The sequence below is a fragment of the Capricornis sumatraensis genome, chromosome 7, assembly GCF_032405125.1.
Source record: "Capricornis sumatraensis isolate serow.1 chromosome 7, serow.2, whole genome shotgun sequence".
NCBI lineage: Eukaryota > Metazoa > Chordata > Mammalia > Artiodactyla > Bovidae > Capricornis > Capricornis sumatraensis.
Genome location: NC_091075.1, coordinates 72,424,437 through 72,568,615, shown reverse-complemented (window position 1 = coordinate 72,568,615; position 144,179 = coordinate 72,424,437). Strand labels below are relative to the sequence as shown.

General features: G+C 39.9%; 2 protein-coding genes across 2 annotated transcripts; one reads left to right on the top strand and one right to left on the bottom strand.

The window, feature by feature from the left end:
* Positions 1 to 45,748: 45,748 nt before the first annotated feature.
* On the bottom strand, positions 45,749 to 47,350 carry GSX2 (GS homeobox 2). The gene is made up of 2 exons (XM_068975760.1): positions 46,774 to 47,350; positions 45,749 to 46,089 (listed from the first exon to the last, which is right to left on the bottom strand). Exons 1-2 carry the CDS (start codon positions 47,348 to 47,350, stop codon positions 45,749 to 45,751), a joined length of 918 nt encoding a protein of 305 aa, XP_068831861.1.
* A 32,043-nt stretch (positions 47,351 to 79,393) lies between these two features.
* On the top strand, positions 79,394 to 137,007 carry CHIC2 (cysteine rich hydrophobic domain 2). The gene is made up of 6 exons (XM_068975147.1): positions 79,394 to 79,780; positions 108,771 to 108,825; positions 108,971 to 109,126; positions 131,966 to 132,022; positions 132,189 to 132,248; positions 135,615 to 137,007. Exons 1-6 carry the CDS (start codon positions 79,662 to 79,664, stop codon positions 135,663 to 135,665), a joined length of 498 nt encoding a protein of 165 aa, XP_068831248.1. The 5' UTR covers positions 79,394 to 79,661; the 3' UTR covers positions 135,666 to 137,007.
* The last annotated feature ends 7,172 nt before the right edge of the window (positions 137,008 to 144,179 follow it).

Here is a 144,179-nt window from a genome sequence, read left to right as displayed (position 1 = left end):
GGCCCAGCAGTGCTGCTTAGGCACCAGACTGCTGTGTGGGTTCAGCATTCCTGCACAGGGCCCCCAGTCACCATCCTGAACTGAGATGTCCGGCAGCGCTTCTGTATTTGGACCCCAAGCTAAGTATCTGGCCCAGCTGTTTCACACTAAGAACTCTGGTCTGAAGTGCAGAGTTCAAGGCCTCTGCATGCAGCCCTTTATCACCAAGTGAAACTAGAAGAAGTTCAAAGGGGAAAAAAGGCTAGATTTTATTACCTAGATTCTATTTTCATTTCATTTTTATTCCCTGGAAATTATTAATGGGCTTTGCCAAGGATAAAAGTCCAGAGACAACATTAACTTCAGACTAAAGCTGTATCTTCATGACCCAGATAATCACTATGGTGTGATCACTCACCTAGAGCCAGACATCCTGGAATGTGAAGTCAAGTGGGCCTTAGGAAGTATCACTACGAACAAAGCTAGTGGAGGTGATGGAATTCCAGTTGAGCTATTTCAAATCCCAAAAGATTATGCTATGAAAGTGCTGCACTCAATATGACAGCAAATTTGGGAAACTCAGCAGTGGCTACAGGACTGGAAAAGGTCAGTTTTCATTCCAGTCCCAAAGAAAGGCAATGCCAAAGAATGTTCAAACTACTGCACAATTGCACTCATCTCACACGCTAGTAAAGTAATGCTCAAAATTCTCCAAGCCAGGCTTCAGCAATACGTGAGCCGTGAACTTCCAGATGTTCAAGCTGGTTTTAGAAAAGGCAGAGGAACCAGAGATCAAATTGCCAACATCCTCTGGATCATGGAAAAAGCAAGAAAGTTCCAGGAAAACATCTATTTCTGCTTTCTTGACTATGCCAAAGCCTTTGAATGTGTGGATCACAATCAACTGTGGAAGATTCTGAGAGAGATGGGAATACCACACCACCTGACCTGCCTCTTGAGAAATCTGTATGCAGGTCAGGAAAAAACAGTTAGAACTGGACATGGAACAACAAACTGGTTCCAAATAGGGAAAGGAGTATGTCAGGGCTATATATTGTCACCCTGCTTATTTAACTTATATGTAGAGTACATCAGGAGAAACACTGGGCTGGAAGAATCACAAGCTGGAATCAAGATTGATGGGAGAAATATCAATAACTTCAGATATGCAGATGATATCACCCTTATGGCAGAAAGTGAAGCGGAACTAAAAAGCCTCTTGTTGAAAGTGAAAGAGGAGAGTGAAAAAGTTGGCTTAAATCTCAACATTCAGAAAACCAAGATCATGGCATCTGGTCCCATCAGTTACTCAGTCATGTCCTACTCTTTGTGACCCCATGAATCACAGCACGCCAGGCCTCCCTGCCCATCACCAACTCCCAGAGTTCACTCAAACTCATGTCCATCGAGTTGGCGGAAATAGATGGGGAAACAGTGGAAACAGTGGCTGACTTTATTTTTGGGGCTCCAAAATCACTGCAGATGGTGATTGCAGCCATGAAATTAAAAGACCCTACTCCTTGGAAGGAAAGTTATGACCAACCTAGTTAGTAATTAAAAAGCAGAGACATTACTTTGCCAACAAAGGTCCGTCTAGTCAAGGCTATGGTTTTTTCAATGGTCATGTATGAATGTGAGAGTAGGACTGTGAAGAAAGCGGGGCGCCAAAGAATTGATGCTTTTGAACTGTGATGTTGGAGACGACTCTTGAGAGTCCCTTGCACTGCAAGGAGATCCAACCAGTCCGTTCTAAAGGAGATTAGTCCTGGGTGTTCATTGGAAGGACTGATGCTGAAGCTGAAACTCCAATACTTTGGCCACCTCATGTGAAGAGTTGACTCATTGGAAAAGACCCTGATGCTGGGAGGGATTGGGGGCAAGAGGAGAAGTGGACGACAGAGGATGAGATAGTTGGATGGCAACGCCGACTCGATGCACATGAGTTTGAGTAAACTCTGGGAGTTGGTGATGGACAGGGAGGCCTGGCATGCTGCGATTCATGGGGTCACAAAGAGTCGGACATGACTGAGTGACTGAAATGAACTGAACTGAACTGACTGAGACTCTCAGTGTTTCTAAATACCTTTTTTTTTTCCCTTCTGTGGTGTCACTTCATCCTTAAGCTCCATTTTGTGGCCCTCTGCATCTCTAAAATTCTTCTCCCTACAGAAAAATAACTTCCATAATTCCAGGTCACATACCAAGCAGGGAGCCAGGCAAGCTTCTCCACATCAGAAATCCAACAAGCATCTCCTTGCCTCTTATTGGCTTAGACTGTGTTCTACATTCTAGAACCAACACAAGTAGCCATGGGACATAGGCCTGTCTCTGGAATTTGTAGTAAGATTATTCCCACCGAAATCACATGACTAGGGGAAAGAAATTTTGGAGTAAGGATAGAGGGAAAGTGGAAGATGAATACCAGGGAAGTAACCAATAAATGATCATCACAAATACAAAAAGTATTGCTTTATTCTTTGAAAGTCATCTTCAATAGCTATCGGGTCAGTCCAATAATGGGGCTTGTTGTTATTCAGTTTATAAGTCTTGTCCAACTCTTTTCAACCCCATGGACTGCAGCACGCCAGACTCCTCTGTCCTCCACTCTCTCCCTGAGTTTGCGCAAACTCACATTCTTTGAGTCAGTTATGCTGTCTAACCATCTCATCCTCTGCTGCTCCCTTCTCCTTTTGCCTTCAAGCCTTCATGCATCAGTTAATTAATTACAGTAAAACTACTCTAATTAAGATTAATTAGCTAGGAAATCAGTAGAGTTAATTTATAAGAGAATTAACTAAATATTTTAAAAGAATCTATAGCGTGTAGAACCATCTGCTGAAACAAGAATTCACTTGTAGGAAGAATGCATTTCAACAGAGATTAGACTCATTTATAATTATATTTTAAAATATGCTAAAATTATTAAGTAGATTATTCTCTGCAGTAAGCTAACCATATTCCAAGATTCACTCTATTTCCTATTTCATTTGTTTACAGCCGTCAACCTGCATATCAAGATCTGCCTGTACGTTTTAGCATCTTCTCTTTTGAACTAGATCCCTGCAACTGTACCTACCTCTCTGTAGTTCAAGGAGATAAAAGAACAGCAGCCAGAAGCTTTCAACATCCTTTAGCAACTTGCATCACCCCCAGGTCATTCTTTAGTCATGGAAAAATCAAAACCCTGGTGTCAACAAAAGGGTAGGGACCTTGACATAGGCAATTTGCTGACCTTGGCTGGCTTTCTCACATGTTGGTTGGCTAAAAGCTGTTCTAAGATGGCCTTCACAGGTTTAACTGGTCTCTCCTCCATGTGGTCTCTCGTCCTGCAGCAGGCTAGCTCAGGCTTATTCACAGGCTATGGTAGGGCACTGAGGAAGATCAAAGTATACAAAGGCTCGAGAAGTCTATGCTAGGAACTAGTATGCTGTCACTTCTCCCTTTTGTTGGCCAAAGCAAGTCACAAGTTCAGCCCTACTTCAAAGGATATGGAAAAAGACTCCACCTCTTGGTGCAAGTTGCAAAGGATGTGTATACCAGAAACCATTAAGGAAACCACTTAGGCAATCAATCCCTCAAGGCCGCAAGAATCATAGGTTCAATTCATACTGTGGAGTATCTAGACTGTTGTCTGGGGCAAATGGATATCTTGAGTGATGGTGGGGGTGGCAAGCAGTAGTGGTGTCCATTCCGGTTTTTGGTATGTCTTTAAAAATGTGGAGCATGCATCTACTTTGAAGAGTTTTATCTTTCAAGAGTTACAAGTGAGCAAAGAAATCTGAAAACAGACTAAGCTTTTTAGATGCAAACTTTTCTAAACCATCTACATTCTTATCAATATTTTTCTAAACAGTTTGGCAAATTGAGTATTGCATTTTTATGGAAACTGCCATACTTGTTTATAATTTGGGATAGAGATTATATCTTTTTAAAGAAAGGAACAGGTGCATGCTCACCTTCTTGTCATTGTAAATGATTCCAGATGGTGACTATTCATTTCAGAAGCTTCTTAAGAAACATCTGTTCACAATATTTATATTTGACTTTATTATATTTCCCCAAAATTGCATTTTAAATACAGTTTGCTTTAAATTAAAAAAAAAACATTCATTTTTTCCTATTCATAAGAGAAGCCTTTGCGTTAGTTTAGTCTCACTTTGTGCAGAAGCTCTACATTATTATATCACAAACAAAGCTAGATTTAAATGATAACTTTGTGAAAGAAAAAGGGAGAGGAATCCATGGAGTCTTTTTTATAGTATCTAATATTGTCATGCACAAATTAATTATTTCTCAATTAAGAGAATCAAATTGGTTTTAGTTTTCTTTTTCAGTTGCTATACATATGAGTTTTTCAACTTATTTTAAATATTCTCAGGAAAGGAAAAAAAAAACAGGTTGTGCTGGAATACTGATAGTGAAGCTGATCATTCCTCTAGTTGTATGAAAAGCTTTTATGACAAAATGCATTCTCCCAAAACAAAGTACATAATGATTATAAATGCAGCAAAATTGCACATTATGAAAAGCCAAAATGCAATGAAAGAAGAAAACGAGAATCCCTTTTCAACATTTAAACAATAATGTATTAAAACTCTGTATACTCATTGTAAGGAGCAGCTTTCCAGAGGATTTGTAAGAATTCTAGCTTGTGGTATGACGACAATAATGAGAGACATAGACTTAGGAGATGTAGTACTTTGTCCAGTCAATCCTTAGAACAGGACAATCCTATGTTAGTCAGGTATCCAACCCGTATCCCACTGCTCTCCTGGTCTTCTCTGTTTGCATAGTTCTCCTTCACTATTATTCTGAATGAGGAGGCTTATATCATGGGATAATGTGACTATTGGTTCTCTTAACCTGTCCAGCATTAACTCCTTCTTGGGGTAACAGTGTGCCTGCTTTCTCTCTGGACATACTACCATCCCCTCCACCCGCCCCCCACCCCCGACTCTCAGTCCCTGCAACTGAGATGGGTGGAGTTAACCTTTAACCAAGACCTGGCCACCTTGGAACCTTGCTCCCCAGCCACTGTGACTGCTTCAGGAATCAGCCTGACTCTGAGCCAATCCCACAACTTTTGCTGAAGGGATCGGGCCACGGGTACTCTGTGCTGCTAAATGCAAGCTGTGAAGAATAGGCTGGCCCCTCTGCTGACCTACACCTTTCCAACAAGAGCCTGTTTGACAGCAAGGTCAATGTAGGGAAAAGTCTAGCCAAGGGATGGACTGGCTCTGGTGATAGCATTTGGGAGCTGAAATCCAGCTACGCCTGAAAACTTCATTGTTAAAAACCAATGGAGTTCCTCGTTTTGCTAAGGGCAATTTTAGTTAGAGTTTTCTGGGAGTCCAAACAAACAAACCAAAAAAAAAAGCGGGAGAGAGGAAGACAAGCTGCACACCCCAAAGAGAAAGAGCACATTTCTCTATGCTATCCAAATCTCATTAGGGTAGGGGCAGTGCCTTTGATGTCACTACGTTCCCCATACAGTACAAATTTTTATCTACAGGTTTGGTATACATACACATACATATGTTGCTGTTGTTTTTCAGTCGCTAAGCTGTGTCTCACTCTTTGCAACCCCATGGACTGCAGCACGCCAGGCTCCCCTGTACTGTCCCTCAATATCTCCCAGAATTTGCTCAAATTCATGTTCTTTGAGTAGATGATGCCATCCCACCATCTTATCCTCTGCCACCCTCTTCTCCTTTTGCCCTCAATCTTGCTCAGCATCAGGGTCTTTTCCAATGAGTCAGTTCTTCACATCAGGTGGCCAAAGTGTTGGAGCTTCAGCTTCAGCATCAGTCCTCCCAATGAATAGTCAGGGTTGATTTCCTTTAGGATTGACTGGCTTGATCTTGCAGTCTAAGGGACTATCAGGGATCTTCTCCAATACTACAATTTGAAATCATCAATTTTTGGGTGCTCAGCTTTCTTTATGATCCAACTCTCATACCTGTAAATGACTACTGGAAAAACCATAGCTTTGACTATATGGACCTTTGTCAGCAAAGTGATGTCTCTGCTTTTTAATATGTAGTCTAGGTTTGTCATAGCTTTCCCGCCAATGAGCCAGAGTGTTTTAATTTCATGGCTGTAGTCACTGTCCACGGTGATTTTGGAGCCCCAAATCTGTCACCACTTCTACTTTTTCCTCTTCCATTTGCCGTGAAGTGACTGGACTGGATGCCATGATCTTAGCTTTTTAAGTGTGGAGTTTTAAGCCAGCTTTTTCACTCTCCTGTTTCACCTTCATCAAGAGGCTCTTTAGTTCCTCTTCAATTTCTGCCATTAGAATGGTATTATCTGCCTATCTGAGGTTGTTATTTCTCCCAGCAATCTTGATTCCAGCATGGGATTCATCCAGCCAGGCATTTCACATGATGTGCTCTGCATAGAAATTAAATAAACAGGGTGACAATATACAGCCTTGTCATACTCCTTTCCCAATTTTGAACCAGTCTGTTGTTCCACGTCCTGTTCTAATTATTGTTTCTTGACTCGCATACCGCTTTCTCAGGAGGCAGGTAATATGGTCTGGTATTCCCATCTCTAAGAATTTTCCGTAGTTTGTTGTGATCCACACAATCAAAGGCATTACTGCAGTCAATGAGGCAGAAGTATATGTTTTTCTGGAATTTCCTTTGAAATTTCTCTATGATACAGCAAATGTTGGCAATTTGATTTCTGGTTCCTCTGCCTTTTCTAAACCCAGCTTGTATATCTGGAAGTTCTTGGTTCAAAGACTGCTGAAGACTAGCTTGAAGGATTTTGAGCATAATCTCATTAGCATGGGTTTCCCTGGTGGCTCAGTGGTAAAGAATCTGCCTGCAATGTAAGAGACACAGGCTCAGTCCCTGGGTCAGGAAGATTCCCTGGAGAAGGAAATGGCAACCCATCCCAGTATTCTTGCCTGAAAAATTCTATGAACAGTGTAGCCTGGTGGGCTACAGTCCATAGTGTTGCAAAGAATCAGACATGAGTGAGCACACAGGTAAAAATTACTAGCATGCAAAATAAGCGCAATTGTGCAGTAGTTTGAAGATTCTTTAACATTGCCTTTCTTTTAGATGGGAAAGAAAATCGACCTTTTCCAGTCTTGAGGCCACTGCTGAGTTTTCCAAATTTGCTGACATACTGAGTGTAGCACTTTCACAGCATCATCTTTTAGGATTTAAAATAACTCAGCTGAAATTTCATCACTTCCATTAGCTTCGTTCATAGTGATGCTTCCTATGGCCCACGTGACTTCACACTCCAGGATGTCTGACTCTAGGTGAAGGACCACACCATCGTGATTATTGTGGTCATTAAGACATTTTTGTATAGTTCTTCTATATATTCTTGCCACCTCTTCTTAATTTCTTCCGTTTCTGTCCTTTATTGTGCCCATCCTTGGATGAAATCTTCCTTTGATACCTTGAATTTTCTTGAAGAGATTTCTAGTCTTCCCCATTCTATTGTTTTCTTCTACTTCTTTGCATTATTCATTCAAAAGGCCTCCTTATCTCTCCTTGTTATTCTCTGGAATTCTGCATTCAGTTGGGTATATCTTTCCCTTTTCCCCTTGCTTTTCACTTCTTTCCTCAGCTATTTGTAATGCCTCCTCAGACAAGCACTTTGCCTTCTTGCATTTCCTTTTCTTGGGATGGTTTTGATCATTGCCTCCTGTATAATGTCATGAACCTCTGTCCATAGTTCTTCAGGCACTCTGTCTACCAGATCTAATCCCTTGAATCTATTCATCACCTTCACTGTATAAGCATAAGGTATTAGATTTAGGTCATACCTGAATGACCTGATGGTTTTCCCCATTTCCTTAAATTTAAGCCTAAAGTTTCCAGTAAGGAGCTGATGATCTAAGCAACAGTCAGCTCCAGGTCTTGTGTTTGCTGATTGTATAGAGCTTCTCCATCTTCGGTTACAAAGAATATAATCAATCTGATTTCTTTGTTGACCATTTGGTGACGTCCATGTGTAGAGTCTCTTGTGTTGTTGGGAAAGGGTATTTGCTATGACCAGAGTGTTCTGTTGACAAAAACTCTGCTAACCTTTGCCCTGCTTCATTTTGTACTCCAAGGTCAAACTTGCTTGTTACATGTACATATAACTTAACAGCAAAGCAGAGCGAAATGACTATTTGCTACCCACTGCCCACAGTCATCTGGGCAGTTGGTCCCATGGGCAGCGAAGTCCAGGCACCCCTGCAGTGCCTTTACCTGTCAGCCAGCAATGTTGTCCCTGCTGCACAAAAGGATTTCCTCTGCTGAGGAAGGTGGACACTTTTGAGACCCAGCCTGCTTGTGAACTGCTCTTTAAAAAATTTATTTATTTTTGTGAGAAAACATAAAAAGCAGAGAAATTTTTTTTAGAACTAAAGAATCATTAGATGCCCAGCAAAACCAGAAAGGAGGAAGCCATGTGTATCAACTGTGAGTTCACATCTTCTCTTTTGAGGTTTCTCTTGTAAACCCATCATTAAGGAAATAAAGGAGAAGAATCATGATGTTGACCATTACAACTAAACAATGGCTTCATGACCATTTGTTCTACCTCTTCTCACTGCTTAGGAGCTGAGGCTGGAGCAGCGAATATCACGCCCAAGGGCACACAGCTAGTTGTTCGCAGAGCCAGACTCAAGCGAACTCAGCTGACTACTGCTTCTGCTGTGCTCTGATTTCTCCATATTTTGACAGAAAATGCCAGGAAAGCTGCTCTAAACGTTTGCCCTAGTAGTATAAAACAGTGAGAGTAGTCAGTATTATTATTTTTTTTTTTGAGAGTAGTCAGTATTCTAAGTAAGGAAAAGGGTTAAAAAACTTGGCAGTGTGGGACAAACCAAGCTTTGACTTTCATTAATTCCACAGAGTTAATGATCCCCAGAAGGGACATCTGGGCTTTTCCAGAGTTCTCTGTAGCTTCATTTGTTCCTCTAAAAAATGTTGTCAGATCACCTTACTTCTTGGTGTTCTTTTTTTTTTTTTTTGACCATACCCTGCGGCTTGTAGGGTGTTAGTTCCCAGACCAGCAATCAAATCTGGGCCCTTGGCAGTGAAAGTGCAAAGTCCTACCCACTGAACCACCAGGGAATTTCCTCTTGGTGTTTATTTCTTCCCTAGCAAAATAGAAAGTCTCTGGGTCTATGTGTGTACTTCCCTCCCTGCCTTACATAGTGCTGACATTGAATTTGACTGGATTTTCCAGAAGAAGCTCTGCCTACAGAAAATATTATTATTGCATTTGTCCACGGAAGAGTAAAACCATTCGTATTTGCTGGTAACTAAAGGGCCTCAGATGACAAGCATTACAGGAATTCCAAACATTTATTGCAAGAAATAGTTTCATCTTAAAGAGGCTAAATTAATGGGTTAGTGACAGATCTAACCATAACAAGAATTTTCTAAGTTAATTTCTGTTTCAGTAGATTGCATAAAGGGATTCCCTCATAGTTCAGTTGGTAAACACTCTGCCTGCAATGCAGGAGACCTGGGTTCAATCCCTGGGTCAGGAAGATCCTCTGGAGAAGGAAATGACAACGCACTCCAGTATTCTTGCCCGGAAAACACCATGGACAGAGGAGCCTGGCGGGCTACAGTGAGCTAGTAGTAGTGATCCTATTCTGGGATCACAAAGAGTCGGACATGACTTAGTGACTAAACTAACCAGATTGCATAAGCTGAACAACCCAAGTAAATTTGAAACATGAAAATACTTCACAGGCAAACAATTGTCAAAGGAAAATATATTTATCAACTATTGAGGGATTTAGGGTATTGAGACATTTGAAAAATATTTCCCACCAACTTTTTTTTTTTCCAGATGAAAGTAGATTTCTCTTTCTTCTGTGATGACCCTCACATACACTGCTCTGTCTTCCCTGGGACAGTCTTCCCTCTACTTGAAGGAAGATTCCCATCTTCTATCAACTTCAATCTCTCCATCAACTTAAATGTTTGTCTTTCTAGCAACTTAAATGTCACCTCCTTGGAAGGCCCTTCTTTGAACAAACTCAGAGGTCCTTTTTAAAAAAATTTTCTTTATCACTGACATCTGTGCTTTTTTTGTGGGACTTAATCACAGTTTCTAATTTCTTTTTGCTTGTGATTTCCTTTTGTCTGTGTCCTCCACTGGACTGTTTGCACCATAAAGGTAAACACTTTTGTGTGATTTATCCAGAGCCCCTCGCATAGGCTTCCAACAGTGATTGCTGGATGGATGGAGAAATGAACAGACTCATATTTAATTGAACTTATAGGTGAGGACTTTCAGGAGGCACAGCATTAATGCACCGGGATGGTGTCCCAGTAGGGGCCAATTTTCAAGCTTACTATTTTCCTTAGAGGCAGGGATAGGATTTTCCTTCTTTAACCAGCTATATTGAGCGGGTTTGGGGATAAGAGCCGCATGAGAAGAGAAGTGAGGTGAAGATAGCTCTTTATCAGTTTTCTACCCCCATAAGCAATGACATAATCCATCATAGCTAAAGAATGCCCTGGAATCAGGACAAAGTTAGACCAGTACTTTATAATTTTACACAGAGTATGTTACAATTGAGAATTTGAACTCAACAGCACTTAATTAGATAACTTAGGACAATGGAAAAAAGTAATAAGCAGTAGGCTAAAAAGAGTGGGTTAGATTTTCCTGAATTTGTAGTGAACAGAAACAGTATGATTTTTGGAATTTCTTCAGCAGCATTTGAGGGTCTATTCTGTGTCAGATACCTGATAGGCACTGAGGAAAAAATGAAAGAAAAAAAAGCAGCAGGTGTATAAGGTTATCTGCTATTATTACATCTTTCTTTCCAGAAAATATACTTGGAGTTCCAGAAGGAAAAAAAAAGACCATCTCAAATTTTTACCCTGCCTTCTCTTGAGAACTGAATGCCATCAACTGTGTTACTCTCCAAGTGGCCCTCTGCCATCAACCAACCAGGCTACTAAGATATAGCCCCCGTATTCTGACACTTTCCTGCCTCCTGGAGCACTGTCTTTGATGGAGGGGTGGTTATCTGTAACCGCCCATCTGTACTTCCACTATCATAAAGTGGAACTGTGAGTGAGAGTTAGCAATCCAGTTCCTTAGGCCCATTTTGCCTAACAGTTAGTAGTTTTAAACAGACATCTAGATCCTGCAGACAAATGTATGAAAAGGTTAATGGATTTCAGAGGGACAGAAAAATCATTTGTGAAAATCATGAATTATCTGTCACTTACAAGGAACTTCTGTGATTTTCAGTGGGCCATTTGTTATTGTGGAGATGTCAAGATATAATAAGTTCCTTTAGTTTCTCTAGGTAAAGTTAGTCATTTGTTTTCAGGCCATGGCTTTGCTAAAGCCATTTTCATGTTGAATTGTAATGATTTGCTTTTATGTTACATATTCACTAAAATGTGAGCATCTTCAAAGCAGGGGTCATGCTGATGCCAGTTTGTAACCCTTGCGCAGAGCCAAAAATATAAATCTTGGTTACTATAGAAGAGATAAGTTATAATGGAGTCCTTGTCCTCTAAGTTGTACAATTTCTAAGATGGACAAATAATTCAAGACAGTTATTTGCTAAGGACTAAAAGAGAACTTTGTAATAATTGCTAAAGAGATCCAGAAAAGAAAGAAGTTGGTGTGTGCTGAAGCACACAGAAGGTTTCTAAAGCACATGGTAACAGATAGAGGGAAAGAATAGATCTCCAAGCATACACAATGGCATAGCTAATATGTTGGGGCAGGAAAACACAATAGCATATTTAATTGATTTTGCTAATTAATTAATGATACTATTATATAATTAGAAATATTAAGGGCCTAAGTTTAGGTAATAACACTAAAAATGGATGAAAAGTAAAAGATATTTTGTATATCTTAAGCCCAAGTTGCTGGAAGAATAGGCTTTCATTCAGAAGGCATGATCAGTACATGCCAAGTACAAGGGTCTGGCAACACTTGGAAATGTGGAGAAGGCACTCAGGGTAAAAGTTTCTAGAAGAGATGTTAGAATAGATATTTGTACATCCATCATAGCAGCATTATTTACAATAGCCAAAATTTGGAAACAACCCAAATGTCCATCAACAGATGACTCGGTAAACAAACGGTAGTATATTCATACAATGAAATATTATTCAGCTTTGGGAATTCCCTGACAGTCCAGTGGTTAGGACCCCATGTTTCCACTGCAACAGGCATGGGTTCAGTCCCCAATGGGGAACTAAGATCCTGCATGCCACATAATATGGTCTCTCTCTCTATATATATATGTATATAATTCAACATGAAAATGGCTTTAGCAAAGTCATGGGCAGAAAAGGAATGACTAACTTTACTTAGAAAAGCTAAAGAAGGCTTATATTTCCTGCCATTTCCACAATGGCAAATGGCCCACTGAAAAATCACAGAAGTTCCTCATAGGTAATAGAATGAAAATATTTAATAGAATTATATATATATATATATATATATATATATATATATAATTCAACCTTAAAAAGGAATAAATTTCTAATATGTTACAACATGAATGAATCTTGAAGACATGCTGAGTGAAATAAACCAGTCACAAAAAGACAAATACTGTATGATTCCACTTACATGAAGTTCCTAGTCAAATTCGTAGAGACAGAAAGTAGAATGGTGGTTGCCAGGGGCTGGGGGGAGGGGAGAACAAAGAATGATTATTTAATGGATAAAGAGTTTCAATTTGGGATGACAAAAAATTTCTGGAGATGGATCGTGGTGATGGTTGCACAACAATTTGGATGCATATAACACCATGGAACAAGACCCTGAAAAATGGTTATCATGGTAAATTTTATGTTGTGCATATCTTACCACACGAAAAAAGAGACATTAGATCTGCATATTGTCCTCATAAAAGGGATCACTGATCCCATGGGAGAAGTGAGAGCTCTGAGGAAGAGTGAAAAACAAGAAAAGAACAGAATCCTAGGGAATGCCTAAAGGAAAAGAAATTTAGATAAATCTTCCAAGGGTTTGGCATCCCTAACATTCAAACTTCTGCCCTACAAGTTAAATTTGAAAAATCTTAGTCTCATGGATTATTCCTGAAATGTTCAGTGGAGGCATTGAAATGTAAAATTGCTGGGGGATAGAAAAGATGGCAGTGATTTTAATCTACTTTCCAAGTTGTTACAGTGACAACTCTATGAATATATTTTCAACAAATATCAGTAGCTGAAATGAGTTCTTGGCAAGAAATGAGTTCTTGATAGTCATTGGCTTCCAGCCAGTTTTTCTCTCAGAGCTTGAAAAGAGAAATGAATGCATCACAAAATATTTTCATTTCACTCAGTAGCAGAATTGTGGTTCTGTGCATGTGGAATGCAAGGAAAGGATGAGTGTATACACGTATGTGTATGTGTAGAGAAATATATGGAATATATGTAAAGAATATAAGACTTACAAAATACAGCACCCCAGCACCTGTAATTGTGTTTCCTTAGAGAAACTTTGTTTTAAAAAAACAGGAATATTAAAATGGTTTTCAAGGAGAAGTACTGATTGTCTTTTCTTTGCCATCCCATCCAGGTAGGCAGCTGAAACAAATAGGTCTCTATATGGCAAATAAGACTTTGGTATGAAGAGATTTTTTTTCTTTTAAATTTCATTTGAAATACACAAGATTTCTCTAGGAATATATACTAATAATCTTATTCTACCCCATGCCCAAGGTCGGGGGCAGCGGCCGAGAGGAGCTACCCCACGTCCGAGGTAAGGAGTGGCGGCTGCGCTTTGCTGGAGCAGCCGTGAAGAGATACGCCACATCCAAGGTAAGAGAAACCCAAGCAAGATGGTAGGCACTGAGAGAGAGCCTCAGAGGGCAGAGAGACTGAAACCACAATCACAGACAGCAGGCAAATCTGATCACACGGACCACAGCCTTCTCTAACTCAATGAAACCAAGCCATGCCATGTGGGGCCACCAAGATGGATGGATCATGGTGGAGAGCTCTGACAGAATGTGGTCCACTGGAGAAAGGAATGGCAAACCACTTCAGTGTTCTTGCCTTGAGAACCCCATGAACAGTATGAAAAGGCAAAAAGATAGGACACTGAAAGATGAACTCCCCAGGTTGGTAGGTGCCCAATATGCTTTTCAAGATCAGTGGAGAAATAACTCCAGAAAGAATGAAGGGATGGAGCCAAAGCAAAAACAATACCCAGTTGTGGATGGGACTGGTGATAGAAGCAAGATCCGATGCTGTAAAGAGCAATATTGCATAGGAACCTGGAATGTCAGGTCCATGAATCAAGGCAAGTTGGAAGTGGTCAAACAGGAGATGGCAAGAGTGAACATTGACATTCCAGGAATAAGCGAACTAAGATGGACTGGAATGGATGAATTTAACTCAGATGACCATTATATACCTTGGAAGAAAAGTTATGACCAACCTAGAAAGCATATTCCAAAGCAGAGACATTACTTTGCCGACTAAGGTCCGTCTAGTCAAGGCTATGGTTTTTCCTGTGGTCATGTATGAATGTGAGAGTTGGACTGTTAAAAAGGCTGAGCGCCGAAGAATTTATGCTTTTGAACGGTGGTGTTGGAAAAGACTCTTGAGAGTCCCTTGCACTGCAAGGAGATCCAACCAGTCCATTCTGAAGGAGATCAGCCCTGGGATTTCTTTGGAAGGAATGATGCTAAAGCTGAAACTCCAGTACTTTGGCCACCTCATGTGAAGAGTTGACACATTGGAAAAGACTTTGATGCTGGGAGGGATTGGGGGCAGGGGGAGAAGGGGACGACCAAGGTTGAGATGGCTGGATGGCATCACAGACTCAATGGATGTGAGTCTGAGTGAACTCTGGGAGATGGTGATGGAGAGGGAGGCCTGGCGTGCTGCGATTCATGGGGTCACAAAGAGTCGGACATGACTGAGCGACTGAACTGAACTGAACTGAACTGAGCTGTTGGCAGGAATCCCTTAGAAGAAATAGAGTAGCCATTATAGTCAACAAAAGAGTTTGAAATGCAGTACTTGGATGCAATCTCAAAAACGACAGAATGATCTCTGTTCATCTCCAAGGCAAACCATTCAATATCACGGTAATCCAAGTCTATGCCCTGACCAGTAATGCTGAAGAAGCTGAAGTTTGACAGTTCTATGAAAACCTACAAGATCTTCTAAAGCTAACCCCCAAAAGAGATGTCCTATTCATTACAGGGGACTGGAATGCAAAAGTAGGAAGTCAAGAAACATCTGGAGTAACAGGCAAATTTGGCCTTGGAGTACAGAATGAAGCAGGGCAAAGACTAATAGAGTTTTGCCAAGAGAACGCACAGGTCATAGCACATACCCTCTTCCAACAACACAGGAGAAGACTCTACACATGGACATCACCAGATGGTCAACACCGAAATCAGATTGATTATATTCTTTGCAGCCAAAGATGGAGAAGCTCTATACAGTCAACAGAAACAAGACTGGGAGCTGACTGTGCCTCAGATCATGAACTTATTGCCAAATTCAGATGAAGCTGAAGAAAGTGGAGAAAACCACTAGATCATTCAGGTATGACCTAAACCAAATCCCTTATGATTATACAGTGGAAGTGAGAAATAGATTTAAGGGACTAGATCTGATAGAGTGTCTGATGAACTATGGGTGGAGGTTTGACAGTGTACAGGAGACAGGAATCAAACCATCCCCAAGAAAAAGAAATGCGAAAAAGCAAAATGGCTGTCTGAGGAGGCCTTACAAATAGCTGTGAAAAGAAGGGAAGCGAAAAGCAAAGGAGTAAAGGAAAGATATAAGCATCTGAATGCAGAGTTCCAAAGAATAGCAAGGAGAGATAAGAAAGCCTTCCTCAGCGATCAATGCAAAGAAATAGAGGAAAACAACAGAATAGGAAAGACTAGAGATCTCTTCAAGAAAATTAGAGATACCAAGGGAACATTTCATGCAAAGATGGGCTTGATAAAGGACAGAAATGGTATAGACTTAACAGAAGCAGAAGATATTAAGAAGAGGTGGCAAGAATACACAGAAGAACTGTACAAAAAAGATCTTCATGACCCAGATAATCACGAAGGTGTGATCACTCACTTAGAGCCAGACATCCTGGAATGTGAAGTCAAGTGGGCCTTAGGAAGCATCACTATGAGCAAAGCTAGTGGAGGTGATGGAATTCCAGTTGAGCTGTTTCAAATCCTGAAAGATGATGCTGTGAAAGTGCTGCACTCAATATGCCAGCAAATTTGGAAAACTCAGCAGTGGCCACAGGACTGGAAAAGGTGTTTTCATTCCAATTCCAAAGAAAGGCAATGTCAAAGAATGCTCAAACTGCCACACAATTGCACTCATCTCACACGCTAGTAAAGTGATGCTTAAAATTCTCCAAGCCAGGCTTCAGCAATATGTGAACCGTGAACTTCCAGATGTTTAAGCTGGTTTCAGAAAAGGCAGAGGAACCAGAGATCAAATTGCCAACATCCACTGGATCATCAAAAAAGGAAGAGAATTCCAGAAAAACATCTCTTTCTGCTTTCTTGACTGCGCCAAAGCCTTTGACTGTGTAGACTACAATAAACTGTGGAACATTCTGAAAGAAATGGGAATACCACACCACCCAACCTGCCTCTTGAGAAACTTGTATGCAGGTTAGGTAGCAGCAGAAAGAACTGGACATGGAACAACAACAGACGGCTTCCAAATAGGAAAAGGAGTACGCCTATGCTATGTATTCTCATCCTGCTTATTTAACTTCTATGCAGAGTACATCATGAGAAATGCTGGGCTGGAGGAAGCATAAGCTGGAATCAAGATTGCCAGGAGAAATATCAATAACCTCAGTTATGCAGATGACACCACCCTTATGGCAGAAACTGAAGAAGAACTAAAGAGCCTCTTGATGAAAATAAAAGAGGAGAGTGAAAAAGTTGGCTTAAAGCTCAACATTCAGAAAATGAAGATCATAGCATCCAGTCCCATCACTTCATGGGAAATAGATGGGGAAACAGTGGAAACAGTGGCTGACTTTATTTTTGTGGCTCCAAAATCACTGTAGATGGTGACTGCAGCCATGAAATTAAAAGACGCTTACTCCTTGGAAGAAAAGTTATGACCAACCTAGATAGTATTAAAAAGCAGAGACATTACTTTGCCAACAAAGGTCTGTCTAGTCAAGGCTATGGTTTTTCCTGTGGTCGTGTATGGATGTGAGAGTTGGACTATAAAGAAGGCTGAGTGCCAAAGAATTGATGCTTTGGAACTGTGTTGTTGGAGCAGACTCTTGAGAGTCCCCTGGACTGCAAGGAGATCCAACCAGTTCATCCTAAAGGAGATCAGTCCTGAGTGTTCATTGGAAGGACTGATGTTGAAGCTGAAACTCCAATACTTTGGTCACCTGATGCAAAGAGCTGACTCACTGGAAAAGACCCTGATGCTGCGAAAGATTTAGGGCAGGAGGAGAAGGAGACGACAGAGGATGAGATGATTGGATGGCATCATTGACTCGATGGACATGGGTTTGGGTGGACTCCTAGAGTTGGTGATGGACAGGGAGGCCTGGTGTGCTGCAATTCATGGGGTCGCAAAGAGTCAGACACGACTGAGTGATTGAACTGAATCTTATTCTCTGGCAGATTCCATGCCCACAAAAGTCAGTTGTAAGGGCAAAAGAGGAATATAAGGAATACAGGAAATACAAGACAAAAGTGTTATATGGCTGCTGTATAAAAACTGACATGTTTCAGAGTTTTTTGATCTGTTTCCTGAATATCTGGAACTACTATTAATATATTGCCTTCACAGTGGAAAATCTTCACATAAAATAACTCTCCTAAAAAGCTAATCCACTGCCACATGTGATTGGATGAACAGTTTTTATATTATATATCTGCAAAATCTCTGCTGAAAAAGTCTCATACAAACCTGCAACCAAATTTTTAAAAATTTTAACTTTTAAGAATTAAAAAAAATTTTTTTTTTTTTACTTCAGAAAGTCCTCCTTGATGATCTAAGTTTAAGTCCTTTGGACTTTAGTTTTTATCCAATATGATAAATTTGTACCACATTGATGACTGAAAACTGGTGGTCAGATGGGCTGAATTAACCTAACAGATATTTTTTTTAGGGCTGTGAAAAGAAAATGAAACTGATAGTCATTTAGTCATGTCCCACTTTTTGTGACCTAATGGAGCCTACCAGGCTCGCCTGTCCATGGGATTACCCATGCAAGAATACTACAGTTGGTTGCCGTTTCCTTCTCCAGGGGATCTTCCTGACCCAGGGATCGAACTTGCATCTCCAGAGGATTCTTTACCACTGAGCCACCTGGGAAGTCCTAATTAACCATATATATGTGAGTTGATTTCTAGGCTCATTGTTCCATTGTTCCATCAATGGAATTCCATTGATCTCTGCACCTGTTTTAAATGCCAATATCATGCTGTTTTGATTGCTATAGTTTTGTAATATAGCTTGAAATCAGTGGCACTTCCAGCTTTGTTCTTTCTCAATAATGCTTCGGCTATTCAAGGTCTTTTGTAGTTCTATACAAATTTTAACATTGTCTGATTTCTACAAAAACTGTCATTGGAAGATATGGAACTTCTTTGGGCTAATTGGCTTAGGCCTGGGTGGCTGTTCTTCCCTAAAATAGTCACAGTGGCAAGAGGGGTGAGATGGTGTTTATTATGAAGAATCCTTCTTCCTACTCCTGATATTGCTTCTATTAATATAATTTTAGCCTCTCTGTGCTCCTAGGAAGATGGATATACTCATCGGATATAGCAATTTTGTAAAGACAGAGCATTCTACTTAGCTCTGTCCTTCCTTTTGGAATAGGTTTCCTTTCAAAAATCAGAAGTTCTTTTTTGTTATTCTGTGTTGCTGGACCCCTCACAGTCCATCATGCCCTGAGTCGCATAATTTGGGGTTGAGTATTAGTAAGTCCACTTGGTGAGCAGACATGAACCGTATGCCTCTAAGACAATAAAAGTGCAATTTGGAATCTTCATATTTACTCTTTGCTTTTTTCCCAAGTTGTTCAAATTGATGGCAGAGAAGAGATGACACTTACCAGGAACCTTCTTGAAATCTCTAAGGAAACCACTGATTAACTTAGGACAAAAGAAGCCTAGCCTTAGCGCTAGAAGTACTACCCTAGTACTACCCATACTACCCAAGCAGTGGCTACCCCAATGAGGAAGAGTGTGTTCCTCAAAGGAAAGTCTAGGTGCTGTCAAGATAAGAAAAAACCCAAAATCGATTGGCTGAGAATCCAACCGTTGGGTTATCCCCTAATGTTGTTTGATTGATAGTCTCTTTGCTTGTTTATGACAGTTAAACAGAAAACATGCTCACAGATTTAGTGACTGTTATTGCCTGAATGTTTGTGCCCCCCAACTCCAAAATCCATATGTTTGTATCCTAACTGCCAAGGTGATAGTAGCAGGAGGTAGGGCCTTTGGGAAGTGATTAGGTCATGACAGCAAAGCTCTCATAAATGGAATTAATGCTCTTATAAAAGAGGCCCCAGAGAGCTCCCTGGCTACTTCCACACTGTGAGGATACAAGAAGTCTGCAGCCCAGGAGAGGACCCTCACATGACCATACCGGTACCCTGATCTCAGACTTCCAGCTTCCAGAACTGTGAGGAATAAATTTCTGTTGTTCATAAGCTAGTCTGTGATATTTTGTTATAGAAGCCTGAACGGACCAAGATAGTGCTGAAAGCGTTAAGGCCAAATCTTAAAACCAAAATTGTTTAGCTGGTGTAGGTTTTCATATTCAATCTGTTACCCCCCATCCTGTCCTTCCTTCATTTGATGGAATACACCTTGCTTCCCTTTTCTAGAGCCTTTGTATACACTGTTCTATCTGCAAAATCTACTCTCCTGCACCCATTCATTCTATTTAACTCCTTCCACCCTTCAGATCTTATTCAAAGATACCTCCTCACAGTATTAGCCCAAGGACTCTTTCCCATCATATACTGTCAAGCATGACATACTTTGTGTGAGAGAGAGAGACAGAGGAGAGACAGAAAGAATCACACTTCTGGAGCCCAGAAGCCCAAAAGTAGGATGTTGGTAGATACTCTCTCCCTCCGAAGTCTTGAGAGAAGAATACTTTGTTGCCCCTCTCAGCTCCTGGTAACCTGGTAGCTTGATGGTTGCTGGTAATTCTAGGTTCTCAGTCATGTACTTTTTATTGATAGCACTTCAAAGTTTGTAACTATATGTTTACTTGACTGATCAATAGGTGAATAAATAGTGTCATCTCCATTCACTTTCCAAGTGGTGATTCATTTAAGGCATGCTATTATTGTTGTTTAATCACAAAGTCATGTCTGACTCTTTGCGACTCCATGGACTATAGCACACCAAGGTCCTCTGTCCATGGAATTTTCTAGACAAGAATACTGGAGTGGGTTGCCATGCTCTCCTCCAGGGGATCTTCCCAACCCAGGGATTGAAACAACACCTCTTGCATCTCCTGCATTGGCAGGCAGATTCTTTATCCACTGAGCCATCAGTTCAGTTCAGTCACTCAGTTGTGTCCGACTCTGCGACCCCATGAATCGCAGCACACCAGGCCTCCCTGTCCATCACCAACTCCTGGAGTTTACCCAAACTCATGTCCATCAAGTCCGTAATGCCATCCATCCATCTCATCCTCTGTTGTCCCCTTCTCCTCCTGCCCACAATCCCTCCTAGCATCAGGGTCTTTTCCAGTGAGTCAACTCTTCGCATGAGGTGGCCAAAGTATTGGAGTTTCAGCTTCAACATCAGTCCTTCCAATGAACACCCAGGACTGATCTCCTTTAGGATTGATTGGTTGGATCTCCTTGCAGTCCAAGGGACTCTCAAGAGTCTTCTTCAACACCACAGTTCAAAAACATCAATTCTTCGGCACTCAGCTTTCTTCACAGTCCAACTCTCACATCCATACATGACCACTGGAAAAACCATAGCCTTGACTAGACAGACCTTTGTTGGCAAAGTAATATCTCTGCTTTTTAATATGCTGTCTAGGTTGGTCGTAACTTTCCTTCCAAGGAGCAAGCGTCTTTTAATTTCATGGCTTCAGTCACCATCTGCAGTAATTTTGGAGCCCCACAAAATAAAGTCTGACACTGTTTCCCCATCTATTTGCCATGAAGTGATGGGACCAGATGCCATGATCTTCTTTTTCTGAGTGTTGAGCTTTAAGCCAACTTTTTCACTCTCCTCTTTCACTTTCATCAAGAGGCTTTTTAGTTCCTCTTCACTTTCTGCCATAAGGGTGGTGTCATCTCCATATCTGAGGTTATTGATATTTCTCCTGGCAATCTTGATTTCACCTTGTGCTTCTTCCAGTCCAGCGTTTTTCATGATGTATTCTGCATATAAGTTAAATAAGCAGGGTGACAATCCATAGCCTTGACGTACTGCTTTTCCTATTTGGAAGCCGTCTGTTGTTCCATGTCCAGTTCTAATTGTTGCTTCTTGATTTGCATACAGGTTTCTCAAGATGTGGGTCAGGTGGTCTGGTTTCTCTTTCAGAATTTTCCACTGAGCCATCAGGGAAGCCCAATTTGAGGCATTGTTAGAAGGAATATAACTGAAGCAAAATCCAACTGAAACAGTCCTCTGTGCACAATGCAAATGGCTCAATCCCCAAACAGGAGTGTGGAGGCAAGATTGGAAGTGGACTTTAGGAAGTTGGACAAGCTGTCCTCCATACAGCTGGTTGTTTTTCAGTCACTGAGTCGTATTTGACTCTTTGTGACCTCATGGACTGCAGCACACCAGGCTTCTCTGTCCTTCACTATCTCCTGGAGCTTGCTCAAACTTGTGTCCACTGAGTTGGTGATCCCATCCAACCATCTCATCCTCTGTCATCCCCTTCTCTTGCCTTCAGTCTTTTCCAGCATCAGGGTCTTTTTCAATGAGGTGGCTCCTCACATCAAGTGGCCAAAGTATTGGAGCCTCAGCTTCAGCATCAGTCCTTCCAATGAATATTCAGGGTTGATTTCCCTTAGGATTGACTAACGGTTTGCTGGATTAATCCTCAGAACACTTCAGTGGTTCCCCGTCTTACTCCGACTAGACACTGAAGTCCTCACTGGGGCCTCCAGAGCCCTCCACTGCTCTGACCTCATCTTTACTACTCTCTGTACCCCAGCACTTCTCTGCTGTGTGCACCTGGCCTCCTTGCTGCTCCTCAAACCCTCCAGGCAAATTCCTGCCTCATGGCCTTATACTGGCTTTATCCCCTGCCTGCCTGGAATGCTTTTCCATCAGACCTCCTTTAGGCCATATGCCAGTGACAGCTTAGTAAGGTGTTCCCTGACCACCCCAGCCTTGGGGACAGCAGTGGGGGTCACTGCGGCTGAGGCAGCGGTTAGTGGAGAGACCCACAAGAACAATGCCTCTGAGCCTGCCCAAAGCACTGGTGTCCAATAGATAGGAAGAACTGGTCTGGGGAGCAGAGTCATGGAGCAGAAACAGCTGTAGCCACGAAGCCCAATGTGTGTGTGGGCATGCTAAGTCGCTTCAATGATGTTTGACTCTTTGTGACGCTAAGGACTGTAGCCCGCCAGGCTTCTCTGTCCATGGGATTCTCTAGGCAAGAATACTGAAGTGGGTTGCCATGCCTTCCTTCAGGGATGAAGCCCAACACTTCCAACTAAAGGCTTGGTCTCTCCCCATTGCTAGACAGGAAAACAACTACCACTCCAACTTGGATTTTTCAAGATCCAAACAAGAGAGAGAAATTCCCCAGCACAGCAGAGAGTGACTTTCTGAACACTTGCCTGTGAGGACTAGGAACTATAGTTGTTGGATTTAGAATATGTAGATAAGGTAACAATTCATACACCCAGTTGTTCACATGTATACCACTGCATTCAGAGCAAAAAGATGAGTATAAAAAGATGAAAGAGGGAAAAACCATCAGGTTGTAGACTTTAAATACACAAATTCTGTCAATTATACTTTAGTAAAGCTGAAAAATATAATTTCTTTTAAAAAAGCACGCAGAACAACAAACTCCTAATTATATGAAGTAAATATAGTATTTCCTATTTCATGTAAGTCACATCCATGGACACATATCTGTTGATTAACACAATGAAATACCTCAAATCTCTCAAAAACTTTGCGCCACTCTTTTATTATGCCAAAAAAATCACTGCTGCTGCTGGTGATAAGTCACTTCAGTCATGTCCGACTCTGTGCGACCCCATAGATGGCAGCCCACCAGGCTCCCCCATCCCTGGGATTCTCCAGGCAAGAACACTGGAGTGGGTTGCCATTTCCTTCTCCAATGCATGAAAGTGAAAAGTGAAAGTGAAGTCGCTCAGTCATGTCCAACTCTTAGTGACCCCATGGACTGCAGCCTACCAGACTCCTCCGTCCATGGGATTTTCCAGGCAAGAGTACCAGAGTGGGTTGCCAATTAAGTCTTCACCTCTCTGATAAAGCCTCAACTATTTTGTAGGTTTCCCTTTTTAGTGATGCTGTGTTAGCCAAAGAAATGTGCAAAAATCCTTTATTCATAAATCGTCTGATCCCAGCAACCACTTGTTTATATTGTAAATAGGTAGCCAGCTGAAAAATTTTGACAGTTTAATTGCAGCTTGCCAGCTATGAAGACAAGCCAACGGGCTACCCTGCTGGCTCCATAAATCTGACTCACACACATTGAACGAGCTGCTTGATCTTTGATTGTTCACAAAAGACAAATCAGTAGAGACAGGAATTCATAAAAAGAGAATAAAGCTTTGCAAAATAGAAACTGTCTTTGGATTTTCAGAAGTGACTAAAATATTTTAATAGGGTTCTTTTACTGTCTTTGCTTACCTATGAAATATTGACAGGTCTTCCTGACTGGAAAAAATAAAAACTCATTAAACTCTCTATGTCTTACTTGATTGACTAAAAGGTAGAAAGATAGACTGGTTATTATGAGAAAAGAGAAACAATAGAAAGTATGGAAATTGGGGCTGCAAACATCAATCTTAATTTGTGCATTCCTGAGCAATTTTCTCACTAGCCATCAACTTCCCTTACCTCTGTGGTGAGCCATTGTCTTCTGGGCATGCAGACCTGCCAACCAGTGCCTTCTAGTCCTTGTGTGCCTCACAAGTTCGTTCCATTTCCAGTTTCTTCAGATATTCCCCTCCATGATATGTGTGTTAACTTCTGTTTTGAGACCAGGTCCAAATGACATCTACCCCGCTTCTGGATTGAAAGGATACTATAATCATAGGAACGTCAGCTAAGAGCTCACCTGAAGACACAAGCCTTTGCTGTTTCTGAGTTTTAGATTAATGGAATGTTATGATGAGAGAGCATAGAGGGCAGACACACTGAAACCATACTCACAGAACACTAGTCAATCTAATCACACTAGGACCACAGCCTTGTCTAACTCAATGCAACTAAGCCATGCCCACGGGGCGACCCAAGATGGGCAGGTCATGGTGGAGAGGTCTGACAGAAGGTGGTCCACTGGAGAAGGGAATGGCAAACCATATCAGTATTCTTGCCTTGAGAACTCCATGAACAGTATGAAAAGGCAAAATGATAGGATACTGAAGGAGGAACTCCCCAGGTCAGTAGGTGCCCAACATGTTACTGGAGATCATTGGAGAAATAACTCCAGAAAGAATGAAGGGATGGAGCCAAAGCAAAAATAATACCCAGCTGTGGATGTGACTGGTGATAGAAGCAAGGTCCGATGCTGTAAGAGCAATATTGCATAGGAACCTGGAACGTCAGGTCCATGAATCAAGGCAAATTGGAAGTGATCAAACAGGAGATGGCAAGAGTGAACATCGACATTCTAGCAATCAGCGAACTAAAATGGACTGGAATGGGTGAATTTAATGCAGATGACCATTATATCTACCACTGCAGGCAGGAATCCCTCAGAAGAAATGGAGTAGCCATCACAGTCAAGAAAAGAGTCTGAAATGCAGTACTTGGATGCAATCTCAAAAGCAACAGAATGATCTCTGTTTGTCTCCAAGGCAAACCATCCAATATCACAGTAATCCAAGTCTATGCCCCAACCAGTAATGCTGAAGAAGCTGAAGTTGAACGGTTTATTGAAGACCTACAAGACCTTTTAGAACTAACACCCAAAAAAGATGTCCTTTTCATTATAGGGGACTGGAATGCGAAAGTAGGAAGTCAAGAAACACCTGGAGTAACAGGCAAATTTGGCCTTGGAATATGGAATGAAGCAGGGCAAAGACTAATAGAGTTTTGCCAAGAAAATGCACTGGTCATAGCAAACACCCTCTTCCAACAACACAAGAGAAGACTCTACACATGGACATCACCAGATGGTCAACACCGAAATCAAATTGATTATATTCTTTGCAGCCAAAGATGGAGAAGCTCTATACAGTCAACAGAAACAAGACTGGGAACTGACTGTGGCTCAGATCTTGAACTCCTTATTGCCAAATTCAGACTTAAATTGAAGAAAGTAGGGAAAACCACTAGACCACTCAGGTATGACCTAAATCAAATCCCTTATGATTATACAGTGGAAGTGAGAAATAGATTTAAGGGTTTAGATCTGATAGATAGAGTGTCTGATGAACTATGGAATGAGGTTTGTGACATTGTACAGGAGACAGGGATCAAGACCAACCACATGGAAAAGAAATGCAAAAAAGCAAAATGGCTGTCTGAGGAGGCCTTACAAATAGCTGTGAAAAGAAGAGAAGCGAAAAGCAAAGGAGAACAGGAAAGATATAAGCATCTGAATGCAGAGTTCCAAAGAATAGCAAGAAGAGATAAGAAAGACTTCTTCAGCAGTCAATGCAAAGAAAGAGGAAAACAACAGAATGGGAAAGACTAGAGATCTCTTCAAGAAAATTAGAGATACCAAGGGAACATTTCATGCAAAGATGGGCTCGATAAAGGACAGAAATGGTACGGACCTAACAGAAGCAGAAGATATTAAGAAGAGGTGGCAAGAAGACAAGAAGAACTGTACAAAAAAGATCTTCATGACCCAGATAATCACGATGATGTGATCACTCACTTAGAGCCAGACGTCCTGGAATGTGAAGTCAAGTGGGCCTTAGAAAGCATCACTACGAACAAAGCTAGTGGAGGTGATGGAATTCCAGTGGAGCTATTTCAAATCCTGAAAGATGATGCTGTGAAAGTGCTGCACTCAATATGCCAGCAAATTTGGAAAACTCAGCAGTGGCCACAGGACTGGAAAAGGTCAGTTTTCATTCCAATCCCAAAGAAAGGCAATGTCAAAGAATGCTCAAACTACCACACAATTACACTCATCTCACATGCTAGTAAAGTAATGCTCAAAATTCTCCAAGTCAGGCTTCAGCAATATGTGAACTGTGAACTTCCTGATGTTCAAGCTGGTTTTAGAAAAGGCAGAGGAACCAGAGATGAAATTGCCAATATCCGTTGGATCACCAGAAAAGCAATAGAGTTCCAGAAAAACATCTGTTTCTGCTTTATTGACTATGCCAAAGCCTTTGACTGTGTGGATCACAACAAACTGTGGAAAATTTGAAAGAGATGGGAATACCAGACCACCTAACCTGCCTCTTGAGAAATCTGTATGCAGATCAGGAAGCAACAGTTAGAACTGGACATGGAACAACAGACTGGTTCCAGATAGGAAAAGGAGTACATCAAGGCTGTGTATTGTCACCCTGCTTATTTAACTTATATGCAGAGTACATCATGAGAAACTCTGGCCTGGAAGAAACACAAACTAGAATCAAGATTGCCAGAAGAAATATCAATCACCCCAGATATGCAGATGACACCACCCTTATGGCAGAAAGTGAAGAGGAACTAAAAAGCCTCTTGATGAAAGTGAAAGAGGAGAGTGAAAAAGTTGGCTTAAAGCTCAACATTCAGAAGATGAAGATCATGGCATCCGGTCCCATCACTTCATGGGAAATAGATGGGGAAACAGTGTCAGACTTTATTTTGTGGGGCTCCAAAATCACTGCAGATGGTGACTGCAGCCATGAAATTGAAAGACACTTACTCCTTGGAAGAAAAGTTATGACCAACCTAGATAGCATATTCAAAAGCAGAGACATTACTTTGCCGACTAAGGTCCATCTAGTCAAGGCTATGGTTTTTCCAGTGGTCATGTATGGATGTGAGAGCTGGACTGTGAAGAAGGCTGAGCTCCGAAGAATTGATGCTTTTGAACGGTGGTGTTGGAGAAGACTCTTGAGAGTCCCTTGCGCTGCAAGGAGATCCTACCAATCTGTTTTGAAGGAGATCAACCCTGGGATTTCTTTGGAAGGAATGGTGCTAAAGCTGAAACTCCAGTACTTTGGCCACCTCATGCGAAGAGTTGACTCATTGGAAAAGACTCTGATGCTGGGAGGGATTGGGGACAGGAGGAGAAGGGGACGACAGAGGATGAGATGGCTGGATGGCATCACTGACTCGATGGAGGTGAGTTTGAGTGAACTCCAGGAGTTGGTGATGGACAGGGAGGCCTGGCGTGCTGCGATTCATGGGGTCGCCAAGAATCACACACGCCTGAGCGACTGCACTGAACTGAACTGATGATGAGAGGGAAATGGGTGTGGGAGGTGATAACCCATGTCAGGATGAAGCAAATATTTTAAAAATCTGTTGCTGTTATTGAAAGGCAAATACTACCGTAAGGCTCCCATGAGGCAAGCTGTAAATACTAATGCTTTCTCCCCCCGACTCTGAGTGTTTGGCTCTTCAGATTAACAGCCTTGTTGTTAAGTTGTTCAGTTGCTAAATTGTGTCCGATTCTGCAAGCCCATGGACTGTAGCACATCAGGCTTTGCATCCTTCAGTCATACTTCTGATGGCTAAAGCCTCGACATTTTCCTCCGTCCTGGCCATCTTGTTCATAAACAGATAATGTAAAATAAAACAGATTAAAAAAACCAGATAATGTAAAAATTTTGTCTTCTAGTTTCATTCTTCTCATAGCTGTTGCAGTGTTTTATAGCTTGCATTAATTGTTATCTATATATATAAATTTATATATAATTATTTTATAGCTTCCCAGGTAGCTCAGCTGGTAAAGAATCTGCCGGCAATGCAGGAGATCGGTTCAATTCATGGGCTGGGAAATTCCCCCGGAGAAGGGATAGGCTACCAGGATTCTTGCCTGGAGAATCCCCGTGGGCAGAGGATCCTGGTGGGGTACAATCCACGGGGTCGCAAAGAGTCAGACAGGACTAAGTGACTAAGCGCAGCATAGCTTGAAAAGCAATGTACATATGTTATCTCATTTAATCCCCACCACTCTCAACTTTACAGATAAAGAAAACTGCAGATCAGAGAGGTTAAATTGCTCAAGGACACACAGCTCATAGAAGAAAGAGCTAAAACCCACGTAGGCCCTTATCTTCTAGTTCAGTGCTCTCTTCATGCACCAAATTCACCTCAAAGAAGAAGAGTTTTGAAGTTCTGGATAAAATTGAAAGGGAGGCTTATTTTTCAATATTGCTTATAAAATGTCTAGCTTTATGAGGAGTCTGAGAAAGATACAATTTCAGCTGATTGATACAAAAGCTATAAAGAGAAAAAAGATATTATCCCTTTTCTTCATTTTAAATTCAAGGTCTATTGGAGAACAAGATAGCCTATAAACTCAAAATCCACTTACAGCCACATAAATCACTTTTTTCTTTTTAATACGATATTCTGAATTTCATTTCTATAAAAATGTTCTGTTTTCAAATCCTCTGATCAAAGTGTTCTAGGGATTAGAAAATACACTTTAAAAATAATATCTTCTTACGTTTCCTTCCTCAGAAGTTGACAGATTAAAACGAAAATTCATATATTACTGAGAGTGAACTTTTTCCAACAAACAATCAAAATAAAACGTATAACCTCTTAACACATTATTCATTGTGACTATGTATTATACTTCCTGTGATTTCTGTTTCATTTCCACAGTTTCTTGCAGGTTTGTGAATTTCTCAATAGACTGAATGGAAATACTCTGTGCACTGAATAGGTGTTTTGAGAAATGTTATTGGGCTGCTGGACTCCATAAGTTCAGAAGTTTGGAAACTTCCCCTATGTTTCCGAGTAACAGATCTTTGTGTGTTATGTGTGTGTGTGTATACATACATACATTTTTATAATAAATATAACACCATTATTATAATAATATCATATATTAATAGAATATAAATCAATAATATAATCATACTGTATTGTGCTATGTTTTATATTCTAATATAAATTATAATATACAGTTTAATCTCTTCCCTTTTAATATTGATAGCTGTTGATTCACTTTCTTTCCTTACGGCTTGCTAGAACACATCAAAAAAAAAAAAATCAAGCATAATGATTAGAATGGGCAGCTCTTCTTGTTCCCTACTTTAATGAGGATAGTATGACTGTTTCACAAATTAGTAAGATTTTTGCCATTAGTTTCTAACAAACATCCTTTATTAATTGAAAACAATTTCTTTCTGTTTCTAGCATATAAAATTTTTTTTATTAGGAATAGAAGTTGAGAATGGAGTTTTGCCTAAGACATGGTTACCTCTAAGACCAGACCTGATCTACTGTGTTTTGGGCTATTGAGAAAGAGATTTAGCAACTTCAGCATCATAAGGAAAGTCTAAATCAAAACAGTTAAAAAGAAATTGTTTAGTGCTATAAAGCTCTCAACCTAGAGGAAAGTGTTTTTTAAAACAACAAACATTTTGTATGTATCCATGTCTTGAAGTGAGTGAAGGGAAAGTCATTCAGGTGTGTCCAACTCTGTGACCCCATGGACTATACAGTCCATGGAATTCTCCAGGCCAGAATACTGGAAAGGGTAGTCTTTCCCTTTTCCAGGGGGTCTTCCCAACCCAGGGATCAAACCCAGGTCTCCCACATTGCAGGCAGATTCTTTACAGGCTGAGCCACAAGGGAAGCTCATCCATGTCTTGAATGTCTCTATATGCACTGAAGAAGGAAGCTTAAATTCAATATAATTATAAAAATAATCCTGACACATTCTGAATGTGAACTTGAAACATAATTAAAGAACAACTTTTCTTAACGCATATATATGGAATTTAGAAAGATGGTAAAGACGACCCTATATGCAAGACAGCAAAAGAGATACAGATAGAACAGACTTTTGGACTCTGTGGGAGAAGGCGAGGGTGGGATGATTTGAGAGAAAAGCATTGAAACATTTACATTACCATATGTGAAATAGATGGCCAGTCCAAGTTCAGTGCATGAAACAGGGCACTCAAAGCCAGTGAACTGGGACAACCCAGACGGATGGAACGGGGAGGGAGGTGAGAAGGGGGGTTTGGAATAGGGGGACACATGTACACCCATGACTGATTCATGTCAATGTATGGCAAAAACCACCAAAATATTGTAAAGTAATTAGCCTCCAATTAAACAAATTGATTTAAAAAAAAAAAAAAAGAATAATTTTCCTGTTTGCAAATGATACAACTGACTAGGGCTCAGTTTCCAAAATATACAAACAGCCCATACAACTCAACAATTTAAAAAAGCCCAAGTGAAAAGTGGGCAGAAGACCTAGATAGCTATTTCTCCAAAGAAGACATATGGATGGCCAACAGGCACACGACAAGGTGCTCAACATCACTAAGTATTAGAGAAATGAAAGTTAAAACTATAATGAGGTACCACCTCACACTGGTCATAATGGCCATCATTAAAAAGTGATTAGCAAATGCTGGCGAGGGTGTGGAGAAAAGGAACCTTCCTATGTTATTTGTGGGAGTGTAAGTTGGTGCAGCCACAGTGTGAAACAATATTGAGGTTCTACAAAAAACTTAAAATATAGTTGCCATATGATCCAGCAGTCCCATTCCTGGGCATATATCTGGACAAAACTATAATTCAAAAAGAGACAGGCACCCCTATGTTCATAGCAGCGCTATTCACAATAGCCAAGACATGAAAACAATCTTGATGTCCACAGAGAGAGGAATGGATAAAGCAAATGTGTTACATATAGACAATGGAACACTACTCAGCCATAAAAAGAACAAAATAGAAACAGACTCATAGACATAGAGAACAGACTTGTGGTTGTCAAGGGAGTGGGGAGGGAGAGGGATGAACCGGGATTAGCAGATGAAAACCATTGCATTTGGAATGGATGAACAAGGTCTTACAGCACAGGGAACTATATTCAGTATTCTGTGATAAACCATAATGGAAAAGAGTACAAATAATAATGCATATGTATGTGTAACTGAATCAGTTTGCTGTACAGCAGAATTAACACAACATTGTAAATCAACAATATTTCAGTTTAAAAAAAGAACAATTTTTATTCTGATGTCTTCTAGACTAATTAATCGGAGAAGGCAATGGCACCTTACTCCAGTACTCTTGCCTGGAAAATCCTGTGGACAGAGGAGCCTGGTAGGCTGCAGTCTATGGGGTCGCTAAGAGTCAGATACGACTGAGCGACTTCACTTTCACTTTTCCCTTTCATGCATTGGAGAAGGAAATGGCAACCCACTCCATGTTCTTGCCTGGAGAATCCCAGGGACAGGGGACCCTGGTGGGCTGCCATCTATGGGGTTGCACAGAGTCGGACATGACTGAAGTGACTTAGCAGCAGCAGACTAATTAATCCAAACAGGTCATAAGAGCCAAAATTATTTTGTGATTATTCTTATTCTTTGTGATTGTTTTTAAAGTTCTTCACTGTTACAGAAAGCAATTTTACACATAATAGTTCACATTTCTGAAACTCCATCTCAGTAAACATTATCTCAGTATTTCCAGGCATTTAAAAAATATGATTTATTTAAAGATATGTTTTTGAACTCTTCTATCTGCATTTCACATTTACTAATATAATCTTCATCTATTTAGAAAAACTGTACACATTGTCTCTGGGCATAAATCCAGGAGCAGTTTTTTGAAGTTTGCTTTCTGTTTACTCTGTAGAAATATGTTGGTATTACTAAGTAGCCCTGCATAGTTTATTTAAAATAGCGAAAGTCATTCCAGCATGATAACACCAGCTTTTGGGGGGTGGGCAGGGGGCATATGTGACTTTCGGGGTCTTATCTCCCTGACCAGGGATTGAACCTGGAGCCCTCGGCAATGAAAGTGCAGAATCCTAACCACTGAACTCCCAGGGAATTCTCAACACCAGCTAATTATTACCAACTAATCATGTGTTCAAGATTAACTCTAAATGGATTAAAGACCAAAATGTAAGATCTAAAAATATAAAATTCCTGGACTAGAAACTAACGTATCCCAGGGCAACATCCCTCAACAATATAAGCTCTTGGTCATTAAGATTACGGAAGGAGAGGACAGACTCACTGCCATCCTTGGGAGGAGGAAATCAAGCAGGAAGACTGCAAGTCCTGGCTGTCCTTCTCAGATGAAATTCCAGTTTGCCCTTCTCATATCATGCTCAGAATATAAACCAGCACTTCAAATCTGCTCTATTTCTTTCCTCAATCATTATGCTTTCACTAATGAGCTTTCTTATTTTTATTTCTTGGTGTCACACTAACATTACTTTTTATTATTTCATTTTATAGTCCTCCATAGCTTATTAATTATATCTTTTTGGTTTGTTTTGGTTTTGTTGTTGTTTTGATGTATACAGTATGCAGCCTTAATATCATAGTTTCCAAGTAATATTATACTGCATACGGTATAAGAACTTGGCTTATTGCATGAGATCCATACGACAGCATTCTTCCATTTTTCCCTCTCAGCTTCTATGCTATTGCTGCATACACTTTCTTTCTAAATATAGTCGATCCTCATTATTTGCAGATTCCGTATCTGTGAATTCATCCACTTAGTAAAATTTATTTGTAACCCAAATCAATATTGATCGCACATTTATCACACTTTCTCAGTCATTTGTGGACATATGCAGAGGAGGAAAATCTTTGAGTCACTTGAGGCACAGGGTCCCATCTGAGGCAAAACAAGGCAATGCTCTGCCTTGTTTGTTTCACCTCTTACAAACAGGACCTCTCAAATAGTCCTATTTGTGGTCTATTAGTGCCACCATTCAAATTTTGTACTTGTTGGCTATTTAGTTGTTTAACATGGCCAAAAGCCTGTATACTGAAAACTACAAAATTCTGCTGAAAGAAATAAGCAATACAGATAAATGGAGCAACATCCCATGTTCCTGAATTGGAAGACTTTGTATTGTTAAGGTGTCTCAGTTCAGTTCAGTTCAGTTGCACAGTCATGTCTGACTCTGCAGTCCCATGGACTGCAGCACGTCAGACTTCCCTGTCCATCACCAACTCCCAGAGCTTGCTCAAACTCATGTCCATTGAGTCAGTGACACCATCTAGCCATCTCATCCTCTGTTGTCCCCTTCTCCTCCTGCCTTCAATCTTTCCCAGCATCAGGGTCTTTCCCAACAACTCAGTTCTTCGAATCAGGTGGCCAAAGTATTGGAGTTTCAGCTTCAGAATCAGTTCTTCCAATGAATATTCAGGACTGATTTCCTTTAGGATGGACTGGCTTGATCTCTTTGTAGTCCAAGGGACTTTTAAGAATCTTCTCCAACACCACAGTTCAAAAAAACCAATCCTTTGGCCTTCACCTAAATAATCTAGATTCAATGTGACCCCTATCAAAACCCCAATGACATTTTTTTTTTGCAGAAATAGAAAATTTATCTCAAAATTCATTTAAAATCTCAAAAGACCCCAAATAGTCAAAGCAATTTTGAAAAAGAAAAATAAAGTTGGAAGTCTCACACTTCCTGATCACAAAGCTTAACTGTGAAGCTATGGTAATCAAAAGAGTAGTAGTGTCGTCCAGACAGACATGTAGACCGATTGATGGAAAAGAATAGATGACCCAGAAACAAATTTCAAATGATTTTCAACAAAGGTGCCAAGATTATTCAATGAAGGAAAGGATAGTCTCTTCAACTGCTTTCCAAAATGGATAAAAGAACAAAGTTGGACTCTTACCTTAAACAAAGATTAACTCTTTATGGATTAAAGACCAAAACGTAATACCTAAATATGTAAAAGTCCTAGAGGAAACCATAGGGGGAAATCTTCATGACATTGAATTTGGCAATGATTCCTTGGATATGATACCAAAAGAACAAGCAATGAAAGAAAAAAAAATAGATAGGACAAATAAAACTTTAAAGCTTTTGTGCATCAAAGGACAGAATCAACAGAGTGAAAGGTAACCTACAGAAAGAGATAAAATATTTACAAATCATATACCTAATATATAAAGAACTCCTACAACTAAACAAATGAACAAAAAAATCAAATAACCCAATTAGAAAATGGGCAAAGGGACTGCCCTTGTGGCGCAGTGGATAAGAATCTGCCTGCCAATGCAAGGGACAAGGGCTTGATACCTGGATTGGGAAGATCCCCTGCCAGTATTCTTGCCTGGAGAATGCTATGGAGAGAGGAGCCTGGCAGGCTACAGTCCATGGGGTCACAAAGAGTTGACACAACTGAGCAACTAACACTTTCTTTTCATTTAGAGCTTATCACTCCCCTGTTCAAAATCCTCCAAAACCTTCCCAGCGAACTAAAAATAAAATCCCAAGCCCTTATTCTGATCTACAAGTCCTGCTTCATCATCATTTCACTCCTACACACACACACACACACACACACACGCTCACTCACTCACAAACTCTAGTCATTCTGCCTCTTTATTGTTTCCCAGTGATTTCAGGTGTCTCCCCACCTAGATATTTGTTTGGGATTCTTTATCTATGTTTGGAATTATCTTGTCCCCACAAGCCACATGGTCAGTTCCTCACATTCCCTTCAGGTCTTTTTTTACAAGTTAGCTTTTCAGTTCAGTTCAGTTAGTCATGTCTGACTCTTTGCAGCCCCATGGATTACAGCATCCCAGGCTTCTCTGTCCATTACTCACTTCTGGAGCTTACTCAAACTCATGTCCATTAAGTCAGTGATACCATCCAACCATCTCATCCTCTGTCAGCCCCTTCTCCTCCTGCCTTCAATCTTTCCCAGCATCAGGATCTTTTCCAACGAGTCAGTTCTTTGAATCAGGTGGCCAAAGAATTGGAGTTTCAGCTTCAGAATCAGTCCTTCCAATGACTATTCAGGACTGATTTCCTTTAGGATGGACTGATTAGATCTCCTTGCTATCCTAGGGACTCTCAAGAGTCTTTTCCAACACCACAGTTCAAAAGCATCAATTTCTTAGCGCTCAGCTTTCTTTATAGTCCAACTCTCACATCCATACATGACTACTGGAAAAACCATAGCTTTGACTAGATGGACCTTTTCTGGCAAAGTAATGTCTCTGCTTTTTAATATGCTGTCTAGGTTGGTCATAGCTTTTCTTTCAAAGAGCAAGCATCTTTTAATTTCATGGCTGCAGTCACCATCTGCAGTGATTTTGGAGTCCCCCAAAATAAAGCCTGCCACTCTTTCCATTATTCCCCATCTATTTGCCATGAAGTGATGAGACCAGATGCCATGAACTTAGTTTTCTGAATGTTGAGTTTTAAGGCAACTTTTCCACTCTCCTCTTTCACTTTCATCAAGAGCCTCTTTAGTTCTTTTCTGCTTTCTGCCATAAAGGTGGTGTCTTTAGCCTATCTGAGGTTATTGGTATTTCTCCTGGCAATCTTAATTCCAGCTTGTGCTTCATCCAGCCAGCATTTCTCATGATGTACTCTGCATATAAGTTAAATAACTTTTTCAGTTAGACGTTATCTAATTTTACTAAATGTCTATATATTTTCCTGTGTTTTTCCTTATTTTAGTACTGGTACTATTAATTATCCCCATTTTACAAATAAGGATAATAGAAGTTAGAGAGGTTAAGTGAACTGCTCAAAGTCACACTGCTAGTAAATGGCTGAGCTTGCAGACAGATTCCAGAAGCTTCTCTAAATCCTACCTATATTTATTCTATCTATAGGATAGTCTGTTTATATATATATCATATATGTTTATATAGCTACAATTAAATACAGCTGTTTTAACCTCCATGTCTGAGGCAACTGGTAGAGACTTAGAAGTTGAATGATGCATTGACTCAGCTGCTATTTATTGGGTATCACTAACCGCTAGGCATTGTGATGAATGCTAAGGATGTAGAGATGAAAAATGCAGCTGCTGTCATTAACAGTTGGGAAAAGGGAAGAAGGCAGGCACCAGAGGAAAGAACTAGATAAGGACCCATGGATAGAAATTATAAAGGAAGATTCTGATACAACAAGTAAGTTTTCCTAATGGTCAAAGCTGTCTGAAAATGGAATTGGGTGATCTATTATAGAAGAGACTGACTCAGGAATAACATGGCTGATCAGCCACTAGGCAGTCACTTTGAGCTGGGATTTTTAAAGAACAATTTCAACAAAATGACTACTTGCAGAGATGTGTGCAGGACTGAGGGAAACTAACAAGAATTTTGAAGTTCCTGTTGTTGTTCAGTCACTCAGTGTTGTCTGACTCTTTGCAACCCCACAGACTGCAGCATGCCAGGCTTCCCTGTCCTTCACCATCTCCCAGAGTTTGCTCAAACTCATGTCCATTGAATCACTGATGCCACCCAGCCATCTCATCCTCTGTCATCCCCTTCTCCTCCTGCCCTCAATCTCTCCCAGCATCAGGGTCTTTTCCAATGAGTTGGCTCTTCAAATCAGGTGGCCAAAGTATTGTTCTTAGGTACTAGCAGAAGCCAGAAGACATTTCCACCTTTTTCCATGAAGGTGCAGGAAGAACCTGATTTAAAGTTGGGGCCTTGGAAAAGAAATTCTGAGAGAGAAAGGGAATTTCTGGGATACAGCAGAATTTGCCAGAACTGGGACAATGTAGTACCCCCAGAAACAATCAATATACTTCCGCTTCTTTCTCATCAGCTTATTCTGTTATTTGCTGTGCCACTCATTCACCAAACCCAAATGAAAGCCAGAGTCAAGAGGCTACAGGAAAGTGAAAGTTGCTCAGTTGTGTCTGACTCTTTGCAACCCCAAGGACTACAGAGTCCATGGAATTCTCCAGGCCAGAATACTGGATTGGACAGCCCTTCCCTTCTCCAGGGGACCTTTCCAATCCAGGGATCGAACTCAGGTCTCCCACATTGCAGGTGGATTCTTTACCAACTGAGCCACAAGGGAAGCCCAGAGGCTACAGGTGAAATAGTCAATAGACCATGTAATACAATCCATAGGGGCCAGTGTCTGCGTCCCTCACAGGGCAGAGGAGAATGGAGATGGATCTAGACCAGCAAAAAGAGACCAAACAGCACAGCTGGCTAAGAGCCCTTCTTTACTAAGAAGCAAAAAGTTCTCCCTGAGATTTGCAAAAGTGAACAATTAGGAAAGTGAATATCAACGATGTTAGACAGCCGGTGGAAATTTCCTGTATGAGGCAGGGAGGTCAAATCCAGTGCTCTGTTATAATTTAGAGGGGTGCAATGGGGTGGGAGGTGGGCGGTGGGAGGTGGGAGGGAGGTTCAAAAGGGAGAGGACATACATATACCTATATGGCAGAAACCAACACAATATTGTAAAGCAATTATCCTCCGATTAAAAATAAGTTAATAAAAAAAAAAAACCTGAAGAATGGGAGAAAATTAGAGCTCAACAGAAAATCCGACTTTGCTCTTCCCAAGCTTCTTTCCCAGCGCAGCGTCCCCCTGCTGCGCTCCAGGGTGCACCACCTGCCAGGGCGTCTGGGCGAAGCATCGGTCAAGCGCAGCCTCCTTCCGGCGCCGGGTACCAAGACCATCCAGGCGCGGGTTAGCCCAGCTTTCCCGAGACGAGGAAGCGAGGCTGGGGCAGGCGTTCCGCCCCGCCCAGGCGCTGGTGCCCGCAGGGTCCGCCCAGCCCTGTTCTGCACGCTGGGTTCGCTGAGACCATTCAGAATGCCCGCTGCCAGAGAAGCAGGGCTCTCCACGTGGGCAGAGGCAAGGCTGTCAGGTGGCAAGGATCCAAGGCGGAGCCTTCTTCCCCTCCGGGTCCACCCACCGCCCCTCCCCATCCCCGACCCAGAAAAAGACACGCACACAAAAAACTTTTGCCACACTATTAATATATTCGCGTTTCCTCCCACTTTCCCAATGGGCTACCAGCTGCAGAACTCCTGAATAGAAAGCTTAATTGTGCTTTGTCATGCAGAGTACCTCGATTTTCTATAGAAGGTTACAAAGGGCCATTTGAAGTATTTCTTTCTCGCCTAATAGTGAACCATTTGCATAGGGCACCTCTGCGCCTGCCAGACCCAGGTAGTTCTGCCCAAGCTCCCAGGGGCCCCCGGGTAACAAAACTCAGGGCGGTGTCCAAGGGGCGCCCCACCCCGCCTCCAATCCCGAGTTCCCACTCTTCTTTCCACTTTCTCGGACCGCGGCCAGCCCGGGCCGCCGATCCGCGGCCGGCGCCTCCAGCTGACCTCTTGGGGCCTCGGGCTATCCAAGCCCTCTTCCCTGGACTGGGGCCTGCTCTAGGCCTGGCCTCTGAGCTCAAGCGGTGTTTTCAGCCCCTACCTGTGTGTCCAAAACCCAGGCTGTTACCTAAGGGAGGCCCTGTGTCCTCTGGCCTCTGGCATAAGGCCCAAAGGAGTTACAGAAGGCACAGCCGCTGAGTTTGATTTGGATAGACGCTGTTCCATTTCTCCTGGGTGATTGGCAGGACTGCCTTCCCAATATCTTTTCTTGTTGCTTGTTTTGACAGTTCAAATCCAGGTCTATGTGACATATAAAGCTAATAAAATTCTAATTTCATTGTTAATCTTATTTCATTGCCGTATAGAAAGTTTTTACCCTCACACCTGCGTGGCAGGGTGTAATTCCATTAATAAAAAAAAATCAACATATTCATTGCATGTCTTTTCCCTGATGATATATTGTAAGCAGTGTGGGTTGAAAAAGAACCATTTATTCCCACCGTGAATGAGCCTGCATGGGGCGGGAGCTTCACCTGCCCCTCAGTCAATTAGGAATGTATCGAAAAGTCTAGCAGAAAACGAGTTAAATTAACCGTTGGCTAATTTCCTTGTGTCCCTCCTACATAATCCCCCCTTTTCAGCTTGCCCCAGAAATTACCACATGTTGCAAGGTTCAAATAGTGCCTAATGAAACAGTGACTAAACGCTTCTCTCTCCAGTGCCACCGCCAGGGGAGCCTTTTCGCTGGCCTTCAAAGCGTGAGTGATTCTGGTTCTCAGGTCTCTTAAAAATGATCTTTTTTCTTTCTCAGAAAAAAAAATTATTTTTAAGCTGTCAGTAACTCGTGATCTAGCGGGTGAACACTGCTGCCCACTCACTTCCTGTCACTGGGGACGCGGTAAGATTCAGAGCTGTGGTGTCCTGACAGGGGCCGCTCCGGCATCCTCTCGTCTCTGTCTCCGGGGACAGCTGGGGTCCTGCCGTTGGGAGGGTTGAGCCAGGGCCAAGTGAGATTGGAGGAGGATGGGGAGATCGGCCCGGAGAACAAAGAGGATAAAGATTCGGAGAAACAGAGACATACCAAGGCAGGAGTATGAGAGAGAGGAAAAAAAGCTGAGGCAGACACCGGGAGGGAAGCAGATAGAGAGATACAGACAACACTGCCAACTTTCAACTTTCTTCTCCCAACTTAGAACCACGTGCCTGGCTCAAGTAACTCATCAGCCCCTGGGGGAAGGTGTTTTGAAGTCTTGAGATGCAAGGCCCTAATAATTAATCGTGGTCATTAATTAATTACGGAGGAAAGGGAGGAGGTGGCTTGCTGCTGCTTGACCCCAAACAATTTAAATTGGGCTTTGTGAAGGTAGACTCCAAAAGCCTGCCCTCCCCCTCCTTCCTATTATTTCTCTTTCACGCTCTCAAAAATTTCCATTATAATCCTCAGCAGTCTGGGGCCAGCAGAGCTGAGCCTCCCTCTCTCAAGCCCTTCCTAGCAAACTGAGGCCAAACTGGCCTCTACTCCTCCGCGGAGCCGGCTGCCGCCCGGGGACAGGGAGCTCTTTCCCATGAGGGCTAGCTCCCACCTGCCTTTTTTCTCTGCACCTGCTGCGGGTTGTTTCTCCTTGAACTTCAGAAACCATACAGTTGCTTAAAGTTGAATTAGTCCACTGCAGTGCTCACACAGGCTAAATATCACTACAGTCTCCCTCTCTCCCTCTCTCTCAGTCTCCTTTTTCCTCCCTCTCACTAGAGACTTGAGTTCCTTATTTGAAATGGGGCCGCTAATACAAAGTCATCAAAGCACTATGGTTCTTGTCTTAAAGTGACAGCCCTCTTTATGAGGCTGTTTGAAATACGCCCCCTGCTTTTCAATGTCTCTCTATCCATCTTTGTCTGCTCTTCAGAAAAGCGGACAATATAAAGCCCAGCCTGGCGAGCTCCCCACGCTCAGGCCTGGGCAGTGCCAACCTCCGCCTTTAAGCAGATTGAAATTGTCACTGCTTCATTAATCTGAAACTAGTTACTTTCCTAAGCACACAGCACACACTTCCGATCTGTCCAGATTCACTCAGAGGGGCCCCTGGGGCTTTCCTGGGTTTGGGATTTGGAAGATTCAACAAAGGTAGGACAGAATTCAGAAACACATAGGGCTCTGTTGCACAAGTGCAATGCCTGGTGCAGAAGGGCAGGCACTGACCCCAATATAAGGGCACACAAAACACCGTTTTCAGAGACAGTGGGATAGCCAAGCTTTTGGAAGGTGCACTTGAGAACAAGAAGTCCAGCTATGTGAACTGATAAGGATATCTATCTCCATATAGAGTAGTTTATAGAAGGGATGTGAGAGGCTCACAGGCTTTAGATTTTCTGTCCCCAAACAGAATAACCTTGCTTCCAAATGGGAGCCAGGGTTGGCTGTTATTTCTTCATCTGAGCTCTGGTTCAGTTCTGTTCCTAAGAGATCTCTTTAAGTTCCAGTTGCAATTGTAGCCTGTGTTACCCATTCCAAGTGCCAGAGCCTTGGGTGAAGAGCCCTTCATTCCTGTGGAATTTCTCATCTTCTGGGAGACAAGCTGACTCTTCTCTCTATACCTCCACCATTAACAAAAGGCAATACAAATTCCTCTACTTTTAATATTTCCAGCTGGCTTAGAATAGCAAGTTTTTGGATTCTATTCCATCTAATTTAGGGGAGAGACATGGTTTTTTGTTTTTTGGTTTTTTTTCCCAGAGAAGCTCAATCTTCAGTAATGTGAGCCTAAAGATTTATAAAATAGATTTATATTAAATTATGTTAATAGAAGTCTAGTAAATGCACCATTTAATTGCACGGAGAAAAATGTTCCCTTTTAAGAGGTCTGTCACCTTAACAGGTACATTCAAAGATTCCCTGTGAATAATGAAAATAGGAACAATTGCTTTGATGCACCGAGCTGCATTCACGTCTAGGACAGCTTTAGGCTGTATTTGGAGAGGATGGGAGGAGTTCTTTTTAAAGCAGTGATTGCTCCTTTAAACTCAATTTCCTCCAGCAAATGGGTTCTATTGGAAGTGTCACTTTCCCCCTCTCTCTTACACCCTTAAGGCTGGACCTGAGATCTTACCCAGAGCTGTCATGGTGATTTAGCTGTGCTAAGTCACGTCTGACTCTTTGCTTCCCCATGGACTGTAGCCTGCCAGGCTCCTCTGACCAAAGGATTTCCCAGGCAAGAATACTGGAGTGGGTTGCCATTTCCTTCTCCAGGGGATCTTCCTGACCCAGGAATTGAACCCAGGTCTCCTGCATTGCAGGCAGATTCTTTACTGACTGAACTACAAGGGAATCTTTTCTCCTCCTTCTAGCCCAACTCTCAGTGTCTTCCTGCCTCCCTCAAAGAAATCTCCCAAGCAGTGCCATGAATAATGAGTGGAAACTGAAGAAAAGAAGTGGGGAGAAAAGAAAAAAATCTAGTAGAAATAACCCTTTCCTTTCCACTTACACGACCACCATCAGGAGTTCCCACACACACACACATGTATGGAAACATGCATAGACACACACAGACCCAGTTCCCCTCTGTGATCACCTTCCATTTAGAACAACCATCTTTCTGGTAGTACTTTGACCACAGTCAGGATGGACCTAGCAAACTGCACTCCTAGTCCTGATTAGATAGAAGTGGGGAGCACTGCTGAGGAGTGGGGGCAAGGGGAGGAAGGAGGAAGTCAGAAGATGAAAGACGTCACTTCAGAATTTTTGTTTCTCCTAAACTGTCTTTGGAGATCCTTGGGGGGATATGTGGAGGGTGGGCAGTAGGGAGTAAACTATGATGGCCACTTCAGAATAAGGAGAGGAGTAGGATCTACGATCACAGCGTCTCCATCACCTGGGCCCATGGGTCCATGGTGATAGTGCCTCTATCACCAAGGATGGCTGCCGAGTCCCTTCTGCCCTTGTCGTGGTTTGTAATCAAGAAGGCTTGCTGAGTGCCACTATTATTGTTAGGCCCTTGGCCTTGGGCTTGTGTTGGTCACTGAGTGGGAGGGTGAAGGCAAAAGGTCTCTTCTCTTCCTCTTTGCTGGGAATGTCTGGACTGGGTCAGGACACAAAGGCAGGAGGTCATTCTTCCTGCTGTCCCTCCTCCCCAATCCCCAGCTCTTTTCCTGTTTGAAGAGGTGGATTTATCCCCTCTAATGGCTCCTGCTGCTCACTTCTTTTCTGTTAGTGGAGCAAGGTCCTGATTTCAAATTATCATTTTTATTCTATTTCTCTTTCCATGATGTGGTTATAGGCCCCCAAGAGGCCAAACTTTGTGGGAACAGAGTTCTGTGTCTCAAGGGGAATATATTGAAAAACTAGCATCTAGTGCTTCCCAGGTAGAAAAGTAAGGGTGACTCCATACATTTTAAACATTCTTCTTTTAACAAGTCTGGGGACAATTCTCTTAGAGTGGCTGATGTCAAGATTGTTGAGCAGAGTACTTGTACACCTAAGTGTTGGCTTAGGTGTTCTTAACCTAAGAAAAAACTATAGGCCTTTAAAATCAGACAGATCCCCACAGCCTTATTCCCAAACTTCCTAAAAGCTCAGCTGAAATTTTTCTGGGAGGAAAGCGGTTGGGGAAGTGTAAAATAGTAGACAAGGAAACCTCACAGTCCATTCTGACAGTGACAAGAATATTCACTCTGCTCCAAATGTTCTAGGACAAGGAGGACCGCCCCCTCCCATTCCCCCCCCCCCCCCGCCACGCCGGGCCCCCAGGAACCCCGGAGAAACTTTCTTTGGAGAATGTCCAACGTCTTTGCCTGAACCTTTATGCCTCTGGTGCAGGATCCCCTGTTTATTCTCTCTTCCCTAAGGAATTTCCCCAAGAGGGGAGGGAGAGGTACGGAGACCATCCAAGGAGGAGTGGTACTGCGTCTCCTTCTCAGGGAGGTGGAGTTGGCCAAGGAGCGGCATCCGGTGTGGCAAATGGGGGGGCTCTTGGCGCTGGATCTGGGCGGGGATGGGGGTAATCAGGCGAGGTGCAGACGCTCAAATCTGCGAGGGCAGAGACTTGGGGAGGAACAAGCCCGGGGACTTGGGGAGGAACAAGCCTGGGGACAACAGAGGGACCGGGGCGGGTGCGGATGGGAGGGGGACGGAGTCGTCGGTCCAGGAACCAGCTGAGGCTTCCTTTTGGGCAGGAGCGCTCAGAGGTGCAGCCGGGGCTCTTTGGCCTTCGGTTACTTCCTGCGAAGGGCTTCTTCCTTAGATGCCGGTTCTTTGCGCTACGAAACTCCCTCCTTTCCACCCCTGTACTGGTGCCCAGAGATGCCTGTTTATTAGGAAGGAGGAGTAAGGGATCTTCGGAAAAGGCAGCGGGCCAGCGCTCCTTCCCCTTAGTGGCGGCAAGGCGAGGGGCCCGAAGTTCTGCTTGTGTGCGAGCTAGAGAGTGAGCAAGAGACCGATCCAGAGCCTGAGCCTCTGCCCGGGGCAGGAGCTAGCCGGTTGCCTGTGACCACTGCGCAGGCCCAGTCCCATGTCCCTGCACAAAGCACCAGCAGCTCCCTATTCAGGGCGAGCCGTCCAGCTTCACCCCCTCCACCCCCACCCCCGCACCTCGCCTGCCCTGACTAGCACCAGAATAAGAGTTGACAGCAGGCCTCGGGAGTCTGAAAGGAGACTTTCCTTCTCCCTGAGTTCTTTGAAGTGTGTGTGTGTGTGTGTGTGTGTGTGTGTGAGAGAGAGAGAGAGAGAGAGAGAATCTCTGGCCAGGGAAACCATGGTCACATCTCCCCCCCTTTTTCCTCCTTCCCATACTAAATCTGCAGCCTCACCTGTTGAGATTTCAGTCCCTATAGACCTAAAGTAAATCAGACCTTAAGTGTGAGTATGTGTTGTTAACAGTTCCTATGGCTTGGCCCTTTGGGGTGGCATCTTTACAGAAAATAATCAGAAATAACACCAGTGGTTATTAGTGGGACTCAGCCTTCAGGGAATGAGATCTCCTAGCTTCCAGGTTTCAGCTTCACTCTCTCCATTAAAGGACATAACCTAGCTGTGCTGAAGAGTCAGGTTGTCTTGCTTGGCAGAGCCAGGGCAGAGCCAAAGTCTTCTCCAGGGCCAGGCTTGCAGGAGTGAACTCTGCAAGGTGATGGGAACAGTGGGACTAGAAGGGAACTAATTTAGGTGAAAAGGAGACAAGGGAAAAAAGCCCCCAAATCCAAGGGCACCTCTGAGCTATTTTGGAAAATTGAGAATGTATATCTTTGGACAGACTAACTCCCTATTCCTGAAAAAAATTTTTTCCGCAGCAGTGGTAGAAACCAGCTAATTTCTTAGCTAGACAAACACTCAAAAATGGTGTTTCTAGTCACTTGTAGCATCATTCATAAGTTTCCATGCGTTTGCTTCCAACCTGTTTGTTGCCCTTTCTAAAACAATTCCTACTATTCAGATTCCTTCACGTAATTTGGGTTTTAGTATTTGAGAGAAATGAAAAAGGAAAAAAAGGGAGGAGGGACTGCTACAGAAAATAAATAGGAGTAAGGGATTTTCAACTTCCCCTGCTAAGTAAAGTGAAAGGTTTGCCTGTCGTCAATTGTCAGTGTCACTCTAAATGGATTTATCCTACCAATTGTGAGGAAGAGAGCTATTTTAAGAATGGGGAGTACTACCTGGTAGGCAGCATCATGACTGAAAGTGTCCTGGCAGAAGTTTTGGTGACACAAACCCTACAGTCACAAACTCCCTCAACCAAGAGGCTTGCATTACCAAGTTACAGTCATTACTTTGCTGTAAATTCTCAGACACTTTTATTCTCTATCCATATGGGGAAAAGAGAGACAGGGGAAGTTGGTGAGAGCCAACACCACGAATTTAAAACTTTGATTTTTGTCTCATTTATTTAAATAAATATAAATATAAACTTTATATAAAACTATTCACAAAGAGACTCCCAGTGACTTGGATTTGAGACTCGCCTCAGGCAAATTTTCAGAAAGCAAGACCTACAGGGTTTAATTTTCTAAGTTATTTGCAACTTAATACCTTCCTTTAAAAAAATTATCAAGAAACCCCATGTTCTTATCTGGTTCTGAAAGACAGAGAAAGGGAAATGACATGCGCTTACAAAACCCCACATACAGTTTTAAACTTAAACCAATCCTGTTTTTCCTTTGTTATATGACAAAACTGAGTTGAATCTAGATTATTTACATAAAAAACAACAACGACGACCTATAACTGCGAGAGGAGCCCCAAACAGACAGATCAAGGAGACAGGAGAAGGGTCAGGCCCGGTATGTACGCCCCGGGGAATGCTCCTCTCCAGCTTCTCCAGGTGGGACCACCGAAAGGGTGAGGATTTTGGCCCCTGGGTGCCAGCCACATCGGGAGTTAGGGGAGATGCCGGGAGCGCGTGGTGTGTGTGGGGGCGGCCCTCCCTCATAAGGGGGAAATCTCCTTGTCATCGTTGGCAGAGGCCGGCGACAAGGAGTCCTCATCCTCGGAGCGCGCGAAGTGCGCCTGGCTGCCAACGCACTTGCAGCCCGCGTGACTGTTCCTTTGCGTGCCCTTCCCTTCCTTCTTATGCTTCACCCTGCGGTTCTGAAACCAGATTTTCACCTGCTTCTCTGACAGATTCAGGTACGTGGCGATTTCGATCCTCCGGAGTCGAGACAGGTACATGTTGGAAGAGAATTCCCGCTCCAGCTCTAGGAGCTGGGTGCTGGTGAACGCCGTCCTCATCCTCTTGCCATTGGGTACCTGGCTGGCGTCCGAGCCCCCTGCATATGGGCCAAGAGAGGGCAGAAAGGTAATTCTCCGGCGAGGCGCTCCCACCTCAGGGCCCTCCCTTGGAAACGCTGCCTCTCAAAGACCCACCCGCGAAGCTCAACCAAACACCTGTATCCATCCCTCACTCTTTCTCATTTGGAGACAAATTTTTACTTAGCCGGGAAGGACAGAGACGCCCAAAGCAAGCGAAGGCCTTTGATCTCGGGGATGTAAAGTCAGAGGATTAAAGTGGGGGCGGGTGAGGGGTTGGCAGAGTCCTGTGGTCTCTTGTCCAGACTAGCGGAAAGGCAGGCAGGCTTAACCAAAAGCATCGAAACGCTTTTAGCCAGCCTCGACGCCCGATTGCCACACTTCAGTTCAAACACACCAACCCCGGACCTCAGTCAGTTAACCTCTGGTTTCTCAGCCCTCAAGTTCAAAGTCTCAAAGGACCCGCTATGATCCCAGACTCGAGCACCAGGTACTCGAGTCGAGCGCACCAAGCTGCTTGGAGAGGCTGGCAAGGCTAACTTTCACCTCGGAACTTACGGGGACGACTCCGCAGTTATTCTAAAAGCCCCTCCTTCGCCCCCTCTGCCCACCCCACAGGCTCCCACTTCCTCCACTGAAGGCGACACGTTTTACTCCCGGGAGCCGGCAAGGCGTAGCGCGCAGGTGCCCAGGACCTGCCCTACCCATGGTGAGGCAGTGAAATCTCCGCGGGTCCGCCACGTTGTAGGTGGTGGCGGTGCAGACAGGTGCGTGGTGCTGTGGGTGCCCCAAGGCCGCCGCGGCCGCCGCCGCTGCCGCCGCGGCCGCTGCTGCTGCTGCAGCCGAGCCGGGCTGCTGGGGCTGGTGGTGGTGATGGTGGTGCTGCGGCGGGTGGTGGTGATGGTGCGCGTGGCTCACGCGCGGGCAAAACTGTGCGTCCCCAGGACCCGAAGAAAACTGACTCTTGAGCAGGGGCAGGGCCCCGGCGGCTCCTGCCGCTCCGCCACCCGCGGCCCCTGCACTCCCAGCCCCTGCGTTCCCGCCGCCGGAGCTCGCGGGCCCACGAGAGGAGTGCAGGTGCGAAGTGACGCAGAGCGGGCAAACGCAGAACGCGCCGCTCTTGCGGGACGCGCAGCCCGGCCCAGACATGGACATCACCAACGGGGACGGCATGCCCAGCGGGATGAAAAAATCTGGCCCGGGGTGCGGCTCGGGAAGCGAGGGCGCGGGCCGTGAGGAGTCCTTGATGATGAGCGAGTCGACATAGAAGGAGCGCGACATGTCGGGAGGGGTGGGTGGCTGGAGGGCTCGGCCGGTCGTGGGGGCCCCCTCCCCTCTCCTGTCCAGAGCTCTGGCCCCGGGCGCGGCGCGGATGCAGGCGGTCAAGTCCTTGGGGACTCCGAGGTGTCGGCGCCTGGACTGCGAACAAAGGGGTCCCTGGAGAGGGCTGGTCCTCACGTCCCCCGCCCGACGCCCCGGCTCCGGGATTTTATAGCCCCCACCCCGACACGTGATGCTGCGGAGTACCGCTCGGCTCTTGCTCCTCCGCAGCTCCCCACCCTCGGGATAGGCTGCCCGAGTCACAACAGAAGCGGCGAGGAGGGGCGGGCGCGCTGCAGGGAAGAATTCGGAGGAGGGGGATGGGGGAGACTTTGCGAAGTGCAGGTTTTGTTAATTTTCCGGGGAGGCCGGCCTCCTCCCCCTCTTTCTCCAGCTTTCCCGAGAAATCGCAGAGCTGCATCCTCCATCCCACCTCTCTCCGTAGCCTGGGCCCCAGACCAACTCCTCCAAGCTTCCGGCCGCACAGCGCACCAGGTGGGGACTTGGAGGCCTTTCTAATCGGAACGCCCCGTGCTCCCTGCTCCCCTGTGCCAGCCGTGCACACGGCACGGAATAGTGTGAAGCCTGAGGTTTAGAACAGGATTGTGCCGCTGTGGACTGGCAGCGGCCCAGTCCTGGAGCGAAACGTGGGACAGGCACACACAGGCACACAGAGTCCCCCAGCTTCAGGACTTGGCCAATGTCATTCAGGTGGTTAGTTGTGAGGGATCTGGGAGGCATAACAGAGAGGCCTCTCAGCTAAGAAGAGGAACTTTTCATTTTGATGCTTGAGAAGTTCTAAAGTTCCTTTGCACTTGGGGCCTTCCTGGGACCACTCAGATCAACCACCTTTCCTTGTGCCTTTTTCTAACCCGAAACTCCCCCTTTGGCAGAGAGAGACACTGAAGGGGTCACTCGTTTCTTTCTCCACGGGGTTCCATTGCTACATTTCCAGGCCAACCCTACAAACTCCATCCTAAGGACTTTGGGGAGAGGCCCAAACCCTGGCCCTTCTGGAAACTGGGCAGGGGCGGAGGGAAGCCTTTGCTCTGGGTCCTGCCCTTGGCATTTCACAGATCTTAGGCAGCTAGAAGACTACCTAGGAAGCACTCTCTTCTATGCTCCCCCTTTAAAGCCCATAAAAATTAAAAGGAATTGAGCCACTTGATGCCTCAGTAAGGGAGAAGTGGTTTGGCAAAGGAATGGCAGTGGAAGACTGCTGCACCAATGACTGTGCGAGAGACTAGCTGCCCACCTAGGGGCTGTTGATCTTTGGGGAAGGCAAGGCTACAGAAATGACAGCTTTCTCTTCTTTGACCCTGTAGAAAATCTGGCTGGAGCAGGGAGGTGAGCAACAGCTCCAAGTCCAATCCTTTTCCTCAGACTGCAAACTTCAGGCCTGAGATCACAATGATGCGAAGAAACTTGGGGACCATACCCCTCCGCCAGTGAGAGGCAGGGGTCAAAATCCTAGAGGAGGCCAGCTTCTCAGCTGGTGACATGGCTGTCTCTATTTTTCTGTCTCTCCTTTTCCCTTTCCATCTCTGTTACCATCTCTCTTGCCTGCTAGAGAAGTATAATTGGGTTGTAGGGACGCCCCCGCTCTGGGGAGCCCAGGATTTATGGATGGCAATTAAAGTTTTATGAATTGCAGCTGAGGCTGGTTATTGAGCTATTTGAATGTGATTAGAATTCAATTAGAAAGCGGTTAGTGGACAGTGGGTCTCCAGAGTGTAAACAGACAGCTATTCCAGAAATGTGCTAATCCAACATCTTGTGACAACAATTAAGGAGTCTCAGGGCTTAACTCGGGGCAGCTCAGCTGTAACTACTTTTGTACCACAAGGTTTGCCGCTGCAGCCATCGTAAGCTCTCAGCTTCAACCCAGCCTGCTTGGCTCAGCCCATCTTCAAATGGGAGAATCCAGGCAGTCCCCGAGTCATTACAGCCTCAGAAAGAATACTGGGAGCTCTACCACTGGGAGGTGCCTAGTGCCAGGATGTTTTTAGAGGCCTAAATTGTCCAAATAGGTGACATGATTTCCCTGTTCACTTTTAAGTATATACATATTTTTTCACTTAAATTGTATACAATATATGCGTTTATTTATTCACTGTGATCTGCAGTGGTTCTAGTTCTGTGCGTGGGGAAAACTTCTATGTTAATATGCTGGGAGTTGTGCCTATGTGAGGACCATTTTATTTTAGAGAATTATAATTATGATGCTTGAGCATCTAACTCAGTTAATGTCTGACTACAGAAACATCCGGTTGGTGTGCTGGGGAATTTTGAAAAAAGTGACAGGCCCCTGAGGTTGCTAAGGACTGCAAGGGGAGCAGCAGCTTGGGGCCGGACTGAGGCTGAAAGCAGACGCAACTGAGAAATGTGTCTGTTAGGGTACTGGGTTAATGGCTAGAGCCCACCGCGAGCAAGTATTTTGGGGTCATGTTCCACACTGGAGTCTCTCTTTAGTTCTCTTTGAATCTCTCTCTCTGTCTCTCCTCTTTCCCCCACTCCAGCCGCATCTTCAGAAGCTCCCCTTCCATGTGCGTTGCCCCCTTTTCCCCCCACAGCCCTGGACAGCTCTATGACTGACCCTGCTAGCCCTGCCCTTCCTCAGAATAGCAGCTTCTCCAACCCATCTGAAGCAGAAAGGGACCCTGGGCAGGCCATTGGCGTGCCCCTATGGGGCCCCTGCTGCCACCCAATTTTATTTCTCAGTGATCCTGTCCGATAAAATTTCATCGTCCATTAAGTAATCCCCAAAGTGAGAGCTCTTATGAGCCTATAATGAGCTCTAATTGCCACGACTCGGGGAGCCACGTGGAAGGATTTATTCGGCATTAAGCAGTCGGGTACAGAGTACAGGCTGTTACCTAAGCCATTGCTTTCATAATTCAAGGAGAAAATTAGTTCTTTGTGGGAGGGGGAAATCTTTTGATTTTTTTTTCCTCCCTCTTGCTAGGGATGATAGAGGATGGCTTTGCTTTGTCTTTGATGATGTCACAAATGCAAAGGTAACAAAAATTGTCCCCCACCATCCCCCACCCCTGCGCAGTCGGGATACCCCATCCTCACCCTCAACTGAGGGGAAAAAATTCAAAGCAGTTCATTAGAGCCACCTTCTTGACTCTAAACTGTCCAACTCGAGTCTGGCTGAGTGGTTTCCTCGCAGCTCAACCTTGAGATGTGAATTCTTGGATATAGCTTTCAGAAAGTCTTCCAGTACTTTCCCCCATCTGGGATCACACCAGACCTGAACCCCACGTTTTCCTGTTCCTGTTTCCTGTCACCGGCAAAAACAGGGAAATAAGGGATGGCGTGGACTTAGCATTACTTATTCAACAAACGTAGGGTTCTGACCCACTGACGTGTTTACTGTTTTTTTTTCCCCCGGCGGTTGTAACTCCTACTTTGGCCCTCCCTCTGCTCCCCGCCTCCCCCAACTCCAAGTCTTTTTTTCCTCTCAGTTTCAGCGTTTGCCCACACGGTTCTCCTGCCGGATCTTCTGCCCGATACAGAAAAGGAGGCCGCGAGCAGGGCCCGACAGCCGGGAGTTGGCCAGGCCGCCTCGGATTTATTTGCTCCTCTTACATTGATTTCATATTAGTTTCCAAAGCGATGAATGATCTCAAAGCTGGGTTTTGTTAGACGAACACAAACAGGAGACAGGACTTACTTGCCCCCAGCTCCCTTTAATGAGGTCATTATCAAAGCGTGAACAAGTCTATGAATGTTTTATTGAAAGCGCATCGTTAACTTGTATCCATCCTTTTCTCCGAGTGGCATTGTGATATTGCTGTCTGTGGCACATCTTACCCGATATAGCCCGAGATTTCCCCATTCTCTGTAACCAGGCAACCCTTTCTGAATACCCCAAAATTGAAAAGAACCGCTTAGTCTTCAAGAAAGTCCTCAATAATAGTGGAAAAGAACAAAGATCCAGGAGACAACAAAATGCCACAGGGGTGACTTTTCATGAGCAATTATCTCTCATTAATCAGAAGAACAGCTGCAATATTAATTTTCTCTCTTTCTTCCTCTCTTTTCACAGTCCCCAACATTTGAATAATCATAAATTTTGATTTTATGAAGGAGTCACATTTCAGGGGCCGCAGGAAAGCAGCTACCTAGGTGAAGACAAGGAGAAAACGCTCTCTCATTTGATTTTTGTTGTTGTTGTTCGGGTAAAGCTGCCAACAAAGCAAAATGGAAATATATGTATAAATAAGTGAGAAATACGGGAGAAAATGGTCCTCCCCCAGCACTTCTTGTAGATGGTGACTGAGAATCAGGACTTTTCCCTCTCCCCCTTCTAAAATCTCCCCCTCCTCCCCCTCCTCCCTTGGACCCACTCCCCAGTTGTGTTGTGAGCAGGGTGGAGGGAAATGCCCCGGCGTCTGGCGTGGGAGTTTCGGCAGGGTTTCTGCCCGTTTAACTTGCAAACGTGAAGCCAAGCGTTGTCGATATGACCAAAGGGACACTCTTTGGGCGTAACTTGCATTGTGGCCATCAAAAGCCCGCCGGCTTTGGATGAACCGAGACGTGCATTCAGCAGAATTGGGGCGCTCGCTCGCTTTTCAGAAGCCAGAGAGGAAATTGTTCACGGGATGTGTAGCCAGGGTGGAAAATGAGGGTCCCCAGATGAGGCTGTTACCTGCAAACGGGCTTGGGGGGAGTTGAAAGAATCTCATTAAGGCTGAGGCTGCAATTAGTAAATACACACTCTTAGAGAACCCAAGCCCCTCTTGAAAAGCCCCTAGTGGGGAGAAAGACGGGCAGTTGGGAGTCAGTCCCCACATTCCAGCGCTGGCTGAGTGGTGAGGACTCAGGCCCTGGCTGCCCCTTCAGCTGCCCCAATACTGGTACTTTTAATGCATGGCCGGGAGAGGCCAGTCCACAGAGAACACAGGCTGCGGACCTTGTGCTCACCCACCACCAAAAATGATCTTGCCTATCCCCACTGTTTATTCAGAATCGATGGGCCTTTGAGAAACCTGAATTCGCCTTTGTGCTCACCACAGGCGCAAGAGTTCAATTCGGCCCTCAGAGAGGAAGACAAGGAGAAAGGGGGAGGTTCTGGGAAAGAAGTGAGGAGTTTGGCCGAGAATTTCAGGAACTGCCTTCAGAACAGAGTTTTGATGGCACCCAGTCCCCACCACACAGCCCTTCTGCTCCCCACTTCACCTTAATTAATATTCACCCCGTCCCAAATCCTTAAGCCTAACAAGGCATCCCTCCCCCATTTAAAGCTCTCCTCTGTCACCAGAATAAAATTTATTGAGCGCCTTCTCAGTGCCCAGCGTGTGCTGGGCTCCGCAGGGAGCAAGCCTGAAAAGGCCCAGACAGTATCCTATAGAATATTGTTTCATTTTAGTAACAATGGTCTGAGGTGGGGAACAATTATCCAGATAATTGAAGCAAATGCTGCATCTCCCTCCCTCTCCAGTTCTCTTGGCGCTTGCCCTGTTTTTTTTTTTTTTTTTAAACTGGATTTTTCAAAGTTAGTGGTTTTGGTTGGAAGGGGGGAGCTGGCAATATAAGGGGAGGGCTGAATTAACACCAATTCTCTACTTTCCTTGGCCTAAGTTTCCTGAAAGCACTGGGCCCAAATTGCTCCTTAGTAATGCGATTCAGGACGGTTTTTTATTTTTAAAAAAGGTTTCCAAAAAGAGAATGAATCATTATAATTTACAGCAAGCTGGCATTTCTGGTGTTCAACCTTGGCCATCTACAAAAATCACCTGGGGAGTATGGATGCCCTAGAGATTTCGATTTAATGGTGTGTGGCCAGAACACTGAAATTTAAAACAACAAACGAAACCATGGCGCACTTTCTATGTGGTCCTGACGCTGGTGAGGGCTGAAAAATAATGGATAAATCCTACTTTCACTTATCCAAAATAATAACCGCATGGAGGCCCACTGAACAACTGATAGTGGTTGAAAGTGTGTACTGAGAGCCTACTATATAACAGGTTCGGGACTAGGGGATCCGCTGCACAAGGCCCGTCCCCTGGAAATATCCACTTTGTCGAAGGAAGCGGTAAACCAACTCAGAACTGGTGAATTATAAAAGGTCGCGTGAATATGAAAGCAAAGCCCTAGCGGCTCTGGGAGCGGAGAAAGCTCAAGTGTGAAGTGACCTGCGGGACCACCGGCTATCTTCGGCCTGGGACGGGATTGGAGGGAATGTGTCAGGCCACCCAAGGGCGCGCCCAAATGCCGAGAGGAGTCTCTTTTGGCCAACTGAAAAAATTGAAAGGAGGTCTCCCTTAGACTGGTAGGGTCTGCCTCTGTGAACCAGGGAAAAGACTGCCCGCCGCTTTCGAGTCTTCTCGAGGAATTAGGGGATGCCTAGCACCCGGCCTGGTGCTTAGTGAGAGTTCGTGGTGTCTCTTGTTTTCTGTAATTATCTGCGATCTGCAGCTCCACGGATCCTGAGGTTTGGGAAGCAGGTACCAGAGCCCAGGGGTTCATAGTGAGTAACCAGGAAGCCGGGGCCTCTGCCCAATCACCACTCCGCCCCCACACTCCTTTTCCTGGAGGGATTTGCCAGCTAAGGCTCCTCCGCAGGCTGGCATCTTCTCCCTAAAGGCGCCCAGTCCGTTGGTTTTTCCAGCCCTCTGTTTCTGGGCGAATAGTTCAGTAGCCTCCTCAACCTGGGCCCGCCGGGAAAACCTCGCCACCTCCTATTCCCCACGCTCGTCAAAGGCCTGGAGCTCTATCTTGGCAGTCCCTATTTAGGACTGCGCTCTAAATTTCAAGGCTCTTTTGGCCTGGAGAAACCTTACAGCTTTGAGGATGGTTTTATAGAGGAGGAAAGAGGAGGGTATGAGCATTTCTATTTCCCGAGCTCTCACTGTCTGCCTTGCCCTTAATCAGGAGCCTTGCCCACAAAACCTCATTTAATTTGCATAGCTGCCCTACCAGATAAAGCGCTATTTTTCTGTTATTTCTCCAGTGAGAATCCTGAATCTTATTAAAGTTCAAAGGCTTATCCAAGGTCACAGAGCTAGAGATGAGGCAGCCAGGATTCAGATCCTGTCTGTAGAATGTAAAAGTCGGAAGTTTTAAGCACTAGGTAATACTATCTCCTAATAATATATCCAATATGTATTGTGCACCTACTATATTTTTTAAAAATGATTTTTATTGGAGTATGCATGTGTGCTCAGTCGTGTCCAACTCTTTGAGACCTTATAGCCAGCCAGGCTGCTCTGACCATGGGATTTCCCAGGCAAGACTACTGGAGCAGGTTGCCATTCCCTTCTCTAGGGGATCTTCCTGACCCAGGGATTGAACCTGCATCTGCTGTATTGGCAGGCAGATTCTTTACCACTGAGCCATCTGGGAAGTATTATTGGAGGATAGTTGACTTACAATGTTGTGTGTTGGTTTCAGGTATACAGCAAAGGGAATCAGTTAAACATATATCCACTCTTTTTAAAATTCTTTTCCCATATAGGTCATTACAGAGCATTGAGTTCCCTGTGCTATACAGCAGATCCTCATTAGTTGTGTATTTTATGTATAATAGTGGAGCACCTACTATGTCCTCAGCTATGAGTCAAGCCTTTAATGTATCATTTATTTCTCATAGTGACCCTGTGAGGAAGATACTTTTATGGTTTTGAATTTGTTTATTGTCCACTCCTTGGTTAACGTGGCTTTCCTGCGAATTAAAGATTACAAAGGCCAGTCTAATGTAGCCCATATTACAGAAAAGGCATAGACTGGAGTGGGATGAGATAGGGAATATGACTGTTTTTATTCATTTGCTCCCAGAACATAGTAAGTGCTGAAGAGAGTCGGCCAGGTGAAAGCAACATGTTACTCTTATTTCAAAAGCTGTCATCATAATCGGTATGTATGTCTTCAGGTTTATTTCAGTGCTGGTTGAGTACCTCCCCCAGGTGACTGCAAGCTGCACTGGGTAGAAACTGCATCTGTTTTGTTTATTCACAGGTGTCTATAAAACGTCTAGCCCAGAGGTGGTATATATTAGGAGTGGAATAAATACTTGTTGAATGACTAATCCCTCGTTTTGCAGATTGGATAAATGAGGCTCAGAGAGGCTATGCAATTTGCCAAAGCCACGCAGCTTAGAAGTGGGAGAGGGAAGATTCAAACTGAGGATTTTCTAACGCTGACCCGGTTCCGCTTTTCACCCTGGCTCACAGCTTTCTGTGCTGTGTCCTCTGGGTCACAAGGACTGGCGCTGCGCGGCCAGGGGCTGTCCCAAGTCCGCTCCCAGTCACTCCCCACTCCAGGCCGAGAGATACAGAAGCTGTCTGAGGCTGGCGAGGCTGCTCCCTAGACGCGGTGAATAGGCACTCCCCGCGGGTCGGCCCCTACCCAGCGCTCCAGCTGCCACCGCGGGAAACCTGCAACCCACTCCTTCCCGGTCCGTCTCCCTCTCTGGGTCTTGATCTGCTCCTCTCCCTGGCTAATTTCTCACTGGAAAACGAAGCGACTCTAAGAGATAGCCTTGAACCCACAACCTGCAAACGCTTCCATCAGCAACAGTCCCCAAACTCCAAGCACATGGGCATCCACGCTGGGCACAGCGTCCTCACCGCAGCAGGTGCGCATGCCCAAGCCTGAGTGCTGGGCTGGAGAACCGTGTGACTCTCTGCGTGCGCAAGGGCGGGGGAAGCTTGTGTGAGAGAGTGTGGAGGTGAGGGTGAGCGAGTATGCGAATGAGTGCATGCTGGAGGGTATGTGTGATGTGCATGTGTGTGAGGAGTGTGAATATGAGTAGCGTGTTAAGTGTAAAAGTGAAGAGTGTAGGTATGTAGGAGCTTGACTGGGGGTTGTAAGCATAAGGGTGCCTGTGAATATTGGGGTGTGTGGATGTATGAATGTGAGAATTAAAGAGACTGTGTGAGGATGTACGTGTTGAGGGGGTATGAATGGAAGTGTGACTGTGAGTTTGAGAAGTGTGGGGTCCCATGCGTATGTGCGAGAGTAGGTGCGTTTGTGGAAGCACGTGTGTGCGGGCCCGCAAGTGTGCACTGAAGAGTATGGAGAGTATGAGCGTTTGAGCATGAGTGTGAATGTGGAAGAGAGAGAGAGTGTGTGTGTGTGTATGTGCGTGTGTGTGAAGTTGGCGTGTGAGACCACCTGCCTTCGTGGGGCGCGTGCATGGGGTTCGGGTCCTTCCGCGGGCCTCATAGCTGCTCCCTCCAGCCCACCCAGTGGGCATCCTCCTTAGCGCAAGCTCCTCCTCCTGCCAGGGGCCTTGGAACCTGCCGGGTCAGAGTCGGGGCGGGGGTAAGCAGAGCTGGAGAGAACCTCACGGTGAAGCCAGGACCCGCTAAGTGGGAGGGGCTTTGGAGCAGTGCCTCCGGGAGCCCCTTCTTTTCTTCAGAGCCTGCCTCCAGTTTCCCTCACTCCTGTCTGGATCATCTTTCCATCCATTTTCTCACTCGGAACATTTATATGTCCTCTGCCTTAGGACATTTAGCCAAAGCCAGGCTCTGCTTTAGGTGCTGGGGAAGCCAGGAGAACTAGATAGCTTAGATCTCACTCACTATGGAGTTATCACAGGGCTTTCTGTTCATTTGCCACATACTGATGATTTGATACAAACTAAAATTTTGGCCTCTGCCCTCAAGCAGAAGGGCATGGAATGCTTTTAAGACAGACAGTGATATCAATAAGACAATTCACTGAACTAAGTGCCTGTGCATCCCGGCTCCATTCCAGCCTCAACCCTTTCACTGCTCTACTGAGCTTGGGCTTAGGGTTAGGAGGCCCTGGGTGTGAAGTTCCCCTCCTTTGACAATGAAAATAATCATGACTCTTCTCATAGGGTGGCTGTGGGTGCTAAATGAGTTAAGTCATGATAACTGTGGGAAAATGCCTGGCACACGGTAAGCGCTCAATATACCAGCTATAATGATGGTAGTGATGATGTTTCCCAGGTCACATGCAGTGTGGGAGAAGGGGAGATGCTATGTTTGTGGGCTACAAGTTTAAGAGATTATCCAAGGATTTAAATTAATCTATGTATGATTATCCTGGATTCCTCTCCAGAATCAGGCTGTATCAGATACCTGGTCTTCAGTCTTCTCTAGTGACTTCTTTATTTATTTATTTGGCTGCACTGGGTCTTCATTGCAGCATGTGGGATCTTATCAATAGTTGCAGCATGGAAACTCTTAGTTATGACATGTGGGATCCCGTTCCTTGACCAGGGATCAAACCCAGGCCCCCTGCATAGGGAGTGTGGAGTCTTAGCCACTGAACCACCATGGAAGTCTCTCTAGTGACTTCTTATGCTCCAGAACTAATGACACCAATAGTGCTCTTGTCGAGAAGAGATGATAAAGCAATGGGGGAAGAAAGCAAGAATCTATAGGAGCCAAATGTTCTTTCAGGCAACCTTAGAAGCTTTTCAAGTTTGCTCATGTACCATTAAAGTGAAAGGGAGTATTTTAACAGTGACACAAAATTTAACTTGTGAACAAGATTTCTGATGAAATATGACATAGGAAATGTTTCCTGATTAGCTAGGTAACTCCCTGGAACAAGATACTGTATAAACAAATGCAGGACATACTTTTTTTTTTTTTTAAAGAAATCTGTCTTATTAACATTCATTTTTTGATGTTCTAACTAGGATCCCCAAATAATTTTCTTTTAAACCATAAAGGGCATGTTCAAAGATTGAATTTCCTTACTGAGACTTTTTTTTTTGAGAAAAAAATACATCAAAAATAAATCTTGAAAAGTGTGAGAATTGGTGGCACCATCTACGTTCTTGAATTTAGCAGCTGAAATGGAATTTTGCCATTATCCTGCTGGCTCATTTCATATTATACCTAGAGAAACTGAGGTCCAGGGAAATGAACTAGTGTGAATTGTCAGTCCTTCCATCAATCACCAAATAGATCATTTCAATCTTGTTGCTCTAGGCAGAGTTTTACATTAGCAGGAAGAATTCCTGCAACTAGGAGGAAAAAGACAGGGAGGAGTTTGAGCTCCCTTCCATATGGGCACATCTCTATTGCTGGCAGTTCTGCCTTCTGGTCAGTCAGACCCAAATTTTGTAGTCTTCCTGACTTTTCTCTTTTTGTACACTTAATCCACTGGGAAGTCCTGATGGCTCTATGTTTAAAAATATCCAGAACCTGACCCCTCTCAACATTCCCACCACTGCCACACTGGTCTACCCTACATTCTAGTCTCCTGACTAGGCTTTTTCCTCCTTTGCTTGTCTCTACAGTCTGTTCTCAACCCAGCACCCAGAGGAGCCTCTAAAAATAGGAGTCAAATCAGGTCAGAGCAAAAGATATACTGAAGATATTACAGTGGCCAAAAAGGCCCTCCATGATCTGGCTGTGTGTCTCTCTCTGACCGCCTCTTCTTCTATTGGCCTACCTGCCTGCTCTGCCTTCCTTGCTTGGCTGGCCCTCTCTTGCACTGGCCTTCTCCTCTGCTGAGAATTCTTCCCCACAAGCTCACTTCTTCATCTTCTGGTCTTTTCTCAAATGTTATTTTTTCACTACTTTAAAAATACCAAAGCCTCTACTATGCCCTCTGTATTCCCAACCCCCTTATTATGCACTATTTTGTTCTCCCAGAGCACTTATCATTTTCCAACATGCTGTATAATGTACTGTGTTTGTATGCTTATGGCAGAATCTCCCTGCAAAAATGAAAGCTCCTGGAGAATGTTTATCTGTTAGGATCTGTTGGGGTCACGGAGAACAGAGGCTGGCACAGTAGGCGGTGCTCAAAAATACTAGATACAGGATTGAAAGAATGCCAGTGTTCTAGGTAGATGCCTAAACACAACTCATATCTTACATCTACATAACATTTTGGAGTTTACAAAGAATATGTTTTAAACGTATCTTAAATATGTTATGTCACTGGAACTGCACAATTAATATAAGCTAGATAGGACTATTTCCCCCCAGTTGTTATTTCCACAATGAGGTATTCAGAGGTTAAAAGACTTGCCCAAATCAGATCCAGGACTAAAATCTAAATCAGAGTGTCTTTTTGGGTGAGAGACACTTGGCTCAATGAGGAAAACTAATGTTACTAGATTCACAGTAGATCCTTCTAAATGCTGCCGCAGGATGAAGGCTGGGGTCCTCCCTCCACTGTCTGCCTTTCAGCTAAATGAGTGGTGCTTGGGGGAACATAACACAATGGCCACATCCTCTTGTGTTTATAATTTGCACAGTTGAAAACAAGAGATATTGTCCTGTTAGCTCAAGCTTATTTGGAGTCTGCCCCGAATCTCTGGACTTGGCGGGATGCCCTCCCTTGTCTAACTGCTCTGGGCAAACCAACATGCTGTCTTAGTCAGTGTATTACAGTTCTTTCCTCATGTTTGGGCTCTCTGTCAGTCCATCAGATTTAGCTGATGAGCTCATTGACTACAAACTGATTTAGCAAGATAATATCCCTCATTCTCTGGGCATACACAGCGCTATTGTCTTCCACAGATACTAGTAAAAATTGACATCTCCTTTCGAGAGCATTGATATCTCAATAGCCATTAATCAAAAAGTTTTTAAAGCAACAAATTATCATATTGAACTACAAAAGGAGTTAAAAAAAAGTAATACGATTCAGAAAATAGATGTAAATATAAAATTAACAATTCTGAACAAATTTTTAGAGATAATACTTTTTCCTCAAAGATGTTCACATTTAATAAAATAAATGACAGTTGCTTCTTTGTTATTCCCCGACTGGCATAAATTGTTACTTTTTTATGTGAATGGGAAAAATTTAAACATTTCGAGACAAGAAAAAGAAAAGAACAATTTAATTGTTTATTGAAATATTAATTCAATGTTTGGTTATTCACGGATTATCTCCATGCCATCTCCATTTAGAATTTAATACTTGTCTCAGTTATACACTATTTTTTAGTTCCAGGTGCTCTAAAGCAACAGAGATGTTAATTATTAATTATGAATGCACAAGGCATAGTTCGGAAAGAAACAATGGCAGCCAAAATTAACTGTATCATTGCTGCTCTAAAGGGGTTTTTTTACCTGTTCTTTTTTCTGAGATCAGGCAAATTAATGGAATTTCCAACAGCATATCTAATAATGATCACAATACCATTTATATTGGCCAGAGAATGATTCTTACCCAGATAGGATTCTTGGATATTTAGTTGTAAACCCTAAAGAAAGCATATCAGAATAACGGCCAATTTTAAATATAAGGTCTAGGCCATATTGCTAGAGGAACTTCTGGAAATAGAGCTGCAGTTGCTATTGAAATTCAAATCAGTTTAATTCACTATTATTTCCTGAGTGCCTATATGTGCTAGGTACTAGGGTTACAAAGATGGCCAGAATCTAACCACAGCCTTCGATGAATTCTAATGGGATGCCACAGTCTATGGCACCATGGAGAACAGAGCCATTCTTTCTTCTAGCTGGCATCAGAGACTCTGGGATTGGGACTTGAACTGTTTGTAGGATATGCTCAGCTTCAAAACAATGCCACCACCACCACAGCTGTGAGAGAAGAGACTTCTAGGTCAAAGGTCTGCTGGTGGGCACAGGCCTAGAAGATGGATGTTCCATCATGTGGCAGTGGAATGACTGCACACAGCAGGGTGAAACAGCAAGGGCTGCTGAGAGGCAGAAAGCAAAGGGTCTAAGTGGCAAGTGACGTACTAGGAGATATCTCTGTATTAAATGGACAGTCACTGAAGGTGCTGAGCAGAAAATTGCAATGATTATATTATAATCATTGAAAAGGATGGATTGAAAGAGAGAGAAACGAGAGGCAGTCAAAGTCTTAAAGTCCGGTCCTGAGATGATGAAGGTCACATTAATCCATGGTGGTAGGAAAGGAAAAGAAAGGTTAAATTCAAGAGCCATGTGGAAGGGACCACAAACAGTCCTTGATTACCAATTGGTTGGAACGTAGGTGCAGAAAGAGGAGAGGCAGTGGGAAATTTATGCTTCTATCTCAGGTGTCTGCACTGATGGTGATGATGTTAAATATTAACGTGGTGGTTATAGCTGGAAGATAAGCTGGTTTTTTTGTTTGCTTCAGATGGGCTTGTAGATAGAGTGGGTGGAAGAGGAAGAATAAAAACTATTTGGTTTAAAGAGTTTGAGTTGTAAGTGTTGTCTGAACCACCAAGAAGAAATTTTTTACATATAGTAGTGTTGTAAATATGGGTCTAAAGTTAAGAGAAATTGGGGTTGGAATAAAAATGGCATTAATCTACAGTATTCAAACTGTATTTGTATAATAGTTGCAGCATTAAGATAAGCTGAAATTACTAAGGTGATGGTTAGTATGGTGGTTTGGAAAGGCCTCAAGGTTGTTATTTTGGTATAGTGCCCATCAGAATAAATGGTACATAGTATTTAACATATTTGTTGAGAGCTGATTCTGTTCCAGAGTCTCATTTCTTTGTCCTCAGGCACTATATAATCTCTTGGTCACTCTATCTTGACAATGGAACTGGAATACAATAGATTTGAAAATCAAATCAAAGTTGTAAGGCAGCTTGGTAGAAATATGGGATTAGTTTTCAAAAGAGTCTCCTTTAGCCAACCAGGTGCCTTAGAAGGTTGGCCCGGGCACTCTTCTCATCCTAACCCATCTAATAGAAACAGAGCAAAGTAAAGAAATCCTAAGATAGTATTCAGATACCTTGCCTTGTTTTCTTTCCAAAAGACTTCCTTTCCCATGTAGACCTTAGATGTTTTCTGATTGATATGACTTTTTCTCTACAAGGCCTGTTGACAACTTAGCCTGCCAAGGACCCATCAAGTAGGGCAGTCAGATGTTTATGATCTGGTCCTGAGCAGCAGCACCACCCAGATTCCCAGTATGAGTCAGAATCCCTCATGACTGTTCCAGGTCACAAGATGTTTGTATTTCCTTAAGGACTTCAAGTGCTTGCAAAATGGTCTGTCATAGCCACCTCCAGAAAGAAGGTTGCTCATCTTTGAGTTCCCAGGTAGATGAAAACAGCAGGGAGAAATGGTAAATCAATGCACAAAATCATACACCTTTGCATATACATTTATTACCAGCTATAACTTTTTATTTATTTTCCATGCATCACCTCATTACCTATCTAACTGCCCCCATCCTAGTACATTCTGGACCAACTTCTCTGTTTTAAGCAGTCAGGCCTGTCTGTGGTCCACAGCACATAGAGTTCTGTGTTTAGGGCTTCCTGCTGACATCTTTCCCCCACTTAAAGTGCCTCTATCCTTTTCTTCTACCTTTTCCTTCCTAATAGTGAAAACTCAGGTCATCTAAAATTCCTCAGTGTTTACATAAATAGTAGCTATAAGTTTTATCTCTACATAGTATATACTGGGGTGTAATTTCTCAGGTTCTATTTACACAGATGCTAATCTTTCAAGAGCAGTATCTTATAGACTAGCCCTAGCATCACCTAGAGAGATGGTTGAGTTAAATGGACTATTCAACTAAAGTCAATTTGAAGTTTCTTAAATGATGAGTATAATAACAATAGTAACTATCATTAATTAAGTGTCTACTATGCCAGACTAATGGAGACAGGCATGCCAACCCACTCCAGTATTCTTGCCTGGAGAATCCCATGGACCAGAGGAGCATGTCAGGCTACAATCCATAGGGTCACAAAGAGTCAAACACAACTGAAGCGACTTAGCACACATGCATCTGTGCCACACACACATGCCAGACTAAGCATTTTGCTGTGTTATTACATTTGATTGAGTGAGAAGATACCTTCCTTATTATACAGATGAGAAAATGGAAGCTTAGAGAAGTTAATTTGCCTGCGATCACATGATTAGTAAAGATCAGAACCTGGATTCAAACCCATGTCTTTGAGACTCTGCCATTCATAATCTTACAAAAACACCATATTTTTAGTGTTCATTTTTTAAAGAACAGAAATAGTTTCTGTATTTTCTTGATCTCTTTCCATTCCTCCTAGTATAGGGCTGTGTGCTGAATGCTGTAATTAAATGGGCTATTTTTAGTTACAGGAACACACAGATGCTCAATTTTCCTGTGTGGATTGAGTGTTTTTGGTACAGATAAACAGAGAAGTAAGGATTTGCCGAGGGTATATCCCAGCAAATGTGAAGCTAGACCAATGGAGAACTGGAAAAATTGTTTCATCGTATACCCATTTCTTTCAAAGAGGCTTACTTAGAGACCTATGGATACTCTTTCCCTTTGAGAACAAAGCTTGCTAATGTTTGGATAGAAGAACCTTTTTTAGAAATTAGTTTCTTCATTAATTCCACAAATATTTATTGAGTGCTTATTATATATCAAGAAGTTTTCATGGCATTAGGGCAAAGAAAAGAGATAAAGTTTCTCCTAATTGGGCTTATTTTCTAATAGTTTCTTATATTAAGTTTTAGGGATATGCTGATAAATCTCACGGGGCTCATCTTTTCTTAATGCTTATTCTACGGTTTTGAGTCTTCTCCATTTTTAAGATTGTACTTGAATTAAGAAGTAGGTATATGTCAGTCTTTCCCAAATTTATTTATAGTGAACATTGATTAATTATTTCTACAGCATTTATAGTGTTTGATTTCAGCCTTGGAATTCTAGGGAAGCTGACACTATCTATGGCTCCAAAGAAGAAGTTGTAATCTGGATTAAGCTGATCAGTATATATTATCCCTTCCATAATGACTGGCTTGGTAAATAGCTTATAACCTGAGAGGGTCCAATAAGAGCAAATCTCAGAACTTCTGTGGGTAGGGGGAGTTTAAGAACACTTAGTCTCTCATATGCTCTGGAGAGTGTGATTTGTAAGTATGAAGGCTGGATTTGCTGCAGTCATTTTGCAGAGAAGAGGAAAAACCTAATACACAGATATAAACAGAGTTCAGAAATGGAGCTGGATGGAGGTCTGATCAAATTGTACCGTGTCTGTTCCACCTCTAGACTTTAATCATGAGTGAAGTCAACGAATGTCTACTTACTGAGACAGTTTGAATTCAGTTTCGTTAATTACTACTTAAAGCGTAACAACTGACACCAAACAACAATGACAGGAAGAAAGGAAGAAAAAGAAAAAGAAAAAACACTTACCTTCCCTTTTTGTTTTTTCTAGAAGCGTTTCACAGGACTAGATATTCTCCAAGTGAATTCACATTGGGAAATGCTGATTTTGACAATTGGTGGCTATTACCCAATGTCCTAGATAGGAGAAAATATGCGTCCCTTTGATCAAGATCTTTCCAAGTTTTAAGAAATATCTTTATATCCACTGTTCTGTAATGTAAGTGCAAAGAGGTGTTCTTAAAAGCTAGTCTTAAAAAAATGGCATGTAGTTTAAATTTTTAACACAATTTTTCAGTGAGTGATTAAAACATCTTTGAAATATTGCATGAATGCATGCTCAGTCACTCAACCATGTCTGACTCTTTGAGGCCCTGTGGACTGCAGCCTGCCAGGCACCTCTGTCCATGGGATTTCCAAGCAAGAATCCTGGAGTGGGCTGCCATTTCCTACTCCAAGGGATCTTCCCAACCCAGAGATCAAGCCCATGTCTCCTGTGTCTCCTGCATTGGCAGGCAGATTTTTTTTTTTTACCACTGCACCACCTTTGAAATATTAGCTAAGGAAAAAAAAAAGAAAAAAAAAAAAACAGAGGATACTATAATTATGATGAAAGAAATAATATATCTCAGGGGAAAGAAAATATAGAAAAGTTGGAAGAAAATAAAGGTAAAGGTAAAAATCAATTTTCTGCAAAGGGAAGTTTTAACCCTAACCTAAAAGAGAAAGTATGCAGTAAAATTTCCAAGGTTGTATAATTTTAATGTCATGTAGGAAAAATATAAAGATAATAGTTAATAAATCATAAGATCTCTTGAGTAGACAGAAAAATGAAAATAAGGCTCAATATAGATAAATATAATTCAAATTATATTAGCAAATTTGTTTCCATGTTACTTTAATTATGATACAGAAACAAAAAGGGGATTAAGGATCATAGGACTGTTCCTTAATATTATAAACCTAATCTGACTCAATTAAATTAAATTGAACAGCTCTTCTCAACATAACCATCAAAATGTTGTTTTAGATCATTTTAGGAATCAAAACAGAAAGCAATATCTGACTCTGGCAGTGGCATTTTCAAAATGACATTTGATGTGTATGTGATGGTAGATCCTGAGCTACCCAAAGTTTGTAAACTCATTTCAGTAACCTGAAAAAAGTCTCTATTAGTGGGCACTAGTTATATACTTACATGTAGAATACATCATGAGAAACGCTGGGCTGGAAGAAGCACAAGCTGGAATCAAGATTGCCAGGAGAAATACCAGTAACCTCAGATATGCAGATGACACCACCCTTATGGCAGAAAGTGAAGAGGAACTAAAAAACCTCTTGATGAAAGTGAAAGAGAAGAGTGAAAAAGTTGGCTTAAAGCTCAACATTCAGAAAACGAAGATCATCGCATCTGGTCCCATCACTTCATGGGAAATAGATGGGGAAACAGTGGAAACAGTGGCTGACTTTATTTTGGGGGGCTCCAAAATCACTGCAGATGGTGATTGCAGCCATGAAATTAAAAGATGCTTACTCCTTGGAAGGAAAATTATGACCAACCTAGATAGCATATTCAAAAGCAGAGACATTATTTTGTCAACAAAGGTCCGTCTAGTCAAGGCTATGGTTTTTCCAGTAGTCATGTATGGATGTGAGAGTTGGACTGTGAAGAAGGCTGAGCACCGAAGAATTGATGCTTTTGAACTGTGGTGTTGGAGAAGACTCTTGAGAGTCCCTTGGACTACAAGGAGATCCAACCAGTCCATTCTAAAGATCGGTCCTGGGTGTTCTTTGGAAGGACTGATGCTAAAGCTGAAATCCCAGTACTTTGGCCATTTCATGCGAAGAGTTGACTCATTGGAAAAGACTCTGATGCTAGCAGGGATTGGGGGCAGGAGGAGAAGGGGACGACAGAGGATGAGATGGCTGGATGACATCACTGACTCAATGGACGTTAATCTGAGTGAACTCTGGGAGCTGGTGATGGACAGGGAGGCCTGGCATGCTGCAGTTCATGGGGTCACAAAGAGTTGGACACAACTGAGCAACTGAACTGAACTGAATTATACAATTAACATGTTGGAGACATTATATTCAGGGTTTGATTGGTATCACTCATAGTTGATCTGAGATGATCATTTAAAGCGCTTTTGATTTTGGACTCATTTGCCAAGTTGCATCATTCGTAAAACATCTCAAATCAGGCATGACAGGATAGAACCGCATGCTGGTGCTATGGAGTGTAGCTGGGTCTGAATGGACCTGATTTGGTCAACAGTCATGCTTTCATCATGAATGATCAGCTGCTCTATGATACTAACAAGAACGATCACCTGCTTGTGTGACATGCCCTTAAACAGATCCTCATAGTTGGTGGTGGGTGGCAGGAGGGCTGCTCTGGGAATGAAGGTACAGTAATCTGACAGAGGGAGGGCGGAGCGGGACTCTGAGCCAACGTGAAATCACTTCTAAGGTGAGTGGGAGCTACAACAGCCCAGCAAGGACTTTGGGAGGAAGCATCTCCCTAAACAAACTGCTCACACGCTAATCACTATGCTAATCCACAGCAAAGCAGTTTGTCCATTCCTTAGATGATACATACATTACCACCTCAGTGAGCCTCTTATAGATAATGTAAGCTGTTGGGTTAAATCTCAGAAAACAATTAAGTCAAGTTGACTGTTCTTTCCAGTTCAGACATTGAATTTTAAGTTGCCAGGCAACTGTGTAGGTCTGAAGGGATGACTACTGAAAAACCCCTTCACAGTCCCACAGTGTGGCTTTGCTCAGAATGTCGAGGAGGGAGAAAGACAGGATGAGAAAAATGGTTGTGGTATCTTCTTATATTTCTGTAGGGCTTTGCAGATGCCCAGAACATGATCCAACATGGTGAATTATTTCTGCAGGAGCAGCTAGGAAGGAGTATTGTCTTCATTCTCTAGAAAAGGGTATTGAAGGAAGATAATTTAGAGTAGGTTGATTACAATGCAGCATGCAAATACATGTCTATTACTTTTCATTCTAGTATTCTCTCCACACTGATTAAAATGGCATCATCATCATTAGTCATAACAACTAGCACTTATTGAGTACTTATCATTCTTTACAGGTATTATCTCATTTAACCCTCCCAACAGCTCTGTGCAATAAGCATTATAATTAGCTCTGCTACATAGATAAGGGTAACAAGTATTGAGTCAACCTCAGTTTCCTGTTTCTTAAGTATCATCCTGGGATTGCTAAGTGTTTGAGGAGGTAAAGAATTTTTTTTTTTAATAACCACTCAGCAGTTCCTCATTATGTTGCATAAAAATAGCCTCGTTTTCTTTCTAAGTTTCTATTTTTTTCCTTCCTTGTGGTGGAAACTTACCCTCAGAATCAAAAAGAGTCTTAGGTCTTCATTGTATCTCAGCCTTTTAGGAGCCAGCTGAACTTGAGTCTCTCATTTAACTTCAGCTTCCTCTGAAATGTATAGAATGGAAATAACATCCCTCTGTTTTTACTTCACTGGAGTGTCGTGATGGTCAGATGAGACATTCTAAGTGAAAATGTTTATGACATGATAAGCACTATGTACACATTGGTATAAATATTTATTCTACTTATAAATTGTCTTTTTTCTTTGCCTCATTTTCCCTTATTTTTCTGAAGAAGAACATTGCATTCTTCTATGTGTTCATATCCAAATGTCTTCTGAACAGTGCAATTAACTGTAACACAAAAGATAATAGAAAGATTCCTGGAAAAGTTCACTTAGAACTATCGTGTTCTTCCAGATCTAAGTTTTCCCAATGGTAATGGGTACCTTTAATTTTCAGAGCCTCCAGATTATCTCACAGCGAGTTACATCTTCAAAGGACACTTTGGTGGTCTTTAAGTACATCAAGTGCAGAGTTACTAGATGATTTCCCCAAACCTAAAATTATTCATGCATCTTCTTAGGTGCTTAGCATCACTAAGAGCAACATAATGTGTTGGGTATTGAAGCCCTGAAGTTCATTTACTTGAGAGAATTTGTTCTTTACAATTTTAGTCCTACATAAAAGTAACTCAGGTTTTACGAAGAGGCTGAATCATAGTAGGCAATGAAAATAGAAAAGAAAGAAATTTCAAAAGTATGAATATAAAAAGCAGGTATTCATAAAGAAAATAATGAGGAAAATATAATAAGAAAACAGCAGATGTGATTAAAAGCACAGCATTGCAAGACTATCTTGTATGTGTTGGGGGTTCAGTGAGCAGTGGCGAGAGAGAGAAAGGCCAGAAGCAAGTCCTCTCCTAAGTTCCCATGTGAAGTTGGGTGTTCTCTAAACTCAATCATGTGAGAAGTCCAGTATGATTAGAACCATTAAGTCCCAACTCTTCCCTGTATCATGTTCAAAGAAGCAGAGAAACATCTCGACATTAGTGAGTAGGAAGGCCATTGGTTCCCAGTGAGCGTTCCCAAAAGGTAGAAAATAGATTTCACCACACCCAATTCAAGAGCAAAGATTGGTTATGTCCCTCAACCTTGAAGGTGAAACCCAATATTGCAAAAGTTATGTATTGAGTGTCTATCTAGGGGGGTTTCCCAGGTGGCACTCGTGGTAAAGAACCTGCCTGCCAATGCAGGAGATGAAGGAGACGTGGGTTCAATCCTTGGTCGGGAAGATCCCCTGGAGTAGGGGCATGGCAGCCCACTCCAGTATTCTTGCCTGGAGAATCCCAAGGACAGAGGAACCTGGCGGGCTACCGTCCATAGGGTCGCAAAGAGTCAGACACAACTGAAGCAACTTAGCACACACGTAAGTATGACACTATGGCAATGTACAGAAGCGAAAAACAAAACAACCTAACTACAAAAGATACCAAGCAAATGTTTACACATGGACACACATACACAAATTTCCCCAAAACTACAAATTAATAGTTTCGTCAGTCCATTGAATCTGTTTTTCTTTGTCTTTTTACTGTTGCTACCAAGGTCAAGAAGGAAATGTTAGTCCCCTTATCTTCTGACTTGGCTGTAATAATCATGTATCACAGCATAACAGATTACCCCAAAACTCAGTGGCTTAAGACAGTAGTTAAGATTAAGGTGAAGTTGCTCAGTCGTGTCCGACTCTTTGCGACCCCATGGACTTCTCCATCCATGGGATTCTCCAGGCAAGAATACTGGAGTGGATTGCCATTTCTTTCTCCAGGGGATCTTCCCAACCCAGGGATCGAACCCGGGTCTCCCGCATTGTAGGCAGACGCTTAAGACAATAGTAGACGTTTGTTATTTTGACAGTTTCCATGGACTAGGGATTGGTGGTCTGGCATAGGATCTCTCATAATGTTGCAGTCAGCATGTTAGCTGGGGCTGCTGTCATCTGAAGGCTTGAGAAGGGTTGTTTTCAGGATGGCTCACTCACAGGAGTGGCAGGAGGCCTTAGTTCCTCTCTTCGTGAGCCTCCCTGTAGGGTTGTTTGAGTGTCCTCCTGACATGGCAACTGGCTTCGCCCAGAATGAGTGATTTAAGACAATGAATTGTATATTGCCATGTCTTCTATAACCTAGTGAGGGAGGGGTCTACAGAAAGGTGTGAATACCAGAGGATGAGGCTCATTTGGGATTATCTTGGACATTGACTACCACACTGGTCAAATCACACTATGTCTGGTCTGAACCCCAAATAACAAAATGGCTGTTTACCGAACAAAGCTGATAAGAGTCAGATACAGCCTTTGAAAAAAGTCAGAAAATTTGAAACTACCTTCTTGGAGGAAAAATTAAGTAAATGGGCATGTTTCGCTTAAAGAAAAAAGATATTTTTCACTTACTTGAAGGACTGTTACATAGAAGAAAAACTAACTTGATTTCTATCTCTCCAGAGATTGCAAAGAGAATTAATAGAGGAAGATACAGTGAATGACTCTTGAATTCCAGGCAATAACAAAGGGCTTGGAATAAAAAAATAAAGCCAAGACCTATCCCAGACCATAAAGAATCCAGTCTTTAAGAACTGTGGAAAATATAATAAAGCATTTTTGCATATGTGCAGTACATTACAGATATTTAATATAACTATCAAAGATGTTCAGTAGAGCAGGACACACCACATGATTTAGGCTGAAGCATGGTTTTGGAGGTTAGTGTGCACAAGATGACTTCTGGACTTCATTCTGGTTTTATGAGCCTATGATTTTAGGAATAGACTCTAGGCCTTTGTGGATTTAAAAGATGGCAATAAGGAAAACCCAGTACAACTTACATGTCATATTTACAGCATTGGTTTAAATCAGGTGAGCAGCTATAGATAATTATTCTAGTGTAATCTAGGAGATTGGCTTAAAGTTGGCTTAAAGCTCAACATTCAAAACAAAGATCACTGCATCCAGTCCCATTACTTCATGGCAAATAGATGGAGAAACAGTGGAAACAGTGTCAGACTTTATTTTTGGGGGCTCCAAAATCACTGCAGATGGTGACTGCAGCCATGAAATTAAAAAGACGCTTACTACTTGGAAAAAAAGCTATGACCAACCTAGACAGCATATTAAAAAGCAGAGACATTACTTTGCCAACTAAGGTCCATCCAGTTAGGGCTATGGTTTTTCCAGTAGTCATGTGTTGATGTGAGAGTTGGACTATAAGGAAAGCTGAGCACCAAAGAATTGATGCTTTTGAACTGTGGTGTTGGAGAAGACTCTTGAGAGTCCCTTGGACTGCAAGGAGATCCAACCAGTCCATCCTAAAGGAGATCAGTCCTGAATATTCATTGGAAGAACTGATGTTGAAGCTGAAACTCCAGTGCTTTGGCCACCTGATTCGAAGAGCTGACTCATTTGAAAAGACCCTGATGCTGGGAAAGATTGAGGGCAGGAGGAGAAGGGGACAACAGAGGATGAGATGGTTGGATGGCATCACTGACTCAATGGACATGAGTTTGAGTAATCTCCAGGAATTGGTGATGGACAGGGAGGCCTGGCGTGCTGCAGTCCATGGAATCACAAAGAGTCAGACACGACTGAGCGACTGAACTGAATCTAGGAGAATCCATATGGATTTTATAGATTTGTTATAAAAATATTTGGAGACCAGACATTGAACTAAATATGTATATACAGTGTGAAATGATCAAAGAAAAAATGAGAACGAGTTCTTCATGTAGTCCCTAATATTTATAGAGCACTCACTGTGTACTACACACTGTTGTAGGTATTGGGAAAATGAAAGTGATCTGAATATTTCTCTGCTGGTGTTTAAGACGGGAGAGCTTACTGGTAAGATCATGGAGTGAGAAAACATGCTGTTTAGGCTCAAATCTTGGTTCTACCATTTCCTAGCTGTATGACTTTGGGCCAAGATACTTTAATTTCCTTTTGCTTTAGTCTGCATATATATGTGTAAAATAGGAATGAAAATGGTACCTGTGTTAATGGGATGTTTGTGAGGCTAAATGGGTTGATATACGCAAAGTGCTTAGAACGGTGTCTGGGATACTATGTATGCTATATAAGCATCTGTTTCTTTTCCCAAATAGAGTAGATTCTGCCCTTAGGAAGCCCCTAGTCTAGTTTCTATCACCTTCTTTCCCCCTTCCTCAGTCACCACAGTTATTCAGATGACTGTAAAAGCAAAAAAAGATAACTGTTCCTCCCCAAAGGCCTTTCACATGCTTGTATTACGCATGACCTTTCCCTAGGTGCTGGAGTACAGCGCTATTTTTCAGTAGTTATACTCTGAGCACCACAAACTTGAGGAATTGGGACACAATGTGCCAATTCTATGTTAAAAAAATTTTTTTTTTACAATGATCAATGTGGGTTGAAAGAATTAATTTCTTTTTTGGAATTATGTCTTTGAGTGAAGACATTTTGTTTGGTTTCCTGGAGAACCAAGGAATTTGAATTTCTCCAGATAATCTAAAACTCTCCTGATGCAATGAAAAATTCTTTTTTGAAAAAGTTTTTGTTTTAAAATATTTATTTATTTGACTGTGCAGGATCTTAGTTGCGGGATCTTTAATCTTTGTCTTGACCTGTGGGATCTTTAGTTGCAGCATGTTTAGTTTAGACATGCAAGATCTAGTTTTCCCTGAGCAGAGATTGAAGCCTGGGCCCCAGCTTTGAGAGATCCAAGTCTTAGCCACTGGACCACCAGGGAAGTCCCTAAAATTCTTCTTACCTGAGTACTCATGGCTGACACCAAATATTTTTTGTCTTAAGGCCATGTTCCCTAATGCAACATCTATCCTATCCAAATATCTAAATAAATTAGGCTCAAGAACATACAAAATCAAACGTTATGATTGATATTATTTTTCCTATCACTCTTGTTATATAGTAATAGAGACAGAGTAATAAGAAGAAAAATAGCTAACATCTTCTGTGTAATTATCAGGATCTGGGCACTATATTCTCGGAGAAGGCAATGGCAACCCACTCCAGTACTCTTGCCTGGCAAATCCCATGGACAGAGGAGCCTGGTAGGCTGCAGTCCATGGTGTCGCTAGGAGCTGGACACGACTGAGCGACTTCACTTTCACTTTTCACTTTCCTGCATTGGAGAAGGAAATGGCAACCCACTCCAGTGTTTTTGGTTGGAGAATCCCAGGGACAGGGAAGCCTAGTGGGCTGCTGTCTCTGGGGTTGCACAGAGTTGAACATGACTGAAGTGACTTAGCAGCAGCAGCAGACACTATATTCTAGATCCCACTCCATTTGCCTTTTTTGGAGTTCATATGCTAGGTATGATTCCTCCTTTAACTAACTTCTTAGGTTGGCCATTCCTATAATACAAGTGTGGTGTAAATTTAGACATAGCAGTAAAGCGCAGTGCAGCCTGAGGCTTTGATTTTTCACCAAAGATCTTTATTTCCCCAACCCAGAATTCCAGTAGAAAAATCTGCATTGCTTCCTTGTCCCATGGACAGAGTTTTTCTGGTCTCTCTCTCCTGCAGCCTTTCCTGGTTGGATGTCGTCATCCTGCTTTGATCTTCACAGGGCCAACTCTCCTATCCACAGCATGTTAAAACTCCTACCTTTAGCAGCTGGGACATATTTCTGGTCCAGTAATTCCCCCATCCCTTCCCCTCCTAGCCCCATAGTGTATTCTATGAGTCTATTACTCAAGCTTTAAGCTTCATCTTTGCTTCTGGCACTAAAAAGTTTCTCTGATCTTTGATTTCAGTATTTGTTGTACTACTAACTTTTAAAAATTAGGCTTTATTTTTTAAGAGCTCTTTTAGACTATAAGGGAAATTGAGAATATAATACAAAATGTTCCCTATACTCCTGCATGCAGTTTTTCTTTAGTATTAACATCTTACAGTATGTTTGCTAAAAATTATGAAGCAACATTGATACATTATAATTAACTAAAGTTTATAGTTTATTCAGATCTTCCTAGTTTTTACCTAATTTCCTTTTCCTGTCCCAGAACCCCATCCAGGATGCCATATTACATTTATTTTTCATGTCTCCATAGAGTCCCCTTGGCTCTGACAGTTTCTCCAACTTTCCTTGTTTTTGATGACCTTGGCAGTCTCAGGAGTACTGTTCGGGTATTTCATAGGATGCCTCGCTATTGGAATTTGTCCAGTGTTTTTCTTTGATTAGAATGGGGTTATGGATTTGGGGGAGAAAGATCGGAAAGGTTCAGTGCTATTTTCATCATATCATAAAAAGGCACATACTATCAAAGTGATTTATGGTCAACATGATGTTGACCTTGAGTAGCTGGTTTAAACAGCGTTTGTCAGTGTCACTGCAGATGGTGACTGCAGCCATGAAATTAAAAGACGCTTGCTCCTTGGAAGAAAAGTTATGACCAACCTAGATAGCATATTCAAAAGCAGAGACATTACTTTGCCAACTAAAGTCCGTCTAGTCAAGGCTATGGTTTTTCCAGTAGTCATGTATGGATGTGAGAGTTGGACTGTGAAGAAGGCTGAGCTCCGAAGAATTGATGCTTTTGAACTGTGGTGTTGAGAAGACTCTTGAGAGTCCCTTGGACTGCAAGGAGATCCAACCAGTCCATTCTAAAGGAGATCAACCCTGGGATTTTTTTGGAAGGAATGATGCTAAAGCTGAAACTCCAGTACTTTGGCCACCTCATGCGAAGAGCTGACTCATTGGAGAAGACTTTGATGCTGGGAGGGATTGGGGGCAGGAGGAGAAGGGGACGACTGAGGATGAGATGGCTGGATGGCCTCACTGACTCGATGGACGTGAGTCTGAGTGAACTCTGGGAGTTGGTGATGGACAGGGAGGCCTGGCATGCTGCGATTCATGGGGTCGCAAAGAGTCAGACATGACTGAGCGACTGAACTGAACTGAACTGAACTGTCAGTGTCACTGCTTTAGAATTAGTCTTCCCCCCCTTTCCTTTGGAAGGAAGTTACTGTGTATGGTCCACACTTACGGAGTGGAGAGTTATGCTTCCCTTTATTACTGTTTTTTTTTTAAACAGTTATTTTTAAACAGTTATATGTAACCAAGGGGTTTTGTGTTGGCTCTGTCTGTCAAAATGCTACTTACAGAAATTGAGTCCTTTCTCAGGATTTTCTGTTCTCTTCAATACAGTTGACACTGGTTGCTAGCTTACCTTATTTCTGCAATGTCTCACACAAAAGTTGCTGCTTTCTTCTTTGACTTTTCTCTTTCTTTACTTGAAACATCACAGTCTCTCCGAGTTGCCTTTTACCACTTTGGCTAGGCTCTCTCAATTTCCTTCGTCAGTTCTGCCTCCTCTCCCCATTTCTGCTCACTGAAGTTCCTTCTTCCTTCATCCTCTTATCTTCACTCTCTCCCAGCCGCCTCACCTCTTGGCTTCCGAGCCATCAAGGTTACTACTATGGCTAACTTTACCATCTATGAGTTGATGGATCCCATGTATTTATTTTCTACCAAGATTTATCTTTTGAGCCTCTCCCTCAACTCATTCTTTCCCCTTTCCTCTCTCTGTTTTATCTGTCTCTTCATTTATCTACATATACATCTATCCATCTATCTAATATCTCTGTCTATCCATCTGTGTTCTGCTGGACATCTCCACTGGGTGTCTCTTATTTCACAAACTAAATCCATTATCTTCTCCTACAAACCTGGGAAATTTTAAGTGTAGCTGAACTCAGGGGACTCAGGACATTGTCATTAGGAAAAGTCATGTTTGCGTCATCCCTCGGTTCTGCTTTCCTGAGCGCTGGCATCATTCTTAGACTATTTCTACCATAAGAACGACATGGTTCATAGTAGATCATAGAAAAAGAGGTCCCCCTCTTCCCAATAGTTCTATGAAAAGTCCGGATATTGTGAGGATTTCCCTGGTGGTGCAGTGGATAAGAATCTGCCTGCCAATGCAGGGGACACAGGTTCAATCCCTGGTCTGGGAGGATTCCACATGTTGCAGAGCAACTAAGCCCACACTCCAGAGTCTAAGAGGTGCAAGTACTGAGCCGGCATGTTGCAACTACTGAAGCCCATGCATCTAGGGCCTGTGCTCCACAACAAGAAAAGCCACTTTAGTGAGAAGCCCATGCACCACAATGAAGAGTAGCCCCCACTCTCCGTAACTAGAGAAAACCCGCGTGCAGCAATGAAGACCGGCACAACCAAAACTAAATAAATTTTTATAAAAAGAAAGAAATGTGAAACCACCCAAGACCACTCAACTAGGTAACGCGAAAATTTGGAAGTTTTCAAATCTAGGAATATTTGCCTTAAAAGCAACTGCAGATGTGTTGCCTCATGAGACCTCCAAGGCATTATCCTGTTTGGCTTTGAACCATTTGGTGTGAAGGTAAGTGTGAAAGTGTGTGAAGCAGGGATGGAAAGAGGAACTCAAATGGAAAGGAGTCCATACTTCAGAGAGCAGGAGAGCACATAAACAGTGAGGGAAAATACACTGAGAAGGGAGATTTGTCCCCAGGAAGAGACTGGAGAAGGCACGTGATAGGAAGTTGGACCCTGGAGGGCTGGAGGTGGAATTTGGGATTATGATGTCAACATCATCAGGGAAATGTTTGACTCATCTTCCCTCATCCTCTTGGCATTGTTCTCAGGCCCTATATCCTTTTGCTGTCTCTGACAGGTTTTTCAGAATAGGACAAAGAAGCGCAAAATAGGAAGAGCAAAAATAAGGTAGCCCCACCTTACACTGAGGTAGTGGGAGTTACAAAGGTCTCTCTGCTGCATAGATCTTAGAATAAAGAACATTTCTCCCAGACAGAACCACTGTTAAGATAAGGGTGAGGTTCTCACAGTCCTGGAAAGCCTACTGAACTCATGATGTTCTGGAAATAGCACCAGTAACAATGTATCTCAATTCAGATAACATTTATTGAGCCCCTCTTTGAAGCTGGAGCTCTGCAAAAGTGCTGTATATGACTTCCCCTACCCTTGGGAATGGAGAAGGCAATGGCAACCCACTCTAGTACTCTTGCCTGGAAAATCCCATGGACAGAGGTGCCTGGTAGGCTGCTGTCCACGGGGTCGCTAAGAGTTGGACACAACTGAGCAGCTTCACTTTCACTTTTCACTTTCCTGCATTGGAGAAGGAAATGGCAACCCACTCCAGTGTTCTTGCCTGGAGAATCTTGCCTGGTGGGCTGCCATCTCTGGGATTGCACAGTCAGACACAACTGAAGTGACTTAGCAACAGCAGCAGCAGCCCTTGGGAAGTTGTCAGCTATGTGATGATTTAGATATTTTGGAGCATCAGCTCCTTGTCTTGCCCACTATTTTTACAGAAAGGTGAATTCTCAGTCACAGTACACAGGGTGTGGGCCATGTGTGGAACATATTGACCCTTCTTCCTCAGGTTCCCTTTGCTCACTCTCCCATTTGCCATCATTCCTTTAACTGAGTGCAGCCACTTGGCCTTCTAGTTCCTGCCAAGAAGGAAATTCAGGAGCTTGGCCTACCCAGTGCACTGAATTGTAGCCCTGAGTTTGACTCTTAAATAGTTATTTGCCTATAAGGCAGTCATGTAGCATCTCTGAAGCTAAGGAGTAAGTTACAACCTTGGTTACCTCACACAGTTTTGGGGGAATGTTAAATGATATATGTGCTTCATAAACAGTAACGCATTACATAATGCAAAAAAACTTGAGCTGATCCTCAGGCAGTTAACTAGTTGGATGGGACCATAGAGGTACCCTCTTGCCACCCAATATTTACTATGTGCGAGGTTTTCTTCTAAGCATTTCACATGTAGTGACTTGTTTAATCTGCAGAGCAGCCCAGTGGGGTAGTACTATTATTATCCTCATTTTACACACGAGGAGCAAAGAAGTTAAATGACTGGTCCAGAGTCACATTGTAAGTGATAGAGCTGAATTCAAAGTCATGCAGTCAGTGAAGTCGCTCAGTCATGTCCGACTCTCTGTGACTCTATAGACTGAAGCCTACCAGGCTCCTCCGTCCATGAGATTTTCCAGGCAAGAGTACTGGAGTGGGATGCCATTTACTTCTCCAGGGGATCTTCCCGACCCAGGGATCGAACCTGGGTCCCCTGCATTATAGGCAGATGCTTTTAACGTCTGAACCATCAGGGAAGTCAATCACCAAACTAAGCTCCCTCCTGTGTGCTCTATTACCACCCTCTCTATACTCCTCTGGGAGCACTCAGCAGGGTTATGATTGCTTGCCTTAGTGATAAATAAGCTACTAGAAGGCAGAAACTATACCTCATCATACACACACACACACACCCTACAGTGCCTGCCACATGGTTGGTGCTCAGTACCTATCTCTTGAATGAATAAATGTCCTCAGGAGAGACACATAGCAAGTTCGAATCGATCTGCTATGTTTTTCTTTAATCTTTTCTTGGCTAACTATGTTCGGTTTTTCCAGCCATTACTAGTAGGAGGTTCTTTGGCATTTCTCACTTGCCCTGATTGCCCGCCTTTGCACTCTCAACTCAACAACGAATCATCTAAACTGGTAGGAAGTGAACACTGTACTTGGGAGAATATTCTGACCAGCACCAGGTCCTGCTGTCAGTATATATTCCTTATCCTGGACTCTTTCAGGAGCCCACTCCTGCCCCTGAACTATTTGTTTGCCTGGGCAGGTTCTTGACTATGAATACAACCAAATACCCAGAGTGAACCTTGGGCCTTTAGTAATGATCTAGGCAGGTGAGAGGAATCCACTAAATTCTGCCTCCGCTCTCCTCCCTTCAACGTTCCTTTCCTGGGAAGAGCTGGAAGGAAGGGAAAGGGATTCCCTAAATTCTTAAAGGAGAAATGAGGTTATGGTTTGTGAAGAAGTTAGGGAGGCAACTGCATCTTCTAATCTGGAATCAAGAGTTTGTTAATTTTGTGTCATGGCCTGACTACAATGAGTTTTCTCATAAGAAAAAAAAAATATCAGCACCACTGGCCTCATCTGTATTTAAGGGGATGATGGGACAAGATGTTTGAACTTGGACATATTTTGAAAAATCCTGTATTACAGTGGGCAAACATATTTGAGCTGTGTCTGTTGGGTTCCTCAAACTGGAAAACTACAGACTCTGGTTCTCATCACAGACTAAAAAAACTGACGAAAAGTGAGATTCGATTATTGGATAAACCGGCAACCACATGCACAATAAATTCTCTATTCCAAACTAGGGCTTTTATTGTTAGTTGTTTTGGTTAGAGATTACTCTGGGGAACCAAGTGCCCCACTGGACACTCAGAGCTCTGTTCTTTGGGTCGGGGTCAAAACCACCAGTTTCCAGAGACATTCTCCTTAAGGGTCAGCGACTCTTCTCCTGGAAGTCGGGGCCGCGCCAGCGGGAGCGCGCTCCAGGAGTAGACGGCGGGTGGAGGACGAGGAAGGCGACCTGGGGAAGCGCGCGAGGCCTCACGTGCGCGCTCCCGCCCGCCTTGCCCGCGCGCTCTCGCGCCCACGCGCCCACTCACCCGCCCGCCGGCACTCCCGGGAAGTCTCGCGATGTCGTAGCCGGGTGCTCCCGCTGCGGGAGGCTCTGGCTGTTGCTGTGGTTGCCTGAGTTGCTGCTGCGGCGGTCGCGGCAGTGCTGGTGGAGGTGTCGGCCCTTGGGCGGATGTTGACATTGTGTTGTTGTTACTGCTGACGGTAATGGCGGCGGCGGCGCCGACGGCCAGGACCCCATCTCCTCTGTAGCCGAAACCGAGAGAGCACAGAACGAACTCCGCGGCCTCGGAGCCCGCGGCAGCGACTCCCCTCAGCCTTCGCTGCCTCGCCAGCCCGTATCTCGGCCTCAGCCTCTGGACAGGCCCCTTCGGTCCGGGGGTCTCAGGATGGCGGATTTCGACGAGATCTATGAGGAGGAGGAGGACGAGGAGCGGGCCCTGGAAGAGCAGCTGCTCAAGTACTCGCCGGACCCGGTGGTGGTCCGCGGCTCCGGTCACGTCACCGTGTAAGGCCCGGTGGAGGGCTAGGGCGAGGACGGGAGGTGCAGGGCTGGGGTGGGCCCCTTGCTCCGCGGGGGCCTTCTCTCCCCGGTGTCCGTCGGGTGTCTGAGGCCTTCGGGAAGAGTAGGCGACCAGGAAGTGAGAACTTGCTTTATTTTCATTTGTTTCTGTCTCCGGAGTGGGGACAAACGCTGCCCTACGCCCCCCCCTCCCCCCCCACTCCTGTTAGCAGGCCCCACGGGCCTGGGCGCTCTGACGGATCCCAGGAGGAAGGTTATTCTCTGGGGTCTGCCCTTCTGGCCACCCCTTCAGCTTCGAGGTGGAAATACACGTATTTCTCAGGTGCCTCCCCCAGTTTTCTCATCCATTTACCCTGTGGTTCTCTTTCCTCGTTTGTGCCTTTGAGCCTAGTGACATATGGCTCAGAGGCCGGATCTGGGCCGGGTGAAACCCTAGCGACGATCGGTAATGAGTGGTTCCCTGTCGTCGTGTCTGTTTCACTCATACCCACAAGTCTTCCCAGTTTCTTGCAGAGTCAGTTTGTGCGGAACTAATGCAAGTTCCTGTAATTGTATATGATAAAAAAATGTATGGATGAACATATGTATTTAAGATGCAGAATGATGTATGTTTACACATAATTAAAGAAAAAACTACGTGATGGGCACAAACTGCTCAGGTTACTCAGGGTTCTCTGTAATTTCCTTGGGGCACGAACTCTGGGATGGCTTCTTCATTTGATAAGGGTTCCTGTAAGTTCAGTTGGCAACATTTTAAAAGTCTGATATTATTCAAACAATAAGGAAGGAGCACTTTCTGAAAGGTCATGACTAATAAAGGAATGTGAAGACTAGAACCAAATAATGAGCTGTCCGGAAGCAGGAAGTTTTGTAATGTTTGTCTGAGAAGTTCAGAGTTTTGTACAAGTTGAAGAATTTATGCCTTTTCATTTTAGATCTCTGTTCAAATGCTAGGTCAAACTTCATGCTTGTTAGACATCTCTCCACTTTACCTTTTTAGTAAAATACGAAGGGCCAGTAAGTTTGAAATTGCCTGGAACACACTTCATGTTTTATTTTTGGCTCAGGGTGAGTGGGATGTGCAGTGAATAACTTTCAGTGAAATAGTAGGACTTCTCATATAAGACTGTCAGTAAAATCCTTGCACTTCTCAAAACATGGTATGACCAGCCATATTGTTGTTTGGGTGTGCTTATGTAATGCTTTGATTTCTTTAGCACCTGTTAGTTTATATTCTGGTGACTTAGTATAAAAACACTGCATTATCTGTCACAGTGCCATGAGAAGACAATAAAATATCACCGTACTAACAGTTACTTAGTATTTTAAGTGTCATCACTAGCATAATTAAGACATATAGCTAAATACTATATGATATTAAATCTTTTTAACATATATCACAGAAATGTTTACATGTCAGAGCCTGCCATTTTTTTGTTTGACTATTTGAACCTAATACATTCTTTTAAACTTAAGGAGTGCTTAAAGATTGGTTTTCAAACTTTATCATGGTATCTGCCCACCCTTCCCCTTAAATTCCTCATATCAAAGAAAAGCTGGCAAAATTTTATTTTAAAAGGTGCAGCTATAGTTATAATTTTCCTCTGTTTGAGTAAAAGAAAAGCTAAGTACATTGTTGGGCATGATGGAAAAGTCAGAGAGCTCAGAACCGAATAGGTGATTAGTAAATTTGATTTTAGTTGGCTACTTACAGAGGTTAACAGAGTGGGAGAGAATTATTAGTGGTTCCCAATCTTAATTGCCCATTAGAATCACTTGGGGAGTTTTTGTCCTTGTCTCAGTGGAAGCCAAGTATCTGAGTGAGGACCTAGTTTGTTTAAAAAGTTCCACAAGTGACTCACGTAGGTACCCAGGATTAAAAACTGCTATTCCAGAGTATTAAGAGAAACTAAATGCCCCCAATAAACAGTATGGCTTTCTACATAGAAGTTAATTTTTCTGTGCTCTCTCTCAACAACTTCACTTTCTTTCCTGTTACTCTGGTTCTAGGCTCTGGGTTCACATCTACCCTTTGCCACTTCTTGGGTAAATTATTTATCTGTGACTCTTCATTTAAGATGGGGCTAGTTGTAGTCCCTAATTGTTAAAATTAAGGATTAATTGAGACAGTACATGCAAAGAGTTCATTACATTGTGTGGTACTGTGCTCAATAAATATAACCTTTATTAATTATCCACACATATAGTGTTCCTCTTTGAGAAACATAGGTATAAAGCACAGTACTAAGAAATCCAAACTGCCATTCTCAAACTTAATAGTGATTCACTTTAGTCTTATTTTTCCATTTCTGGGCGATTTGATTGAGGATAAATGGTGTGAAATATTTCAAGGAGAATTAATAAGAATCTTCTGCATTGAAGGCCTAATCCTGTTTTGTGGTGACATAGATAAGTACGGTTAATAGTAGTACAAAACTTTTTGTATCATTCACAGGCATACTATGCCAGTAGGAGCCAGTTAATACCTATAATGGTTTTTGAAATTGGTGTTTGTGGGTTGCTATAACTGTTGAGCACGTTCAGTTTTTCTTGCCTGCAAGTATAAATGGGAAGAGCTATTAAAACAGTTAAAAGACTACTGGTTAAGCTTATCACTACAGCTGCCCTATCTGCTCCTCCTTTGTTTAAACTAAGGAGCTACTCAGAACTGTTTTCCCTTACCAGTTTGGAAGTCAATGTAGTGTAATGTATAGAATCAAATGTAATCCACATCAATCCGAAACTATATAGATCCATTCATGTGTGTTTTTCACAGATTTCACTTTTGAGTAGACCTTTATGATTGATTATTTCCACTCTTTTCCCCTCTATAATACATCATATTATAATATTGCTGTTATTTTAGAAGTCACTGTATTCTCATATGACAATGCAGCATGTCATTATAGTGATGTGAGAAAGTAAGTCATCTTTCATTTTCTACTACACAGGCAGGGCTTGGTTAGTTTTGTGGCATAATCAGGTTTTGGGCATACAAGTATTTAAAATGTATAATTTGCTTAAGTGAAGTTTGCTTTAATGTAGTTTCTAGTATTTTCATATTGACCACAAGTCAGGCTTAAACTGTGTACTTCCATAAGATCAGTATTCTTTCTTGATATTTTTCTAGATGAATGTAATAATTTCCTTTATTTTTAGATTTGCATGTAGCAATATGGAACAAGGTGGCAGCTCCAATAGGAAGAAATCTTATACAAAATAGTATTTTGAGGAAAAGTGGTATTTGAAGGAAGAGAGGGAAATGATAAGTTCCTGTTATTGCATAATTTTTATGTACATATAATTTAAAAGACTTGCTCACACTTAAGTTAAAAGATTTTTCTGTGTGTGTGTGTACTTCTCAGTTTATTATGTAATGAGGATGAAGGAAAGGTTATTAACGTATTAGGTGTTAATTGGCAAAATTGGTTAATATTTTTTAAAATTATAACATTCTCTTCCCCTTAGAATAAATTTTTGTAACTATCATTTGTTGAAGAGTTAGATTTTTCACAGTGATGATAGCAGTGCTTAATATAAAAATTAGAATTTAAAAATAGGTTTTAGGCCAGTATTTCCTGTCTAATCTGTCGTCATAACTGACATTATTAGTTCCTATCTCGTTTCATGCCCTCCCATATAAAACTCAAACTTGGAGCCTCCCTAGGAAATGTATAATTTTTGACTTCTAACATAAGCCTTGTCATAGAACTAGCTTATTTTTAGATTTGTTTCTAATGTTATTTTCTCTATTCACTAAATTACTGTGTCTTCGGGTACTTTCCTCTGAGGTATAATCTTTCTACAATGTCCATAAAAATTCCTCATCTTTTACCAGTTTTTATCGATGGCTGTGAGACATCACTCTCTTTATCATTCATCTCACGTAAGCTGTGGAAAATTGAAAGATTGAGAAATGTGAGTTGAAAAAATATGGAAACACTTTGGAATACAGTAGGACCTTTGCATAGGAGATATCAAAGAACACCTCAGTATACGTTGACCTTTCAGATAGTAGAGTTAAAAAAAATTCTGTCTTGAAATGTCCTGGACCAAGATTGCTACTGCAGGCTGTGGTAAGCAACAGGAGATTTGCTTAAATAACAGATTCACTTCAGTTAAATAATTTTGTAAACTTTTGTAACTCTCACCTCCTTATCTCCACTCAGTGTAATTATTCCATTTTTTTAAGATTAAATTTTTTGTTTGGAGACTTTTAAGGTTCTTCTTGATATTTCTCCACAAAGCTGGATAGTTTTTTGAAGGCAGGAATTATGCTTATTGGTTTTTATTTCTCCACTGTTTAATATGGTGTCTGGAATAGTGAAGTGAAGTGACGGTCACCCAGTCGTGTCTGACTCTTTGCCACCCAGTGCTGTCCATGGACTTCTCCAGGCCAGAATACTGGAGTGGGTAGCCTTTCCCTTCTCCAGGGGATCTTCCCAACCCAGGGATCGAACCCAGATCTCCCGCATTACAGACAGATTCTTTACCAGCTGAGCCACAGGGGAAGCCCAAGAATACTGGAGTGGGTAGCCTATCCCTTCTCCAGTGGATCTTCCTGACCCAGGAATTGAACTGGGGTCTCCTGCATTGCAGGTAGATTCTTTACCACCTGAACTATCAGGGAAGCCCTGTCTGGAATATGATGGGTTCTGAAATGTTCTCTAAATAAATGAGGTAATTGCATACATCTTTGTATCTTGTCAAACTTGTCAAAAGAATAAGTTTTTTCTTCTTTTTTTTTGTACCTCTGAATGAAGGCAAACTATTTTACAATAGAACTCTTATAATCATATTCATAAGATAAATGGATTATCATTTTTTACTTTATTTTTTTTATTTTTGGCCGCACTTTCAGGATCTTAGTTCCCTGGCCAAAAATTGAACCCTGGCAGTGAAAGCACAGTCTTAACCACTGGACCTCCAGGAAATTCCCTGGTTTGTCTTTTTCTAAAGAGCAAGTTTGGTGATTATGAAAAAATTATCTGTTTAAAGTAGATATTATTTTCTCAGAGATTTTTCTTGCTCCTTATAATTTGAGAGGAAATTACTTTGATTTAGAACATAGCATTGAGCATATTTCTGACACTATAAAGAAAAGAGTGATCAATATCTTAACTGGACCAAGTGCTAAAACTTCTCAGTGAGTAAACTTTCTTGAAGAAATGAGAAATATGGTAGTAAGCTTATTTCAAAATTTTACTGTAATTTGAAATTCACATGATCAGTTCAGTCACTCATTCGTGTCCAACTCTTTGCGACCCCATGGACTGCAGCATACCAGGCTTCCCTGTCCATCACTAACTGCCAGAGCTTACTCAAACTCATGTCTATCGAGTCTGTGATGCCATCCAACCATCTCATCCTCTGTTGTCCCCTTCTCCTCCTGCCTTCAGTTTTTCCTGGCATCAGGGTCTTTTCCAATGAGTCAGTTGTTTGCATCAGGTGGCCAAAGTATTGGGGTTTCAGCTTCAGCATCAGTCCTTTCAATGAATATTCAGGACTGATTTCCTTTAGGATGGACTGGTTGGATCTCCTTGTAGTCCAGGGGACTCTCAAGAATCTTCTCTAACACCACAGTTCAAAAGCATCATTCTTCGATGCTCAGCTTCCTTTATAGTCCAACTCTCATATCCATACATGACTATTGGAAAACGCATAGCTTTGACTAGATAGACCTTTGCTGGCAAAGTAATGTCTCTGCTTTTTAGTATGCTGTCTAGGCTGGTCACAGCTTTTCTTTTAAGGAGCAAGCGTCCTTTAATTTCATCGCTGCAGTCACCATCTGCAGTGATTTTGAAGCCCTGAAAGATAAAGTCTGTCACTGTTTCCATTGTTTCCCCATCCATTTGGCATAAAGTGATGAGACCGGATGCCATGGTCTTAATTTTCTGAATGTTGAGCTTTAAGCCAACTTTTTCACTCTCCTCTTCCACTTTCATCAAGAGGCTCTTTAGTTCTTCTTTGCTTTCTGCCATAAGGGTGGTGTCATCTGAATATCTGAGGTTATTGGTATTTCTCCTGGCTATCTTGATTCCAGCTTGTGCTGCATCCAGTCCATCATTTCTCATAATGTATTCTGCAGGCTATGGTTTTTCCAGTAGTCATGTATGGATGTGAGAGTTGGACTGTGAAGAAAGCTGAGTGCTGAAGAATTGATGCTTTTGAACTGTGGTGTTGGAGAAGACTCTTGAGAGTCCCTTGGACTGCAAGGAGATCCAACCAGTCCATTCTGAAGGAGATCAGTCCTGGGTGTTCATTGGAAGGACTGATGTTGAAGCTGAAACTCCAATACTTTGGCCACCTCATGAGTTGACTCATTGGAAAAGACTCTGATGCTGGGAGGGATTGGGGGCAGGAGGAGAAGGGGACGACAGAGGATGAGATGGCTGGATGGCATCACCGACTCGATGGAGGTGAGTTTGAGTGAACTCCAGGAGTTGGTGATGGACAGGGAGGCCTGGCGTGCTGCAATTCATGGGGTCGCAAAGAGTCAGACACGACTGAGCGACTGAACTGAACTCTGCATATAAGTTAAATAAGCAGGGTGACAATATACAGCCTTGATGTATGCCTTTCCCAACTTGGAACCAGTCTGTTGTTCCATGTCTAGTTCTAACTGTTGTTTCTTGACCTGCATACAGATTTCTCAGGAGGCAGGTCAGGTGGTCTGGTAGTCCCATCTCTTTCAGAATTTTCCACCGTTTGTTGTGATCCACACAGTCAAAGGCTTTGGCATAGTCAATAAAGCAGAAGTAGGTATTTTTTAGAACTCTGCTTTTTCAATGATCCAATGAATGTTGGCAATTTAATCTTTGGTTTCTCTGCCTTTTCTAAAACCAGCTTGAATATCTGGAAGTTCATGGTTCACGTGCTGTTGAAGCCTGGCTTGGAGAATTTTGAACATTATTTTGCTAGTGTGTGAGATGAGTGCAACTGTGTGGTAGTTTGAACATTCTTTGACATTGCCTTTCTTTGGGATTGGAATGAAAACTAACCTTTTCCTTTTCTGTGGCCACTGCTGAGTTTTCCAATTTTGCTGGCATATTGAGAGCAGCACTTTCACAGCATCGTCTTTCAGGATTTGAATTAGATCAACTGGAATTCCATTACCTCCACTAACTTTGTTTGTAGTGATGCTTCCTAAGGCCCATTTGACTTTGCATTCTAGGATGCCTGGCTCTAGGTGAGTGATCACACCATTGTGGTTATCTGGGTCATGAAATGGTCTTTTTTGTATAGATCTTCTGTGTATTCTTGTGACCTCTTCTTAATATCTTCTGCTTCTGTTAAGTCTATACCATTTCTGTCCTTTATTGTGCCCATCTTTGCATGAAATGTTTCTTTGGTATCTCTAATTTTCTTAAAGAGATCTCTAGTCTTTCCCGTTCTATTGTTTTCCTCTTTCTTTGCATTGATCGCTGAGGAAGGCTTTCTTATCTCTCCTTGCTATTCTTTGAAACTGTGCATTCAGATGGGTATATCTTTCTTTTTCCCCTTTGCCTGTAGCTTTGCTTCTTTTCTCAGCTATTTGTAAGGCCTCCTCAGACAACCATTTTGCCTTTTTGCATTTCTTTTTCTTGGGGGTGGTCTTGATCAAAATTTTGCTGTAATTTGAAATTCATGTGATATTCCAGTCCAAACAGTTCAATGTGGGATTTCTGCCTGCCAACAGATGTGAAATTATTTAGTACTTAAAATGTTATGTGTTTAGCTAAGTGGAATATAGGAACTAAATGGTGGAAAGTAAATGATAAGAGATTATTTATGATAGTAATCAAAAGCTGTTATTATTCTAAAGAATAATATTTTTGAGAGCTGCTCTTGAATCCCAGCTTGAGTTTATATTCCTAACAGGTTAAACGCCTAAGATATTAGATCAGCTGTGTACTCAGAAGGGAATCTTTTTTTCTTTTTTTAATAATTTTTATTTTTTTAATTTTTTGTGCTGGGTCTTTCTTGTTCTGGGCTGGCTTTCTCTAGTTGTGCTGAGCAGGGGCTATACTTTGTTGCAGAGCATGGTCTCTAGAGCTCAGTAGTTGTGGTGCATGGACTTAGTTGCTCCATGGCATATGGAATCTTCCCAGGTTAGGGATTGAACCGATGACCCCTGCATTGGCAGGTGGTTTCTTATCGTTGCACCACCAGGAAGGTTCAGAATGGAATCTTTTAAGTCTTTTTAGTATTTATGGCTTACCTTTTTAATCTACTATAAAGCTACTTAAGATACTATTCTCAATGAAATTAAGCTTTAAAATATAACAGCAACAGATGCTTTTAAGTATCCTTACTCTGATGTCTTCTGTGTAAGATTTGTTGGTGACTTTTCATAATTTGTTTCAGAATCCATTTGTAAAATCAGATGTTATGCCAATGTTTCCATGTTCATGCAGTCTTGCTTAATCTCAGTACAGTATTTCTTAAACTTGGCTGATTATTAGAATTACTTGCCCGATTATCAGAATCACTAAGGACATTTTTAAAAACATACATTTCAGACATCCTCAGTCAGAATCTTTAAGGGAAGAGTCTAGGAATTTTTATTTTTAATAGGAGCTTGGGTGATTCTTAGACGCGTTTGGAAAGCAAGAGATGGTTCTGTGGAAAGAGTGGTCTCTGATGTCAAGCAGATTGATTTCAGTTCTCAGAGACTTCCGAACTGTAGCCATTAACCTTTCTTAACTTTAGTTTTCTCATCTGCAAAAGGGATATCTATCTCAGGGATTAGGTGTGACAGTCAGAAATAATTTATCTGATTACCTGAACCCATAATAGACATTTGGCAAATTATTGCCATATATTTTTATATTTATCCCTTCATGTGTATTTTTTGGTTAATCTTTATCATTGTCTTGAAAATCAGTCGGAAATATGCTCTCCTGCTTTAAGATCCTGTCAGGATTATCTGATTGAGTAGAGGAAACTTAATCAAAAGAAAATCTTGACAGATTGGTACATAGTGATGTTCTTAGAGGCCACTGAGGTATTTTAAAGTTTGGGGATCTTTTCTAAATGGCACTTTCTTTTGAATTTTGCATATGAGAGCTTTTGCTTTCTGTTTATGTTCTTTTTTTCTTTCTAATTGATCAGCTTTAGGTTAGAAATGATACAACCAACCTTATAAGACCAATGTATAAAGTAAGAGAAGTTGGTTCTGAGTGCTGGATTTAGATGCTTGATTTTTAATACTTGGGTTTTGAGATTCTTATCTCCTCAGAGTATTTTTCAGTTAATCCTTCATTATCAACTATCTTGTTCAGATTTCCTGATAAGTAATTTAACAAGTATTTATTAAATTTTATGCTCAGTATTATTTGAGGCCCTGACTTTACAGTTATGAATGAAACATACATAGTTCCTCTGCCCTTCTGGAGCTTACAGCTAACAGATAAATTATGTCTGAGAAAGTTACTGCGAAGGAGACATTAGCATCTGTGGCAGAAAATAATGTGATATAGAGAACCCCTCTGAGAAGGTAACATTTAGGAAGGGTGAAAGAGTCCTGTGAAGAGCCCCGCAGGTCTGGAGAACAGCAAAATAAGTTTGGCTTGCCTGAGGAACTGAAAGGATGCTACTACTGTATTGTGGCTAGAACACAGGAAACAAAGGAGATAGTTCCTTGAAATGAGATTGGCAAGCTCAGTAGGGACCAAAAAGGATTATAGAGAGATTAGAGTGAAACTGGGGAGAGTAGTTAGGAGCTGTTGGAACAGTAAAGATGAGATGATAGTGGCCTGGTGTAGGGTGATAGACTTTAGATAAAGGAGGTATTACACTTCTGGCTGTAAGCCATCAAATTTAGCAACTTTTCTATGAGGTATGGCAGAACATTGCCTCGGTCACTTTTGCCATCTCATTTCCCAGTTGTGTTATTTTTTGTTTTCTTTTGGTCTTTGTTTTGGCTTCGTGAACGGTGAGGTCAGAGATCGGTGGCTGCCCTTACTATTGACTTGAGACTGTCATGATGACATACTTGCATTTCCTGTTCTGCTGCCACAGGGCAGCTAAGTATGACAAGAGAACAGTGGCTACTCCACAAGATCCTGGCTTTCCCACAAGATCGTAGATTTTGAAGTGAGGACCTTTGTACCCTTTAGCTACAAGATGTGTGGTGTTTGACAGTGATCTGTTCATTAGATTTGACGAAAAGACTGCTTTTTTACATTTTTACTCTTAAAGCGGAATTGTCTACATAAGGACTGACATTTCCTCAAAGATCTGGAGAAATGATTTTCTTCTTGACACTCTTTTCCATTCTACATCTAGTAAGTGAAGTTTACTTAGCGTTGAGTTGGTTGGACTATTTTAACTTACTTTTGTTTTTTGATAAGAAGTGAATCTGTGTGTCTGTATCTCTGTCTGCCTCATCTGTCTGTCTGTCTGCTTCCTGCAAGAGTAACTGGTTTTATTTTCTTTCTTCATGCATTGTAATTACAGTGGAGTCCTTGATTAGTCCAGTGAAGGAGTTCCTATGTATCCAGCCTTCTTTCTCTGCCCTTTCTAAACTATCCAATTATAAATGTTGGAGGTGGGAGGGAAGCTCATGAGGGAGGGAATATATGTATGCATATAGCTGATTCACATTATTATATAACAGAAACTAATACAACATTGTAAAGCAATTATATTCCAATTAATAAATTAAATTTTGTTTAAACAATTGTAAATGTTACTTGAAGTTGATATTTTGGTAGTCTCTACTCTAAACCAGTTCAACTGTATATTGCTTCTTAAATGGACATAGTTTATCATCACTGTGTTGCTCATAATGTTATATACATATGAAGCATATTCTAGACTGTATACAGATTAGATATATAAAATCTTTTTTCCTTAGTCTGATACAGATAATGTAAAGTAGTTGAGTTAGATTAGTTGAATCCCTAATTATCAGAAGTAATAACCATGAAGTTTAATTACTATATATTTATAAAACTTTTGCTGCTTAACAGCATATGTAATTGCTGAAAATATAATCTTAATAGTTGAAAATTAGTAAAATTCTAATACTAGAATATTATGAAACTGTATAGTGATGAGTGATTGTAGTACATGATTTAAGTAAATTTTTGATTTTACTAGTTTATAAATGAGATTATACTTTCACAGAGCTGGTTGAACTCAAATGTATAGAATTTTGTCACACAGTTAAAATTTTTAGAGTTATATTCTGAGACTCATATATTTATGTCTCCAACTCTAGGGGTACTGTATCTTCTGGGTACACTTTCAGTTCTATCCTTCCATGAGCCACATTGATATTTAGATGTGTGTTAAGGCAGCCAGATGAATTTAAAGCATGATTTTTATGTATTAAAATCTATTAATTTCTTCTTTGATATGACTTCATCTCCCAAAATAGCTAAAAAGTTGACTCCATTGAGCTCAGAGTTCAGCATTAGAAAATAAGAGCTTTCTTCACTTGCCATTTGTATAACCTATGTGTTCAGATTGAATCGGAAATTTCTGGTTTATATCTCACACGCTAGAAAAGTAATGCTCAAAATTCTCCAAGCCAGGCTTCAACAGTACATGAACCATGAACTTCCACATATTCAAGCTGGATTTAGAAAAGGCAGAGGAACCAGAGATCAAACTGCCAACATTTGTTGGATCATTAAAAAAGCGAGAGAGTTCCAGAAAAACATCTACTTTTGCTTTATTGACTATGCCAAAGCCTTTGACTGTGTGGATCACAACAAACAGTGGAAAATTCTGAAAGAGATGGGAATACCAGACTACCTCACCTGCCTCCTGAGAAATCTGTATGCAAGTCAAGAAGCAACAGTTAGAACTGGACATAGAACAACAGACTGGTTCAAAATTGGGAAAGGAGTATGTCAAGGCTGTATATTGTTACCCTGCTTATTTAACTTATATGCAGAATACATCATGAGAAATGCTGGACTGGATGAAGCACAAGCTGGAATCGAGATTGCCAGGAGAAATACCAATAACCTCAGATATTCAGATGACACCACCCTTACGGCAGAAAGCAAAGAAGAACTAAAGAGCCTCTTGATGAAAGTCAAAGAGGAGAGTAAAAAAGTTGCCGTAAAGCTCAACATACAGAAAATTAAGACCATGGCATCTGGTCCCATCACTTCATGGCAAATAGATGAGGAAACAATGGAAACAGTGACAGACTTTATCTTTTGGGGCTCCAAAATCACTGCAGATGGTAACTGCAGCCATAAAATTAAAAGATGCTTGCTCCTTGGAAGAAAAGCTGTGACCAACCTAGACAGCATATTAAAAAGCAGAGACATTACTTTGCCAACAAAGGTCCATCTAGTCAAAGCTATGGGTTTTCCAGTAGTCATGTATGGATGTGAGAGTTGGAGTTTAAAGAAAGCTGCGCATCGAAGAATTGATGCTTTTGAACTGTGGTGTTGGAGAAGACTCTTGAGAGTCCCTTGGACTGCAAGGAGATCCAACCAGTCCATCCTAAAGGAGATCAGTCCTGAATATTCATTGAAAGGACTGATGCTGAAGCTGAAACTCCAATACTTTGGCCACCTGATGCAAAGAATGGACTCATTGGGAAAGACCCTGATGCTGGGGAAGATTGAAGTTGGGAGAAGAAGGGGACAACAGAGGATGAGATGGTTGGATGGCATCACTGACTCAATCCCAGCATGAGTTTGAGTAAGCTCCAGGGGCTGGTAATGGACAGGGAAGTCTGGCGTGCTGCAGTCCATGGGGATCTCAAAGAATCAGGTATGACTGAGCCACTGAACTGAACAGAACTAATGTTCATATGTGTTGTCATATTGACAGGAAAATAAAATTCTTCCGAGTCTATAGATTTGTATGGGTTGAGTGTCTCAGAGTCCAGAATATCCAAAACTGAGTTTGTATTCTTCCCCTGAAATCAGCTCTCAAGTGCAGCCTTCCCCTTCTCAGTTGATGGCAGATCTGGTATCCTGTTTGCTTAGAGTAAGAAAAGTCTTTTGACACATCCTTGATGTCCCTGTTTTTCTTTTACTGCATCTAATCTATCAAGAAGTAAATCTCTTGACTCTGTCTTAAAGAAATATCCAAAATCTGACCGCTTTTTGCCATCTCTGTACTGCTGGCGTGAGTTGTCCTTGTCTCTCTTCTGCCTTATATTTCATACTTTTCTTCACCCTGCTCCCACCTTTGCTTCTCAGCCTTTACAGTCTTTTTGGTACATCTGCCACAGTGATTCTTTTAAAACACAAATCAGATCATGTCTCTTTTCTGTCAGAACTCCCCATCTTGAGAATTAAAGTTCCTTTTAATGGCCTGTAAGACCCTACCTGATGTGGCCCATTATTATTTCTCTGACTTCTGCCGTTCTTCACTTGTTTACCCTAGCCTAGTCATATGCCTCCTTGCTATTCACTGAATTATTCTAGGCACACTTCTGGCTTTGCACTGTTTGGTTCCACTTTCTGAAATATCCCTCTGCCCCAGATACCCAAATGGCTAGCTCCTTTACCTTCTTCAAATCTTTCACAATTATCTTAATGAGTCCTATTCTCCTTTCTACTTAAAATTTAAACTCATCTACCTCCCCTTACTCTGTACTTCTCTTTTTTCATAGTGCTTCCTCTGTCAGAATGTGAGATAAGCCACACTTGGTAAAGAGTACAAACTTTAGCAAAGAGGAAAAGTCTCAAACTTTGTTGACAGAAATAAAGTTTTAAAACTTTCTTCCATTTTTTTTGTAGTAGTTGTTCTACCTATAAAATGTGAATCCAGAAAACTTTGCTATTTTTTTTCCTTAAAAACTTTGTAATTGCATTTGACCTTTGGGCATAAGCGACCCTGAGAACAGGTGGTTTTACGTGAGGCAAATAAACCCAGAAAATTTGCTTTCTTGAGATAGCATATCTAGTTGACATCTGAACCAGGGTTAGAATTCAGGCATTCTGTTTCTCCATTGTGTTGCTCTTACATTTTCACCACAGTAACTTCTTTGTGCCTTTCAACCTTTGTGTTACTTGCATGGATTCCTGGCCTCATGCTTGCCCATATTAGCTCCAACTGTTTAATTTTTCCTAGCTTTCCTGAGGGGCTTCTCTGGTGGCTCAGAAGGTAAAGAATCTGCCTGCAGTGTGGCAGACCAGGGTTCAGTCCCTGGGTTGGGAAGACGCCTAGAGAAGAGAATGGCTACCCACTCCAGTATTTGTGCCTGGAGAATTCCTTGGACAGAGAAGCCTGGTGGACTTCCTGAACCCAGCACCTCTCTGTGTACCCTGTTTCCTCCACATTACCCCTAACCTTGAAGAGGCTGGCAGGAAGTTGGAATAGCTTTGACAGTTAACATTAGTTTTATCATTGGCTGTTTTATTTGCTAAGCTGTTTGAAGAGGGTGTTTGTGAAGTCATTGTGATCTGGACTTTTTCTAGTTCATCATTATCTATAAAAAGTGAAAGTGAAGTCTCTCAGTCGTGTCTGACTCTTTGCGACCCCATGGACTGTAGCCTACCAGGCTCCTCCATCAATGGAATTTTTCGGGGGAGAATACTGGAGCGGGTTGCTATTTCCTACTCCAGGGGAACTTCCCGACCCAGGGATCAAACCCAGATCTCCCACATTGCAGGCAGACGCTTTACTTTCTGAGCCACCAGGGAAGCTCTCCATCATTATCTATAGTGGGCATTAATGATAATATTGTCAACTTTATTAGAAGAGTGATAATCATAATAAAAACATAGCATACATTTGCATTGTTTTATAAAAATAAAAGCAGTTAAACATATGGAGTTTATGCAATGCATTGTTGGTGGTTTATGTATGTGAATTCATTTAATGACTTAGAGGTTATTATTATCCTTGGTATATAAATAGGGAAACTGAGGCTCAGAAAAAGTAACTAACTTGCTCAGAGTGACACATCTAGAAAAGGCAGTGTCAAGATTTCAGTCCAGGCAGTCTGGCTCCAGAGTCTTGTTTGCTTAATTGCTTTTATTGAACCAGAGCAGCAAACTCAAGTGTTCTCTATATAATTCATCAACAGAAATACTTACAGGAAAATCCTACATATGTGGGGATTTTAGATACAAATGTGAAAAGCTGAAAACCAGATTTTCCCCCCTAGATCCATATGAGAATGTTAACATTTATTGTGTGTTATTTTTTAATACATTCTTGTAGTTTATCAGCATTTTAAAATTTATTTGGCTATGCTGGGTGTTGTAGCTTGTGGGATGTTTAATTGCAGCATGTGGAATCTTATAGTTGCAGCATGCAAACTCTTAGTTGCTACATGTGGGATCTAGTTCCCTGACCAGATATTGAACCTCAGGCCCCCTACATTGGGAGCGTAGAGTCTTAGCCACTGGACCACCAGGGAAGTCCCACGTGTTGTTTTTAATTTTATAATTTCTGTTTGATGGAAAAAGTTTTTTTCCCTCCAGTTCTCAAATGTTTTCTCAATTTAGAGTTTCTAGTTCAAAGAGATAGATGTTTTCTTTGCTTACAGAGAAAGTTATTAGAGGCATTGTCCAGTAGTAGAAATTACCCAGGCTTGGGTTCAGGAGATTAAGGCTGTAGGCTAGATCTTACATGTTAATTAGTTATGATACCCAAATTATTTGCATTCTATGCATCAGTTTGTTCATTTGTAAAATTAAATATTTGGACCAAATGATGGTCGTGGTCCCTTTTAGCTCTTAGATTTAGAGATTCTATTGTTGTGGAATTAGGATTTTTTTTTCTATTTAATTTCCAAATTCTTTACAATTTATATAACATATATTTAAATATACTTTAAAAATCCTTGAAGTATGCTCTGAAATACACTTTAAACTAGTAGAATTATCTTGAAATCTAAACATGTCAATTGTGTGTATATTTCCTTAGGCAAGGTTAAAAATAAAAAACTCCTTTATCTACTTTTTTTCAGGTTTAATACTTTTTCTGATTCTAATAAAAGCGTAAAGATTATTAGAAATTGAAAAGTAGTATTTCCCAGTGAAGCAGAAAGTAAATCATCTGTTATCACCAAGAGGAAAAGGTCATTTAATATTTTGATGTATTTGTCCCTAATAAAATATTTGGTTTAAAGTACATATGAGTAATTATTGAAGTTTTGGAGAACATGAAATTGTGAAAGTGAAATACCACCCATAATATTATTGCCTAAGATTAATCACTATTTTGATAAACTTTTTCTGTTTTTATGTTTATGTAGATATTTTTGTTAAAAAATTGAGACCATACTTATAAAGTACTTTGTATTCCGCATTCTTCATTTACTATACTGGGAACATTTGCCAATGTTATTACAGGTTCTTACATAGTCTGAAGTATTAGGCTCTATTAGATTTCCAAGAACAGAAACACTCAGGGGTCCTTTCGTAGTGCAGATTTTTTGTAAGACTGCATGGAGACTAAAGAAGACAGGAAACTTTGCGATTGCATAGCCAGACTTCAAGGAGACTGGAATATTATTGTTTTGGATAATTGAGTGCAGCTCTGGTGATGAAGTTATTGTGTCATTTTTCTCAGCAGCTTGTGTCCGTTGGTCTAGTGGTCTGTCACAGCGACTTACCTTTCCGTTCTAGCTTCTGCTGTTGCCACGAACTGGCAGACCATTTTTTCCTTTTATCTTAACAGTTTCTGCTTACTGTTGGCTTCAGCCTATTCTTTTTTTAAAATTTGTTTTAACCTGTACTTACTCATAACTTGACTATATCTTGGCTTTCGTTTCAGCTTCTTGTTACCATCTGTTGTTTCTTTCTCAGATACGTCAAGAAAGAGGATCAAATTGAATTAGTTAATGTTGTCCAGGTTGGGTAGCCCTGGCCATCCCACAGCCCAGGAGATAGTTATTCTTAAAGCAAATGCCCATTTGTGATCTAATTCACCAGAGTTCAGGGGGATCCTAATAAGGCATGCAGAGTAACAGGTTACTCTCAAGTGTAAATGGTTTTGAGCTGTGTAGTATCTTTCAGATTAGTGTATCATCATTAATTTCATACAATTGTAGTCTTTCTACTGTTTTAAAACTTTCAGTGTTAAAAGTAGCACTGCACTCAGGAACAAGGAAAATAAACACAGCACAAAACAAAATTGAACTCAGATTGTTATACTTCATTTATTTAAAAGGCAGAATTCACTGAGTTCAAAACATATTTTAATTCAAAATAACAGTGCATCTAAGAGACATTAATATGAGGAGATACAGGAACACAGAAGAATTAAAAATCACAGTTAAAAAGGATGAGATTATATGGACTAGAACTACAGAAAAGGTTGAAATGCATCCAGGAAAGCTGATTAGTGAACCCCAAACTTCTTTTTTACTTGTGATAACATACCTAGTTAATACCAGATAAAAGATTCAAATATAAGAAATTATGTTGATGTTGTTATATGTTATAAAATACTTTTAGTATATTTGCTTATATATCTACTGAAAAATAGATCCTATTTTAAGAAACAACAAATGAAACAAAATGTGTTTAGATCTCCCTCACCAAAATAACACTTCCCTGGTGGTCCAATGGTTAAGACGCTGAGCTCCTAACGCAGGTGGCCCAGATTTGGTCCCTCCTCAGGAAACTAGATCCCACATGCCACAACTAAGACCCAAGGCAGCCAAATAAATAAATATTTAAAACGAAACAAAAAAACAGAAAAACACTGCATAATACTTGGTTATTCATTAACATATCTGTGCCACTGTAATGAATTTTTTTAAGACCCTTTGTGTGTATGTGCACTCAGTTGTATCTGTTTGTGACCCCATAAATGGTAGTCCAGGCTGCTCTCTCCATGTACTATCAAATTGTGTGCTTGAAGGGTTTATGATTTTGTAAGGTTTTCTCTTTTACATTCTAGATCATATGCTATGTGTATGTTTTTGTATTTTTTGCTTAACAGTATATTATATGTGCTTTCCATATTATTAGTTTGCAACTTCATTTTTAATGGTTGTCTAGTATTCTATTGAGATACTGTAGTAGTTTACTTAATATTCTCAATATTTTATTTTGTTTATTTTTCTCTATTGTGAATAAAGTTTCAGGAAACTTAATTGTGCATATAATTTTATTCACATTTCAGATTATTTTTTAGGCAAGATCCCTGAAAGGAAAACTTACTGTACCAAAAGTATAAATATTTTTAATGCCAAATTAATTTCTGGAATGGCTGTAATAATTTATAGTTCACTGGCAGTACATGGATATTTTCCATCTTAAGACCTTCTTGCCAACATAAAATGTTTTTTAGTTTTATCTCATCTGTTAGTTTCTGTAGCTAACTAAATTAAGATGCCACCCATCTAGAATTATATCTTAAAATTATTAAGTGCTGCTTCCAGTTTTTGGGATTAATAAAATGTTAGGTTATTAGGTTGAATTCAGCTTCCTATCCATTATTCTTCTTTCAAGCATATTGAATTATTATTTTAAGAAATTTGACCTTTTTATTACTGTCCATGGCCAATTATACTTTGACTTAGAATAAAGTAGATTATTATATTTAAAAACCTCAAACTTGAAGGAACATAATGGATAAAAGAAGTAATTTCTAATGCTGTCAATTTAAATTGAAACATATGTCACTTTCATTGCTAACAAACCTTACCTCCTGCCAAACTTAAAGTGAAAAAACCAGCCCCTCTCCCCCAACCCTCCTGCTGAACTAGAGCTAAGGTAGTATCAAAACTAAGCAACTTAAGTCACATCAAAATCATTAAAGATGGTATTCTGTAGTTAGCAAACATGAAGTATGTGGCTTTTCTTGTCCATTTAATAAAGGATGGTTTCATTAAAACTTTATCTGACAATATTGCTTTGGTTGGTGTAGAATAGATTTAAAAAGCAAAGCTTTGCCAGAAATAAAAGACATAGCAAAGAAAGTATTTGCTGTAAGTAAAGTGGCCCTTAGAAAGCATCACTATGAACAAAGCTAGTGAAGGTGATGGAATTCCAGGTGAGCTGTTTCAAATACTGAAAGATGATGCTGTGAAAGTGCTGCACTCAATATGCCAGCAAATTTGGAAAACTCAGCAGTGGCCACAGGACTAGAAAAGGTCAGTTTTCATTCCAATCCCACAGAAAAGCAATGCCAAAGAATGCTCAAACTACTGCACAATTGGACTCATCTCACATGGTAGTAAAGTAATGCTCCAAATTATCCAAGCCAGGCTTCAGCAATACGTGAGCCATGAACTTCCAGATGTTCAAGCTGGTTTTAGAAAAGGCAGAGAAACCACAGATCAAATTGCCAACATCCGCTGGATCATGGAAAAGGAAGAGAGTTCCAGAAAATCATCTCTTTCTGCCTTCTTGACTATGCCAGAGCCTTTGACTGTGTGGATCACAATAAACTGTGGAAAATTCTGAAAGAGATGGTAATACCAGACTACCTGACCTGCCTCTTGAGAAACCTATATTCAGGTCAGAAAGCAACAGTTAAAACTGGACATGGAACAACAGACTGGTTCCAAATAGGAAAAGGAGTACGTCAAGGCTGTATATTGTCACCCTGCTTATTTAACTTATATGCAGAGTACATCATGAGAAACGCTGGACTGGAAGAAGCACAAGCTGGAATCAAGATTGCTGGGAGAAATATCAATAACTTCAGATATACAGATGACACCACTCTTACGGCAGAAAGTGAAGAGGAACTAAAAAGCCTCTTGAAAGTGAAAGAGGAGAGTGAAAAAGTTGGCTTAAAGCTCAACATTCAGAAAACGAAGATCATGGAATCTGGTCCCATCACTTCATGGGAAATAGATGGGGAAACAGTGGAAACAGTGTCAGACTTTATTTTTGGGGGGCTCCAAAATCACTGCAGATGGTGACTGCAGCCATGAAATTAAAAGATGCTTACTCCTTGGCAGGAAAGTTATGACCAACCTAGATAGCATATTCAAAAGCAGAGACGTTACTTTGCCAACAAAGGTCTGTCTAGTCAAGGCTATGGTCATGTATGGATGTGAGAGTTGGACTGTGAAGAAAGCTGAGCACCGAAGAATCGATGCTTTTGAACTGTGGTGTTGGAGAAGACTCTTGAGAGTGCCTTGGACTGCAAGGAGATCCAACCGTCCATTCTAAAGGAGATCGGTCCTGTGTGTTCTGTGGAAAGAATGATGCTAAAGCTGCAACTCCAGTACTTTGGCCACCTCATGCAAAGAGTTGACTCATTGGAAAAGACTCTGATGCTCGGAGGGATTGGGGGCAGGAGGAGAAGGGGACGACCGAGGATGAGATGGCTGGCTGGCATCACTGACTCGATGGATGCGAGTCTGAGTGAACTCCAGGAGTTGGTGATGGACAGGGAGGCCTGGCGTGCTGCAGTTCATGGGGTTGCAAAGAGTCGGACAGAACTGAGCGACTGAACTGAACTGATACCAAGTAAGACATTCCCTACTCTGGTAATCAAGTTGTTTGCTAGGAGAAAACATGCTCTGTAAGTAGGACTCAAGGAAAAGAGTGTTTTCAACTATTCTGTTAAGAGCAATCTTATCAGTAGAGAAATTTGGATTACATCCTGGATTGTAGTGGTTTGAGTAATGAATAGGAGGTGAGATAAAGAGATGAATGTCTTTTTCAAGACACTGGGTGATGAAGGTAAAGAGATGGATGCCATCATACGTTGAGAGAGAGGAAAATAGGAGTTTAGATTCTCAGGCTGAGTAGACTTAGGCAATTTTGTAAGCTTTGTGTAAGGAGCCCCAAAAGAGGGAGAAATGAGTAGATTGCAGAGGAGACTGAACGAGATGCACCGTAGCAAATGATTAGCTTGCCTCCATTGAAAAAGATGATAAAATTACTGAAGTGAAGTGATGTTGCTTAGTCATGTCTGACTCTTTGCGACCCCATGGACTGTAGCCTACCAGGTTCCACCATCCATTGGATTTTCCAGGCAAGAATATTGGAGTGGGTTGCCATTTCCTTCTGCAGGGGAGCTTCCCAACCCAGGGATTGAACCAGGGTCTCCCACGTTGTAGGCAGAGACTTTACCCAGGGAATAGGTAAATCTAAACATGAAAGGGAGAGAAGGCAAAGCAGCTTTTTATTTCATTGGTCTTTTTCTCTTTGGTTGGAGTTAAGGAACTATGGTTATCTGCAAAAAGAAAAAAAGTGGGTTGTGAGGATAAGGCTGAGCATACAGAGGAGCAGTTGTGAAGTATGGAAAAGGAAACTGATTATGAATGATTTAAGATTGTTGCTGCGTTAATCTAACTTAAGTTAGATGTAATTTATGGTTTTTTTTTTTCCTAATGTAGCTCCAGGCAGTGGAAATTGAAGGGAAGAATGTAAACATTTCGATTGGATTGACAAAAGACCCTCTAGAGGTGCAGAAAATAAAGGGTTCTTTTTGAGTATGGTTAAATGATTGACTGTGTTCTGGCACGTAAAGAGAAATTAGAATCATAGGGAGCAGATTTAGAATGGAAAAGCTAGGAGGAGTAGTAAGGAAGAGTGGGTTACAGCCAGACACGAGGAAACAAATTTAATAAAAGTGGAAGAAATGAAATGAGTGATGGTTTAATGATAAGAGGAGAAATTTACAGTTCTGAATTTCAGGATATAATTCTAAGTGTTGATGTTGGTTGCTGATTTAAATAGAAGTGAATTTCCTTAGAACAGATAAGGTCCGTTAATAGTTAGATTTTGGTGCTGAATATTGAATTATTTGGGATAAAGACAGGAGTTGTAGAAAGAAAAAACTGTGGCATAAATGTCTTTATCCTTAGAGAGTGTGAAGTTGTGCAGAAAAGAACATAGCAGATTTGAGACTGCTATCCTTAAAAAGCCTCGTTTGCTGTGTTGGTTTTGGTTGGTGTCTGAGAACTTGTACTTTGGAAGTGTTCCCAGTATGCCCAGAATTGATAAGAATGGCTCACTGTGCCTAAACTGTTTGTACAAATAATGTGGTTTATACTGAACGTCTGCTTTCCTTCTGGGTGTCTGGAATTTTGGTACATACTAAGTCGAGGGGGCCTATGTGACTAGTCCCTGGTAAAAGCTTTGGTACTGACTCTCTAATGAGCTTTCCTGATAGACAGCATTTTATATATGTTGTGAAAACTAGTTCCTGGAGGAACTAAGCACATCCTGTATTATTCATTGAGAAGAGATTCTTGCAGGGTTGTTTCTGGTTTCCTTTAGACTTCACCCCATATCCCTCTTCCCTTTGCTGATTTTGCTTTGTACCCTTCTGCTGTAGTAAATCTAGCTCTGAGTACAACAATATGTTGAGTCCCTTGAGTCTTCCTAGTGAATCATCAAACCAGAGGATGATCTTGGGGATCCTCAACACAGAGGGAGTGACCTGGAATACTGAAAGTGATGAGGCTTGGAACAATGTGAGAGTCATGTGCATCAGAAGAGAGAACAGTGGAGTGGAAGTTTGCAGTGAGGAGTTAGTGAAATGTAAACCACTTTTCTTGCTTGGAAATTTATTTATTTAGCAAATATTTTGAATATTTATCAGGCATTGGGCCAGACATTTAGAATATAAAGGCAGTTAAGATATCATGCCTACCTATAACCATCTCACTGATTATCAAGGTAGGGAATTAGGCTTATGAAATTATTATAATGAGACATGATAATTGGCTATGCAAGAGAGAATATAGTCAAGTATTATGAGAACATGGAAGATGGAGTCTGGAAGATGGACTCCAGAGAATGAGCTGTAGTTGAGAATTTCTAAGGAGAGATTGTTATTTCATAGGAGAAAATATACGTATTTAAGGTATCCAAGTAGCAGATCAATAATTAGAGGTTCCAAAGTTAAATATTAAAAGACGTTTGAAAAGGGTAGGATCTATCATGAAAAGAGGTTCTGAATTGGATGAAGATGAGAGTGCAGGGTAGCAGATTAGAGTCGCTTACTCTTGAGTTTTGGCTGTAGATTAGGAATGAGGCGACAGTGATATGAAAGTAGGTTGGGTATGAGTAAAAGAATCCTATTTCAAGATTCCATTTAGACTTAGGTGTAAAGTTTCAGTCCCTTTGCAGAACTTCACCAGATATATTATAAGAACTTCTAAGAACTTTCAAAATTATCTTAATTTATATAAAAGTAAGAATTGGAGGAATTTCCTGGCAGTCCAGTGGTTAGAACTCTGCAGTTTCACTGGCACGGGCCCAGGTTCAATACTGGTCAGAGAACTAAAATCCACCCCATCCCCCACCCCCACACACATGCAAAAGCTAAAAATCGGCCTCATAAATGCTTTCTTCCTTAAAAAATTTCTAAAAGCTATGCAAGCCTTCCTTTGTAGGACTTTGTGATCATGCAATGTTACATAGAAGGTGCTGAATAGTTTGATTTGAATGAATTCTTTTTCTCCAAGTTCTAGTAGATTGTAAACTTGTAATATATAAGAGTAATATAGGCTAAGTTTGATGTGTTTTCTCTTTTTGCCATTCTTTGAAAACAGTTTAAATCTTTTATCACTTGTAAAGCAGTGCTTATTTTAACAGTGATTCAGGACAAAATGTTTCAGGTAATAGGAATAGACGTAGATGTAGCTCAACTCAGTTCACTCGCTTAGTCATGTCCAACTCTTTGCGACCTTATGGACTGCAACCCACCAGGTTTTCCTGTCCATCACCAACTCCCAGAGCTTACTCAAACTCATGTCCATTGAGTCAGTGATGCTGTCCAGCCATCTCATCCTCTGTTGTCCCCTTCTCCTCCTGCCTTCAATCTTTCCCAGCAACAGGATCTTTTCCAGTGAGTCAGTTCTTCGTATCAGGTAGCCAAAGTATTGGAGTTTCAGCTTCAGAACCAGTCCTTCCAATGAATATTCAGGACTGATCTCCTTTAGGATGGACTGGTTGGATCTCCTTGCAGTCCAAGGGACTCTCAAGAGTCTTCTCCAACACCACAGTTCAAAAGCATCAATTCTTCGATGATCAGCTTTTTTTAAACTTCAACTCTCACATCCATACATGACTACTGGAAAACCCATAGCTTTGACTAGATGGACCTTTGTTGGCAAAGTAATGTCTCTGCTTTTTAATATGCTGTCTAGGTTGGTCACAGCTTTTCTTCCAGGAGCAAGTGTCTTAATTTCACGGCTGCAGTTACCATCTGCAGTGATTTTGGAGCCCCCCAAAATCAAGTCTGTCACTGTTTCCATTGTTTCCCCATCTGTTTGCTATGAAGTGATGGAACTGGATGCCATGATCTTAGTTTTCTGAATGTTGAATTTCAAGGCAACTTTTTCACTCTCTTTCACTTTCATCAAGAGGCTCTTTAGTTCTTCTTCACTTTCTGCTATAAGGGTGTTGTCATCTGAATATCTGAGGTTATTGATATTTCTCCTGGCAGTCTTGATTCCAGCTTGTGCTTCATCCAGCCCAGCATTTCGCATGATGTACTCTGCATATAAGTTAAATAAGCAGGGTGACAATATACAGCCTTGATGTACTCCTTTCCCAATTTTGAACCAGTCTGTTGTTCCATGTCAGTTCTAACTGTTGCTTCCTGACCTGCATACATATTTCTCAGGACGCAGGTCAGGTGGTCTGGGTAGTCCCATCTCTTGAAGAATTTTCCACTGTTTGTTGTGATCCACACAGTCAAAGGCTTTGGCATAATTAATAAAGCAGAAATAGATGTTTTTCTGGAACTCTCTTACTTTTTCAATGATCCAGTGGATATTGATAATTTGATTTCTGATTCCTCTGTCTTTTCTAAATCCAACTTGAACATCTGGAAGTTCATGGTTCACGTACTGTTGTTGAAGCCTGGCTTGGAGGATTTTGAGCATTATGTTGCTTGCATGTGAGATGAGTACAACTGTGCAGTAGTTTGAACATTCTTTGGGATTGGAATGAAAACTGACCTTTTCCAGTCCTGTGGCTACTGCTGAGTTTTCCAATTTTGCTGGAATATTGAGTGCAGTACTTTAACAATATCATTTTTAAGGATTTGAAATAGCTCAACTGGAATTCCTCAGCACCTAGATGTAGCACATGTCTACATTTTCTTTCAAACATCTAGTGGACTGATAGTAAGTATTGAATAGTAATTAAGAGTTTTTGGGAAAAAAAAAAAGTTTTTGGTAACACTTTGTCAGTCTTCACTTTCTTCTTTGTTTCTTCTCTCTTTCCTTGTACTTACCTTTTCCAACTTTTTTTTTTCCTGCATTTTTCCTTCTTCTTTTATTGCTTATGGCTACGAAGGACACTTGTTAAAATCCACAGCTACTGCTTGTCTCCAACAGCAACATTCAAAGCTAGGGAAAAAGTCATCTATTAAAGTAATATGTTTTGAAGTTAGTTTTTAAGGTGTTAATGGTAGCTTAAATTAAAGCAACCATTTTCTTTTATTTATATACTGCTGGTTATTCAGCCTCTTTTCTAAAGTAAAGCAAGACTCACTTCAGGTAGAACAGCTGATAGCATTTGTTGTGAATAATTCCAGCTTTCAGATGAAAATTAGAATTTTTAGAAAACTTATATCTGCCACTGTGAGCTTGACAACGTCCCAAAACTTTTGATAAGATTGGTAGTTAATAGTGTGATGATTCTGATATCACACAATGACATGTATCAACATTTGGAAATCCATATCACTCAATCTACCAGTGTTTTCCAAGGTAGAGATATATGAACTTATAGAATCAGGTATGGGTAAAGAAAAAAAAAAGCTAGTTAAAAAAAGATATACAGTGGATTTTAATTTAACAAAGTATTAAAAGTTCATTGATAAAATTTTTTTCCGCCTTGCAAAAAATTCTTAATAAGCTACCACTTATCAAGTGTTGTTATAATAGCAAAGAGTATACACAATTTTTCAACTACATATCTGGTGAAACTCAATTTTCTTAATAAACATTAACCAAAAGAGCATGGGGGATTACCTGCTGGCTCAAGTGGTAAAGAATCCATCTGCCAATGCAGGAGACATGAGTTCCATCTCTCAGTTGGGAAGATCCCTTGCAGTAGGAAATAGCAACCCCTTTCAGTATTCTTGCCTGGAAAATTTCTGTGGACAGAAGAGCCTGGCGGGCTGCTGTCCATGGGGTTGCAGAGTCAGACATGACTGAGCACTCACACACACAAAAGAGCGTGTCACTACTGACTGAATGCAGAAAGAGAGGTAAAAATTCATCTGTCTCCCATCGTTGGACATTAAAGAGATGTGTGAAGATCTCACTAAATTAACGTTTTTGGCTTTGAAAAATATGTCATAAAAACATTTTCATTAGCATACAGTGGACTCATTTATGAAAAAATATTTTGAATGTTTTAGGGGTTTCAGTTCTAATGTATAATCCAAAATAGTGATAAATATAAATTGCATAAACTTAAGTTCAGTGAAGTCCTCAAGGGTCTAAGAGAGCAAAGACGTCCTGACACCAGATGTTTAAATATAGCAGAGTACAAATGAAAAGGGTGCCTGGTTATCATGGCTCGAACTGCCTGTAATCATGAAGTACTTGATTCAAATCTAAATGTCTTTTAAAGACTTTTAAAAGGAAAGCAAATTGCTGCGGGGATTCACTCCTGTGGGCTGGGGAGGCTCCAAGCTCTTCAACAGCAGTATCTTTTTGACACTCTTTATAGGTATTCTTGTTCAGAAGGTGGGAAACCACAAGTGAGGAAAAATCATTGGCACCAAGTTAAAGGCTGGTGGCAGAGCTAAGCAGTCCCATCTATTGTGAACACGTCATTCTTTTAGGGGCCAGATGAAGAAAGAAGAAGGGTTATTATCTGTTCTTAAGACACATCAAAAGTATGACTGAAGAGGGGGGTGCCTAAGGAAAGTCCTTGTAACTGCTAGTTCTTACTCAGAAGAATAACTACTAGCTTGACTTAAAAGGAACCTTGACTTACAGGAACAGCAGGGCAATTAGTTGGTAGTGCTCCCTGGATAAAGCATCAACACCCAGCCACTCAGCCCTATTGTAGGGGATATCCAGTCTTGGGAAAGAAAGGAAATGGATATTACCTAGCAAACTATTGGTATTTGATAAAATAATATGTTTTAAATATTTAAATATATTAAATATTAATGGCTGAAGATGGTAGGGGAAGACAGTTATCTTTAGGAGACTTGGAGGTATCTGGTTGTTGCTTTTCTAAAAAAATTTCAAAACCAGTTGGAAGGAGATGGTTAATTGCAATAATAAACGTGATTGAAATGAAACCTATTGATTGAAGGAGAAAGTCATCAGACAAAAGGAGATGACACAAGAGATGGAAATGTATAATTTAGAAGCCAATACTCAGTAAATATTTGTTGAATTATATCTTCTCTAAGAGAAATAGATGAAAAGGAAGTCCATTATCTAGAGACCTCAGAACTATCGGCAAGCACTGTATACCTTTTCCTCGTGCTGGGACCTTTGCAATTGGAGGTGAATTATCTATAGGGGCAATCTCAGGTAGAACCACATTGTTCTGAGGCCCCCATATTGAAAAATAGGTTTAACTCAGAGTCTTGGAAAGAGAATATCACCACACCAGAGTTACATTAAATAGTAATGGTTTATGTTTAGTGTGAAGAGAACTTTGTCTTGGACCTAGGTAATTGTATTGTAGTTTTTCCCATAAATAGTATCCATTGTTTATAAAGACGTATTGATGTTATTTCAGTGCTACTATTAAATAATTTTTGAAAGTACTTTAAGATGATGACAGGATGGTCTCTGATGCCACCATCTAGATGTTGTGGAGAAGTCTAGGTCATGATGCAAATGACAGCCTGACCCCCAGAAGTGCTGTGATTGACTTGCACGCGATTTAAAGGTGGGAAATTTTGCATAGAGGTCTGGTTTTCTAGCTCCTCCTAGAAGAAGAAAGTCATACAGACTGTCGGCGTTAGGCCTGCATTCTAGTGTGACAGTAGTCAGCTGGATCTGACTCATACATTCACACAATACCTGGCCAGTCTCCACCACCCCTTTCAGCCTTAAGACAGACTACCTACTTAATTTCTCTCTGTGGCTTCACTGATGGTTGAGTCAGAAACCTTGGCCAGCTCTTTCATACAGAATATCCCAGGGGATCCCTTTTATCGGTGCCAGCTATTTAAGATGCAGTCTTGTGTATTCAAGACTGGCTGCTAAGACAGTGTATTTTAAACATTTTCTTCACGAGGAAAAAAATACGTGAGGTGATGGATATGAACTAGTGAACTTAACTGTGGTAATCATTTCACAGTGTATGCATGTATCAAATCATTTGGTTGTATATCTTAAACTAATACAGTTTTATATGCCAAGTAAATCTCAATAAAACTGGAAAAAAGATTTGGCTCCAGAATCCAGTAAAAAATTACCATATATAAACACCTCAATTTTATTTCCACCGTGCAATCTGCTGTTACCAATGTGTCTATGAGTGTTTTTTTTCTTTCCTGCTAACTTATGCAAAGAAATAGTCAAGTGCCCTGTCGATCTTCATGATCTGTGCAAACATTTAAAAGCTTAAAGATGTTAAAATGTACTACCTTGGTTTCATTTCTTTGGAAATATGTATAGCAAATGTCTTAGTATTTGAAAGTTAAAGTAGCCATGCTGTTCCAAATATTTTTAACATTCTCTAGGTATAATAGCAGTAGATATGCTGGTCTTAGAAAATGTTATTTGCATTCTTAGACAAGTAACTATTTTGTTGAGCATTAACAAAATGCTCTTGACCTAAAGAGTAATTAATAGCAGAAATTTTAGCTTTCTGTTACTTAATTGCAAGAATCTTAGTAATTTTGACAAAATTGGACAGTTGTGTTGTTTTCCGTTTCATTAATATTTGGTTCACAAAGATAACTCCAAGAAAAGTGATGTCTATATATATTCTTACCTCTTGTATAAAAGTTTTGATTCAGCTGCAGAATTGTTTTTTGTATTTCATAAATTGCTAATTGTAATGTCTTAAGCTTCTATTGTTATTCTGTGTATAAAGTTATAAAGTTGTGCTCTTATTTACTTGACCTTTTATTAAGTTAAGTGGTTTATTTTTTGTAACAGTGACATATAATAACATATTTTTCTTTTTTTTAAAAAAAATAGATTTGGACTGAGCAACAAATTTGAATCAGAATTCCCCTCTTCATTAACTGGAAAAGTGAGTGTCAATTATTTAGACATTATTTATATACCTCAAAAATAGTCTTTTCCTAACAAATTAGAAAAAAATTTATGTTAGAGAGACATGTTTATTGACATTAATATTTCAGTATTGTTTGTTATTTCTTAAAATTTTTCTTTAGGTAGCTCCTGAAGAATTTAAAGCCAGCATCAACAGAGTTAACAGTTGTCTTAAGAAGAATCTTCCTGTTAATGTTCGTTGGCTACTTTGTGGCTGCCTTTGTTGCTGCTGCACTTTAGGTTGCAGTATGTGGCCAGTTATTTGCCTCAGTAAAAGAGTAAGTTGAACTATATATTTTAATTTAAATTTAGAAGTAGACAAGCGAGATCTTGCACTATCTAGTTTTTATTTTTTGTATTGAATGAGTCACTATTCTGAATAATAAACAAAAATAATTTGATCCAGTAGAGAAGTGATTGATCATATACTGTTATATTCAATAGCTATCTAAAAATAACATGTAATTTTTATGATATAAGACATTACGTTAGAATAGAGTACAGCCTTATCTATATATCCATTGATGATGGTAATTGAAAATTTGTATTAGGGTATGCCACTTATCTCTGTGACCACCTAGAATGTGTTTCCTAACCTCTTTAAACTCTAGTTGACATATCTGTAAAATGGCAATATTTACCTCTCTACTGAATAGGACTGTTGTAAGGATGAAATAGTGTTTGTAAAGGTTTTAGCTGATAGTTCAAAGTAAGTCTAATAAATATTGATAGCATTATTACTGATCTATAAGATAGTACCTCAGAGAAAAATGGTGCAATGCTTGTTTTTATTTATTAAAATTGTGGAAAATTTGATTTTCTCTTTTTATTTAAAGAGTTTTTGTTGCAGTTATTTTACAAGTTTCCTGTGATGAAATAGTAGTCTTACAATCTGAAAAAAATGATCTGATGGTGGTAGTGGTTTAGTTGCTAAGTTGTGTCTGACTCTTGCGACCCCATGGGCTGTAACCCTCCAGGCTCCTCTGTCTGTGGGATTTTCCAGGCAAGAATACAGGAGCAGGTAGCCATTCTTTCTCCAGGGAATCTTCCTGACCTAGGAATCAAACGCAGGTCTCCTGAAGTGCAGATGGATTCTTTACTGACTGAGCCACCAGGGAAGGTGAACAAATGATCTAAAGACTAATAATTTTGACTGCTTATAATAAAAAATTTCCACGATGTGGGTAGAGGTATGGCAAATTAGTACAGATTGAATGTTACATTTTTTTGTTATAAAGCTTTAAAAAATTATGGTAATTATATGTATAAAAATGAAATACATAGGAAGTGAACGAATAGTTTTGTGTGGCTACATTTCATTTTATCAAATAATCATAAGAAATATAGAAAAGCAAATTTTATTTGTTCTTTTTTGTCTTAAAAAATAAGATGTATATTCTACTGGAAAAGGTTTTTAACTAGTGCATTTTATTGATAGGAAGCAGATACTGCCTTGTAATAGAATAGCTATTGTAATATTTAATTTTTTATATTCCAAGAATATTTCTTTTTTCCCTCCATATAGACTTACCAGATCATCTTCCTACCATAGATTAAAAGAAAAAAATCTGATTTTTCCTGTATCCAGAGTTGAATTTGTAGCTCTTGTAGTTAGATCCCCTCATTCCCTCCTACTCTTTGGGCATTTCCAATGCTTATGTGACGGCTGTAACTTCCTTGCTTGGTTGGTTGCTGTTATTTAACCCAAGGAATTAAAGAGTATTATTACTATAGAAACCTTTGAAACAGTTTTTTTTTATTTTTTTAATGAATAAACAAGATATTGTAATGTGTGCACAGTGTAGGATTTAGAAAACAAAAGAAACTTCCTACCCTTTTCCATGCATTCTTAGTAACAAGATCATATTTTGGATGCTTTCATTGAATTCTTTCTTATTTGAGACATAAGGTAGATTGACTTTTTTAGGTTATTTCAGTCTGTAGTTTCAGAAAGTATATTTCATTCAACTTTGTATTATTACCTCTGAAGTCTTTCTTGTATATATGTTTATGATTTAATTTTATGTGGACTCTGCTGTCCAGTAGGCATAAACAAATGATGATTACTGGTTAAAAAACTGTTTCCCTGTCATGGGTATAAGCTGTTACATAATTGGAGAGAGTGACCTTTCTTGCATACATGAAGGGTGTTAGAGGCCCTGAAAAAAGGGATGCTGTGTCAGATGGGGGTGAGATTTAAAGCTGGGATTTTTAACCTTTTATTTATCATTTTATTTGCCCTTTTCATCTTACAAAATAAGACAAAGTAAGCTATAAAATATAAGACCACATGATATTAAACTCAAGATGGATCCATAGAAATCAATAGAACAGAACCGATACGTAGAAATCTGAGAAGCATTCTCTTGTATGGATATAGTTTGTTAATCCATTTGCCAATTGAAGGACATCCTTTGTGAGACATTTAACTTGCAAATATATTTTTCCAGTCTGTAATTGTTTTTTCATTCTCTTATGTCTTTGGCAGAGCAAAAATTTTTTATTTTGATTAAGTCCAGTATATTAATTTTTTAAAAATTTTGTGTTTGTCATCATATCTAAGAATTCTTTGCCTAAATTAGGGTCACATTTTTCTCCTATGATCTTTTCTGTATTTTATGACCCATTTTGAATCTATATTTGTATGGGTGTGAGATAACAGGTCAAAATTCATTTTTTACATATGACTTCAAGTTTTCCAGGATGTTTTGTTGAAAAAAGTATCCTTTTCCTGTAAATTGCCATTGTATATTGTCAAAAGCCAGTCAACCTTATTTATGTGGATCTATTTCTGGACTCTATTGATTTTTATGTGTCTATCTTGATTTTAATACTATGTGGTCTCATTTGTAATAGTTTATAGCTTTATAGTATATGTATTTGCTATAGTGCTAGTTGTTGTTTAGTTGCTAAGTCATGTCTGACTCTTGCACCCCCATGGACTGTAGCACGTCAGGCTCCTTTGTCCATGGGATTTCCCAGGCAACAATACTGGAGTGGATTTCTGTTTCCCTCTATCTTCCCAACCCAGGGATTGAACCTGAGTTTCCTGTACTCTCAGGCAGATCCTTTCCCGTGGAGCTACCAGGGAAGCCCCGCTATAGTACTGTACTACTACCATAAAACTATAAAGTATTATAAACAACGTGTGTGTGTGTGTAGTTTAGTGCCTTATAGCTTTACAATAAATGTTGAAATCAGGTAGGACAAGTCTTCTAAACTTCATTCTTCTGTTTCAAGATTGTTTTGGCTATTCTGTTTTCATTTTCCACACAGATTTTAGAATCAGCTTGTCTTATCTTTTAAAAGTTACAGTTTGATTGGTTTGAAATTATAAATCAGTTTGGAGAAATTTGACATCTTTTACAAGTCTTCAAAACCATGAATGTGTTATGATTTTCAAGACTTGTTAGTCTTCATTTATTTAGATCTTTGATTTCTTTTTATCAGTATTTTCTAATTTTTTGTGTAGAATGCAGATCATGCACATATTTTATTAGCTTTATGTGTGTATGTTTCTTTGTTTTTGATGCTATTAATGGTATTTAAAAAATTTTGATTTCGAGCTGTTCATTGTCAGTACATTAAAAATGCAGTTGATTTTTGTATATTGGCATTGTGTCCTATGACCTTACTGTATTTCAGGAATATTTTTTATAGATTCTATGGGATTCTTGATGAAAGTAAAAGAGGAGAGTGAAAAAGTTGGCTTAAAGCTCAACATTCAGAAAACGAAGATCATGGCATCCGGTCCCATCACTTCATGGGAAATAGATGTGGAAACAGTGTCAGACTTTATTTTTGGGGGCTCCAAAATCACTGCAGATGGTGATTGCAGCCATGAAATTAAAAGACGCTTACTCCTTGGAAGAAAAGTTATGACCAACCTAGATAGCATATTCAAAAGCAGAGACATTACTTTGCCAACTAAGGTCCGTCTAGTCAAGGCTATGGTTTTTCCAGTAGTCATGTATGAATGTGAGAGATGGACTGTGAAGAAGGCTGAGCACCGAAGAATTGATACTTTTGAACTGTGGTGTTGGAGAAGACTCCTGAGAGTCCCTTGGACTACAAGGAGATCCAACCAGTCCATTCTAAAGGAGATCAACCCGGGGATTTCTTTGGAAGGAATGATGCTAAAGCTGAAACTCCAGTACTTTGGCCACCTCATGCGAAGAGTTGACTCATTGGAGAAGATTCTAATGCTGGGAGGGATTGGAGGCAGGAGGAGAAGGGGACGACAGAGGATGAGATGGCTGAATGGCATCACTGACTCTATGGATGCGAGTCTGAGTGAACTCCGGAAGTTGGTGATGGACAGGGGGGCCTGGCGTGCTGCGATTCATGGGGTCGCAAAGAGTCAGACACGATTGAGCAACTGAACTGAACTGAACTGATGGGATTTTCTACATAGATAACCATGTTGTTTTATTTCTTGTTTTCTAACCTGTATGCCTTTTATTTCTTTTTCTCTTTTTTTCATTGGGTAGAATTTCCAGTAAAATGTTGAATAGGAGTGATGTAAGTGGACTCCTTTAAGGCCTGATTTTTTTCTATTTTTCTGTTTTTAATTTCTTTTCTTTTTTTTTTTTTTTGCTCTTATTTTCACTACTTCTCCTTGGTTTGGATTTAATTTCTTTCTTTATAAATGCACTGACTAGAATCTCCAGAAAAGCTTTGACTGAAGTAATGAGAACAGCGACTTCCCTGGTGGCACAGTGGATAGGAATCTGCCTGCCAGTGCAGGGGCACAGGTTCGATCCCTGGTCCGGGAAGATTCTACATGCCATGGAGCAGCTAAGCTCGTGTGCCACAACTACTGAGCCTACATGCTGCAGCTACTGAGCTCACATGCTGCAACTACTGAAGCCCCCATGCCTAGAGCCTGTGCTTTTCAATAACAGAATCCTCTGCAATGAGAAGCCCTCTCACCACAACAAAGAGTAGCCCCCACTTGGCGCACCTAGGCAAAGTCCCCGTGAAGCAACAAAGATCCAGCAGAGCCAAAAAATTAAAATAATAAAAAAAAAAGTAATGAGAATAGATGTCCTTGTCTTACTCCTGATATTAGGGGGAATGTATTCACATTTTTATCATTCCATATCATATTATGGGGTTTTGTAGATGTTCTTTGTCATATGAGGAAGTTTTATTCTACTGTTTTGTGGAGAGTTTACATCAGGAATAGATGTTGGATTTTGTCTGATACCTTTTCTGCTTCTTTAGAGTGGTTATATAGTTTTTTATTTTTAGTTTAGAAATAAACTAAATTGATTGAATGGAATTGATTTAAGTTTTAGACTTCAGGTTTGTTTAGAAGTCCTCTGTTCATGAGGGATATTTTTCTGTAGTTTTATTTTCTCATAATATCTGATTTTGGCATTAGGGTAGTGATAGTTCACAAAATGAGTTGTAAAGTGTTCTCTCCTTTTCAGTTTTCTGAAAGAGTTTGTGCAGAATATGCATTCTTTCTTTCTTAAGTTTTAGGAAAATTCACCAGTGAAGCCCTCTGGACCTGTAATTTTCTTTGTTGGAATTATTTAAACTACAAATTCAGTTTATTTAATATATATGGAACTTTTCAGGTTACCTACTTTATCTTCATTGAGCCTCATACTTTCTATTTTTCAAGGGATTTGTCTACAGTTCATAATATTCATTATTCTTTTACTACTTGTAAAATTTCTAATAATACAACCGCTTAATTCCTAAAATTGTTAATTTATTCCTTGTTCTCTCTTTTTCCTGACCAATCTGGCTAGTGGTTTATTAGTTTTGTTAATTTCAGAGATCAACTTTTGATTTTATTGTTTATATCAAGTTAATGTTTAATATCTCATAGGTCCGACTCTAATATTTTTTCTTCTTCTTACTTTGTTTTGCTAGTTTTTTTTAAAGTTGGAATCAGAGGTCATTGATTTGAGACCTTTTGATATTTAATGTTAAAAATTTTCTTCCTGAGTACTGCTTTAGCTGTATTGCCCAAATTTGGTATGTTGTGTTTGAATTTTCATTCAATTTCTTTTACTTTCATATTTCTCTTTTGGTTTTTTTGTACAACCAATGTGTTATTTAGAAGTATTTTATTTGGCTTCCAGATACTTGGGTGACTTTTATAGAGATCTTTCTGTTGCCAGTTTTTAATTTCATTGTGGTTAGATACTTTGTACATTTTGAATCCTTTTAAATTTTTTAGGATTTATTTTATTACCCAGAATATGAACTTTCTAGGTAAATGATCCTTGTGCACTTGAAAATAATGTGTTTTCATCTTCCTTGGGGTAGCGTGGTGTGTTTTAATTCAATTAGATTAAGTTGGTTAATAATGTCAGATCTTCTATAGTCTTACTGAATTTCTGCCTAATACTATTAGTTATCAAGACAAGGATATTAAACTCTGTGACTGTCATTATGTAGCTGTAGATTTGTCTATTTATTCTTATCATTTTTAAAATTTATTTTGACATTGTAATTAGGTACATAAGGTTCAGATTTCTGTGTCTACTCCATGAATTGAGCTCTTTATCATTATGACATTGACCTTCTTTATTTTTTCTCTGAAATATACCTTTTTCTAGTTTTAGTATTGTCATTCCATCTTTTTTTTGATTAATGTTAGCATGGCATATCTTTTTCCTTCTTTTACTTTAAACTTAATTGCGCCATTATTTAAAATTTGTTTCTTATAGGCACTGTTAAGTCTTGCTTTTTTTTTTTCAGTTTTTATTCAGTCTGACACTCTCTGTCTTTTAATTAGAAATTTTGCACCATATGCATTTATTGTAATTATCAATTTGGCTAAATTTAAGTCTTTCATTTTACTATTTGTTTTCTTTTCTCCCAGTCAATTCTTGGTTTCTATTTTCAGCCTTAAATTTTTAAAATAATAGTTTATCAAAGTGAAATTCACATAACAAAAATTAACCATTATAAAGTAAACAGTTTAGAGACTGTTCTAATGGTCTAATGGTTAAGACTTTGTACTTCCAGTAATTCCCTGGTGTCCAGGGGTTAGGGCTTCATGCTTCCACTGCAGGGAAATGGGTTCAATTCCTGATCAGGGAACTAAGATCCCACATGCCTTGTAGTGTGGCTCCCCGCTCCCCTCCCCAGAAAAGAATAAAGTGAATAATTCAGTGGCGTTTTGTACATTCACAGTGTTGTGCAACTGTCACCTCTGTCTAGTTCCAAAATATTTTCACCACTCCAAAGTAAAATCCTTTACCCATTGAGCATTTTCTCCCCATTATCTTTTCCCTCCAGCTAACACAGTAATTCCCTGGTATCCAGTGGTTAGGGCTTCATGCTTCCACTGGAGGGAAATGGGTTCAGTTCCTGATCAGGGAACTAAGATCTCACATGCCTTGTAGTATGGCTACCCTCACTGTCCACAGACAGTATGTGTTCTGTCTCTATGGATTTATTTATTCTGGTTATTTCATATAAGTGAAATTATACAGTATATGACCCTTTGTATCTGGCTTCTTCCACTTGGTGTAATGTTTTTAAGGTTCCTCTGTGTTGTAATAGGTCTCAAGTCTTCATTCTTTTTTATGATTGAATAATATTCCTTTATATACACCATGTACACCATGCTGTGCTTAGTCGCTTAGTTGTGTCTGACTCTTTGCAACCCCATGGACTGTAGCCTGCCAGGCTCCTCTGTCCATGGGGATTCTCCAGGCAAGAATACTGGAGTGGGTTGCCATGCCCTCCTCCAGCGTATTTTCCCAACCCAGGGTTAGAACCCAAGTCTCCTGCATTGCAGGCAGATTCTTTACCAGCTGAGCTGCCAGGGAAGGAAGCCCATGTATGCTGCTGCTGCTGCTAAGTCGCTTCAGTTGTGTCCGACTCTGTGCGACCCCACAGACGGCAGCCCACCAGGCTCGCCCGTCCCTGGGATTCTCCAGACGAGAACATTGGAGTGGGTTGCCATTTCCTTCTCCAATGCATGAAAGTGAAAAGTGAAAGTGAAGTCACTCAGTCATGTCCGACTTTCAGCGACCCCATGGACTGCAGCCTTCCAGGCTCCTCTGTCCATGGGACTTTCCAGGCAAGAGTACTGGAGTGGGTTGCCATGCCCTCCTCCAGGGTATTTTCTCAACCCAGGGATCAAACCCAAGTCTCTGCATTGCAGGCAGATTCTTTACCAGCTGAGCTACCAGGGAAGGAAGCCCATATATACACCATCATAAGTTGTTTATCCATTCATCCATTGATGGACATTCAGGTTTTTCTGCCCAATAGTGCTACTGTTATGGACATGGTTGTACATGTATTTGTTCGATACTTTTTTCCAGTTCTTTTGGGTATATACCTAGGAGGGTGCTTAACTTCCTGAGTATCCATAGCAGTATTTGATCTAGGGCTAAACACTGGTAAGGCAAGATCTTTCTGGTTATTCTACTCAGTAGCTTGTTAATTGTGATGTTCTCTAGTCTTGCTAATGGAAAGAGGCTTTGTGCTGGATCTTTGGACATTCTTACCTCTTATCCTTTCTAGTAGTTCTTTGCTCTACCTTGGTTATTCCCTTACCAGCATGTGCTGCTCAGCAGTCACCTTAATATTCAGTGTGGACTGTCTGCATGCAAATCTTTGGAGTTCTTTGAAATACTTTCCTCTTTGGTACTCTGTTCTGTGGCTTCAAGTTGCCTTGGTTTCTCAAATTCTCAACTCTGTCTCCTTAACTCAGAGTTGCCAGGCTTTGTCTAGGCTGTCCTTCCATTTACTGTGGCCTGGAAGCTCTCTGACATCAATAGTCTTGCTTTTTGGGTTTTTGTTGGTTTGTTTGTTTTGGTAGTCTCAGGCCAGAGGGTAAATCTGGTGGCTATTGCTGCATCTTTGCTAAAAATGAAAGTCCGAATGTCCTAAAAGCATTTTTGACAAATAAGTACTGTGCTTGGGATTGAAAGATTTATATCAATGCTGTATTGAAAGAGCATGTAGTCTGTTTGGAGAACTGGCTAGGTGAGCACAGAAATAGTTCAAGTTTATAAGTACTTGGTATGTTTTTCATGAAGTAGCTCTAATAACAAAAGACAATAAATATATGTCTTAGAAATATGAAGTTGCCACCTGCAATAACAAAATATTTTTGAAGTCTTGTGTTATATTTCAGACACTCATTTGAATTTTACATTCTATTATGTAATATTTATTTTAATAGAAAATGTTTAAAACGACTTACTGAATAACATTGGTACTCTTAGAGTATGAACATATCTGTCTTATGAAATTGCTGATTTTAGCTGCCAACATTAGTTTAAGCTGTTGGAGAAGGAAATGGCAACCCTCTCCAGTATTCTTGCCTGGAGAATCCCATGGATGGAGGAGCCTGGGGGACCACAGTCCATGGGTCCTCAAAGAGTCAGACACAACTGAGGGACTAAGCACTTTAAGCTGTTAATACGCCATTCTCTGGAAGTTACTTTTTCATTAATTTAGTTAATTATTTCTAAAGCCACACTGTGGGCTTGGTATTGCTTTAGATGATGTTAAGAGGTTATGTGTTTACTCTTGTGGACTTAAAAAATAGACAAAAAGGCAATGAGGTAATTACAAATAGTGATAAATGCTTGGAAGACAATAAAAAGGAAACCTCAGCCTTTTGGTAGTTCTTAGTGTGAGTCTGAGGAGCTTACAAGCAGGTACAATGTTTCAGCTTCATTAAATAGATTTTATGACATTTACTTTGCAAAGCTTATTTTTGTTAATACTTTTGTTTATAATTTGCTTCTTGATTGTGCCTTAATTGTAGTATTATAGTTTTGAAAATTGATGTCCAAGTACGTGAACTCTTTTTGACTTTTTTGCTTTTAGCCTGGCTCATTTATTGAGGAAAAAGTTTCATAATTTTACTGTACGTTGTTACAGTGTTTTTTGGTTTCCATCCTAAAGTAACTATTAGTTTCAGTCTTTTGAGATTTTGCATATATATATATGATGAACATATAATATCCCAACCTTAGTGATTTTGTGGACTTTTTAAATATGTATGCTCAGCCATTGTCCTTTCTAATTGAAGAACTCTAAGTTTTAGAATGTTTATATACCGACTTCTTAATCTTGTGAGTTGTACCTGTTTTTTTTAGTGCTTTAACCTCTTACCTATAAGGAATAAAATTGCGTGGCTTTCTAAAAGTGTTCTCAATGTGAATTTGTTGTACATAGTGTATATTTCCATTCTCTTTATACTCTTCTGTATTTAGACGTATATCAGGGAATCATTTCTTTAGGAATAGGGAAGTAGGCTGCAACATGTGGTAGCTGGGACCTGCAGTTTGATGCTGGAAAGAACTGGTTTGGAAAGTGGCACTTACTCTGAACATTGATCAGTTCACACTCTCTAAACCTCAGTTTTTACCTCTCTAAGATGAGGTTAATCTCTTCCTTGTAGTATTGTTTTAAAAATAAGAGCAAGTTGCTTAGTTAATGACTGTTGCTATTAAAATCACTTTATTATTAATCTTCCCAGGGTCTGTCTTTCTAACCACTATATCTCCAGTGCCTCTCACAGTGCCTCTCATCTGTTTTGTGTTCAGTAAATGTTTACTGAATGAATGTACCTTTTGGCTTTTGAAATTCTCGAGTAGTAAGATCATAACATTTCAGAAGACATAGTCCTCACTATTTAAAACAAGATTCCTAAGAAAATGAAAGCGTTTTGTCTTCTAGAGCAAATAACAGACATTTTTTCCTGCAGGGGCAGTGTGATAAAGTACAAAAGATAGTAAATCAGTGTTTGAAGCTGAGCGACTTTGAGTCACTTAAAACCTCTCTGAGCCTGAAGTTTCATCACCTTACCCCCTGCTCTATTTTTCTTTTAATCTCAGGAGAGGAAAGGCTGACTGATCTCTCTAGGTACTCTCCAGTCCTGAAAATCTATAATCCTTTGAAAGCTGAGCTGTGTAAGTCAACAAAAACATCCTTATTTTCAAGCTCTAAGTAAAGAAGTTCTCAATATTGATTTTTATTTGCAATCTAAAGATTGACATTTTAGTATTTTCTTTACTTTTAAATTTTTAAAAACATTTATTTTTTTAATTGAAGGATAATTGCTTTACAGAATTTTGTTGTTTTCTGTCTTTAGTTTTTTGGTCCTAGGTTTTCTTTTACTTTTTTGGCTTCTCTGAGGTGTTTTCTTTTTTTTTTTTTAGATAATTGCTATTTAGTTTTGAAACTTAGATGAGATACAAGTCTTTTTTTTTAAATCAAACTTTATTTCTTTTACTTTGAGTTGTAATGTGCTTAGATTTACTTCTAAATGTCTTTTCTCTCAACTTCAAATTTAGTTATTCAGTAATAGTGAGTTACTTTGGTTGGGGTATAGTAGGAGTAGAAAATCCAAATGGGAGAGGTCAGGAGTCGAGGGTTTTAAGTGAGAATGCAGCCTTGTAGGATTTAAAGAAATTCAAGAGAAAGTGAGCCTGGGAGAATCATAACCAGAAAGCTGCAAATGTTTGTGTGTGTGAGGAACTTGGAGTTTACTTACTCAGTTATAACACCAATATTGAAAGTTACCTAGAACTTTTAGAACTCTAATTTATTCTGTGTTTGGGATTTGAGCAATTGTATTCACTTACTCTGAATCATAAGATGATAATTGCAGTGAACATTTAGATGAAGAATTAGAAAGATGATTCTAACATGTTGCAGATAACGAAAGCAAAACAAACTTAAAAGCATCATAACAAAATTTTAGAGAAGGAGGGGATCTTGAGAAGTTTCTGGTAAATAAGAGATGGTAAACTAAATGTATTCTTATGACATTATTATAGACTGAAGGTTTAGAAAAATCAGTGCTAACTTTTTTAAAAAAAGAATGCTATCCAATTTATTTCTATAAATACAACATAATTATTAGGGTATTCATATGTTCAAAATAAGTATGCACCTGTGATACCATCATTATAAACGATGCCGTAAACCTAACCATCCTCTAGTAATTCACTCCTTTCCTCCCTCTTTCTTTGTATGTATAGGTGTGATGAGAACATTTAACATAAGATCTATCCCATGCATTCTCCCCCCGCCAGCTTTATCTCCCCAGTGGCTAAGCTGTAAAGAATCCACCTGCAACACAGGAGGCATAGAAGATGTGGGTTCGATCCCTGGGTTGGGAAGATCCCCTGAAGGAGGGTGTGGCAACCCACTCACTCTAGTGTTCTTGCCTGGAGAATCCCATAGACAGAGGAGCCTGGTGGGCTACAATTCATAGGATTGCAAGGAGTCGACACAGTTGAAACGGCTTAGCACACATACACATGCATACACAATTGACACGTAACACTATGTAAGTTTAAGGTATACAGCATTGATACAATATTCTGATACACATATATATTCAAAACCCATATGTTCTCTTTTAATCTTTACAATAATCCTATATGGTAAATATTGTGGTAACATCTAATAACTAATTATTGAATGTTCACTGTACACCAGAGATTGAGTTAATCAGTTACTTGTACTGTGTCATTCAGTCTTCCCCAAATTCCAAGAGTGGACATTCATATTATTATTATTATTATTATAAGGATGAGAAAACTGAAGCTCAGATCAAACTGAGATCCCACTCCTACAAAGTTAGGCCATAGTGTTAGAACCCTAGGCTTAAAGCTCCAGATCTCATACTTTTTTTTTTCATTCTTTGATAAGGATACAAAATCAGTTATTTTTTTATGCTTTATTATAGTTCAGTTTTAATCAAGAAGCCAGGGCTATTTTAGAGGTTTTAAAGGAACTTAAAAGATCATTATTTCACATGATGGGAAATTCAGGTCCATAGAGTGTTGTATAATAATTTACCTAAGTTTATCCAGTTTATTTATAAATGGTAGTAATGTTCAAGCATTTAATATCAGCTTTTGCAATACTTCAGTTTTTTGGCAGATTTAACTTTCCCGTTATTTTTTTCCCTAATAGTTAAACAAATTTGTATTTCTTGAAAATACAAACTCACAGTAATGGAAGGAGGCCATAAAAGAAATAAAGATGCAAGAAAACAGTATATTTTAATCAGATTTTATACTAAGTTCCCGTTGGACAAATGATAGTTGATACATTGCTTTTGCTTCTGTTTTACTTTTATAAAAACAAAAAGTCGGTATCCCTGTATTTGAAAAATTATCAGGTTCTTGCTCCCTAATAAATAAGTACATACTATTTCTGATAAAGTTTTTATTGTTTCTAGTATTATACCCTTTCTTAAAACTTGTATATTCGCTCTTAGATTGAGAATGTCTTGTAGTGAGTTAATGCATTGTAGGAGGGACAGGAACTCTCACTGAAGGTAGTAGAGTTGGGTTTTCTGATTCTAATGCTAGATTTTCCGTTTGCAGTTTTTTGCTTTAATTCCTCCCTTATTATCATGATAAATAAATAGGTTTAACCTCTTTCAAATCTTACTTCAGTTGCTGTGGGAAAGGGATCTCATGTAAAAATTTTATGACCAGAAGAATATATTTATTGCTGTTTCATTTTAAAAAATATTTTAGGCTTGAAACTTCTTACATAAACTAAATATTCTTACATAAACTAAATTACTACCATTAGTGTGAATGGCACTGATTATTTGTTTTTAGTTGGAGGGAGACCCTGATGCTGGGAAAGATTGAAGGTAAAAGGAGAAGGGGGCAACAGAGATGAGATGGTTAGATAGCATTACCAACTCAGGGGACATGAATTGGAGCAAACTCTGGGAGATAGTAGAGGACAGAGAAGCCTGGCATGCTGCAGTCCGTGGGGTCACAAAGAGTTGGACACAACTGAACAACAACTAAAAAAACTTGTTAAGGCTTCCCTGATGGCTCAGTGGTAAAGAATCTGCCTGCCAGTGCAGGAGATGTGCGTTCAATCCCTAGGTTGGGAAGATCCCCTGGGGAAGGAAATGGCAACCCACTCCAGTATTCTTGCCTGGGAAATCCCATGGAAGAAGAGCCAGATGGGCTACAGTTCATGGGGTTGCAAAAGGGCCGGACACAATTCAGCGACTAAACAATAAAAACCTGTTACTAATTTCTCATTATAAAGGAGGGTAATGCCAAAAAAGCAAACTTTGAATCTTAAATGTACAGAGATGGTACTGGGACTTTAAAGATGTGCTGCTGCTGCTGCTGCTAAATCACTTCAGTCGTGTCCGACTCTGTGTGACCCCATAGACGGCAGCCCACCAGGCTCCCCCGTCCCTGGGATTCTCCAGGGAAGAAAGAACACTGGAGTGGGTTGCCATTTCCTTCTCCGATGCATGAAAGTGAAAAGAGAAAGTGAAGTCGCTCAGTAGTGTTAGACTTCTTTAAAATGTGTTTTGCTGAGAGCTGACTGACATTCAGTTGTTTCTGAATATTTAGGACATAGTATTGATGTGGTGATTTGTAGAAAGCTTTGTTCATCTTCCTCAGCGTCCAGTCTGTTCTTACCCTACTCAATGGGTTCTTAATTTCAGACACGATTTTTCAGTTCTACAGGATACATTTGATGTTTTTATAGTGTAGTCCTCTTTTGAAATTCTTCATTTTTTCACCCATTTTGTCCATTTCCCACTATAATTGAACATACTAATCACAGTTAATTTAAATTCCTGTCAACTAACACCAGTACTTTGATTATCTCTGAATTTGTTTCTGTGGGTTTTTTCTTTGGATTATTGGTCATATTTTCCTGGCTCTTAAAGTTTTTAATTTTATGTTAGATATTATAAATAGAGTGAAGTAGAACTTCCAGAAGAAATCTTCAAACCCAAGGGTCCCATCTATCCTCTTTCAAGCAGATCAGTTCAGTTCAGTCACTCAGTCGTGCATACTCTTTGCGACCCCATGTACTGCAGCACACCAGGCTTCCCTGTCCATCACTAACTCCCAGAACTTGCTCCAACTCATCTGTATTGAGTCACTTATGCCATCCAACTATCTCATCCTCTGTCGTCCCCTTCTCCTCCTACCTTCAATCTTTCCTAGCATCAGGGTCTTTTCTGATGAGTCAGTCCTTCACATCAGGTGGCCAAGGTATTTAGTTTCAGCTTCAGCATCAGTCCTTCCAATGAATATTCAGGACTGATTTCCTTTAAGATTGACTGATTTGATCTCCTTGCATTCCAAGGGTCTCTCAAAAGTCTTCTGGAACACCACAGTTCAAAAGCATCAATTCAGGCAGATAGGATGAGGAAAAATGATTCACTTTGATCTAATCAGAGACTGAGCTAGGTTGGACTGGTAAGTGATTTATCATCAATACCTAGTTTTCTGTTTCTTGGTTATGGCCCTTCTAGACTTTTGATTGAGGCCTAGCAGGTCTTTGCCTCCTTTCCTCAGAAAGTTGTATGTATCCTTTGGATATTTTGAGTTTAGATTTTATGCATGTTCAAGTGTTTTGAGGAGCATACCAATTTTGAGTTTATGGCAGATCCTCCTCCCTCTAGCAAAATTTTGTCTCCTAAGTACTGAGAGACTATGAGTAATCTTTTTCTGCCTGTTTGTCTTGGTCCCCCACCCTTCTATGCTACCCCAGAAGTCAGTAATGTCTCTTGGGAAAACTGGCTTTGCATTTTAGGGTACATCTAATTTCCAGTCCACTGAGCCAGGGTGTGCAATCTGTCAAAGCTCTCTTGATTTCCTCTTTCCTTAGTAAGAGTGCCACTGGTTGTGCCAAACCTAGTCCTCTGCTGATTTCTCTAATCAACAAAGAAAGAAAATGGTTGGTATATAATCATCAAATGATTTAGAAAGGGTGCTTTCCTTCTCTGGATTTTATTTTATCCAGGCGTTGTTGCTTCCCAGAATGTTCTGATGTTTTAAAAATAATGTGTGTTTTTTTAGTTTTTGTTATTTCTTCAATGTATCCATTTCAGTTTGTGGTGGAAGTGTTGGCTTGAGTGTTCACATCCTACCCAGAAATAGAAGTCTCTAGTTACCTTGACTTTACATGAAGAATTGTGCTGTTCTTTGCATATTGGGAGGGAAAGAATAGTGTGATTATTATTATTATCTTCCTTTTTAACATTTTGTTTGAAATTTCTTCATATTTGGAATTAAATCATATTTTAAGGACACTGTATTCATTTTATGTTAGTGCCTTGAATGGAAGGATTTAAAATTAATTTCACTTAATTTAGATGCAAGTGAAAGTAGTTAATGCTTGCTGATCCCAGGTAGAAAGCATGGTCGGTTTGGAAATCTGAGTTTGAATCCTATCATTACCCTTATTGGTATGTGACCTTGGGCAAACCATTAACTTTTGTAAATCTTTGTACTTAATCTATAAAATAATGATATACCTCAATTCATGTTTAGTTGCACAAAGCAAGTTATAAACAAAAACAAAATACATTTTGGATAAATCTCATTGAGACTTACGAATAGAGTAGAATGAGTATTTCCTAGACCTCAGCTGGAGAAAATTTTAGTTTTAGATTAAGTTGGCTGTTCAAGGCCAATAGCTGAGTTAGTGGTTTAAAATACTTTACATGTCATTGAGGTGTTATCCAACAAATTACAAATTCTTTACAAATTTGTAGCTTCATTGAATAATGGAGACAGCATATTATTGAAATCCTGTTTCAAATCCCAGTTCCACCATTTCCTAGTGTGGCTTTAAGTTTCTTAACCCCACTAAGACAGTTTTCATATGTAAAATAAAAGTTATACAAGCTGCCTTCTAGGTTTATTGTGAAGATTGATTGAGATAACAGGGAAAACAGTTAACATGGGATCAGATCCAAAGTGAGGATCAACAGATATGATTCCTTATTCCTTTGTTTCTCCAATTGTCATTATAATCAATCAGCAGTATTTTTCCCCTCGCCTGTTGTGAAGTAATTCTTCCTTGGAAGTCATACAGGTTTTTAAAATCTCCGATAGTAATATGTTTGACTATTATATAGTCATATTATATGTATATTATATATACAAGCTATATATATATTAGCTTAGTGAAATTCATTTGTCTTATGAACAATTTTTCTAATTTTCTTCTGTCATTTGAAACTCAGTTTTCTGAGATGTTATCAGTATTTTCAGAAAAGTTATCACAGACTTGTGGATAACCCCTTAAAATTGTGTGCAAAATTTTTATATATTGGTGCATAAATGCCTTTTTCATCAAATCCCAAAGTAGTCAGGGTAACCTTAAGAAGTCAAGAACCACTAGCCTAGTCATAAACTCTTGATTAAATTGTGCTTAAAATTAGTATTTGTAGGTCACTGCTCAGTACTAAGTTAAAGGAAATTTTTGATATACAAGATATTTACAGTTGTTTAGCTTATCTTCATCTGAAAATAGTATTTTTAACAAACGGTATGAAACTATTTTTTTGAATATACTTTGGTGGATATTTAGCTTACCTAGATTACATAAAAGTTAATATTCACATAAAGTTTTTTCCTCTTTACATACCATGCTTTTTATTTATTATTGTTTTTAAAACTTTTAATTTTGTATTGGGGTATAGCCAGTTAACAATGTTATGATAGTTTCAGGTGAACAGCAAAAGGACTCAGCCATATATATATATATATATATATATATATATATATATTTATTTATTTATTTATTTATTTATAAAACCATGTATCTGTTCTCCCTGAAACTCACACCACATAATATTAAACAGAATTCCATGTGCTATACAGTAGATCCTTGTTGGTTGTCCATTTTTAATATAGCAGTGTGTATATGTCAACCCTAAACTCCCTAACTATTCCTTCCTCCATCCTTACTCCCCCTCCCCCAGCCATAGTTCTTTCTTTAAGTCTGAATATTCACATACATTTTTTTGAACTATTTTTCAAGTCTTTATTGAATTTTTTTACAATATTGTTTATGTTTTGGTTTTCTAGCTGAGAGGCATGTGGGGTACTAGCTCCTTGGCCAGGGATTGAACCCACAACACTTGGATTGGAAGGTGAAGTCTTACTGGACCACCAGGGAGTTCCTCCTCACATAAAATTTTTAAAGGGGGCATTTAAGTACAGGAAGGGAATTTTTTGAGGAATTTAATCACATTCTAGTTTGTCTTTTGGTGATCTAGATTTTTCATGTATTATAATACTGAGATATGCCATTTAATTTTCTGTGTATTATTGCAATATAAAATTTATATTAATCCAAGACAGATAAATCAAGTAATTTTCTCTTAAGTTAAAATAATTCATTTAAAATTTTGCATGCTTGCTTTCTAATGACTTATAACTAATAACATTTTTGTTTCATTTATTTTAATAATTTGAATTTGCACAGATGTCAAAAGATAAGTATAGTTCTTATTTGAAAAATACTTAAAAATTTTAAAAATTATGAATACATTCAAAGCATTCTAGTTAAAGCTCAATTAATGCATTATAAACTTAGGAGTTTAAAATTTGTTTTAAATAAGAAATTGAACATTTGAAATTGCACTCTGAGCTCTGTGATATGAATAAATCCTATTCAAAAAGCTTTAATTTTAAGTTTAAATAGTTGAACTTTTATAAATAGTTATTAGTGAGCTACTCATACATTTTGTTAAATATTTTAGCATCTTATATTCTGAAGACTGATAAGAATGCTCTCTCTTTGGGGAAAATTCAGAGAAATTTTATTACAGCTTCCACATTTAACATTTTTCCTTTGGTTTTAAGTACTTAAAAATCCATGAGGTTTCTATTGATTTTATCAGCAAGTTCTAGAAAACCACTTCTTTGAAAAAAAATTTTTTCAAAGGACTTTGAGTCAGTGAATCATTGGTAATGAATATACTGTTAAATAAGAATGGTAACAGTGGTAACAAAGTAGGGAAGTAATACAGGGAAAACTTTCTAAATGATTTGCTGTCCTGCAAGACTTATTTATATCTAATAGTGCATAATTCATTTATGAGGAATAATAACATATTCATTAGTAAGTATGATATTTAGAAAAATTACAAAAAATGTTTCTTCTCATAATAAATCAAATTTGAATTTTCAGAAAATCCTAATTTTCAGTTGCAGTAGCTTACTGTATCTGGGTGTTTCATATGTATTTTTCTGTTATAAGCTTACTTTAGATGCTTCTTTGGAAATTGATAGGGATTTATCAACCTAATATTAATTGTTGTTCGGTTGTTATTTAATTAGCGTTTTTGTAAATTATCCAGGCTGTTTACTTCTTTTGCATTTTCCTGGTTGACTTACTTCCACAATTCTACCAAAAATTTAAAAGGAACCAAATAGAACCCAAATTTTCTATCCTTCTATTATTATTACTTGTTATTCAAGTTAAGTCTACTTAATAAGTCCATTTATAATTGAAATGGTGTTTTTTTAGTTTCTGTTATTTTTTACTTTAACGTTGCAGAATGGTTATATTAGAATTAGCTCACCAGTGAGAAAAATACAGTTAGCAAAGTGTTGAAATGAGGAAATGTGTGACAAAAAAGTAAAGTGAGCTCTGTTAAGAGAGAGGGGGTTCAGAGTCCAAATGCTTAGAGCGGTCCTTTTTCCAACCAAGTTAGTTGACATGATGTTATTTTCATAAAAACCTTGTTTTGATTACATGGTGTGGATTGGTGGTCTTGGTCCTTTTAACTAAGGGTAAAAGTCCATGATAAAATTAGATTTCTTGTTGATCATCTTTTGCAGAAGAACTGAGGATTCATTGGTTAAGAACAGCTAACCTGTCCTCTAGCCTCCAGGGTATGAGCACTGAAAAGGATTAAGGCCCACTGTAGGGAAGCTTGCACTGAAGCCTGCACTGCCCTTTCCCCTGTTCTTTCAGTTAAATAGAAGATTTTTAGTTCCCATGACTATCAGTCTGGTGCTTTTCACAAGCACCAAATTCTTTTAAGAAAATTGATTATTTTTAGATCCACTGGCCTAGAACACTGAAAGATGATTTTTTTTAAGTATTTCCTGTTGATAGACCCTATACATACTGTTTTTTTCTGAGGCCTATTAGTTTCCTTTAATTTATGTAGATTTGGTGATCAATAGAAATACTTTAAAAAATCAAGGACAGGTTTTTATATGGTTGTTTGTCCAGTAAAAATTATAGAGTTTGGCCGTGTTTAATCTTAAATTTTGTTATAAATAGCTATCTGACAACCCTGTGGACATAAACTCTTAACTTTTATTTCTAGAGTACTGCAGTAATAAGGTACTTTTTTTTCATGTTTAAAGGCTTTTAAATAGATTTTTATAAATGCTGGTGTCATTTTTTAAAATATCTGCCAAATTGTTGTTGTATTTAATCATGAAAATATATTTTGATTTTGTTAACTGAAAATAATTGCAAAGTATTAAACATTCTCAGTAGTTAAAGCATTTTCCCCCCCATTTAATTTGAGCTTTTGTTGTTACTAGCAAATAATTTGTGGCACAGTTTCTTTTTTTTTTTTTAATGACTGTTACAGTCTATATACTTGTCACCTTAGTGTTCTAGAAATGTTCCACTCAGATCAAGAGTTCCTTTCTGGTTTTGTATATTCTCACCTGCTCCTCACTGTAAATCACTGAGATGTCAAGTGCAATGATTAATTAAGCTGCACGTGCATGTGCTTTTTTTTTCCACCTGTCAAGCAGGAAAGAAGTCTTATATCAATAGCAAGATTAGATGCTGCAAATTCACAGCTATTACTCCAGACTGTCAAGTGTATAAAAATATTTTATGTTTAGATGCTTATTTGGAATATGGCATACCACTGTTTGTTTGATTTAGAGTTCTTAAATATTGTAAGATACAATTATTATATCAAATCCTGTCATTAAACTTCCAATTAGAAGCAAAGGATAAATTTGGCATTTCTACATAAATATTTTGGAATTTAAGGTTCATGCTTTATACTTGTCTTTTATTCATATATGGGTAGTTGATTTGAGTTATTTAAAGTAAATTATTTTAAGTTTCTAAATTGACGTGTGTTTGTGTGTATGTATCATATACACCAGGAGATCCATTCATAATGTTTGTTCTTGTTATAGTATGGGTTTAAATTTGTGATGAATGATTGTGGAAACCACACTTTTTTTCTGTGTGTAATGCGTATTTGCAGAATGTAATGTTAAACTTTTAATTTTTATATATTAATATGAAACAACAGACTTGAAAGCTTGTTCTCCTCACCCTACTTCTTTCATACCTCCTGCCCCCTTTTTAAACATCAGCAAAAGTAAAACCTCAAATTGTATAGTAATCTTAATCTATTATTAAAAGGTCCTAGAAAGGAAGATTACAAGGTAGATTCAGGTTTTGAATCGGTTTTGCCATTGGTTTAGCAGCGGGTGGGCAGGCAGATGCCTGCTCAGAGTAGAACCTATTGCCATTTTTCACCATTGATAGAGTAGCCTTTCAGAGTCAATGAGCTCTGTCAATGTGAGCTTGTCAAGGCTACAACTTCATAGACCTGAGAGGCGGTTTGAGAGGTCAGCCCTTTTCAGGTTCGCTGTGATGCAAATGAACTTTAATGCTTAAACAACTATTGGAATTTTTATGTCTGCTCCTTGTTCTTTTTTCTTCACAAAGTCATTGACGAGACATTCAGTGCTTTTTAAATTGGAAGTTGCATTGTGCTAAAGACCTAGTACAGATTTACGGAGGGCTGAAAGCAGTTAGATCATGTTCTTTTCATGGTGCGATTAGAATCAAATCGATTTCCCTACAGCCTTCAGCATTCAGATGGCAATTTTAACAAAGCTTGGGGGCTAGACAAGGGACAAAACGACTGAACTGAATGTTAATTACACTCTGCAGCCTTATTTTCTTTTGATTTGGGGCTGACTGGCAACTAAATTAACAAAAAGTGTGACCATAACTGCTGCCCTATTTTCATTTAAAAGGAGAGCTGCCTCTAAAAGGCTATCTTTACAAAGAAACAAGTGAGGTCTGCTGATCATTGTTAACAAGGGCACTTTTTTCCTTTAAAATTCTTGCCAAAAAAACTGTTCAAAAAAAGTAATGTAATAAATTAGTCATTGGCATATTATTACCCAGGGAGTTAGTTAAGTTTCTGATTTTTTTGACATAAGCTTGGAAAATGTAAGGCAGTAAGTGGTAGTTATGAATTATAATTGGCACCTCTGTGTCTGTGGTGTGTATTTAGCATGTTCCACATGCTAGAAGGTAATATGGTAACTAGATTATAGTAGATACCTTAAATAGATATTAAACATTTTATTATGTAACAGAGTATTCAAAATCAGCTTGGTCATAACAATTTTTCACCTCACTCATCCTTGCTTGATAGTCACATTTTCGTATTTGATGATTAGTACTTATTTAGTTGTGCCACATTAATGGATCTGGATGCTTTTTTCCTTTCCTTGCAAGGAAGCTGCAGCTGCAGCAAGTTGCATTTGCTTCTTGTGGCAACACTGTCCTGTTTGCACCTGCAGCTGTGTCAGTCTCATCCTAACACCTGGCACCATGAATTATCCTCCTCTTTATTCCTGCCCAAGCAAGAAACATTTCATGCTGCATAGTGTACACTGCAAAAATCAAGTGACCTTCAGTATAAATTTCTTAGTTGATACCTTTAACAGTAGTATTGAGTAAAGTTTGATTTTCAAATAAAACCAATTTTATTTGAAAACCAACAAAAATGATTGGATTAAATGCAGTTTTGCCTGTGAAAATCTTTGTGAAATAATAAATAAGCTTAGTTTTAAAATTTGGACATTATTTTTAAGTATGATATAAAAATTAGTTTGATTTGATATAGATTGATATTTTTTATTAACTTTTAATCATTTCCTTTTTAAATTTAGACTAAAGACCCTTTTCATTTTGTTAATGTATAAATAGCTTTGTTTTAAAATATGTATTAAGGTATTCTTATTACTACTAAATATTACGGAAATATTTTTGAAAGAAATGGGGATTTAAATTTGTATTTTTTAGTGGATAACATTAGCTTTTTAGACTTAAATAAATCAGAGACTAGTAAGTATGAAACAGTTAAAAAATACAATGCCCCAAACCATATCTTTATCAAGACAGAGTCCTATTTCTGTTCAGGCTACTATTTAGTGCTAGAATGTTGCTAGTGTTATAGACCACTCTATACTCAGTCACTGTCTTATATCTCTTTCCTTTTCACACAAAAAACAGCTGCAAAACCACGTTTTTCTAAAACCAGTCAGGAGTAAACTTTTTTCTCATTTGTCTTCTAGACACGAAGATCGATTGAGAAGTTATTAGAATGGGAAAACAATAGGTTATACCACAAGGTGAGTACCACGGGGAGCAGCTTCGTACTGTTGAGGTCTGAACTGCACAGTATGGAAACAGATGCTTTTGTTGAACTAAAAATATGAAAGATGGACAAATGGGTTAGTCTGTGTGCTGCAATAAAATAGAGCTCATTTTTCTTCTTTTACTCTCCTACTTGTCTAGCTGTGCTTGCACTGGAGACTGAGCAAAAGGAAATGTGAAACGAATAACATGATGGAATATGTAAGTTAAAGGGCTGTTTTGTGAGTTTCTCCATTAAATGATCATTTATTTTGCTTCTGATCTTATTCTTTCCATGATTATTAATCAGCAAAGGTGTCAGAAGCTTAATCTCCTGAGTGCAAGGATTTTTTACGGTTCACAGATGCATGTTTTCATGTGCAAGACTGATTTATAAAGTTATGAATGACTTGAAAACAAGGCTTCACTGTGTTCTGAAAAATAATAAATTAATTGCCAAGATAAAATAGGCTGAACATGTGTTGATGGAGTGTGAAATTTTAGATGCTGTATAAAGAATAACCACAACTTTGGTTACGCAGCAAGTCAGATATGGCTTTTTTATATAATGCTAATCAGGTTTCCAAGTATGGAAGAAAACCTTTCAGCCAAGCCACTGGAGCTTAAGAAACCTTTAGCCTTTATAGATTTTAACTGCCCATACCTCAGTGGCCTTTAAAGAATCTTTCAAAGTGTTGTTGGGATATTATTCTGTAAAAAGTATCTTAAAAGTAAACAGGAGATAAGATGTTGCTCACCCAGTGTTTATTCTTTAAAAGATATCTAATGGGTATGTGTATACAGTCAGTTTTAGAGCTTAGAATGGGATTTAATTTACCAGCTACTTGCTTAACTTGAAAGTGTTTTCTCAGTTTGAAAAGTTCAGAATACTATAGAAAAAGTGTAAATTTTTATTCTCCCTTGAGCCTGGATGTTTTATGTTAAATATGAAAAGATTAATATATGAAAAGAAGAACTGAGCACGAGGTTGAGTATCTAGCACATCATTTCTGACAAATTTTGTCTATTCTTTGACATAGAATAGCCATCATAGGTAGCATGTGTGTGTGTGTATGTGTGTATAAAAGATTAATGAAAACAGTGCCTGGATACTGGAAATAGTTGGAAATTATCATAAAATCATTTTTCTCTGTAGCATTTTCTCTTTCTTTCATTATCACACAATCAAATCCCATTTCTAGCCGTGAACATAAAAGATGTCTTTAAAATGTCTCTTTTTTCATAGAATAGCTCTATTCAGTGAACTAAATAATGTAGATTTTATCATTATCTATTATATCAAACATGTTAATTTATGATGGTAAAAAGGCACTTGATACTTTCGTATAATAATAAAAGCACATTCGAATAACTTGTTTCGAGATTGACCTATGAAAATACTAGGCTTGTATTTTCATCATAGATGAAAAGTCACTGGTGAGAGAGTTTATATATTTTGTGAGAAGGAATGGATATGTAAGTGATTTAAAGGATTTTGTGAAAAAATACTTGCTATATTTATAAACCCCAACACTTAGCTTATTAATAAAATAGAAGCTTTTATTTATTTATTTAGCACACTTCTAAATTTACTTTGGAAAGCAAAGCATAAAGTATTCCCAATACTATTATTTCCAGATAGAACTATAAGATCATTCATTCATAAAATATGCTCATTCTCTTTAATGTTTATATTTATGATGTAGTATTAATTAATTGGCAACCCACTCCAGTATTCTTGCCTAGAGAATCCCAGGGATTCTCCCCCAGATGGGGGAGCCTGGTGGGCTGCTGTCTATGGGGTCGCACAGAGTCGGACATGACTGGAGCGACTTAGCAGCAGCAGCAGCAGTATTAATTAAAATAATGTAACCTTCCAAAACATTCTGAACTTACATGCTCTGTAAAATATGTGCTCTTATTGCTCTCTTAAATTGTCATTAATTTTTAGATAAACACTTTTGTACTAAAGCCATTATATTTTCTTACCATCATAGAAGATATCTAGAAGAGTAGTTTTTTAAAAACTTAAAAATTACTTTAAAATGTATTTTTCTTCAGTTTTCTTGGAGTGTGTGTGCGTGTGTGTATGTGTATTTATGACAGTTGAGTGGAGGAAAAACATAATTTTTAAAACTCCCTAAAAATAGTTTTGCAAAGTTAAAATAGAAATAATCTGTATATCTGTATGACTTCAACTTTTCTTTAATTTACAGAAATTTCATTTGTTAGCTAAAGGGAAATATTTCTCCTTGACTATGTTATGAATATTGGAGTAAATTTATGAAATATACCAAATTTTCTTTTATTCAGATATGGCAGAAGAAATGAGACAAATGGTTAACTTCTGTGTATGGCTTCTGAAGGGAAAAAGTTTGTAGGATATATTCTTTTAAAACTAGTAATAATTCAGACAGTCAAAGATATCTTTTACTATTCATTGTGCAATATATACTGGAAAATATAATTTAGTCATCAAATTTTAGAGCTAGAAAGAATCTTGCCATCTCTCCCATCCTTTCATTTTATAGGTGAGGACACTGAAAAACAGAGGATTCTAGCTCAAATAAAGAAGCTGGGTAGGAAGCTAGTGAACATTTTGTAGGCAAATAACAGGTCAGGAGAGTGGCACAGGGGCACCTAATGATGAGTCAGCTAGGGGAGGAGTATATTGGAGCCACGTATAGAAATACCTTCTTCATTGAGGCAGGTCAAAAATCAGGAGGACTAAAGAGTGAAAATGAAGATTTGTGGCTCAGATGACTAAATGTAGAAAAGTACCCAAACCTAGAGGTCATATCAAGACAGTTTCTAAAAAGATTGAGGAGTTCCTCAAACTGGAAAGTGTTCAAATTGAATAATTTTTTGTTTAGCATCCATTCCATACAGAGTTGAAACAAGGGGGAAAATTGATTATAATTTAAGACAGTTCCAAGTTTGGAATAAAAATTAGCTCTGGTCAACTTGTGTCTTTCTGTGTTAACTGTGTTTTGTTTTTTGATTGATTTCCATTTAGTTTCCTAGTAAAAAGTCCTTTGAAACAGATTTTAACCTTTAATTTTGCTAGTCTAACCTTTAATTCTGCTAACTTAAAAAGAAAAGAATGTTTTTTAAAAATTAAGAGAGAGAACCAACACTTTGTCTAGAGATCACATGTCCCGGTACAGTAAAATGAGAACAGCTCTAGAACCTGAAGACCCGTGGAACTGGGCTGTAAATAAAAGGGAGGAAGCCTGTGGATCTGAATATTAGGGTCAGCTGCAGCCACCATAAAGGAGTAAAAAGGGCAAGGCTTTGGAGTTAAGACAGTCTTTTGTTCATATACTAACTCCATAATCTATGGTGTTGTACTTCTCAAATCATCAGGTTTCTCATCTGTAAAGTGAGTATGATAATACTTGCCTCATTGTCAGGATTAAATAGATAGTATGAAATATTTGGTATGTAGTTAGCTCTCAGTAAATGCATGCATTCTGCTCTTTGTCAGAGGCACTATAAAAATTGTTTTAAGTGATGGGAATATAAATAAAGTTTTTTAAGATAAAATTTTAAAGAAATCCTTTTAAAACTTGTTTTCTCCTTCTACAGGTCATCCTCATAGAATTTTTACCAAAGACACCGATTTTTCGACCAGATTAGCATTTACTTTATTTATAGAGACTTTCCAAGTATGTTGTCTTTCCAATGGTGCCTTGCTTGGTGCTCTCCTGGTGGTGACATAACATTGGTTCTACAGAATCGTGTGGTGTTTTTTTCTGTTGTTGTTGTTGTTTTTTTTAAATAACCGCATGTTCTAAGTGTGCATTTTTGTCAAACTTTGCAACAGTTATTTCATACAGATGTTTAATACTTAAGTTATTGTGCTCTTTTCTGTTATGTATTCTGATTTTCAAGGATTACTTTTTTGTATTATCAAAAGAAAAATACATTTGAACTTAGCATAAAAAGTGGCCAGCTTTTTTATTTTACCACCAAGGTATACACAGTCCTTTATTTATTAATTCCTTAATATAGAAAAAGACCTTTGTAAGGCTCTACTTATCTATTATTCTAGCAAGCACACTCTGTATTATTTCTCTTGCTTTTTAAATTTATTGTCATTATTTTAAAATAGTGTTTTCTTTCATAGCTTTTTGAACCATAACATATTCCTTCTCATACAATTCCTAATGCTATGTTTACAGCAGAAATATCTGTAACATTATAAAGACCTGTCAAATATTTTGAAAGTATTTCCGTCTACAAAAGTCGTAAGGCAGGATTAAATTATTTTCACTAGAATAGACAAATCAGTGAATGGTATGCATGCATCTAATGTTTACTAGAGCTCAGGATCACAAAACATAGTAGCATTGCAATCTGTATATTTTTGATCAAGGTATTAATTTAATGGCCTTATTTGGGTTATTTTTTATTGTTTTATCAAATCTTATGTACAAAAGTGTAGGAATACTAGAAATACTCCTTTAAAAAATTTCTAAGGAAACTATCTCTCAATCTAACAGCAATTGTAGAATGCGTATGTTTCTGAAAAGTTTTCGAAAGAAAACAAACATAGAATTAAACTGGTGTTTAATATCCCATTGATATTTAAAACAGATTATTCCTAAGAAATGGAGGGCATATCTAGTACTGTTTTAATCCACTAGTTTGCTTTCAGTCCAGTTATGTATACTTTTCTGATTAAGAGTATGATACACAAGTTTAAGTCAGATCATTTTGTTTCTTTAAAATATGTACAGGCATACATTTTTTTTTTTCTCCTCCTTTTAGTTGTACATATCTCCATGCATTTTAAAACTTTCTAAATTTCTGAATGGCCTATGTGTAAATTTTTGTTTTTATAAACCTTGAAATTATACAAATTTTGTGTGTGTATACAACATGTTCCATACAACTGTGGTATCGAGCAATAATGTGAATAACTTTTGAAATTATATAAACTATGCTTAATTTGTATTAAGAATTGGTACCACTATATAATACTTTTCCTTGTATTAAATCTTTTAAATACCAGTTTCATTAATTTATATACCTGTATTTTTAAAAACTATTTCTTTGTACTTCTCCAGAGTACTGTAATTCTATGTGAATTTGAATAATTTAATGACATATCCTATCATATATTAGGAACTATCTTAAAAATTAGGATTTTTGGAGAGGGGTGCGTCCTGAGATTTATTTGTTTCCTTTGCTTCCCAAAACATCAACTTGAATTTATAAAACACTTTTCCTATGAAAAAGTACAGAGAATTCATACACTTCTCATTTTATTTACCTTGTGTCTTGGATATGTCCTATCACCTTAAAGTAGTGCAAATTAAAGGATAATGCTATTCAGAAACTCTAGTATTCCTCTGTGGTTTCCCTGTGACAAATTATTTTATGGAGAACACTGATTTTGCCTCAGGAGGATTCCAAAAGAACAGCAAAATATAACTGTGTAGACTGTGCAGCACAGTTTTCCAAATCTGAAATTTTGTAAATTTGTGGAGCATCATATTAATCAGCTTTATAGGAAGAACTGTACCCGTTTAGGCATAATTCTTTTCTCCTATTAATCTTCTATAAATTGTAATTTTAACATTATATTCCCATAAGAATATTAATATTTTTAACAGGATAGTTTTCATAGTTGATAATGTTAAGTATAGGATTTTAAAATATTTTCCTAATTTTATTGAGAAATATGTGGCCTAAAGAGTCCCTGGAAATGGGCAGTCATATCTCTAATGAATATATGGAAAAGAGCTGTGAATGCTTAATATGTGAGATTACCATAAGCCAGTTATACTTTGAGCAGTTAGATTTCCATGTTTGGGTTTTCATTAGTAGCCCCCAGTGTAAGCCCTTTGGTTTACCCTTTCTTGAATCATGAATTTAAGTGTCCATGTTACTGGAAATTAGGAATGTCGGAGATGCCTGCGTTATATGAACGTTAGTCCAAAGGAAATTTTATTTCCAAAGGAAATGTTTTAAATGATGATCTTTAGTTTCTGTTTTCTAGTTTGTGAGACATGAACCATAGTACATAATTATAAAAATGGCCAAGAAAAGGTATTATCGGCAGAAAATCTAATGTATAGATTTTACATAGGTTAAGTGAATATCTTACGATCTTCATTCTGGCAATATATTTCTGGCATTTTACAATTAGTCCAGCATCCCTTTGTAGAAACATTCCTTTATCAAACATTGTACTTTGCAAACCCTATTATATTTTAGCACATGACTTTTGTATACCTGAATTAAAATATATGGTCATCCAAAATCTAATGACTGTAGTAAAACTGAAGTAACATTTAGCTCTTAAGGTAAATATGCCCTTCTCTCACAACCTGACTTACATAAAATGGTCCTCACATGCTCTATTATGACTCTTTAATGACTAGGTTTCATCCATTTAAAATATAAACGTGTAATTTTGGCCTGAAATCAAGAAGTGTTCAACCTTGAAAACTAGTAAACAGTGATTTCCTTCCTTGCTAGAGAAGCTAGTTTTGTAATCGAATAATTTAAAATCAGGAAGAACCACAAGTTTCTCCATAGTTGTATTTTCAGTGTTACACACAGAGAGCTTCCGATTGCCTCTTTATGTTCATAGACACAGACCAACTATATAAAATATTGACAACATTCCATATCAATCTTTGGTTATAAAATAATGATATTAAGTAGTAACATGTACAATTGAATCTGTAACTGCACCCCTAGCTGCATGATTTCAAACTACACTACTTTTGTTATTGTTGTAGTTTAGTCGTTCCGCCATGTCCAACTCTTTGTGACCCCATACTTGTATTTAGTATTATTTATATAGACTGTTTCAACTTTTATGGTAAGTGCTTTACTATTATAACAATTAGCTGCTTGCCTAATGTTTCACTGTAAATATTTGCTTTGGCTCAACTCTTGGTCACTAGTACTTAATCTTAAGTACAGTGTATTTAAAACTGTCTTTGAATTCTAGTATTTAGTCCTGGACTCTCTTTCAAGCTTCTCCTATCCCATTGAAGTATTGTGGGTCCTTTTGCTGCCCTCCTGATGTCCAGAATCTTCACCCAGGTGTGGATAATTCAGAATTGCCTTTCTATCTTCCTTACTCAAAGCTCCCAGTAAGAATGTTAATTTTTTCGCGCTGTTAGCTAGGTGTTTAGAAAGCCAATTAAAGTGAGTCAGTGACATTAAGTGAAAATGGCTGACACTCTGAATTCTTCTAAAGTGGTACTTGCAATTTTAAAAGGGAATTTCTTAACCAATTTTCAATTGGTTTTCCTTTTCAAAACACCCTATCAGTCTGGACTTTCCCAGGAAGGAAGTAGTAGAATGGTTGCATGTGAGGCTTCTCAAACCATTGTTTCTGAAGAAAGCTGATTTATGTCTAGTAATAGGGTAGAAAGAAAAGGCTCCAGACCAATCCCAAACCAAACTATTTGTTATCCCGTAATAATTGGCGTTCAGTTCAGTTGCTCAGTTGTGTCCGACTCTTCGCGACCCCGTGAATCGCAGCACGCCAGGCCTCCCTGTCCATGACCAACTCCCGGAGTTCACCCAAATCCATGTCCATCGAGTTGGTGATGCCGTCCAACCATCTCATCCTCTGTCATCCCATTCTCCTCCTACCCTCAATCTTTCCCAGCATCACGGTCTTTTCAGATGAGTCAGCTCTTCGCATCAGGTGGCCAAAGTATTGGAGTTTCAGCTTCAACATCAGTCCTTCCAATGAATATTCAGGATTTCCTTTAGGATGGACTGGTTGGATCTCCTTGCAGTCCAAGGGACTCTCTAGAGTCTTCTCTAACACCACAGTTCAAAAGCATCAATTCTTCAGCACTCAGCTTTCTTTATAGTCCAACAACTGGAAAAACCATAGCCTTGACTAGATGGACCTTTGTTGGCAAGGTAATGTCTCTGCTTTTTAATATGCTGTCTAGGTTGGTCATAACTTTCCTTCCAAGGAGTAAGCATCTTTTAATTTCATGGCTGCAATCAGCATCTGCAGTGGTTTTGGAGCCCAGAAAAATAAAGTCAGCCACTGTTTCCCCGTCTATTGCCATGAAGTGATGGGATCAGATGCCATGATCTTCGTTTTCTGAATGTTGAGCTTTGAGCCAACTTTTTCACTTCCTCTTTCACTTTCATCAAGAGGCTCTTTAGTTCTTCGCTTTCTGCCATAAGGGTGGTGTCATCTGCATATCTGAGGTTATTGATATTTCTCCTGGTAATCTTGATTCCAGCTTGTGCTTGCTCCCACCCAGCGTTTCTCATGATATACTCTGCATATAAGTTAAATAAGCAGGGTGACAATATACGGTCTTGACGCACTTCTTTTCCTATTTGGAACCAGTCTGTTGTTCCATGTCCAGTTCTAACTGTTGCTTCCTGACCTGCATACAGGTTTCTCAAGAGGCAGGTCTGGTGGTCTGGTATTCCCATCTCTTTCAGAATTTTCCACAGTCTTCCAACAATAAAAGAGAAAACTAAACATGAACATCACCAGGTGGTTGACACCGAAATCAGATTGATTATAATCTTTGCAGCCAAAGATGGAGAAGCTCTATACAGTCAGCAAAAACAAGACCAGGAGCTGACTGTGGCTCAGATGATGAGCTCCTTATTGCCAAATTCAGACTGAAATTGAAGAAAGTGGAAAAAACCACTACACCATTCAGGTATGACCTAAATCAAATCCCTTATGACTATATAGTGGAAGTGAGAAATAGATTTAAGGGACTAGATGTGATAGACAGAGTGCCTGATGAACTATGGATGGAGGTTCGTGACACTGTACAGGAGACAGGAATCAAGACCATCCCCAAGAAAGAGAAATGCAAAAAAGCAAAATGGCTGCCTAGGCCTTACCAATAGCTGAGGAAAGAAGAGAAGCTAAAGGCAAAGGAGAAAAGGAAAGATATAAGCATCTGAATGGAGAGTTCCAAAGAATAGCAAGGAGAGATAAGAAAGCCTTCCTCAGCGACTAATGCAAAGAAATAGAAGAAAACAGCAGAATGGGAAAGACTAGAGATCTCATCAAGAAAATTAGAGATACCGAGGGAACATTTTGTGCAAAAATGGGCACAATAAAGGACAGAAATGGTATGGACCTAACAGAAGCAGAAGATATTAAGAAGAGGTGGCAAGAATACACAGAAGAACTCTACAAAAAAGATCTTCACAACCCAGATAATCACGATGGTGTGATCACTCACCTAGAGCCAGACATCCTGGAATGTGAATTCAAGGGACCCTTAGGAAGCATCATTACAAACAAAGCTAGTGGAGGTGATGGAATTCCAGTTGAGCTATTTCAAATCCTGAAAGATGATGCTGTGAAAGTGCTGCACTCAATATGCTTATGCTGACAAATTTGGAAAACTCAGCAGTGGCCACAGGACTGGAAAAGGTAAGTTTTCATTCCAATCCCAAAGAAAGGCAATGCTAAAGAATACTCCAACTAACGCACAATTGCATTCATCTCACACGCTAGTAAAGTAATGCTCAAAATTCTGCAAGCCAGGCTTCAACAATATGTGAACCTTAAACTCCCTGATGTTCAAGCTGGTTTTAGAAAAGGCAGAGGAACCAGAGATGAAATTGCCAACATCTGTTGGATCATAGAAAAAGCAAGAAAGTTCCAGAAAAACATCTATTTATGCTTTATTGACTATGCCAAAGCCTTTGTGTGGATCACAATAAACTGTGGAAAATTCTGAAAAAGTTGGTGTTAAGTAAACTGAAACTATCTTTTTAAATAAATAGATTCTTAATTTTCCATAGATATAATTGTGAACTTTATGTTGTTTTTAGGATCAGACCTTTTGTAGAAGTTGAGGTTTGAAGGAGATTTTGAGATATGAAGGATATCTTGAGTTACCTTGTTCTGTACTTTTATAGACTTTTTGATAGTTTAGCGGCACCCCACTCCAGTACTCTTGCCTGGAAAATCCCATGGACGGAGGGCCCTGGTAGGCTGCAGTCCATGGGGTTGCTAAGAGTTGGACATGACTGAGCAACTTCACTTTCACTTTTCATTTTCATGCATTGGAGAAGGAATTAGCAACCCACTCCAGTACTCTTGCCTGGAGAATCCCATGGATGGAGGAGCCTGGTAGGCTGCCGTCTATGGGGTCGCACAGAGTCGGACACGACTGAAGCGACTTAGCAGCAGCAGTAGCAGCAGAAGCTTAGCTAGTGTTTATATTATTAATTATAAATCTGTGTACTTGATTCTGCCATAGGGAGCGATGCCCCCCTGCGCCCACCCTCACCACCTCACCTTGGTAAATTAAAACCACAGAGATTGATTGTAGCTTTAATAGACAGTAATGAAAACAAGTTCAGATTACTAAACCTGATTTTGAATTGATTTCTCATGTTCTGCAAGATCAAGTTTACTTGGCCTCTTCGCTTTTCATTTTCATGGATGGATACTATGACTACCTCATATTTTTTAATCATTTATTTTGCTGTTGTTTATTATGTCCTATATGAAAATAAGTAGCTAGATGTTTAATAGTAATGATTGAGTAGCTTTTTAAACTTAATGATATCAGCAGAAACTTGAGTTATTATCAAATTTTGCTTTTAAAATTGAAGAGTTATAGTGAGTACTCCCTATATATACTTATAATAATGTTTGCTTATTTAAAAATGAGGTAAACATTAAATATACCTGAGAAAAATTTCTTTCTTAAAGATCTTTTAAAATATAGTTATATCTGTTATTTAAGCAAAAGTATGCCTTTGTTTTGGTGTGTTTTAACATTCTACTTCATAAACATGGTGCTCTGAATTTAAGAACTGACAACTTTTTTCAAAGATACATTATATATTGCTTTCTTAGCTCTGTATCTCATAAATATTTCATTGAATTAACTATACTAATTAATTCTCAACTTTGGCAGATAGGGTATCTATTCCTTAAATAAAAAAAAAGGAAAGGAAAGAACCCTAATGTCAACCAGCCTTCAAGAGAAGATGAGGAACAGGTCACTGTTTTGGCCACTCTCCTGTACTGGACCATAATGTACCCTTAAACTACAGATTTTTTTACTACTGGTTCTTAATTTAGTAAGAGTGGTTAGATTTTAAACGTTTTAGAAGAAAAGTATATTCTAGTTTGGCAAGAAACCTTTTGTACTAAATAAAAGACCACCTCCTCTTTCTTCCCTTTTAATAGCAGCTTATTTAATTAGGTAATTACTCCAATCTCATTGCATTGCCATAAAGTCTTCAAAAACAGAAGTTTGTTGTAACTGAAGTTATCAAAGCCCTTTTAAAGTGTCTATTTCTTTTTTACGTTAATTAGAGCTAATGACATTTTGACCTTTCAGAAGAGTTAAGCATTGTAGACTATAGGTGGAAAACAAGGTAGACATGATTGGAAAAGTGTGTGCTGAATTCTACTGTTGGAGAGAAATATCTGCATTGTTATCCTACAGTTTGGTTTACAAAGGGGAACGTTATGCAATGGCCAGGAATTGCACACAGCTTTATACTTCCTTTTATATATTCTTTATGTATTACAGGGCACTGGGAAGTTTTTTGTTTTTTGTTTTTTTTAAGAAAAATATTGTTCTAAAGTTTTGCTATATAACGTTTTTTGAGAAGATTGGAGGCTACCTTGAATACAGTATTCATCTGTTTATCTTTTATAATTTAAGTGTGACAAACAGTTTGAAAAGTACTAAATAAAGGATTTTAGGAATTTGTCCCTATGTCCTTGATGAGCATGGAATAGTTTTCAAATAAACTAATTCATTAGAAATTTTTCATGAGTGAGCAATTATGCAGACCCATGATCAAGGTCCCTATGAATTATACCTTCAGGTTATTCTAATTACACCCAGCTAAGTCTAGTAATGAAAATAATTGGTAAATTGGTAAATATGCAGTTGAATTTTAAAGATATATATTTTTCTTTATTGAGAAAGCCATTGTCAAATGAGTATCATCTGTTTTTGTTGAGATTTTTCTTTTGGTTAGATAAAAATTTGTTGGTTTTTATAATTGTGAAAAAAATCTGTATTTAAGATGGCTCGGTCTTTGTTCCAGTCTTGGCTGCAGAATATTTAGCCGTGTAAAATTAAATCTTCATTGACATGATTTTTTTCTAGTAAACAAATGGAGACCTGATTTGAGCTAGGCGTTTTT

Coding starts and splice junctions, on each gene's coding strand:
- GSX2 (XM_068975760.1), bottom strand. CDS start 47,350: ATGTCGCGCTCCTTCTATGTCGACTCGCTCATCATCAAGGACTCCTCA. Junction 46,090..46,773: donor ATTTCACTGCCTCACCATGG/GTAGGGCAGGTC, acceptor GCCCATATGCAG/GGGGCTCGGACGCCAGCCAG.
- CHIC2 (XM_068975147.1), top strand. CDS start 79,662: ATGGCGGATTTCGACGAGATCTATGAGGAGGAGGAGGACGAGGAGCGG. Junction 109,127..131,965: donor TTATTTGCCTCAGTAAAAGA/GTAAGTTGAACT, acceptor TTTGTCTTCTAG/ACACGAAGATCGATTGAGAA. Junction 132,023..132,188: donor ACAATAGGTTATACCACAAG/GTGAGTACCACG, acceptor CTACTTGTCTAG/CTGTGCTTGCACTGGAGACT.